Here is a 144,179-nt window from a genome sequence, read left to right on the forward strand (position 1 = left end):
ATCCTGATTCGTACATGTAATGACATGAGAAGTGAGTGCGTCCTGTGCAATTAGTTTGTACAAGATCGAACCACGAAATAAGTCACTATTACTTTATAACGTTGTTTACTGTTTAAGACTAACTATTTCACAACGATGACCTAGGTAACTTAACTGAACCCTGAGCTAACTATGAATTCCTATTTATTCAGGATTATTCTTAGATTGGCATAGGTAAGGGTTGGCTCAACAGCGCCGACTCAATAAGCTTCCTATTTCAGGGGTAAGACTGGGTAGATAGTTGGGGACATAGGGTATAAGATAAAATTCGCTCATACCCACTTTTAGGGATAGTAGAGAGGTTATTCCCTTAAGTGCTGACTCCGGGTCTTGAACAAGGGGCCTGCCCTCTCATTGGCCTAAGAAGAACTTGGTTTGATGATCAGATCACAAACATATTGTTCATTAGAGAATCAGTGGGACTTAAGGAACAAAAGATAATCTCAGGGGTAAAATAGCCATTTGACCCATTACGAACAACCTGTGAAAAGTTAACTTACTAGTCATGGTTGTATCGAGTGGACATAATATATCTACAATGAGGGGAGTGCAACTCTGGGCTTAGTGGAGTGACCCAGTAGTTAACGAATAGGGGTTAATTCGGTGTAAAGAGTTTAGCCAATTAATCTCGGATCATTTGAGCCCATGATCTATAGGTCCACGAGGTCCCCTACTAGCTCACAAATGTGTTGGGGTTGATGCCCTAAAGTCTCGTGTCCTATAGTTTGTAAACTGTTTGTACGAACGCTTGTGTTGTATAATATATGATATTTATTTCACATCTTGATTTTGCTCAGTTGTATGTTTTATTTGCTTTACCACAAACCAATAAATCATAAAATCCCTGGTTATCTGTATGTAACTTAAGCATGTATGTGGTGACATATAAGTAGATTATGTCTTGAGTGATAACCAAAATGGTCTGTAGTATATGGATATAGGAGGGAAACCTTATCCTAGTAACGCTACGGATGCGGCCCGCTTTGTGGAATGGTCATAAGTGTTGTGACTTGTCACAGATAGTCTGATCCTAATTATTCGTGTAGAGGACATGTGAGCGAGGGCGTCTTATGCAAAGAGTTTGTATAAGACCTGACCACGAAGTGTTAACGTCTCGTTATATAACACCGTTCATGACAAAGACTTCACTTCACTAGGATGACCATAGGTAACATGACCCCAATCCTGAGTGAGTTGGAAACTCCTGTCATTGAGGGTGGTCCTTTGATTTGTATGGGTGCGAGTGGCCAAGTCGCCAATTCAAACCTACCATTTTGGAAATTCGTCTGATTTGGGAGCTAGGAACTCAGCTATACAAGATGGAATTCACTCCTTCCCCGAGGTAGGGGTAAGTAGATAGATAGCTCCCTTAAGGGCTGATTCCAAGGCTTGAACGATATGGCGCCACACACCTTCTCTTGGCCCGAGAGGTGTTCACACATAATTGGACTATGTTGTATTGTTCATTAGAGGAATCAGTGGTACTTAAGGAGTGAGATGTAATTACAAGGGCAAAACGGTAAATTGGCCCAGCTGTATTTATGAGCATCTGTGAAGGATCATCGTACTCATAATTGGTTATGTTTGATGGACACAGAAATATATCTGTGTTAAGAAGAGTTCAGCTATTGGTCTTTAGTGGAATGCCTGACAGTTAACGGATGGTAGATCTCGTGGCTAAAGAGTTTAGTCAGCTATTCACGTACCGTTAGAGCTTCGAGCCATAGGTCCATTAGATCCTCTAGGTAGCTTGGATAAAGTCGAGAATCAGTGTTTTGGTCAGTTTGAAATGTTCAAATTGACAAGAGGGAGTTCGATTATATATATGATATAATTGAACTGGTTAATTATAAATGAAATAATTGGCTAAATGTACATTAATTTTTGGAGGAAATAAGATATAAATATGATTTATATCAAGTGAATGAGAAATTACTATAGCAGATATATGATATCAAACTATAAGTTAAGAATATAATATGATTATATTCATTTATTATTAAATTGGTTAATTATGAGATAATTAATCGAAATATTCTCCTCAATTGTGCATTAGTGGGAGCAGCCTTGTTCGGTTATGGTAACCGAAGAATAAAATGAAAATTTGTTTCATTTGGCAAGAACTTCAAAAAATTCGCAATCGGTGTGAAAAAGTATTGGTCGCTTACCTGAGAGTCTATACGATAGAGTCTCATCGTCTAAACAATCGCACACCAGCGTTTAAACGATCACACGCCTTTCTTTAAACGATTGCTTAGCTTTTCTAAACAATGTTCTGGCGTGCTGCATTTTCTAAACGATCGCATACCTTTTACAAGACGATCGCTTAGTAAAACCTACACGATCGTGTAGCTTTGTCTAAATGATAAGCATCCCTGCTATATGATAGCTCCTTCTCTCCCACTTGCTTATCGTCTACACGATCAGTTTTTCCTCCTACCTCTACCAAATTCACCAAAGACCATACTTTGAATTCTCACTATGAGAATACCAAGGGCTCCAACTGGTGGTGTCGTCCCCGCTTCTTACTTGTTCGTGCTTTTTTATGTTGCTGCCGTTTGTGTAGACGATAGTGCTACCGCAGCCGACTAATTTGCTGGGCGATAGAGTTCGTAAAGGTTCTTCCGATGCATTTGAGTTTGATTTTGAAGAGAGTCTTCAACTGGTATGAGAACTCATTCCCTTGTATTTTATTTATCAAAGCATGTCGTTAATTAGTGTTAATTTTCATAACTATCCGTCAGAATGTATGTATTGTATTTCGGTCACAATAAAATTGAAAGATCCGAACGTGCTCATGGATGCTCTTCGTTAAGAGTTCCTTCAAAATGGATTAGCCTTTGAGACATCACCTTTAGAGAAGAGGATATGTTTATGCAAAATGAGAAGAGGCTTGAGGATGAAGCTGAGACATCTACCACATGAATTGAAGTGGAATTAACTACTGAGCAACCAATAGAACCTAACTTACCTAGTGACATAGAAGAAGTTGAGGAAGAAGCAGGGGAACAAGAGGAGACTGATAATCAGCAGCCAAACTTGAGTCAATATGCCTTAGCCAGGGATAGACCAATGAGAACCATTACCCCTCCAGCAAGGTATACTGAAATGAACTATATGAATTTAGTTCTAAATGTTGTTGTGGCTCGTACTGACCAAGAACCAACAACTTTTGAAGAAGCAACAAGTTGTTCTAACGCAACGAATTGGATAGAAGCCATGAATGAGGAAATGCATTCACTAGTATCTTTAGCTCCTCTGCGTAAGGGTTATAAATCAGTAGCTTCCAAATGGGTTTTCAAACTCAAAGAAGGTGCATCATGTGATCAGAAACCTAGGTATAAGGCAAGGTTGGTTGTAAATGGGTTTACACAAAGGGGGAATAAACTACTCAAAGATTTTCTCTCTAGTTGTCAAACAAACTTCTATAAAGCTTCTCTTATCCTTGGTTGCTCAAAATAACTTAGAATTGTATCAATTAGATGTCAAAACTGCTTTCCTTCATGGACATCTAGAAGAAACAATCTATATGATGCAACCTGAGAGATTTCAAGTTAAAGGGAAAGAGAATCTCTATTTCTTACTCAACAAGTCAATCTATGGGCTGAAACAATCACCTCAATGTTGGTATAGAAGGTTCAATGACTATATATCTAGCATTGGATTCAAAAGAAGTTCATATGACATATGTATTTATGTAAATACAAGTTCCTACAAGGATAAGGTTTACTTACTCATATATATGGATGACATGTTACTGGCAGGTAAATCCAAGGAAGGCTTAATTCATGTTAAAAACTTCCTAAAAAGAGAGTTTAACATGAAGAACTTAAGAGAAGCAAGCAAATTCTAGGGATTGAGATCCTAAGGAACACTGAAGAGTCTATCCTAAGCATCAACCAATTTAACTATTGTGAGAAGATCCTAAAAAAGTTTGACCTAAGTGATGTTAAACCTGTAAGCTTGCCTATTGCTCAACACTTCAAGTTATCCTCAGCCAACTCTCCTAAAGACTCTGACCTAGAACATAAAAAACAGATGTCTACTATACCCTATAGTCAGACAATTGGAAGCCTAATGTATTTAATGATTTCTGACATGGTCTCTCATACTCAACTAGTCCTGTTAGTAGGTATATGTCTAACCCATGTAAGAGATACAGGGAGGCCACTAAATGGATCCTAAGATACTTAGTTTGGTCTAAAAACTCAAAGACTAGTCTACCAAAAATCAGCAGAACCAAACTTAGAGGTATATGGATATGTGGATGCTGACTATTCTGGTGATTTAGACAAAAGGAGGTCCCTAACAGGCTATCTATTCCTTTATGGTTCTAATCTAATCAGCTGGAAAGCCACATTACAACCTATAGTGGCTTTATCTACAACAGAAGTTGAGTATATGACATTAACTGAAGCAATTAAAGAGGCATGTGGCTTAAGGGATTATTGAAAGACTTTGGATTAAGTCAAACAGTGGTAAAACACTATTGTGACAACCAAAGTGCTATACATTTATCCTGAAATCCACAATACCATACTAGAACAAAACATATTGATATAAAGTATCATTTCATCAGAGACAAAGTTGAGAAAGGGGAAATAGAAATCTTAAAAGTTCACACATCAGAGAACACAACAGACATGTTGACAAAATCAGTATCAAAACTTAAATTGATCAAATGTCTAGAACAAGTTGGTTTCGAACTTCCAGACACAGGGTAAATAGAATGGTCAGAATCAGGAAGATCGGAAGATTGCAGGCATTAGAGTCAAAGCGGAGAATTTGTAAAAACAGTGACTTAAATACTTTTAAGTTAGTTTAGTTTACATAACAAACTTTATATCTTGTAACGGTCAGATGGTATGTGTTATAAATACCACTGATCAGAACAAAACAATATAGAGTTCATCATACTTTCTATTTTTCTGTAAACTACAATTGTTGTAAGCAATCTTCAAGTGAGGAAGAAAAAGAATCTTCCCGTGGATGTAGGCTTATTGGCCGAACCACATAACTCTATATGTTCCTTCTTCTCTTTATCTTCTTTTTCAATCTTCATTTGTTTCTTTACAAATCAACGAAAACATGATTTTATCACAACGTTTTCAGAGTATCGAGTTGCAACGAGTAAATAATTTCTCTCATCGAGTAGCATCGAGTAAAGATTAATACTCATCTAATTCCATCGAGGAAAAAACAGAAACTCATCGAGGAAAGAAGAAAAAAATCATCGAGTAACGAGTAGATACTCATTGAGGAAATAACAGTGCTTATCAAATAAGAGAGAAAAACAGAGAAAACTTCAATGAAAAAACAGAGCTTTCCTCAGCCTTTTCTTCACCAACTCAGTATTGATCTTAATTGAATTGAAAAATGTTAATACACAAGGGCTAAATTTAAAAAAGTAAGCCCCATTCGACGAGGATTTTAAAAAAAATAAAATTATGCAATGTTTTCTTTTAATTTTCTAATTATAAAATTTTATAGGTGAAAAAATAGTGTGTATAACTTAATTTTAAAAAACCAAATGATTATCAAACAAAACCTAAAATGGGATTTACTCTTAACTTTAAATCACCATTTTATACCCTACTCTATAATAAGAAAAAAAATTATTTAACCTATAAGTTTTTAAAAAAAAAAAAAGAAAAAAAATACATTTCACCTCTAAGTTTCCGATGCCCCTTTATTTTTTAAGTATATGTTAATTACTGTTGAGTTAAACTCATTTTACCAATGAATTTAATAGAACCAAGAGGTCCGTAGTTTAAATCTCCTTTCCCAAATTTGTACTAGAAAAAGGAGTTAAACACACTTTCATAATTGCTCCTAAATTTCAATTGTTTCAATTATTTGACTTGTATTAATTTGTAAATCGACTCATAATTATTACACATAAAGAATATTTTTACTTTTAACAAAAATGTGATGCAATTCCATTTAATTAATCTTCAACTTTAGGGGGGCGGGGAAGTTAATGGCTTTGGCTTGTTATGTATATATAGCTCGCTGATTTGTATAATTAATATAATATATAGCATGAGATTTAAATTGGGTGCCATAGTAGGGAACTACAACAATTCTACAATGAATTCGATATTTGTATATTCTTTTTTGGATAGTATGCCCAAATTTCTTCTCATTTGTAATGTAATATTCTTATAAAAAGTATTCAAGTTCAAATATCAAAAATTCACTTCATGAGTACAAGATCAATGCAGCTGGGCTGCAAAGACACTGAAGATTTGGTAATGCAATAGTTATTTCAGTGCATTCCATTCCATATTTGATTGAACAATTGCAAGTATTCTTTACTAGTTCATATTAACTCTAAACTCCAAAATTGAATGGCAGCCTCTAGAAAGAAAGAAAAGATTAGGGATGTTAATAATAGTTAACCCCTTACCTGTCCTAATAAAGGAAGGGCAATATAATAGTAGTTAATCTCTACTCAAACAATCCTCGAGCTCCAGATCTACGCCCACCCGATTTTTAATATTTGCCGTAGCGTCGAGAGGCGACTTACATTTTTTCTGCAATTCCTTGAATCTGCAAACATCAAAAGAATGCTTCTTGAACAGCTTCCTTTGCCTTGAGAGGAAAAGCCTCTTCAACAAGTCTTGGTAAGTGGGATCTCTTGAAGTGAACAGGAAATAAGCATAGCCTATAACTAATCCAGTTGTTGTGGTGAAAAATGCTATTGGTTCCATTACATCCCATGAAAATTCCCAGAATGTTAGCCTGAAGAAGAGTCCAACTTGAAGAATGGCTAAACCTAGCCCGGTCCACAGTATTCGTCGCACCTGCTTATGTGCCAATACATCGATTTCTTCCTTCTTTTCTTGCAGCTGCTTTAGCTCACTCCTTGTTGGATCGTCTTCAGGCATCAAAGCAATGGGAATGGCTCGTCTCACAAGATCCACCACCTATGACATTAAGAATAAGTTTGTACGAGACGAAAAGCTATTAGCGCTACAAAAAAGAATGACAAACATTGCAGAATTGTGCATTTATTTCATACGGTAAGAACATGTCCAAAATGCTTAGCTAATGTTTACATGTGTAAACAGATAATCTTCTACTTTAATTCTGTTGGTAAGCAAGGATAATGTAGGAAAAGAACCAGGTTCTCGCTTTCGCAGTTGTACGAAAAGAACATACGATGAAAAAACGGTAAACAAGCATCGAGGATTTGGCCTATTGAGCCACAATATTGAAGCTTCCAGCACACACTAAGAATGTGAATATATTGAGTATTGACTACTCAGAGATGCTCACTCAACCACCTGCAGATATATACAATACAATGAAGAGATAGGAAAAAAAGTCCAAGAAGCATTTACAGAATCATAATCTCAATTATCAGCATAATCAAATCACAAATACACCTAATAGACTATTGACTCTACATCTTAATAATAAAATTAGTGTCTTTCCTTTTCCTCTTATTCTCTCCTGTCTTTTTTATTTGGCCACTGGCCCACAAAGTGCAGATTGAGTTCATATTTTCCTTTTGACCAGTTGGTCCTCTAACTTCAACCAAAATATAACTGCACCAACAATGATACCTTCAGTTATCAGTTTGCCGATCATAACAATGGACACAAAAAAAAGCTACAGTCAAGTTCTTGAGCCATGGATACAACCATACTGTCAAGTCCTCGAGAAAATATGATTACGGTGAGATCACAGCAGATATCCTCAGCACTCAAAACTTTGTTGAATGTGGTCAGGGGACCCGATTGTGTTTAGTGACAGGATCACGTTACCAAATCAGATGGATATAATTTGGTAAAGCTAAGTTCTTTCAAGAAGCACGCTTCTGCGAAAACTCAAAATGCCAGAAAAAAGGCTCATAAAGAGAACTGAACCATTAAGCACACTTGCAGTTTTGACATTGGCGTGAAACAAGAAGTGATTTAGAATCTCAGAACAAAGAGAAACAACACTTTGAAGCTGCCAGCCAAGTTTCTCAATATTCAAAACCCACAAAACTGGAAGACAAGACTTGAATGCTCACATTATAAATTTTAAAATAAATTAAACAAGAGAGGCAGCTCCGATCAATTCTTATTCAACTAAATCTGTTATACTTATACCGAGTACAAGAGCGATTAAAGATGCTGGACACGTACGTTTTCACCAACCTTTTGCGAGGAATTTTGAACATCCTTGATGTTAAAGACAGAGCCATAATCTCGAGTCTTTGACATGGAAGCAAAAGACAATATTTCTCAAGTTTTGTGTGGACACAAATTCCAAAGGGAGAGCAAAAAAGTAATGGGATGGGATAAATGAGGTGGACGCCCCATCTTTGAAAATATGGGATGAAACTTTTGACTTTCCTAGATTTGCTGTGTTCCACTTGGGGTTCTTTTTCCAACTTTTTTTGTAAATCCCATTCCTTCTGTAATTAACACAAATTTTCGGGCTTTTTGTAGATATTCTTCTAGAGTATATGAAACTTTTAATTAAACCAATGGGAACTTTGGCTCCTTCAAAAATAAATAAATAAACTACATCTCTGAAATTCATCTCAGAGCCAATAAGCACGTCGCGCTTAGAGGGAAGAGAACAAAGTAATATCTCACATTGTTTCTTGTGAAAGTATGAATTGCAAGTCCTCAAAACTTGTCTTAAAATTCCAAAAACTACCTTTCCCACGGTAGTAATCTTAATCAGTATTGATCTTTTTTTCTCTAAGTTTTGAATGTTTTCGTGGAAGTTGGCCTTCTTTTTTGTGGCCAATTCTAAAAGGTACCATTTGATAACCAATAGCTGGTTCCATCTTGTTGTCGTGTTTGTGTGTTTCTCCTTTTGGTCGACCTTGCTTTTTTATTTTGTCCTTTCATTCATCTTAATAAAAAGCCAGTTTTTTCCATTAAGGAGGGAAAATCTATTCAAAGACTTGTAAACGCTGGATCCTGTCGACCTAGTTAGCCCCCCAAACCTTATTGGCCGAATGACGTTCCATTCTCTAAACCTTTTTAGAGAACAAGAAAACAACACAAAAGTCAAAAACCAGAACATCCAAACTTTCCCCTTAGATTTGTTTGAATAAAAACTGACGAGACAACCCACTTGACCCCAAAATAAATTCATGTTGGGGTGGCCATCGATTGAACCATCCCGACTGATGTCTTTCTTTCTAACAGACGGCCCCTCTTTGATTTGTCTTAGATTCAAAAGAAAAAAAAATAGATTCAAGTTTAAATATTTCCCCTACTCTGTACCCAAAATGTTTTTAAATTGAAAAACCTATTCATTACACAAAACTCTATCCCTTTCAACGGTAACTTCTACCTACCTCCCGTATTTCCGACACTAAATAAACCAGAAATTGAATGATAATGATATATGAAGAAATGCAAAAACACCCACACCATGATGCAATGCAGTACATTGAATAAGGTCCACACCCATTTCACCAACCTTGTCTGGATGAAGATAGACCTTGTCGCGAAAAAGAAGAATAACACCAGCCTCATCAAGAACTCGAGCAAAAGCAGCAGCTTCATCCTGCGACCTAGCAACGCCCATGCTTTTACAAGCTTCGAGAAGCTCCGTATATCCAATCGCCTCCTTCCCATCAGTCCCCAATTTCATCTTCAACGCCTCGACATTCACCAATCTCATCAGCCTTTTAGCTTCCCCAAACGAAATCGTCTCTCCGCCAATTCCATTACCAGATTCTTCATTCACAGATCCAAGCCCAGGGCCACCGCTCTCACTTTTTTCCGCATCACGACGAATTCCTGTAGAATTTCCTGAATCCACAGATGAAGAAAACGAAGCAACTCTAGTGCAAAACCATGTCGACGATCGTACCGCCGGCGATGGATTCAAAGAAACTCCACGACCAAGCCCTAGAGTTCCATAATAAGAAGAATTCCCCGGAACTCCATTCACCAACAATCTCCGACTCAATAAACTAACAGAAGAACACCATTTCCTCCACATCATCCCGTTTTCCAAAGCTGAAAAAACAAAAAACAGAAACAGAAATCTCCGGCAACAAGCACTAAACGTGGAATCCAAAGATTCTTCCATCCATCATTCTGAAATCTTGAATAACACTCTGAAAATTTGATTTGATTGAGAGAGTGAATGAAATAATAAAGGGAAGCAATGTGGAAAAGAGTAGGTAATGTTTATATTGGTTTTGTTTGGCGCTTCAAGGCAGATTTGTAGGTTCCGAGTGAAACGGCAAAAACAAGGCAATGGCGTGGACGGGCTTGGTCGATAACCCTACGCGGCTCTTGCGTGTAATTTGTTTCGGCTTTGTTTTTTGGACCGCGTTAGACGCCATGCTGCTTCCAAAAGTGGAGATTTTATTTTATTTTTATTTCGCACTTCCATCGATATAATTTTTTTTCTTAAATACTTTTACCCCCTTCAATTTTCGCAAAATAACAATTTAATCTTTTAATATGGAGATTTAGTTCCTAACATAAAAAAAAAAATTATCAAAATTAGATGTCAACTTTAATTATTTTATGATATATACTTTATATTTTATAAAAATATTGAGTCTCTAATTATTTTATGAAATCTCATTAAATATTAAAGCTAATTTTTATAATATGGACTACATTGTTACAACTTTTAAAATATAAGGACTAAATTGTTAATAATAAAACTTAAGGATTAAATTGTTACAAAATTGAAAATTCATAGATTAAATTGTTGCAAACCAAAATTTGGACTAAATTATTACTTTTATGAAAATATATGGACTAAAAGTGATTTTTAACTTCTTTTTTTTTTTTTTTTTTGTTTAAGTAAAACTATAAATGTTAGATTTTAGATTAAAATATTAATTAAAAAAAATGTCTTGAATTTTGTATGGTAAAAATATCCCAAACTTTCCAAAGTATAAACTTTTTAAAAATTCAAAGATACCTTTATTTTTAAATTTAAAAAGTATTTATATTTTTAATAAATCTTAAAATTAGTTTTTTTTAGTACAGCAATTATGGAGAACGAGGTTATATTGATTATCATTGAGCTAAGTTCACTATGACAGTTTTTTTAGTTTCTATTAACATTTCATTTATCAATTGAGAAAAAATGTTTAATTTTTTTTTTATATAAATTATTACTATTATTTAACCAATTTTGATCCAAATTACCTTTAAATAGTTAAATTTAAGATTTATTAAAAGTTAAAAGACTCAAAATTATCACTTGATCAAATGCAACTAAAATAAAAATAGAATCCAAAGCACATACTTTAACCAATTATATATTTTTCTCTTAAATCTTTATGATTTTATCGCAATTCACAATTTTGATGCTATATTTTACTCTTTAAATTTTTTTAATTCAATAAATGTGGGATAATAAGATTTTAACCTAAAGTAGAAGTATGTGTCAACTATGATCTATGTCGTGTTGGCTACTTGTAATTTTTAACCTATATAGTTTCTTTTATGATTAAATGAATTAGGTTTTTCGTTTGTCAAGCTCAATTAAAGCCAAACTCAATTAAAGTATTATCTTGTCAAAACAAGTATCACTCAACTGATATACAATATGTGTTACAAGATGTATGTCTAAATTTCTTTTTTAAAAAAAAAAAAACCATGATGTTTCATAATATTTATTTAATTTATTGGGTTTTACTTTTCAAAAAGCAGTCATTCAAATTTGGATATTTGGTCGACGATATATGTCTTAACTAATTCAACGTGTTATATTACGTTAATCTATTATCAAAATTTCTAAAGTGAGTTTAGTTTAATTATATTGGCACGACCTCTGTACTAAATATCGAAGTTTCAATTCCCTACTCTATAATTATTGTACTAAAAAAATCTATAATCAAAATTAAATGTACAACTCAATGAATGCACGAGTGTAAAATATGTAATTTGATTCTAATATTTATATGACCATCGCATATAAAAACAAAATACATATTTAAAACGTATCAATAATAAAAATTAATGCCATTAGTAAATCCAACTACTAAATTAGAATAATTTAAAGTATAAGATCCACACATGACAAACCTACAAGTATAAAATACATAACTGAACTTTATTTTCTTTTTACAAAGCGAATTTTCTTCAGTAAATGTAATTTAATACTTTAATATTTTAAATAACAATTATATATAATAAATAAATAATTTAGGTATTAAAGTAAGCTTAACTCATTAGTATTAACACGTGCTTTATCCAATTGGAGGTTCAATCTCCTTCGTTGTACCAATAACAAATATATATTGTCGTTTAGAAAAATTTTTACAGAGAGAAAAAATGTCAAGCTTTTTACACAAGTAACAAAAAAATACATATAGACACTATAGACTTCTATTAGCCTCTATCAGTCCATATAAAATAAGATTAAAATTTTACTATTTTATGTAAGTAACTTCTTTTATTTTTCTATTTTTAAAAATCTCTCAATAGTTTAGATTTTTTTCCTCCTAAAAAATGGTTTGTTTTTATTTTATTTTATTTCGGAAAGGGTATAGGTTAAATTTACTAAATAAAAATCCTTTATAATCTCGTTGGTTTTTATTATATTAAAAAGGCAATTACATTTTTTTAGTTCAACGGTAGAGATTTGAAACTCTCGGCTCTATACTTAGAAAGTAATGGCGTAAATAGTTATTACAAATTATAAATAAAATCACATTAAATTGACTTTATTATAATTCTGTAACTGTCTTACCGGTTAGCCCAAGGGACGCTTGTTCATGAATCAGCAATAACCGACAAACGTGGCAGGTTTTTGGGGGTAAGAGCCAATAAATTACTGACACGTGTGGTCCGACAATTATATCAGAATCAAATCGCTTTTCATTTTGGATAGCAATACTAGTTAGTATTGGATGGACCTCACGTTGTCTTTTTTTTTCTTCCATCTTTTAATTTTTATATATTTTTTTTAAAACATTAACTTTACTCTTAATTTAATATTTTTTTGTACAATAGGAGGATGTGTTTGGACTTACCTCTCAATTAGGTACTTTATACCTTATTCTAATAATGGAACTATATTTATGTTGATAATTTAATAATTGAATTAATAAATATTGAATATAAAAATTATAGCTATGACCACTTCAATACATTATCCTTCTATGCCAATTAAAAAAACTATTTTCAATGATAATTGCTAATAAATAATATATTTTGAATTAAAACCACACTGAATTAAACTTCTTTTTTTTTTTTGAACGAATCACTCAAATTTTCTATAAAAAAAAAAAATCACATTTCAATATTGTTTGAAATAGTACAAATTTTCAGGATAAATTTTAAACATTTACCTTTCATCTTTATTAAAAAAATAAAGTTTTGATTCCTGATCAAATTCTAAAAAAAAAATTATTGAAAGCTTATATATATGTATTTTTTAAAATTTGACTTATTTTTAATACATTAGTAGAAGGTAGATTACACAACATAAAAGCTTTAGAGTAGAAGTAGTATTTGTAGCTTAATTTTCAATCACTAAAAAATAAATTATTATTAAGTTTGATCGAAATATTTTAATTTTGTAAAAAATAAAAAATAAAAAAACAGTCCATTTAGTACTTCTTTCGGTTTTAATTTACAACCGTAAGGTCGTAGCGCTATTATAACGTCTCGTCACTGGCAAGTGGAGAGAGAGGGAGGGAGGAAGGAAAAAAAAAAAAAAAAAAAAAGGTGTCCGTATTGGGACGCAAAAAGGAAACTTTTAGCTAGGGGCCAAATAATGGGGTAGGTGTTACTAAAGTCAACAAAAAAGTGCGTTCGGAAATTATTGTGCAACAGATTATTGTTCTTTTAATTATTATTATTGATTATCATCTACAAAAAAGAATAGATAATTCAAAAGGGATTTAAAATTATATATAAAAAAATATATATTAATATGACAACAATTCATTTAAAATATCCCTTAAACTTCTAAAATGAGTTAAAAAATATCCTTATTGTTAGTTTTGGATAGAAATTATCAATGTTTTGTGTCAAAAATATCCTAAATTTTCAAAATTTTCAAAAATACCCTTAAACTTTGAAAAAAGTTCAAAAATACCCTTATTGTTGTATATAATATGATACCGTCTTAATTCTCTATTTTTCATCTTTTTTCTTCGGTCCTTTCTTTAATACCCTCTTACTCCCCTTTTTGTTAACATTTATTTATTTAAAAAAAGAGCAAATACAATGGCACACTTCAATTCATGTATTTGGACTATAATAAAAACAAAGAGAAAAAAGAAACACCAAGAGATTTTAGAAATTAAATGTTTTAACAAAGTTGTGTTAGTACTGGAGTATCTATTTATAACCAAATACATTTTTATTTTGACTATTTATCGTTTTAGTATGTTTTAAGGAGAGATTTTGATTTTGGAATTTTGTAAAATTTTTGTGGGATTTTATGATTGAACTTAAATTTTTGGTTGCTAGAAAAATTATTGTAGACTAAGAATTGAAAAATTAAGAGAAAAACAAAGTATCTATATGAAAAGAAGATGAGTATCCATATAATTTGTTTTAAAATTAGATTTTTCAAACTTAAGAAAACTTCAACCAAATTAACCACCATATAAGTAATATGAGCTTTTTTATTCTTTATTTTTTTAAATCTTAAAGTTATTTTTGCAATGAGGTATTAGCAATTTTTTTTCATATACTAACAGTGAAAGTATTTTTTTAACTTTTTTTTAAAAATTAAGAGCATTTTTAAAACTTTTGAAAGTTTGGGATATATTTTAAACAAAATTTGAACCATTTCCATTAAAAAATAATGACAACATTATTTTAAAATTTTGCTATTTGCATTCACAATACTCATAAATTTGGATCACAACATCATTATAGTCACTGCCAACCATTAAATGTCCTAATTTCTCGTTAAATGGTCTTAAGAATTTCTCCAATGATAGTTATACAATTTTATTAAAGATCAATAACAATATTGCAACTTATGATAAAAATAAGGATACTTTTAAAACAAAATACAATTCAAGAGTATTCTTTATAATTTAGCCATTTAATTATAATCCACAAAAATTTCAATTATGAAACGATCAACTCCAAAACTACACTAAAAAAAATTAAGATTTCAATCATTGACAATATTCTTCCTCTTGCATCTAACATAAATCTTGAGTTGATTATATTCCATAACCAATTGCCGACACGAGCATAATTCTAATTGATTACGACATATTTTTAACTAAAAGGTCAGATTCAAATCTAATGCACATGCTACGATTCAAAATATAAACTAGAACCTCTCAAAAGTTATATGAATAACAAGTATGTTTAGTCTATATTAACAAACAATTTGAGGTTTTTGCACCGGTGGCTTTAAGTTTTACAGTGCAAAAGCTTACTTGTACCTCCAAATTAACTCCATTTTCTTTTTCAAAACTTTTTACATGTTGGCTGTTGGCAACCAAATATCATACTTACTACAAGATAAACAAGGAAGCAGGTTAAAATAGACCTGTCATTTGCTATACCTTGCCTTTTTAAGAGTTTTAATCATTCCTCTAGCGATCTTCCAAAACCAAAAAACGTTCATCATTGCCAACATAGGAGGCACCATCAGCAAACTATAGAAGCCCAAAGGATACACGGTCTTCACCTGAAACATATCAAAGAGAAAAATTCAGCAACCATTCTATATGGAAAGGGCATTGCAACTACTTACAAGTATTTTCCATGACGGGCTTCTAAGTTATGGTTGCTTAGGGTGAGTGTTTATGATTACTTTTGAAAGAAAGCACTCTTGTTTTTCCTAATGATTTTTGGAGGAAGAGTTTGGAATGAAGATTGGAAAAGTGCTTTCGAGTTAAACAAAAAAATACTTCTTCTCAAAGTAATTTTAAATGAATCACTCATAAGGCATTTGGGGCAAGGTGTGGAGTTGTGAAGTCTGAAAAGTTATGAACTCCTAGCTGCACATAGTGTTAGGACTTTTGGAGGAAGCTCTAGTTAAGGGTGAGTTTGGAATGAAGGTTGAAAAATGTACTTTCGAGTTTTTTAAAAAAATATTTCTCAAAGTAATTTTAGATGAATCACTCATTAGCACATTTGAGGTAAGGAATGGAGTTGTGAAGTTTTGAAAGTTGTCAACTTCTGGGGCCCACAATATTAGGGAGTTAATAAGGCATAAAATTGACATTTTTCAGCTGCGGAGCTCACAAGCTTCTTAAGCTAGACAAGAAGCGAAATTCACAACTTTACTCTCCTTGAAGTCTTAATCAAGTCTGAAGCACTTTAAAGGTTTCAAACTCACTTTTAACTATCAAATCAAATGCTGTAAATATTATTCCAAAAAATGTTTTGAAGAAGCTAAAAACCTTTTATAGGGTCCACATACCCCAAGTCAGCTCAAATTCACCTATATGGGGGAGGAGTTATCCAGGCTAGCCAATACTATTTCCTACCTACCCAAATCCAATAAAACATAGGAACTTTTTATGAATCCCACTGGAACCATATATTTCATACCTACCCCCACTCAAACCAAAGTAATTTTATTTTTCTTCTAACAAGTAATCCTACTCAACCCACCAACCAATTATCTGACACACAAGAACCAAAGCTACGCAAGATAAATTTTGGGGCATTTCATTCACCGATATTAAAAGCAACCACTTGAAAATAGTTTCTAGATTATTGGCCTAAAAAGTTTTCAAACTAGGAGGCTCTAGCAGAAAGGCAATTGTGGTAGTGTTGTATTTCAGCCATGGATCTTTTATTTTCCTTTTTTCCATTTTTTCTCTCGATAGTATGCTTTTAGACATAGTCTTTCACACAGAGCCGTTCAAATAGTCAGCATCAACTTGCAACAGAGTTTTCCTTTTTGTTTTCAGTAACAAACACCTAACGGAAACTTCATTTAAGATTGAAGTGGCTTGGCGTCAGGTTATACTAACATCTCTATCCATAATTGGAATAATTCAAACATGGAACTAAGCCTGTAAATCGATCATTTCTAGCATCATACTACAAGAAAACTGTACTTGATCATCTCTAGCATGATCGGCGTCATCTTTTTTCATCCTTTAATTATTATATTTGATTATTTTCACAGTTGATAATGAATATTATTATCAACTAGTTAGAGGACACGTGCAATGCAATTGATTCAAAATCTTTAAAACACAAATTTTTAAGTAAACATACTTTTAATTAAACTTAAATAGTATATATCTAACATGGTATTTAAAAGTAATGGTAGAGGTGATGACTAAAACTATATGTATGTTTTATTTAGTTATTTATAATGAATATAAAATGGGTTGGATACACTTGAAAATGTTTGAAACATAATTTTATAGCTTGAGATCTAAATAGTAAACAAATATAATTTTTATAAATATATGAATTTAAAAATAATCAAAGAGATAAAATGGAAAAAGATATTTTCAATCATAATTTTGAATGGTCTTGAGTAAAAATAAATTATCAATAACTTTAATAACGATATACACTTGAGATTTTTTTAAAAAAAAAAATTAAAACCACTTTGTATCTTCTAAAGTATTGTGGAATTTTATACATTGAACAACTGTTAATTTTTTGTTTTGGTTTTTTTCAGTAAAAAATAAAAAATTAAAAAATTAAAAAAAAAAAAAAAAAAAAAAAAAAAAAATTCAATTCTTTTAAAATTTACTTTAGTGACATCTTTTATATTAGCCATAAACATTGAATTCAAATGAAAAAAGCAAAACAGGGAAACATAATTTTAAAATGATAAGAATATACAATGGAAGGAATTGTTAAATTGTATTTACACGTGTTTTTAAAATAAGTTATCAATGTATAATTATTTTCTTAAAATTTTAAAAAAAAAAAAAACAAAAAAAAAAAAACAAAACAAAGTAGAACTAAAAAAAAATTTGAATGTTCATAAATATTATCAAATAAGTTATCAAATGTACAAAAGAAAAAGTATACGTACAAAAAAGTAGGAAAGGATATACAAAATACGAATGGTTGAAAGATATAATGGCAAAAAAGGAATGTAAAATTAAATGGAAAAAAAATGAAAGATGCTTACAAGACCATAGAGGAAGGGGTATGAGTGTGAGGACAAAAGAGTCATTAATGAAAAAGTTAAGGGCAAAGAGGAAAATTATAAATTCTCTATTCTTAGCCCCTTTAATATAGTTATAGATGTAGATATGATTATATATAATATAGATAAGCAAAGTATTCAAGACTCAGTTTGCAACCAGAGATGTTAATTACTCACCTGATCAAAATGTTTAAACATGTGAACGAAAAAATATATAAATAAGAGAATCCTCGCAACCTGAAGAAACAAAACTCGTGTCAGATCGAATAAGAAAATAGAACAGAAAAAGACAAAACTTGTATTGATTACTCCTAATTAGGTACTCAGTACATGAGTGAAGTAACTTCTTATCATAACTAAAAAACCAATTAAATAAAATTATAAGATTCCATTGAACACTTGGGCTAAAGCTCAATTACATGAATGCACATACACATTATTTTCTATTGATTAGGGAATATTATTAACACTAAAAAGAGACAAGAATTCAAATGATGGACATTACCAACCACCCGAGAAACAATGCAATTCCATTAATGACGTAAAGGTTTGAGTTCTTCTGGCCAGCATTGTCCAAGTACCTGATGAAGTAAAGAAAAGCAACAAGCAAACATTCAAAACTAAATACGTTATTTCTCTAACCAGAAAACAGAGTGAGAATTCTATATTTTCTCACTAGAAATAGAGTATAAATTAAACAATTAAGGTCTCGTTTGATAACCATTTGATTTTTTATTTTCGTTGTTAAAAATTATACCTATAGACACTACTTTTACCTTCAAATTTCTTCATTTGTTATCTATTTTTTACCAATGGTTTAAAAAACCAAACCAAATTTTAAAAACTAAAAAAAGTAGCTTTCAAAAACTTGTTGTTTGTTTGTGAAATTTAGCTAAGAATTCAATCAATATATTTTAGAAAAATGCAAATCATTGTAAGAAATGGGAAGGAAATAGGCTTAATTTTCAAAAACCAAATAGTTACCAAACAGGGCTTAAACTTTTGAAAGCTATAAGATTTATAACTGATAGCCTTACCATCTAAGATTTACAAATGGAGTTGTGCTTTCTGTGAAAAGAACCATTAGTATGTAAACCTGTCCTTGGCCACTTAGGAGGGATTGAATGATCGAGAACAGTGATAAAACATGATGCACGACCTAATTGAAAATTAGGAAAGTCAGTTACCAGATTTCACATTTTCACTCAATATTGAAGCATACAAGTCTACTGTCTACAACCTTCAGTTTTCTTTTTTTCACGAATATGTTTATAGCGACACTTCAAAAGTAAAAGAAAATAAGTTTCAACAAACATCTTGTTTTTATTTTGTTTTCACAGATGAAACACATATTTCTACCAAAGCTCCTCTGATACATTGTTAATCCTCTCTCTCTTACCATTTATTTATTCAGCAAAAATTTTGTCCTACTTTCTTCACTAGTAGTGTAGTACGTATAAAATCAATAATTTAACACATTCCCTTTCATAACCATTTCATTCTGTATTAACTTTATCCTACTTTCCATTAATTTCTTCATCAGTAGTACATAATCAATAGTTTATCACAACATTCCATGAATAAGCAAGCTCTCATGTTTCCATTACTTTCTTCGCCAGCAATATATAACTTTCTTTTGGACTATACATATATTTCTGATTAATCCTCTCTTGCTATGTTTATAACTCATTCACTGCACTCAAACCCCCACAATATTTAATTCTTTCTCATCAGTCTCACAAGTCGCCGCATAACGAGATTTTCTACATGCCGTTTGGGTAATTATCTAGATATACAGAACACGCAGGCTGTATGGACCCAACTGTTCTATTGCTCAAATCAATCTCTCCACAATAAATGCACAAAATTAGTCTCTACTTTTCGGCAAGAACATTTTAAATCTCTAAAATTGACAGTGAGAAAAATAGTTGGATTTCTCTTTTAAACTTATTATTATTTTTTTAAAACCTATCGTTGTAGTCCTATTAGCGGGGGACAGAATCAGTGTCTAATGAGTTTCTTGTCAACTATATAAAGAATTAAACAAAAGCAGTTGTTACTTGTTAGTAAATTCCCATTACAAAGAAGATATATTTTTAAAACTCTAGGACACAATTGTACAACCAATAGAATAGATTGTTCAGGTAAGGTTGTCAAAAAAAATAAAATTAAAAGGTGGAACATAAACCACAACGACATACAATATCAAATGAATCTAATATATTAAGATTATGGGGGGAAATGGTGAACCTTTCTTCATACTTACATACTCGAAACCACCTAAAGCCGGGAAATACCAAAGAACCATTGCCAAATCTGATAGAAAATAGCCAATAGAGAACTGCAAAAAGCACCATGAGGAAAAGAGAATGAAATTAATGATTCAAAACTGTCAAAATCAACGGCAACAAAACATCTAACTGCTCCTTTTGCATGGAGAATAGAGTAACAAGTTAAAAAATAATAATAAATAATAAATAATAAATAAAGTCAATTTTCACGTAACTAATCACTTGCAGCCACTAGACTCCTCGAGGAAGAGAAAACAACAATAATGGAAAAAGATCTAACATCTGAAAAAAATAATAATAAATAAAAGAACAACAACAACAACAAAAACAACCAAAGAACAAAAAATAAGATGGAAAGTAAGTAAAAACAGAAGGTAAGGAACAAAACGGCATCTATGTTATTACTGCTACAACACTTGGTTGACTGCTAGAGCATCTAAAAATTCGGTCTCTCCAAGAAAATTAATGTTCACTGAATTGTCCAAATTTCTAATTATCTAAATCAATATAGAATATTATTAAAATGTACCAATGATTCTATTAGACTAAATTAAGGCACATGTAAAGTGCTTGATAACATAGAAGCTCAGGTTATTTATTGTCCCAGCTTTCTACAAATCTATATTGCAACTCTATTATGAATTATGTACACCTAAAATAGTTTGTACTCCAAATACAGACTATTATAAATCATAGACTATAATAACCACCGATTATAAGAGCTAACTCAGCGTCCCAAACGCTTCCTAACATACTCAATTTAATGGTTCTTAGCAAATTGAATGATAATAAGTAGAACCGTTTGTAACAACAAAATTATACTAATATATATATATATATATTGACACGTACATTTATATTAATGGCAAACTGTACACAAAATAATCATCAAATTTTGTAGCCCAACCAACTCATAAAATAGGTTAGGGGAAAATATATTGTAATGTCAACAAACAAAAGAAGCAAAGTCAAGAAAAAATTATAACCAAATATCACATAAGGAGAAGCTTTCACGACCTTTCTGCTGATCAACTTACCCCCAATGTCATATCAGATAAAGAGGACGTTCTTCTTATAAGAAGCTCATTACTGGAACCTGGATCGAAAGTACTAGAAAACAGAACAAGGTAAAGAGAAGAAGATGCTGAAACAAGGGCGTGGAATGTTGAAAACCCCCTACAAAAGAATAACGATTCATCATTTTACATTCACTTAGCAGATGTATTGCTAAGAAATAAGCACATTATTAAATGAAATAAGAGATAACAATCATTTTACCTATTGTTCCATTCGACCTTTCCAAAATTGCTTAACTTGCCATATGCTTTAAAGCTTTGGAGGCTAACGATGCCTGTTAACGTGTAAACCTTCAAGAAAGGAATAGAGAAGTTCCTTAACATTCATTCTTCTTTTACACTCACGTGCCAGACCACAACAACGTGAGTCCTGTAATTGAGGGTCAATCTTACAATGCTTTCATTTCCTAGCTCTAGTTTCTTGCTTGGGATCATTTCTCATTTGTTCGTCTCTATTCTCTACTTTGAAGAAAAAATAGTCCACCCGAGAATATCTCAATGGATAAGGTAACAATTACCATTCTAAAGATATGGTTCCAACCCCTCAACGGTTGAACTCAAAATATAAATATATACACTTTGAAGAAAAATAAATAAATAAATAAAATGTGCTTGACAACCACTCTTGTTTCTGCTTTTCTGGTTCACGATCTTTTAAAAAACAGAAGTGTCGCTTGAAAATTATTTAATATTTATTCCTTTTTTACAAGTTCTATAGTGCATAAGCAATTTATGTGCATACGTAACTAAAAGATTAGTTTCATTAATATTTTGAGAACTTGACACTAGTAAACGAGAAGCAAAAGTTTGTGAACAGGAGTACAACTTCACGCATATCAAAAGACGGTGGAGGCACCATAAATGACAAGAAGAAAAGAATTTTCTTCCTATCGTTAAACTACCAACACATGTGCATATGAGAGCAGCATTCAAGACTCCCCCATTAATCAACATATACAAATATGTTTGCATAGAGAGGAGACAACAACAAATCAAGGGAAATTGGTAATTCAATCAACTACCAGCTTCTAAAAGAATCAGCAGAAATTAGGTCGAGAAAGAGCGTAATAAACCGGGGGCAAAAAATTCAGTTCGACAGTAAAATGTTGCTAGATGTGAAGGTTACTAATTACCATACATCAATGAAGAGACAGGGAAGGAAATCATGGATTGCAGATGGTTATTCGCCTACTCTACTTTAAACAAGCATCAACAACACGAATCGGTACTCAACACTTACAATCTTGCAGAAAACAATGCCAGAAAAGACCGAAGCCAGCCATAGAAGTTCCTTGCTCGGAGCGGAAGCGTCGATGACTGAGATAGTCATGTACACAAGAGACAGACGCAAATGCACAATTGCTGCAAACTGAACAGAAAGATAAACCAAATCAATATCGAATAGTTCACTCACCGGAGTAAAAGCAAAGCAGTACAAAGCCCTAGAATCACGTGTAGAACGAGTTAAAGCCGTCAATGCAGATAACGAAATTGTTTTTTCCGGCAGATGATGAACATAGACATACTTTTCCGAAAAGGACGGTGTAGTCTTAGAAAGCCACTCGCATTAGCGGGCCATGGCCTTCAAAGTACTTTGGCTAGATACACTGGATTGAAATTTAGGTTCAAAAGTAGCAACGGCAGCCGGAAGAAGTAGAAAAACGTCTGATTCATAAACAGGCGCCTGAAGCCGACGGCGGCGCCGGTGAATGACAAAGAAACGGAAGATCGAAGAGAAGCAGCAATATAATCAGAGGAAGCAACAGAGAATTTTGTACGTACAGCGCAACAAGTGGAGGACAGCAAACGAAGAAGAGCTTTGAGATTTGACTTGACCGATCGAGTCTTTCCGTTCAATGTATGGAAATTGGAATTTTGGAATAATCTCTCCGTTTTTCAAAAGGCCGACAAGAAATCGGGAATCCACGTCGGCGCTCCGACAGAGTGGATGCCCATGTGTAAGTTTGGGCCTAATGATGACTAATGGGCCTAAAAGTTCTGGGTATTTTTTGGTTGGCCACCACATGACAGTTTTGAAAGTTGAACACTGGTGCTAATTTTGTATCTAAAATGGGAGGACTTAGGTAGGTGCTTTAGGATCACCTTGATCGTGTCTTCTTTGCTCGTTTAAAGTTCATTCCTGAATACGATAAGGTTAAGACACTTGAAACGATGAAAATTTATTTTGGGATGGAGAACATTTCTCAAATTCTTCATTCAAACTTCTTAGTTGAATCTGATTGGTTAGAAGCAATCAATTTGTTGAATTTTACATTGGTCTCCTTCTTTATTGAGAAGGCAACGTATTAGGGTTGTGTTCTGGGAGCTATTTCTTTCTCTCATGTTCGACGATGTCAAAAAAATTTTGTACATTCTTTTGCACCTACAGCTTTAGAGGAGGCGAGTCTTCCCTTCTTTTTACTCATTATCCCGAGTAGTTTTTCATACTTGTTTCATGTGATATAATCTTATAGTTTGTCTATACCTATTTTCCTCGTATTGTCCTTTTTTTTTTTTTGCAATGGGTAACACTTTTAAGGTTAATAATTAACTATATAACAACATTTTTTAAAAAATTATAAATATAGCAAAATCTATCAATGATATACTGTATCGCTGATAAACTCCTACAAGTGATATAGTCTATCACAAACTACAAAAATTGAATGTCTGGATCTAAATTTTGTTATATCTGCAAATTATTTTGTGTGTGTTATTTGCTAATACTTAGGTCTTATTGCTATATTTGCAACTTCTCCTTACTTTTTATGAGTTTTGGATTATGAGCATTTTCATTCGATTTTTTTTTTCTTTTTTACAATATGTGAAGTATGAGAGTGGAATCCCTGATTTCAAGATCAATAATAAGTACTATATCGATTGAATTATGCTCAATTTGACTTGAAAATAATTATTCTGTAAATAAAAAATATAGTTGTATTTTATTTTTTCAAAATTATATTTTTAGATAATATGAGATGTTAAGAAAGCATAGAGAACTAAAGCGAACTTTTTCTTTCCTATTCAAAAATTCATTACTAATCAAATAGGGACAAATCCATTTCATTGGTAAATGAAAAATCCATTTGAAATGTGTTAGAGTCCGTTTTGGATTGACTTGAGAAAAATAATGTTTTTCAAAAAAATCGTTTTTATTTAAACACTTTTGGTAAAAATAGATTAAAATATATTTGAAAAAATATTTTGAGTAGTTGTCAAACACTCAAATTTATTTCAAAATGACTTATTTTATAAATTAAACACTTAAAAATGTATTTCAGACACACCCTTAGTCACTCATCCCACGATTTTCATACTCAAACCACGTTATTTCAATCTCATTTATTTTTTGGAATTTTTGTTAAAGTACGATTAAAAATAGGGGGATTCAAACCACAGACCTCGAAGTTATTAACGCATTCATATATCAATTGAGTTATGCTCGTTTTGACTCATATTTTTCTTGGTTGGACCAACTCTTTCGTATTGTTTGGTCTAAATTGTTTTATATATATATATATATATACAAGGTAGTGAATTGATGCAAGTAGTTATCAAAACTGCTAGTAAAAGTAAGTCTATTTTAGTGATAATTGAAATATATTTGACTAAACTCATAACTAGATTACATAATTACGTAATAACCTTAGTTTTCTAAGGTTAATGGATAAATTAATATTACATAATTAATAATTAAATTAATCAATTAATAAATTACGAAAGCTTTATGACACAAATTGTAATGTCTCGAGATCCAGTTAAATTTAAATTAATTTTCTTGTTGTGAATTTGCGAGGAAAACCAAGACACAACGGGAACACAAATATTAATAAATATATAAACAAATAGTATAAAATAATGATAAAAAAAATAATAGGAAATAGGAAATTTCTTTAAAAAAATCTCCACTTTCTCCAAAATTGGTGGAGTTTCAACCAATGTATATATCTCTACAAAATCCACAAATGACCACTTATTTAAAGGAAATTTTGGCAAGTAGAAAGTGACACACTTAGACAGTATGCATAGGTAGTTGAATGACACATAGCCAACACATGTGATAATGAGAAAATGACACTTGGCATTGGACACTAAGCATGGCACTAATGGGCATCTCTTATTTTTATATGATATTTATAATATTTCCCCTTAGATGCTCATTATATATATGAAATAGTAATTGCAATTGATAGCATTTTTAGGAATAATATCAAATGTATAACATCATTTTAAAAAAAATTGCAAATATAGACAAGGAAGCGATAGACTTTTATCGTTGTTAGAAGCGATAGACTTTTATCGTTGTTAGACTCTTACCAGTGATATGGTCTATCACTGATGCTCTATCACTAACAGACTTCTACCAATAATATGGTCTATCATTGATAGACTATTTAAATTTCGTCATATTTGTAATTTTTTTACATTATGATATATCTGCTAATACTTTTGGTCTAATGTCTATATTTGCAACTGTCCCTATATGAAATATGTCTCATTAAAACCTTATTAGGAACAAAAAAATCATAGTGGAGGAAAAAAAGTATGTATTTCATATAATTTATACTTTCAAAAGAATATATTTGTTTCCCCTCATGAAAACATCACTTAAGATCTCTGAGCCACCGCATTCTGATGTTGTGCACCAATTTTTTAAAAGTTGCAATTGGTAATGCATTTGTAAATAAGTCTGTCAGGTTATCATTCAAACAAATTTGTTGTACAGTGATGTCGCAATTTTCTTCAAGATCATGAGTGTGGAAAAACTTTGGTGAAATATGTTTTGTTCTATCTCCTTTAATATATCCTCGTTTGTTTTTTGCTATGCAAGTTATGTTGTCTTCGTATAATATTGTTGGAAGGTTTTTATTAGAAGACAAGCCACACGTTTCATGAATGTGTTGAGTTATTGACCTTAGGCTTACACATTCTCGACTAACCTCGTGAATTGTAAGAATTTCAGCATGATTTGAGAATGTGGCCGTTATAGTCTGTTTCACCGATAGCCATGATATAGCAGTTCCTCCACATGTGAACAGATAACCTGTTTGAGATCTAGTTTTGTGTGGATCAGATAAATATCTAGAATCTGCATAACCAACTAGATCAAAATTTGATTTATTTGAATAAAACAAACCCATATCGATTGTTTCTCAAAAATAACAGAGTATATGCTTAATTTCGTTCCATTGTCTTTTTGTGGGAGAATAACTATTTCTAGCTAATAAATTTACTAAAAATGCAATATTTGGTATTGTATTATTAGCAAGATACATGAGTGCACCAATTGCACTAAGATATGGTACTTCAGGACCAATAAGTTTTTTATTATCTTCTTGAGGTCAAAATATATATTTCTTTATATCCAATGAACGGACTTCCATTGGAATATTTAATAGACGTGCTATGTCCATATAAAATATTTTCAAAAAATTTCCTGTATAAGTTGACTAATGAATAAATATTCCATCTGCTAAATGTTCAATTTGCAAACCAAGGCAAAATTTTAGTTTTCCAAGATCTTTCATCTCCAATTTTTAAGATATTCTATCGCATCTGAAAGCTCTTCAGGAGTTCCAATTATATTCAAGTCATCAACATATACAGTTATAATAGCAAATCCTTATCGTGATTTCTTTATAAAGACACATGGACATATTGGATTATTTTGATATCATTCTCTCAATAAATATTCACTCATGCGATTGTACTACATCCGTCCTGATTGTTTCAATCCATATAGTGATATATGTAACTTTATTGAATACCATTCTCGAAAATTTGATGTATATGTTTAAGGTACTTTAAATTCTTATGGGATTCTCATATAAATATCATTATCAAGATATCCATATAAATATGTTGTGACTACATGCATAAGATATATATCAAGACTTTTACACACAGTCGAGTCAATTAAATATCTTAATGTAATTGCATCTACCACCAGAGAATATGTCTCGTCAAAATCAATACCAAGTATTTATGAAAAAACTTGTGAAACTAGTCTTGCTTTATATATTGTGACCTCATTATTTTCATTTCTTTTTCTCGCAAATACCCATTTGTATCCCACAGGTTTAACACCTTCTGGTGTTCAGACTACTAGTCCAAAAACCCGACGTTTTGCAACTGAGTTTAATTCTGCCTCGATTGCTTATTTCAACTGAAGCCGATCTTTTCTATGTTGACATTCTTCAACATATTTTGGTTCAGGATCCTCATTTTCAGATATAATATCAAGAGCAATATTATACGCAAAAATGTTGTCAATTATTACATTAATTCGATTCCATCTTTTTCCTGACATGACATAGTTGATTGAAATCTCATTATTATCTTTAAGTATTTCACCTTTCTCACTAGTCATGTCGATGATTTGTTTTTGTGTATTTACATTTTCAACTAAGTCTTATTGACTATTAATTTTTTTTTTCGAGGATTTTTATCTTTTGAACCCACTGGTCTACCACGTTTCTGGCGTGTTACAGACTCATTAGTGACTTGTGTTGGGATATCAATTTTTTATGAAACATTTGCAGCTAGTATATGTGACTTAGTTACTTTCTTTGCATCTATAAATGCATCTGGTAATTGATTTGTTATATTTTGCAAATGAATTATTTTGTGTACTTCAAGTTTACATTGATCTATACAGGGGTCTAAATGAGACAACAACGATGCATTTCATGTAATTTCTTTTTCCAACTTCTTAATTCCTCTCCCTAATGTTGAAAAATTTGTTTCATTAAAATGATAATCAATAAATTGTGTAGTAAATACATCACCCATCAAGGGCTCAAAATATTTAATAATTGATGGGGAATCATATTCAACATATATTTCTAACCTCGTTTGAGGACCATCTTAGTGCGTTGTGGTGGAGTAATTGGAACATATACTGCATATCCAAAAATTCACAAATGGAAAATATTTGGCTCATGACCATAAGCTAATTGTAATGGCGAGTACTTATAATAAACTACTAGCCTAATGAGTACAAGTGACATTGCATGTAAGATAGCATGTCCCCATACAGATGAAGGAAGCTTAGCTCTCATAAGTGTCTTGCAATTAATTGCAAATGTTTTATAAATGATTATGCTAAACCATTTTGTGTATGAACATGAGCTACAGGATGTTCCACACTTATCCCAATTGACATACAATATTTATAAAAAACTTATGATGTAAATTCGCTAGTACTATCAAGATGAATGGTATTAATAGTATAATTAGAAAATTGTGCTCTTAACTTAATTATTTGAGCAAGTAATCTTGCATTTACAATATTTCGACTTGATAACAAGCACATGTGTGACCACTGTCGGATGCATCTATTAATATCATAAAATGTCTAAATGATCCATTTGGTGAGTTAATAGGTCCACATATATCACCATGGATTCGTTCTAAAAATGCAGGTGATCCAGTCTCCACTTTAATTGGTGATGGCTAATTATCAATTTTCCTTGAGAGCAAGCATTGCATGATAATTCATTAGATTGAAGAATTTTTTGGTTATTCGATGGGTGTCTATTTGAATTCTCAATAATTATTCTTATCATTATAGATCCTAAATGACCCAATAAGTCATGCAAAATTGTAAATATGTATAGATTCATGGACTTCAGGTTCACTGTTGAATGTGTTTCAATTACTCGTATATGAGTATACTACAATCCATAAGATAAAACAACCCTTCCAATATATGTTTTTCATTTGAGACAGTGGATATGATATATAGATATTCCACATTATCCTTACTGTCAGTCTCAATATGATAACCACTGCAACGTATATCTTTAAAACCAAGTAAATTTCTCTTCGATTGATTAGAGAACAATGCATTGTCAATTGTAAATTTTGTTCCTATAGGCAAAATAAAATTTGCTTTTCCAAATCTTTCGATCAAGTTTGCAGAACCTGATATTGTATTGACTTTTGCTTCTAGCATTGTCAATTTGGAAAAATATTTTTTACTTGTAAGTATTGCATATGTAGTTATACTGTTTGCCAAACATATATCTTCTCTACTCATTTTTTTAGTCACCCATTATATAAAAATGATCCAGGTTTCTTCATTAAAAAAAATTAATTACAATAAGACAAACAACATTTGGAATATACAAAGGTTTAACATCTATTAAGAGAAGAAAAAAACATGGAGATGAAAAAGAAAAAAACAAATTAAATCTAGATATTTTCAAAGTCAAAGGAAACACTCATGTTCCATCAATTCAATTTTCTCTTTAGGAGATTAAGTTCGCCACATCTAAATTTTTCATATGGGATGGGTCAAATATGTCATTATCCTGGTATACAAAATTTGCTTCCACATTTTTTTCTTTTTCCTTCAAGAAGGCTTGATGAGATATTAAATGTTTTGACGTACGACAAGTACGTGACCAATGCCCAATCATTCCGCATCGGAAGAATCTATTTTTTACACTCGTGATCTTGAATAAAATGACAATATCACTGCACAACAAACTCATTTGAAAGATAGCCTGACATACTTATTTATAAAGACATTACCTACTGCAATTTTTGAAAAACTGGTGCACAACATTGGAATGTGGCAACTCAGATATCTCAAACTGGTGTTTCCACGAGGGGAGTAAATATACTTTTTAGGAGTATCCTTCATTAAGTTTTTTTTTCTCATTGGTTTTTTTCCTATTAAGATTTTAACGAGACATATTTCATATATATAATGGGCATCTAAGGGGAAGTATTATAAATATTATGATAATAGATGCCCATTAAATGCCCATGCTTAGTGTTCATTGACTATGTGTCATGCCCCAATTTCTCAAACGGTTGTCCATGTGTCTCAACATTACACATAATTAGTGTCCATGTAATTCACCACATACTTGCCAAATTGCCTATAAATGATGATATTTGGTGGGTTTTGAAAGACACACATTTTGGCAAATTCAACGAGAAATGGAGAAAGTGAAGAATTTAGAGAAATTTCTTACTTTATAGTTTGCTAACTTATTTTATTTTGTTTATTTATATATTTTGTTTAATTTATTTATTTATTATTATATTATATTTATTTTAATACTATATATTATTGGTATTGATGTTCTCATTGTGCTCCTCAAATTCACAATATTAAGCATTTAATATCTACCCCTGTAAAAATATTATCTAAATTTAAATCCTACCTTCAATATAAAAGCTGCTAGCCACATTATTGAAAGAAATCGGATTCGAGATTTCCATGAGCAGCGGAACAAGATTAGTCCAAATCACAATCATGAATGAACAATACATTTACAGTCTACTTCAAACAAACGGTTATGCGATTCATACAAAAATTACAGCATGTAAAACTCAAATGCATAAAGGGAAAAACTGTAGGAACAAATGCATAAACGTCTCCACGCTCCGATGCGCACGGCCGCTGGAACAACACCAATCTCGAAAGCTCGATCTATGCGACTGCAACGCTGCAACGAACACAACATGAACACTTCGCGCTCGTTCTCAACGAACTCCTCTGCAACACAAACGACCTCCACAGCACCACGAACGACCTCCAGCAAACCTCGACGGTGTCGAGTTGAGTATGACACTGCCAACAAGGAGACCTTGATATTATTGGTGTGAAAATCTAGAGGGTGGGCTCTGTTCGAACTTGGTATGAGGCAGACGAACAGAGGAAACACTGATCGCGTACACGACTGAGCAAGTGGAAGATGGCGGAGACTTATCGTATAGGTCGATGCCCAATTGTTCTAAGCGATCGTCTAGCAAAAACTATGCGATAGTTTAGCTCATCGTTTAGCTCAGTCTGTCACCTACAGACACTACACGACCGTTTACTTCGGGCAAGCGATCGTCAAACAAAACTATGCGATCGTTTAGTAAATACCACACGATCGTTTAGCTCGCCCAGTCGTCGTTTAGTAAATCTGTATTTACTTGACGACTACGTGAGTTTCTTTTGCGCCGAGAGAAAACTCAAAAGCTTTTGTTAACGTTTTTAAAATTTCTTTTCAAAATAGGAAAACCACTTTCCTTTTAAACTCACGGTTACCATGAACCCAATAACCACTGACTCACTTGGTTATTAAAGAAAGAAAATTAATTATCCAATAATTAATATTGTTATAGATGTAAATGATAACCAACTTATCATACTATATTTATAACTTATAGTTTTAATATTTCATCTCATGAAACATATAAACCATAGTTCTTTTTCTATTCCATGGTATTTAATGTAAATCTCATTTACATCAATCCTCCACTAGACGTATCTCATACATCAAACCGATTACATCATATATAATCAAAATACCTATTGTCAATTTGAATATCTCAAATCAACACAAAGAACTGATCCTCAACTGAATCCATTGAACTACCAAGAGGACCTCACGGACCTGTGGCTCGAAGCTCCAACGGTACGCGAATAACTAACTAAACTCTTTAGTCACAAGATTCATCATCCGTTAACTGCCAGGCACTCCACTAAAGACCGACAGCTGAACTTTCATTAGCACAGATATATCATGTGTCCATCTTAACCAATCAGCAGTGCGACAACCCTTCACAAATTGCTCGTAAGTACAACTGGGCGAATAACCGTTATGCCCTTGTAGTCACCTCTGTCTCCTTAAGTATCACTGATCCCTCTAGTGAACATAAGTCATAGTCCTACTATGACTGAGTCTTCTCTTCCAAAGAGAAGTTGTGGCCACTATGTTCAAGCCCCGAAATCAGCCCTTAAGGGAACAATCTCTTTACTTATCCCTGCTTCGGGAAAGGAGTGAATTTCATCTTGTAGATTGAGTTCCCAGCTCCCAGATCAGACAAGTCCTAAAAAAGGTAGGCATGTTGAGTTGACAATCTGGCCACTTTCACCCATACTAATCAAAGGACCCTCAAAGGCAAGAGTTCCCAAAATACTAAAGATTGAGGTCGTGTCACCTATGGTCGTTTAGGTGAGATGTAAGTCTCTAGTATCAACGGCGTTATATACAGAGTCTAGTCATCTCGTGGTCCAGATCTTATACAAACTCTTTGTATAGGACACCCCCGCTCCACGTCTCCACATGAATGGTTAGGATCTATGTAGTAGTTTATAACACTTGCAAACCTCTACAAAACGGGCCGTATTCGTAGTGTCACAAGGATCAAGTATCCCACCTTAATCCTTATACTACAAACCTATTTAAGTTATCACTTAAAGCATGATCCACTTGTATATCACATATACATGCATAAGTTCACATAAGATAACCAATGAGTTTTGTTTATTGGATTCAAGTAAATGTCAGAATTAAATAACACTTATTTTATTCATTGAATCTTTACAAAACAACGAGACTCTCGAAGAATCAAGACACCAATCCCAACAATTATAACACCTTTTCCCCAAATACTTTCTCATTTCTTCTAAGTTTTTTTTTTTTTCCTTTTTCTTTTGACAATACTCATTTCTTATATGTTAGAGGTTGGAAATTTTGATTGTAAGAAAAATAAATAATAATAATAAATAAAGACATGTTAAAAGGTTAAAACCATGTTTAGTAACTATTTTGTTTTTTTGTAATTAAGTCTATATCGTTCACATTTCTTATCATGATTTGTACCTTTCAAGTATAATGATTGGATTCTTAGTCAAATTTTAAAAAAAAAACAACTTTTTGAAAGCTACTTTTTTAGTAATCAAATTTTGGTTTGGTTTTTTAAAACCATAGGTGGAAAATAGATAACAAATGAAGAAACTGGGAGGTGGAAGTAGTGTCTATAGGTTTAATTTTAAAATAAAAAACAAAATGGTTACCAAATGGGGCCTAGTGTAACAACTCTAAATACTAAAACAACACGTAGTTATATGTTCTATATCATAGTATTTTTTCCTTTTCCAAATATCAATTTATATCCCTGAATTTTTGGTTGTATCGATTTAAATCATAAACTAATAATTGTATTAATTTATACATTAAATTCTAGGGTTATATCAATTTAAACCATCAACTAATAATTGTATAAACTAAAACTCTAAATTTCATAAGCGTATTTGTTTAAACACTCAATTATGTTTTATTTCGACAAACATCATGTGAGACTTGTAATTTATCAATTAAAATTTTCTAAACTTACAAAACCGAATCAATTTAGACTCTCAATTAAGATTTATTGAAAATTGCTCATTCAAATTATAATCGTCAATTTCGTTAAATTGATATTTGTATAATGTTGCACACGTCTAAGGATTTATTGACGATCTTTAAATATAATCCTAATATATTTTAAATCGATTCACTAATAACTATTTGTGAGTTTAATTGGGAAAAGAAATAAATGTTTTGTGTGATATTTGTCAAACTAAAATCGAATGAATGTGTAAACTTATACATTTATGAAGGTTCAGTATTTAAATGGATATAGTTATAAAAATTTAGGGTTGAAATTGATTCCACTGTATCGATAAAACTTTTAAAAGTTATAAATATAAATTCATGTTCACTTTTTTTTTCTTTCATAATGAAAAAAATTGTTGCGTACAATTCTGGAGCAACCGTGTCAATAACACCCGTCGGTGAGAGGATATGATCACAAAAAAAGTAAAACTTTTCGTGATTTTATTTTGTTTGATATAATGATACTGACGTGAACTTTTTTTTTTTTTTTCCTTTTATTATAATTTATAAACAAGTTTATTATATTCAGGAAATTCATTGGAAAATATAGGGCATAGTTAATTTTGGACATAATATTAGTCAATGCTTGTTATTTTAATTAGTCACTGATATCAATTATTTTTTCTAAGATAATTAAGAAAATTTTAATTACAAAGTAAACATAGTTTCATGATAATTGATATAACATTTCTCTTTAAAGATCGAAGGTTCGATCTCCTATTTTTATAATTATTATACTAAAAAATACAATTTTAATTCATATATTTTAGATTTTTTTATAACTATATTTTGGAGTTAATTCAAATTTAGATCATATACTTTCAAATGCTTTTTTTTAAGATACTTTTAAACATCCAATATTAATTTTAGTCATTTTAAATTAAAAAAATTGGATAAATAATAACAACAATTTTCATGAAAAAGAAAAAAAGATAGTACAATATGTGGATGTGTTTTCAAGTTTTATAGTGAAAAAGTTAATAGAATAACAAAAACAAAAAACAATGTTAAACCATCAGTAGAGGCTGAATTCAAGATTTATTGATAGCCCATAAACTAAGATTGCATATTTGAAAATAGAGTAATAAAATTGAACTGACATCAAACTACAAAGATCCAAATAGGTTATCTTAACCTAAATTTTTTATTAAAAAATCTGGACCTAAATTTCACATAATCTTAAAGTTTATATTTAATAAATCTTTAATTTTTTTTTTAATTTTGTATCTAAATGTAATAAATCTTAAAGTTAGTTATTTTTTTTAGTTTTTTTTAAGTAAAAAAAAATCAAAACTACCGGTCAAAAACAATACTAATTTTCACGTAGAAAAGACCATGTGTAAACATTTTTACCATTTATAGACATGCACCTCAAGACTTTTTTTTTTCAGAAACAAAATACAATAAATTAAATATATGACTAAATTTAAATCTAAAATTAAAAGTATATATATATTAAAATTAAAAATTAAAAGTATAACAATGAAAATTTAATAAAACTATCAAAATGAACATAACTCAACTAACATCGACTATACAGTGACCTGTTCGAGTAGAAAATTATGCTTAATATTCACAAACTAATGGATATTATATTCGTTTCCAAAAAGAATAATAAAATATTGGTAAATATTATATCATACCATGTAATGTAACGACTCCCCTAAATCGACCGTTCCGAGTATTGATAGGAGGGTCAGTTACACACCACGTGTACAATATATTGGAATCGAACAAGACCAACAATTTGATTATACGCTTGGATTTAGGTGTTGAGTGATGCACAAGATTTATCCTCTTGATATATATATACTTTTTTGTTCCTTACAAAAGATACTTATTAAAAGATATGATTAATATTGAAATATGGTAGTTTTATTAATGAGAATTTTTTTAAATATATAAAAAAAATGTCAAACTAGTATAAAAATAGCGAAAAAAGTACGTTGATGAACTTTCATCGACGTCTATCAATAATAGACTTCTAGAATATTAAAATTTTGTTATTTTGAGTAAATAATTTCTTTTTTTTAAAAAAAAATCTACATTTGTTAATCAAATATTAAATATCGAAACAACTTGAGATTAATATTATTAAATTTATTATTATTTTTTAAAAAATAGCGGTCTGTCGTATAAGAGGTTGATGAGATATAAAATTGATGTTTTTTAGTAGTATGACCCATAAACTTCTTGGACCAAACACACTCTAAAAATTGAGGAGTCCAAGTTCAACCCCCTAAAAATATGAACTTGTCTTTATTTATATATTTGATCTCTCAAATTTTAATTTTGAGTTTTTCAAAAAAAATTATAATTTGTTTGGTATATGTTTAAATAATTCATGGTAAGTTTGGATGGGTCTTTTTAATAATATAAACAACAATTATGATTATTATTTTTTAATAATGATTATTTTACCTTAACACCTTAATTGATGATTAATGATTTATATTCATTGATGGATTAAAATTGAACATTTAAAAATTTTTGAAAGTTCAAAAGTATTAAAAAAAAAATACGATTTCCATCCAAAACTAACGATAATAGTATTTTTTTTAACTATCTTTTAAAATTTATGGATATTTTTTAAACTTTTAAAAATCTGAGATATTTTTTTATGCAAAGTACAAAATTCAAGTGGCATTGGCATATGATTTATATGGTGCTTCCACTTATTCAATTGACTTTTAAAAGCTTGAGATATACCATGACATATATATATTCAGTCTACACCCAACGATTACAATATAGACCTTCTTTCTTCCACCTACACGAATATTACATCTTAAAAAAATAATAATAAAAATTACATTTTTAGTCTCCAAATTACGAAGAATATGTGTATTTGACTGAATATTGAAAATGTAACTTTTTAATCCCTAAGTTTATAAGAATAGGTGTTTGACATTGAATTTTCAGAATGTACCTTTTAGTCATCAAGTTTTTTTTATAGTAGGTTTAAAAGGTTCTCAAAGTTTTTTTTTTTTGTTTGGTTTTTTAAAAATAATTACATGATATTTAAAATTGCAAAAATAGTTGTAGAGAGGAGTTAAATTCTAAAATTATTTCTTCTAATTTAAAATGACATATAACTTTTCTTCTAATCCAAACATAGAGATGTTTACGGAGTGGTCCCATTCCCCTTTTTACTACCCATTTCATTTTCCATTCCCACAAAAATCCCTATTTAGAATTTGCGGAGATCGAGTCCCCAACGAAGATTGTTTTTCTTGTTTGGGTTTTTTCTTACAAAACAAATTTAATTAACTTAAAGTAACTACTATAAATATTTTTCTACTTAAATAATTAAATTTTCCATTTATATGGAACAAATATATGACTAAAATGTTTAGTTTTCATCATTTCTAAAAATTCAAATTTAATACCATAACCATGTATCCTAATCTCAATTTAATAAAAATATATATCAAATAAAAAGTTATATATGATTAATTATGAAATTAGTTATGTATATATATGTGTGTATCACACTTGACTATGAGTTTTAAAACTCACGACAGTGGTGCACAGTAACTTATATCTTTATAAAATTGGAGGGTTAGGAGTATAATCCCATCGTTGTCCCAGTTTAATCAAATGGAAAAAAAAATTCTCTCTTCTCTATTTAATCGAAGATTTTCTATCCCGTTCGACACGGATCTTGTCGAACTCAGTTCATAAGTTAAATGAACATTTCTATCTAAACACCCTCTAGGAGACATTTAGACTGAGAGAATTTGAATGAAAATAAGGGTGAAAATGGATAAGAAATAGATATCCCATTGTTTGGTACAAATTTTGAAGCTTTAAATATGAGAATAAGTTGTTCTCATGCATTATTTATATTCACGGTCATGAATGATACCCATGTGAAATTTTCTTGATGTCCACTCTCTTTTTTCTTTTAATACATGTTTTTTTTTTCTATATCATTAAAATTAATCAATATATGAATATTAAAATTATAATTTAGAAAATTATATTAATAATCAAATTATAATATTTGAATTTAACTCTCTCTCTATATATACTTATTTATCAACATACCATAAAGAATCCATACATTAATACTATCAATTCATTAATAAATTATATATGTATTTAATTAATTATCATTATGATTAATATCTATGAGGTCATTTTTTAATAATTATAATTAGTTTATCATTAATTAATTACACTACATTAATTTTTAATCACCATATGTTATATTTATTTTTCAAACTAATTTGGATTGTTTTATTAACTAACATGTCATCATGATTATATAAATTCATCAAATTGCTACATCAAATCACGTAATCAAGTAATTTTGAATATAAATTATCCATTTTACAAATCCTCGTAATTAATAATTTAATTAGTATTGTTATTTGGCGGTTAAATAATTAATTTTGTTCAAAACTTTGAAAACCAATTAATCTATTAAATTTTTTATAAAGTTGTTCATGATAAATTTTATAAATTAAAATCAAATATATTTTGTTCCCATTAAATTCTAATAACATTTCCATGCACAAATCATCATTAATTATCAACAATTTTATTCTCAAACTTTTTATTCCTATACATTATTGATTCTTTGACATCTATAAAACTTTAAACCAAACGACCTTTAAGAATTTAAATTGAAGTTCATCCTCTATGGAAGTGTGTTGTTTTGTATCTATACTGTTTTGTTCTACCCTTAATTTTTATTTTGTTATTGGTTTTTCTTAAAAGATGATTATAAAAAAGGAAAAAAGAAAAAAACTTCTCACTTTTTTGTTGTTAATTATATATTGGCACACGAAAACACATAATTTTCTTATTTGTGAGTTTTTCTTAATTAATTTAAAACACTATATAGTTTATTTTGATATAATATAAAGTTTGTTCTAGGTGTTTGATTTTGTTCGTAGTGTCAATTACTACAACAACAAAATCTGTAAAATAATAATAATAATAATAATAATAATAATAATAAAATAAATAGAAGGAAAATAAAAGAAGAGGAAAAAAAAAAGAAAATAAAAGAAAAATGAATAATCAGAAAATTTTCCAACATATTCCTTCAGGTTTCGTTAATTTGGTCAGTAACTAGATGAATTTTATAAACTTGGAATGCCCTTTTAGTACAACAAAATATAGCGGGAATTTAAATTTACGACCTTAAGGGAGGAAAACAGAATATACAATTAAATGTAGTTCATGATCCGAGACATTAATTGCTATCACAAATGTTCATGACCTAAAATTTCATTCAATAAATTGAAATTTTATTTCGTAATCATTTAGATTTTTGTTTTTTGTTTTGAAAATTAATCATATAGACACTACTTTTACTTTCAAATTTATTCACTTGTTATCTACTTCTTATCAATAAAAAATCAAGCTATATTTTGTAAAATAAGTAGCTTTTAAAATTTTACTTTTGTTTTTTGATTTTAGCTAAAAATTTAACCATTGTACTTGAGAAATATGCAAAATATTGTAAGAAATTTGGGAGAAAATATGCTTAATTTAAAAAAAAAAAACAAAAAAAGAAGTCCCGTTTGGTAATCATTTGATTTTTTTTAAAAAAAAATTAGCTTATTCCATCTACATTTCTTACAGTGATTTGCATATTTGTTAAGTAAATGGTTGAATTTTCAGCTAAATTCCAAAAATAAAAGCAACTTTTTAGTTCTCAAATTTTGGGTTGGGTTTTTAAAACAATTGGTGAAAAGTAGATAACAAATAAAAAATTTTAGAGTTGAAAGAAGTGTTCATAAGTTTAATTTTAGAAAAATAAAAAAAATAAAATGGTTACCAAACGGGACCTAAAACATTTAAAAGATATATAAAAAAGAAGAAAAAAGTTAAGTAGATAAGATATTACTTACTATCCCAAAGATATGGTTGAAATATCCACTATGCCCTTGAATTCAAAAGAAGAAAGAGAAGATAAAACCTATATATTATTCTCTTGAAAAAAGAAAATGCTAGGGCTTCTTCTTTTTTTTTTGTAACAATTTTGTTTTTTGTTTTTATTTTTTTAAAATTAATGCTATATCATCCACATTTCTTATCATGATTTGCATCATTTATATGTATAATTGTTCAATTTTTAGCTAAATTTTAAAAACGAAAACAATTTTTTGAAAACTACTTATTTTAGTTCTCAAATTTTGGTTTTATTTTTTAAATTATGGATGAAAAATAAATAATAAATGAAGAAATTTAGAGGTGAAAATAGTGTTGATAAATTTGGATGAAACTCAGGTATCTAAGTCATAATATATATTTTTTTTTTCCAGAAAAAAGAAAGATGCCTTTTTCCAAGTTTGCTCAACTATAATTGTAGTTAATAAATAAAAAATAAAATAAAAATACAACAAACTAGAGAAAATATATTTCAGAAATAAAAAAATCCACGCAATTGACCTGGTATTATTATTGTTTTTTACTCAATTTTGAAAGAATTTAAATTGTAAATACTGCGTCTACTTAGAAATTTATTTGTTTTTTTCTCCTTTTTTTAGGAATATTTTTAAAAGTTAAACCAAGTCTAGTCTATAAATTTTGAAATCTATATCTATAATTTCTGTATTTTAAAAAAAAATCTAAAAAGATTACAAAATTTCAATTTTGTATGTAATATGTATTTGAAAATTTCAAATATTTTAAATATCAATTAATCCGATAAACGTAATTTTAAATTTTATATTTTAGAAAATCCTAAACTTCAATTCTATGTTTAATAGATCGTAAATTTAAAAAAACTCATTTAAAATTAAAATTTTAATTTTGAAATTTTAGAAAACAATGAAAATTTGTAAGTTAACTGTTTTAGAAGTTAACTTAGAAACAGTACTTTCTCAAGTTCATCAAAACTTTGAAATAATTATTGTGGGTATTATATTTATTTAAAATAATTTTTGAAACGTTTTTTTTAAAATATCATTTTGACCCTTTATTCAAAAGTGGTTTAATTTTAGTTTTCGTATTTTTAAAGGTCTAAATCTTAAAATTTTTCTATTTAGACTATTATCAATCAACTTTTTTCATTCCAAACTTTAAGAAAAACCTTTACCCTAGTAAGCTTCCTTTCTATCCAAGAGAGTCTCTTACTTAGCCCACCGAGCGAAGCTCTTTCTTTTTGCCGTGCCGTGGAATGCTGACCACTACATAAATAAGCCACTTGTGGTTGAGAGAAAAAGCGAGCAGTGGTATTACCAGCCATTCTGGAGGAGCAGTTGATTCAGCCCCCCTTTTCTAATGTGCATATTGTGATTGAGCTTGCTTGCATCTGATCTAAGCCTATCGCGCCTGCCCCTACCCCTTATTTTGACTCTTTATCTCTAAAAACATATTAATAGATTATATATTTGATTGTCTATAAATTATTATTATAATTAAAACTAATTTTGATAAAAATAAAACTATACAAAAAAATTAAAATTGAGCCGTTAAAATAGGATAAGTATTTAAAATTATATAATTACAAAAAATATTTTTAAAATATAAAAGAATGTAAGTCTAATGTCTATTAGTGATAGAGAATAATGTGCACTATAAAATGCATGTATTGACATTTTGATATATTTAAAAACAACCGACAAATTTGAATAGTTTTCTTAATAACATACCAAAATAGTTTTTTTATTTTAAAAAAATATTTTTTAAGTACGGACGGAAATTGTATTTATTATATTATATATATCGCACCCACATGAAAAAACGAGTTTTTATATTAAAGATGGATGACAAAACCATTAACGACCGTAGGATAAGTCGATAAGAAAGTGTGTGTGAGTGTCCAAAAAATAAAACAATAATAATAATAAAGGAAAAAAAGAAAAAGAAAAAAAAAAAGAAAAGGAAATAATTGAGAGAGAAAATCGGGTCTCACAGTTCCATTCCATGAGCTTCTGTTTGCTTCATCGTCCTTTAGGTCTCATTCTCTGAAGCTATCTCTTTCTCCTTCAACTCACGGATTTTCTTCCAGATCTTCCTCAGGTATATCTCTTCTTCCATTTCATTCTCATTTTCTTATCTATTCCTCTGATTCTTATCGTTTTCCTGCAATCAACGCTCAACTCTGTGAGTTATTTGGATTTCTTTTCGCTTCATCTTCTTTTACTAGCTGTAACGCTTGATTTTTCTCTCGTTTTTCGTTTTAATGCGTTCGTTAACCTCTGCTCTGCTGATTGATTGATTGTTTTTCCTTACTGATGTGCTGATTGATTCATTTTATTTCCGTTTCCTTTGTATTCAACAAGTTTAGTGTACTGATCTCGGTTAGATCGAGTTTGATTCCTGTTTTATGTTGTGGACATTTAATTCTTCATCGATTGCATTATGTAGTTTAATGGAACTGTGTTGGCTTTGGCCAACGCCGATTGATTCAATAATTGTTCTTCTGCGGTGTATAAGTGATTGATTTTCTTCATTCTCGTATTTCCGTACACGTTCTTCTACATTAGATCTTCATATTTATGGAGTAAATTGATACGGATAAGGTGAGTAATTTAATACAGATGAGGTGAGCTAATTTGTTTCTTAATTGAAGACTGGCAGCTAGCTCAGCGGAAAGAGGAAAAATTATCCATGTCTTGTCATGTTATGGAAGAAATGGCGTTCATATATTATTGTGCTTCAATTGTCAAGTTTCTTGCAAGCTGTTGTTTCCTGTTTTCTTGCTATGTAAATTTCTAGATGTAGATTAATTGGTTAAACTACAAGTTTAGTCTAATTTTGAGGTTTGAATCTATTTGGTCCCTGAACTTTTAAGAGTATCTAAAGTTATGAACAATATCTCTTCATAATTTGTAGTTTAATGCTCATGTTTATTGTTAATGTGTGTTTGGTCGGGTCATCCACTCCAAGCTCACCTACAAAACAAAATCCAGTGTGGTGTAATGTCTAACACGCTCTGAAGCTTAAGTTGGTATTAACTGAAATGATTAGCCTAGCCTGGCAGAATTATGTACCTTTGGTGGTGGGGTGTTTTCCTACTTATACTATCTTCCCTGACACTCCCTTGGGACCTGCACTCGAGGGTTTTGTGGTGTTAGTTGGGGCGCTCATCCCCAAACTTTCAACTTTGTGTCTGATAAGTTCTTGAAAAATTCAATTTTTTTTTTTTTTAAATTAATCGATTTATTAAACATAAATTTAAATTTTGTCTAATGGAGTGCTAAACTTTCAATTTCGTGTCTCTATTAGATTCTTGAATTAAAAAAGGAAGTCGAATATTTAAGGCTATATTTGTAATTTTGAAAGTTTTGAAACCTACCAGACACAAACTAGAGACACCAGTTTGGATTGACTAAGAGTAAAAAGTGCTTTTTGGAAAATTCATTTTTATTTAAACTCTTTTTATAAAAAAAGTTCAAAATACACTTTGAAAATGTTCCAATAGCTATTTTTAGTAGTTGCCAAACACTTTCTTTGTTTCCAAAATGACTTATTTTCAAAATTGAACACTTGAAAAATTAAACCAAACACACCCTAAATTTATAATTTAACATAATAATTTATGGAAGTTCTAAATCATTATTTTCTTGTGTATGGGTATAGTTGCATGGACTGCTGTTTTCTGATATGGTACGCACGTCAAAGTTTAAAAAGACCTTATTGTACACATTTTTTAAGCCTCTGGTGCAACAGGTAAAGATGCAAGGTGCCGTGCGATCATTTCTATCACATGGAAACGTTGTGAAAACTGCTGTTCTGCAACAAATTCGTGTAGCAAACCCCCATATGAGGCCTGCAATGCTTTCACGCTTTTCGACATCAGCTAGTTCCATAAACATTGAAGAGCATGGCTTTGAAAGCACTACCGTTGATGACATCTTGAAAGCTAAAGGCAAAAGTGCTGATGGATCTTGGCTTTGGTGCACCACAGAAGACAGTGTTTATGATGCTGTTCAGTCGGTATGCTTCCTCTTGAGAGTTGTTTCCTTTGAACAGTTTTATATCTTTTCTTTATTTTAGCGAGAACTTCATACCTTGTTAAGAAAATTGTTTATTTCTGCTATTTCACACTTGCATACTCACCCCCTTATTAAATAATGGGGAAAAAAAAAGATGACTCAGCACAACGTTGGAGCCTTGGTGGTTGTTAAACCCGCGGAGCAAAATTCAATAGCTGGTATTATAACAGAGAGAGGTACGTGATATGATATGCTTTCTGAATGCAGGTAGTTCTTTGAATATATGGGTTCATCTACAAAATTTATGGTTCTATCCTATCTTCGAATGAAGAGATTCATTTATATTGTCATTTAGGACAAATAACAAATATATGTACTCTCAGATTTTTTGTTTTGCTTTCTTCTTTTTCTCTCTTCAAATTTGGTCAAAAGAGAGAAAGGTTACAAGGGCTATAGAAAGATGTACATTTGCACCAAAGATATCCAAAGAAAAAACTTTTCAAAATCTTTAAGTTCCAATACTCTGCAATTGGCTGATTGTGCCAAATATTGAACTTTAAACTCAGAAATTCAAAGTTTTTATCAGTTTCTTGCTAGTATCCTCAAAGCTGTTATTGGTTTTTCAGAGATTTCAAACTCAGCTGGATTTTTTTTTAATGTTTTATGTGGTGGGGAGTAAATTTGCATTATTTACTTAGTTTTGGCATACTCGAAATTGTTTTTACTTGATGATTGGGACGTTTAGGACCACAAAGATTATTTCTACATCATGGTTTTTACTTCTACATCATGGCTCTTCCTCTTTATATGTCATTTCTCCTTTACTTTTCCTTGTAAATTGACCATAAATATTGTTTCTAAGCTTTAAGTCCAAAAAAGCATTTTCTTGTCCTTTGAAATGGAATATCTCATTTCTGAGCCTTTCTTTTAACACGTTTATAGATTATCTGAGAAAGATTATAGTGCAAGGCAGGTCTTCGAAGAATACCAAGGTTGGGGATATCATGACTGAGGAGGTATGAACTTGTCACCTTTATATGTCACACACCCTTAATTATTCACCTAGTTGCGTGTGCAATGATGGAAATTAGATGCTCATGTGGTTTTCCAAAAAAAATTGTTTCCATTTTTTTAATCAACTACCTTAATTTGCATGTGTATATGTACGTTTCTTTCTCTCTCTCTCTCTCTCTAAGAAAATTATTATTATTATTATTACTCACATGGGGTTGCTTTAATTTGCTTACGATCACCATTATTCGTTTAATATCCTCTCCATCCACATCATAAGCACATAAAACATTGGGACTCCGAATTGCAATGACAAATTGCTTTGATTTTGTTTGCAGAACAAACTTATCACTGTGACACCTGACACTAAGGTTTTGCAAGCTATGGAACTTATGACTGGTATTACAATGCATCTTATGTTAATTATAAAAAGCACCCTTCAAATTTTGCCACTTGTTTTAGAGATACCATTATACTTATTAAAGTTGCAATGTTACCGTTAACATCTCAGAAACAACTTTAAAGTAAGGCGAAAATTGAGACATGAAATGCTATGGCAATGACCTAAAACAGAAATTTGGATTCCTACACCGTTTTAAGTCATTGTCACATCACTCCATGTCTAGACTTCTGTCACTTGAAGGAAAGTTTTGGAATGTTTATGAAACATTTATGATTGATATTAATATATTACAATGCATTTTAAGAGTTATATTGAAACATCTGTGAAAGGTATTTTTTATAGTTCCATTTTTCCTAATATAACCTGGAGATCTCATGCTTGTGAACAGACAACCGAATTAGGCACATACCCGTCATTAACGAGAAGGGCATGCAAGGCATGGTGTCAATCGGGGATGTGGTTCGGGCTGTGGTGAGTGAGCACCGTGAGGAACTAGACCGCCTGAATGCTTTTATTCAGGGAGGTTATTGAGTTGCTGCTATGGACTTTGGTTGCTTGGTGTGAGATGTTTCCAAAAACCAGAATGCTTCAGTTCTTGTACATATGATCATGACCCGGTATGCGCACTCTTATTAATATGGTTGTGCTTCGTGTTGTTTCTAGTACAATAACGGACCAATGTTGTAATAACAGACGGTAACTTTGCTTTGCAAAATTTCACACTGAATTTGCGTTATCATTGGAGAGTACAAAAATCTCCTTCAAGTTGGCGATTTACCAAAAAAAATGAAGCAGAGAATTTCTGTTTGAAATGAGTTTGAGGAATCTCTTTGGATTTAGCTTCAGGATTCTCTACCCTGATACGTGCATTTGATCTAATAAATAAAAGTATTTTTTCGTCATTAATTTATGTAAAGTATTAAAATTTTCATTTATTTAATAGTTACATGATCATTTAGAGATCTAATGAATGTGTAGGTTATGAATTTGAAAAAAAAAATCTTGAACAGAATCTAAGACTTACTGGATACAATTAAAAATTCAAGATTCTTTTCAACACAAAATGATGGTTTTAAAGACTCCTTGGTCTCTTTAAATTTTATAAAGCTATCACAACACAATAACATAAATTTAGAGATTCAGTAACCACTTCTAAAAAAGTTTTGCTTCCCCTCCTGAAAGGGACCAAGTTTATGACTTAATGAAAAGTTCTAACTAAATCAATACCAAACTCTCAGTCCTCAAGTCAACCGCATAAATATCCACTGTTCTAAACGTTTTTACCCTAATCAAATATTATATATCATATTTGGCATTCAATTCTTTGGATATAATACTTATAATACCAACCTCAAAGTCCGAGATCTGATTCGTCCACTTCACATATTAAAAAAAGAGGTTTATTATTTTAAACGGTAAAATTGTTAAAAATGTCACTATATTAATAGATATCTAAAGTTAAATGTTATTGCATTGATATATTAAAAATATTACACATTAAATATTTTCAAATATAGTAAAATGTTAATGTCTAGAGGCACTGATAGACATCTATCAATGTTAGACCGATATTGATAGATATCTATCCGTCTACAAATGTCTTATCATTATCTATCAATAATAGATAGTAACATTTTGTTATATTGGTAAATAAATTTGATTAATTTTTTTATATGTGAAAATAATCTCAAAAAGATAATTAAAAAAATAAGACCAGTAACAGTTGAGACCAAAATAATAAAAATAAAAATAAATAATGCTCTTTAGTCCGTAAAAGAATATAGTTCAGTTTCTTACCGGCAAAGAATCTTTAAAAAACATTATTGAGAACCGAAATACCAAATCTGTTGTTTTCAAATTTAATAAAATAACAAAAATATTTATTAATATAATAAAATGTCACTGTTTATTAGTAATAGATATTAATAAACTACCATCTATCAAAATCTGAAAAATGTCGTATACTGATAGACACTACTATATGTCTATTATTGATAAATGTGATATTTTTACAATATTTAAAAATATTTTCAACATTTTTTCATTTAAAACAATTTTCCTAAAACTATTAAAAATATAGGTTTTTATAAGATTTGATTTTAAAATAAAACAATAATGAAGATAATATCAATTTTATGTCCAGTAAATTCATGATAAATTCAAATTTATAGATTCATTACACTAATAAAACTCAAAAGTTCAATGACTAAATGGCTAAATTTGTAATTTTAAAGTTCAATTAGATAACTACTTTGTTTTTAATTTTTATTTATGATTTTTTTAATAAAAAATGAAGCTATAAGCACTACTTATTTTGTTTTGTTGTCTACATTTTAAGAATGTTCTAAAATTTAAATAAAAAATTTGAAAATAGTATTTTCTTTTAAAGAATTAAGCAAAGAATTCACACATTTACACAGAAAAATATAAAAACCATGATCAAGAAATTGAAAAAAAAACACAATTTTAAAAAATCAAATAGTTACCAATCAAAACCTAAATGTTCAAAGAGAAAATAGACCTAATTTTCAAATTTTAGAGACTAAAATTTGTAATTTAACCCTCCAAAATTATCTAAGATAATCCACCATTATGCAAATTCAATAAGAAAAGACAACGAAATGGTTGGAAACCTCACCTACATTACTGTTGGTAACTTTCTGATAATCTTTACCCGTCAATTTCAGGCGATATCCCATCGTTAAGATCCTTCATAGAATATATTCTCCTCTGCAAACGACTAATGAAAAAAGAAAATGGAGGATTAGAAATACTAAATTATAGGCAGAAGTATTGTATTTTACTGCTTTGATAATTCGTACAAATCATCCCGAATAATGGGTTCAATGTTCCAATTGCGTTGATTGGCATCGGACATCTTGGATATATGCAAAATACTGTTGTGGTGATTACGTAAAGTTCGTCGATGGCCAATGCTGATATATGTTATTCCGGCACCTGCAATTTGCTTGTATAAACGTGCCTGAAGAAGCAGAAACAAGACAAAAGTCGCATTATAAACAATTCACCGACCCTGAATTGAAGAAACAAAAAGTTCACACGATGAAAATAAAAACGGATAGTCACGAAACTTTTAAGTTTGTGTCAAAAAGCCACCAGACTTCAACAAGTATTTAATCGGTTTCCGAACTTTCAAGTTTATATGTAATAAGTCCCGGTCTCCCAAAAGTTAAAAAATATCTAAGTTCTTAAACTTTCTATGGTCTGCATAATAAGTATTTGATTAAGAATCATGTGTATTAGTACCTTAAACTTTCAATTTCATGCATGGTAGGTACAAGTTTAAGAATCTATTAGACACTTTTTTTAAGATCTATTGACGATCTATTAGACAATTTTACTTAGAGACTAAATAGACCCAAGTTGGAAAGTTCATAGACTAAACTTGTAATTTAACTAAATAAAAACAAGCAATAAGCAAGACATGAGTGGTTAGATGTAATGCACGATAACAGTTACTTACCCAAGAAAACTCTACTGCTAGCTTTGATGATTGCTCAATATGACAAGGTTCTTGTTAAATGTGTCGAATTGGAGGCTTAGTGGTCTAAAGCTAGCAGATTATAATCAAAAGGAAATTTTCATTTCACGTGTTCGTTCTAGACTATATGCTAGGACATCGAAGGATCCAGATAATTGTATTCGTATGAATTTCTACAATTATTAATGTGGAAGTAAATAGTTAATAATGGATATAATGAGAAAGGTGAATATAAGCTAGCTTGACACCCATAGTTTGGTTATGATCATGGACCTTAAAATTGTAATACAGTTCAAATGAGACGGCATAAAATTTAGAATGAAGGTTATATATGTCATTTACTTCTCTTATCATTTTTCCTTTTTATCAAACAGTTGTTAGATGCACGCACAAGCTTCATCTAAAAAGCAGGGGCACATGTTCCAAATGAGTACTTTTACCAGAACACATAACAAAGAGAGAAAAAAAAAATGTCAAGCTATAACACATAACATCATGATCAAACTCTAGCTGAATTTTCACAGGAGTACCTCATTTGCTTCGTCTAACGCACTTGTAGACTCATCCAGCAGGACTAACTTTGGTCTTGAAAGTAATAGACGTGCAAAAGCAATACGTTGTTGCTCACCGAGAGAAAGAACACTGGACCATTCACAAGTTGTATCCAGACTACTGAAACGAGTCAATAGGTAGCCAAGACCCACTTTATCCAGAACCTGGATTAGGTCATCCGTTGTTGGCTTATCAGGATTTTCACCAACATTGTTGATATTCGACGCACCTGTCAAAAAGGAAGGGAACACTGCAAGCCAAAAACAGTCATTCTGACTTGGTAGACCTCATGACAAATTGATTTACTCTGAATTATATAATCTATTGTACAAAATAGATATGTGTATTTATATGACGTGCACGAAGAAAATAAATACTATTTCAATTACAAATAAACATAGTAGTCAGTCCTAGCAACCTTATGTTTTAGTTAGTAATACGGGCAGGTACTGAGCAGATACTGCTAGTGCTAGTTGTGTTATGGAATTGAACAAAGAGAATGACGTTTCCTTCTATAGAACTTTAACAAAACATTTCAACTTTCCAGAAATGTCATCACATAAATGACTGTTAGACATGGCTAGACATTACAGACAAATAATGCCACTAAGTTGATAAAAGTTTCTAATTATTTAAATAAGAAAAGAACAAGAGACATGCTTTCCCACATTGTTAGTTTTCAGAACCATATCCACAAGAATGCAATCCAGAAAAGTAATCTTTTTTTGTAAGAGGAACATAATTATACTTGTCGTAAATGACTGTGAGACTGATGATATTCACAATAACAATCAAGCGGTTGACTTACCATTTGGTTCAGCATGACCTGCTGATGTGACAGAACCTTCAGCCCATGTAGGATAAAGCAGCTGCTGACGTAGTGTACCCAGAACCATGTATGGTCTTTGAGGAAGGAAAAATATCCCTTGATAATTCTTGTTGAGTGGTCTACTATTTTCTTTGGATACATCTTCTCCTATATGTGCTTCGGTTTGCACTCCATTTTGAGAAACTAACTTCTCGGGATAGTCTCTTATATAAAATGTGATTTCTCCCTTTCCAACATTCCAAAGACCTGCCAAAACTCTTAACAAAGAGGTTTTCCCACATCCACTAGGTCCCATTACCTGTGAAAGTAGTTCCATGCTCATGAATTTCCAGTTGACCATGGGTTTAAGCTCATACAACGTAATGTCAAAATATAAAGGCAATAGATTCACAAACCAGCAAATGCTCCTTTTCTTTAACTATTAACGCCAAGTCTCTCACCAAAGTAGCTCCATTTGGTGCCTTTAAAGTCATATTTTCTATCTCCAATAATTTTGGACGTTTGTCTAGGGCCATGGACCCATTTGATTCCAGTAGAGGTGAACATTCCACATGGGAGTACATGAGATGTATCTCTTCTGAGGTGTTAGAGAGAACATTAGGGGCACTGCCATCCAAGAGGTCATCAAATTCACCTGCATATGTTTGAGGATCAAAACTTAACATATTTTCTAATCTACAAATTAAGATTAGACATGATTTTGGATGGAAAAGCAAATCATACAGTGGCATAAATGACTGGTGTGTAGAACAACGTAAGATAAAGAACTGAAAAAGTTCGGCAAGGTTTTAAAGGACTAGACTTTGGACGTTCTGATAATTACTTATAACTCCGTATTATGGAACAATTTTGTTTTTTTGAGTTCAAGTTCAGCAATATGCATGGTGGGAGAAACAAACCTTAGATCTCTTGGTCGAGAGTACATATTTTATGCTAGTTAAGATATACTCGTGTTGACCGGTATTATGCAACTATTTAATATAACGGAACATAATGACTCAGTACTAGTCATATGTATATTTTTTAGAGTAAATATCCTTGAACTTTGGGTGTTGTATCAATTTAAACCCTAAACTAATAATTGTATCAATTTTAACCTGAACTTTGGGAATTGTATCAATTTAAACCCTAAACTAATAATTGTATCAATTTAAATATTGAACTTTTATAAGTGTATCAATTTAAACCTTGAACTTTCATAATTGTATCAACTTAAACCCTCTATTATGTTTTATTTGGATACACTTATGAATGTTTAGGGTTTAAATTGGTATATTTATGAAAGTTCAGGGTTTAAATTGATACACTTAAGAAAGTTCATGGTTTAAATTGATATAATTATTAGTTTGGGGTTCAAATTGATATAAATCCCACCGTTTGGAGTTTAAATTGATACAACCCCCAAAGTTTAAGGTTTAAATCGATACAATTCTTAGTTTAAGGTTTAAATTAATATAACCCCCAAAGTTTAAGGATATAAATTGATATTTACCCTATATTTTAATAAGAAACCAAACTTTCAGTGAGAGAAATGAAAGAATATACAAGGGAGTAGATAAAAACAGCCCAATGGAAGGTGGCCAACAGAATACAAAAATAGCCTCATATCCAAAAGAATGAAGCCTAGCTAAAAAAAGAGAGAAAACTCTCTTAGTCACAAACCCAACACCAAGGCACTAACATTTTAACCTAATCTAACTCCCATAACTCCTCAAGTCTCTCACTCTCACAATACAAGGAGGAAAAAAAACAGAAAAAGAAAAGGAGAGAGGGAGAGAGAACCCCTGGATATGGTCTAGGTCCTCAGACACACCTATGCAATAAGAACACCACCGAGACCCCAAAATTTGGGAGGAATGTCTTACACATGGTTTAAACTTTAAAGTATTGTCTTTCCCAAGTAAGACTTCCAAGGCAAAAATTTTAACCCTTTTGGAGATCTAGCCTTCCTGAACAAGAGGTACCAAGAGGAAGCGAGGTATCAATACCCAACCCTCGGACCCAAAGGCCTTACAGCAATTTCCCAACTAATCAGATGCAACCCTCCTTCATCGACCCCCTTCGACAAAAAATCTCTCATGACCCTCCCAAGGTTCATACTTATTGGAACAAAAATCCATAAAAGGGAGAGAATAAAAAGGAGAGGAAGTAAGGTGGGATCCCAAATAAATTAGTTTGAATAAGAGTAGGTCTTCCTCCTTTTAAAAAGAAAGCCTTTTTCCAGCAGGCAAGATGCTTCAGGACCTTTTAGATAATAGGAGACCAGAAAGAGACACCCCGTAGGTCATGACCAAGAGGAGGCCCTACATAGAAAGAAGGCAATACATTCCCCCTCACAACCCACAAAAACTGCCTTGGTATTCAACTTGGTGGGATCACAATTAATGCCAATGACGGAGCTCTTGACGTGGCTTTAGAGAAGGAGAGCAACATGAGTTGGATACACCATCAAACAATTCAAACCAATTCAATGTTGAACAAACGTTCAGATACAAGTATTCAATACAATAGGTTAAGAATGGACACTAAATCTTGCATGTCAAATAAGTAAGAGAGAATTTAAAAAGTTGTATACTATACGAGTGTAGTAGTACCAAAGTGGTGAAAAAAGGGTGAAAGTAATTTTGGCAGGACTCAAACAAACACGGATAGATAGTCACAAATAAATACTCTGTTATACTCCTAAAATTTACATGAATCACACATGAACGAAGTTCTCCCAGATATCACATAGATCTATATCTAAGCCTGTATGCTACTATTTTGTCCATAAGAGGACCGATCAGCAAACTTCCCCTTTCAGAATCTTGTCTTAAAGGAATATAATCATGCAAGAAATAGAGGAGGTTGAACACGATACCTAGGCGATCAATAATTGCTGAAAAAGCACTGATGGCCTGAAACTGATATACAACGAGGGAAAAATCCCCAAGGATGTGATTGAAAGCAGATACTGATTGATTAATAACACCGAACTCAATTTTTCCTGAAAAGTACATCGGGGCAACAACAGCAGCTGGAAGAATCTGAATGAGGTAGCGATAGCCATTGGTAAAGAACTCAAGGTTTCTGGATGCTACTAGTAATTTCTGTGAAGCAGCATATTCAAAGAATATGGTAAGAACCCACAGAGGTGAAGAAACACAAATACGACGAAAACCAAAATATACAACCTTGGAATACTAACTACTGTATAATGGACGTTCAGCTTTGACACAGATTATCTCATATCAAAACTAAAGGCCCAAGGCTTGAAATGTCTAAACTTATGTGACTGGAGCGAAGAGAAAAGATACTTGAGATATACTTATGACTTGGAAGAGGATGTTGAGATCCAACGTAATAACTATGCATGTAACCCTAAATTTTAATAGAGATAACACCATAGATATGCATATACTTTTCATTCTGACAAAATGATAATAAGGTACTAGGAATATAACAATAGTCATTGAAATAAATAATCACTCAACGTGAAGCTTGGAATATAGACAGACCCAGCATATTAAGATACTTACAGTTAAATTCTCAACAGCACTTCTAAAACGTTGCAGAATAAGCTGCATCTCATTCTCTTCACCACCATAGAAAGCAATTGATTCAGCATTTTCACGAATGCGGACAAGTCCATAGCGAAAATCTGCTTCTTTCTTTTCTTGCAAGAAGTTTAGATTAACCAAACCCTGCATAAATGCACATTAAAATTTATAACAGACTAGCTCCCCAAAGTTTCAATCAAAAGAAATAATGGTTATAGATTAGCCAGGGAATATCACCTTTCCGAGGAAAACACTAATCGCCGTTCCTCCAATCGAATATAAAAGAAGAACAACAAACAACGGTGGATAGATACCATATAAGATGTTACTAAATGAAATTAAATCCACTGTAGAATTGAAAAGTGCCAAAGAAAATGAAAGAGCTGTCCCTGTGAAAGAACTGAGATCATCAACAATCCGCTGGTCTGGATTATCAATAATGGATTGTGATTGAATTTTATAGAAAGACTGGTCCTTTAGATAACGTTCCATGTAATGCTTTGTCATCCATGACCTCCATCTGAGGGAAAGCATGTCCTTTGCATAATCTCTCAATACAAAAACCTGTAGAGCAGTGAATTTGGGCCAGGTAATACAGATAAAATGTTTAAAGTTAAATTAACTGTAAGAAGAGTTATGTAAAGAAATTATTGGATAGACAACAAATACTGATAAAATTCATTTGATTAGTTCATAAAATTGAAAGCAGCATTTTCAAGTGCTTTTCTTTTCTTTTTACAAATGTATCTGATTGAAAAATGAAGCCAACTTTTTTCTTCAGGTATGAAGACAATGTTAAATGAGTGGACGAAATGCTCTACTCTCCTTTCAGTGATAAGGGGTTTTAGAGAGTTTGTTTTTGGTTAAAATGCATTTGGCTATAGAATGATGCATTTTGGTTAAATGTATCTGATTGAAAAATGATGCTTGTACTTGTTTGCTTAAATTAGAAGTTTAGTTTCAAGACTCAAATGTTTCTAATAAGTCCTTGTACTTCCAATTATGTGTCTTCTAACTCTCCAAAACTTCCACTTTAGGTTAACGAATTTTGAGTCTAATAATTTAGGGACACAAAACTGAAAGTTCCAAAACTAAATTTGTGATTTAATCTACTTCTTTATGTAACAATTTAGTGCATATACTTCCAGGAAAATGCAAGGATTGAGCCTTTGATGTCAACGTTCTTACTGTAAAGATCAGATGAATATGCAAATAATTAAATTACTTTCAATGTCGACTTCATTCACTTGTTCATATTTCCTTTGTTTTTAAATGTTGAAAAACAGAGTGGACTAGTAGAACAGTACCTAAGCGAAAGTGAGGGGAGTAGACCAGTGTGCTCACCGGAATACCTCCAGCAAAGGCACCTAGGTAGTAGAGGAGTTGCTTAGTAAACTGTTCTTGGTCCTTGTCTGTTCGCGATACCCGTTAAGGAGATGAAAATGCGAATATGAAAGTAACTAGGTTAATTAATGGGACAAGCATTTGCATATATCGATTGGAAGAAAGAAAAGGAACCGAAAAATTACTAGCAAGAGCGTTGTAGAAGTCACGGCCAAGGAAACTGAAGCCAACGCTGATGCCGGTGGTGCCCAAGGACAGAGCGAAGACAGCAGCCAGCTGCCATCGAGCTTGCACTTTATCATCCGAGAACCAATAAGGTGCGGCAACTTTCCAAAACCTCTTCAGAAGCACTTTCAGATCAGGTCCAGGCCTCTGAGCTTCCTCATTCTTCATCATCCAGAATCAAATTCACAATCATTTTCCACAAGCAATTATTAGAAAGAACTTAAACAACACAAGAACAAAACTGACCTTATCTGGCCCTGAACCTGGAGTTGGAATATCCGGCGGCTGAGTCGAGGCGGACAAGTCGGAGGCACTTGCAGAAGACCTAACATTAATAAAACGATTCCTAGATTTCCTTCTAGCTAGACTTCCGCCGCTAGAACCGACCATGACCGCATCCGTCGGAAGTAACATTCTAGAAACACGAACATGGAACCGGCCGTGACCGCAGCCATCGCCGTAATCATGAAGCTGAAGTTTCCGCCGGTGATACTTATGCGCGTGATTATCGGTAACTGTAGAGGAAACCGTGAAAACAGAGGAAGCTTGTGAGTGTAGTATCATCTTTTCTCTAAGTGGAAATCGAAAATCTTTACGGCTATTCCATGAATTGGTTGATTTAAGGGAAATTGAGAAGAAAAGCAGAGAAAATTGCGAAGAGAATGTCGTCGTCGTCCATTGCAGCACGTCAAGTGAAATGGATGATGGTTCACCTTTGCAGTTTGAGATCATAATAACGCCACGGCTACCATATTTTGCAGATAAAATACATTTTCCCTCCCTTATTCCATAAATTCCTGGCCATTATTTTGTTGTTAATTGTTTCTAGGAAAAAATTAATTTTGACCGCACCTAAAAAAAAATGATAATAATACATAGAAAAAACTGAAGGTGTTAATTGTTGAGTGAACACGTGTAAAATATGGAGAGAACAGTAACACATCTGGATGTGACGTATAGCTATGGATAAGACATAAGGAAAATGTTAAAATTCTTACATTTGTGAGATCATCAATCATAAAATTACAAAAATTTCCACATATTTATTAGAAAGAAAAAACATTTTATTCATTGATATTTTATTTGACATCTAATCTTAAAATTGATAGAAATTCTATATTTGTTATTTACGAGATAACTTTTTTTATTTTAGATTTAAATATGTTTTTCATTATTGTACTTTTCTTTAAGATATATACCATATAGTTTTGATTCAAATTTTAAAAATTCTGAAACCATGCTGTAAATTTAATTATTTTAGTATAAAAAATATAGCTAAAATGAGTATAGGTCAACTGATGTCAAATATGTATGATAATCTCGAAGTCAGAAGTTCAACTCTCATCTTACACATTATCAAAAAAAAAAAAAAAAAAAAGTGACATAGTTTTGATTCAAATTTCAAAAAATCTGGAACTATATTGTAAATTTAATTCTTTTAGTACTACAAATGTAACCAAAATGAGTACAACTCAACTGATGTCAAGTATATACGATAATCTCGAAGTCAAACGTATAGATTTGAACCATTCTTAAGACTCTAAGGGGGCGTTTGACATCCCATAATTTAATATATATATATATTAGATGTGTTTTGAGTTGTTTTGTGAACATTCTCAAACCTTCCTCCTTATCACAAAATTCTCCCAATCCAAAATAAATAATAGTGGTGTTGTGGCTAATTCTTGAGAGCCTAGAAGTCACAAGCGCGACAAGTATATAGAGCAGAAGTATCATGTGCATCGAGAAGAGAAGACGTGATTGTCACGCAAATAGCTTCAGAGCACAACGTTACTAATCTTTTTACAGGGAGATTTGTACTGGGCGCACGTTATGTCCTAGTTTGCAAATATTATTGAACAAACTCATTGTGTATTTAATAAAATATATGATATTATATTCAAACTCGTTGTCTATTTAATAAAATATGTGATATTTTAGTTGTATTAACCACAAACCAATAAACTAACATCCAAGGTTATCTTTGTAACTTACACATGTATGTAGAGACATGCGGGTGGATCATGTTTAAGTGATAACCTAAATGGTTTATAGTAGAAGGATAAGGTTGGGTACCTTATCCTAGTGACACTACGAGTATAACCCGCTTTGTAGGTGTTATAATTGTTGTAAAGTGCTACAAATGATTTGATCCTAATCATTCATATATAAACATGTGAACGAGGATATTCTATACAAAGGAGTTTGTATAAGACCAGACCACAATATTAGGATTGGTGTCCTTATTCTCCAGAGTCTCATAGTTTGTAATATATGCTCATTATTATGAATAAAATAAGAGTTATTTTGTCTGGCATTAACTCATATCCAATAAACAAAACTCCATGGTTATTATATGTAAACTTAAGCATGTATATGAGATATACAAGTGAATCATGCCTTAAGTGATAACCTAAATAGGTCTGTAGTATAAAGATTAAGATAGGATACCTGATCTTCGTGACACTACGCATACGACCCGCTTTATAGAGGTTTACAAATGTTGTGAACTACTACAGATGGTAGATTCTGACCATTCATGGGGAGACATGCGAGCAGGGGTGTCCTATACAAAGAGTTTGTATAAGACCGGACCACGAGATGCTTCGTCTCTGTATATAACTTCATTGATACTGGACACTTACATCTCACCTAAACGACCATAGGTGACATGACCTCAATCCCGAGTGTTTTGGGAACTATTGCCTTTGAAGGCGGTTCTTTGATTAGTATGGGTGAAAATGGCTAGATTGCCAACTCAAAATGCTATCTTTTTGGGGACTTGTCTGATTTGGGAGCTGCGAACTCAGTTACACAAGATGGAATTCACTCCTTCCCCGAAGCAGAGGTAAGTAGATAAATTGCTCCCTTAAGGGCTGATTCTGGGGCATGAACATAGTGGCCACTACTTCTCTTTGGAAGAGATGACTCGGTCACAGTAGGACTATGACTTATGTTCATTAGAGGGATCAGTGGTACTTAAGGAGTTAGATGTAACTACAGGGGCATAACGGTTATTGGCCGAGCTATAATTACGAGCGATTTATGAAGGGTTATCGCACTATTGATTGGTTGATATGAACACATAATATATCTGTAGTAAGGAGAGTTCAACCGTCAGTTTTTAGTGGAGTGTCTGGCAGTTAACTGATGGTAGATCTCGTGACTAAAGAGTTTAGTCAGTTATTCACGTACCATTGGAGCTTCGAGCTACAGGTCCATAAGGTTCTCTTGGTAGCTCAATGGATTCAAGTTGAGGATCAGTTCTTGGTGTTGATTTGAAATATTCAAATTGACAAGAGGTAATTCGATTATATATGATATGATCGGTATGATGTATGAGATACATCTGGTGGAGGATTAATATAAATGGGATTTACATTAAGTGCCATGGAATAGAAAAAGAGCTAAGGTCTATATATTTCATGAGATGAAATATTAAAAATATAGGTTATAAATATAGTATGGTAAGTTGGTTATCATTTATATTTATAATAATATTAGTTATTGGATAATTATCTCTTTTTCTCTAATAACCAAATGAGTGGGAGGTTATTGGTGGTTTTATGGTAACTGTGAGATAAAAGGAAAAATGTTTTCCTAAATTTAGTAAGATTTGCAAAAGTTGATGAATTGAGATTTTCATTCTAAAAAATTACTCACGGAAAGTTTGTCAAGTAAATAAAATTAACTAAACGACAGCTTGGAGAGAGTAGATGATTGTGAAGTGTTTCTATACGATAGACACTCGGCTGGCCGATTAGCTAAACGATCGCATAGCTTTTGTTAAATGATTGGGCATCGTCTATACAATAGACCTTGTCATCTCCCATTTGCTTAATCGTTTACACGATTGTTCTTCCTCGGTCTATGCCTCTAACCAAGTCCACACGGAGCCCACACTTCTGGATGCTCACACGATAATACTAAGGTAGCCATTGTGGTGGTGTCATACTTAACTTGACATTAATCGAGGTTATTTGGAGGCCGTTCATGGTGTTCGTGTGGAGTTTGCTGTGTTCGTGATCTTGGAGATCGTGGTGTTCGAGTTCTTTGTTGATCGTGCTGTGTTGTGGTCGTGGTGGACGACCGTTCGTGTGTTGCTGTCTTGCTATCTTGCTGTGAACGAGCGTTCGTGATCAAGGGTGTTAAAGATTAGTCTTCTAAGGTATGTGTAATTCTTCCCTTGATCTTTAGAAAAACATGTTGTAATTTCACTTTATGCATGACCGTATGTTTCTGTTTCTTGATTGTAATTGTTAAAGTTCATATACGATTGAAATTTGGAACGATCCTTCCGCTGCTCATGAAAATCCTCATGTCCGATTTTCTTCAATTGGTATCAGAGTCAGGTCACGATCCTGGGACCTGTGAACACCCCTACCTGGGAACCTACCTGGAAAGGTGAATCAGATAGATTTTCTGCAAGCATGTGACAGTTGGTCAAAGACTTCGTTAAAGAGTTTTATGGATGATGATCAAAAGTTGTTTCGACTATCCAAGGTAAAAGTTACTCTTAGGCAAACCTAAAAAGTCACTTAGTTAAAATTCTTAGGCGTGTTTTTTTCTAAGTAAACTAAATCTTAGATTATAAAATACTCAGTGGGAGGAAGAGATGTATCTGATATGTCAATGATTCCACTCATGCTTCTCTTTGAATGTTCACACCGTGAGATTCATGCTTGGCCTCGTGGTGCCCTGGGAGCATCCCCCTTCGAATGGTGTTTGCATGAGTCAATATTAAGGTGGACGGAGAGAGTGTTTATAGTAAGTGGGTGAAGGTTGTGTGTCAACACGTCCTACGGTCTCAATCATTGGTTCACACTGTGAGATCATTCTGTACTCCCTTGTGGTGCCTTGGGAGTGTCCCCCTTCAGATGGGTTTTGTGCAGTTGGTTAAGATCAAGGTGAACTCCAGAAATGGATAGGGTCGCTTTAGGTTTTCCCCCAATCGGATTTTTTCCCTTCGGATTGGCTGCTTGGGGTGGAACTCTAGGACCTAAAATGGCGGGTCACACTTACGAGAGATTGTTAAATAAGTTAATGATCTATTGACCAAATCAATGATGGCTAGTCGTTATAGGAGTAAGAGTTGTTATGATATTAATGACTTGTTAAGAATTTCTCAATTCAGAGGAGGGATAATTAACCTCCCTTCGGAGGCTTTTGTCCTAAACCTTTGAAGCGTCATTGCGAAACTAGATGTCACACGAGGTTCATGTTAGTGTTGCTAAACCTTATTGGATGTTGTATGTTTTTTCAATGGGTATTTGCTTAAAACCTAACATAGGACAATGTGTTTTTGTTTTCAACAACTTGTTAGTATTTCTATTGAATGCTTTTAAGTTGACCGATTACATACAGTGGAAAGAGTCTTGTAAAACGTTTTTCATGGTAAACGACCTTGAACTTGTCATGGTTGTGGAATGTCCTCAAGTCCTGACTCTTGATGCACCGCGAAGTATTCGTAATATATATGAGGTGTGGATGAAGGCTAATTCATTGACCCGACTTTATATATTGGCTAACATACCCGATATTTTGGCCAAAAGGGTTGAGAACATGGTCATTGCACGAGAGATCATGGACTCATTGCAAGATTTGTTTGAACGTCAGTTCTTACATTTCGAGCATAAAGGGATGGATGACAAAACCAGTAGTGTCAGTTCCCAAGTTAAACTCGTTGCTGACTCTGTTGAGGTTCATAGAAGAGAAGTGTTCTCTAATGGAACTTGCAGCTTATTTAGGTTCTGATACTGATCCCATTACTCACCAAAATAGGAGGATATCTAAAGATAGTAAATCTGATTTGGTCTTGGAGACGTGTTTGGTAGAGAATGATGATTCTGCCTAGATCCTTGATTTAGTTGCTACTAATCACGTCAGTTCCTCTTACCAAGGATTCAATTCCTGGAAAACGTTGCCACATGGAGAGATGACTCTTAAAGTCGATACTGGTGAAGTTGTTTCGGCTGTTACTGTAGGTAGGCTGAAATTATTTTTGGACAAAAAACGTTATCTGTTACTGAATAATATTTTCGTAGTTCCTCATATTAAGAGGAACTTAATCTCAGTTTCTTGTCTCATTAAACAAGGGTATACCGTCTCATTTTTTGAGAATAAAGTGTTTATTTTCAAGAATGGAATGAAGATTGATTTTGGTTCAATGGAAAGTAGGGGTGTTAAAAAAACCCAATAACCCGACCAGCCTGGACTACCCAACCCAAAACGTAAGGGTTGGGTTAGGTTGGGTTAAAAATTTTAAAAAATATTAAATTCGGGTTGAGTCTCAGGTTACCCCATTTCATGGTCGGGTAGACCCGACCCAACCCGAATATATATAAAATTAAATATAACATAAAACCGGCAGATCGTATAGCATTACTCAGCGATCGTGTAGCATTTAGTAAGCGATCGTATAGCATTGGGTAGGCAATCGTATAGCATTGGATAGGCGACCGTATAACATTTTGTTACTCAGCGATCGTCTAGCAGAGCTCAACGATCGTGTAGCCGAGCTCAGCGATCGTGTAGCATTTGGTAGGCGATCGTGTAGCATTTGGTAATTGGTAAGCGATCATATAGCATTTAGTAGACGATCGTCTAGCAGAGCTTAATGATCGTGTAGCATTCGGTAAGCGATCGTATAACATTTAGTAGACGATCATATAATATTGGTAGGTGATCGTGTAGCATTTGCCAATTGGTAAGCGATCGTATAGCATTTAGTAGATGATCGTGTAGCATTTGGTAAGAGATCGTATAGCATTGGTAGGCGATCGTGTAGCATTTGCCAATTGGTAAGCGATTGTATAACATTTAGTAGACGATCATATAACATTGGTAGGCGATCATGTAGCATTTGCCAATTGGTAAGCGATCGTGTAATAGAACTGGTGACCCAACCCGGCCCTACCCGAAAATTTTGGGTTGGGTTGACCTTAAAAAAAATTGAACTAATAGGGTTCATTATTAGCCAACCCGAATTTTCGGGTTGGTCCACAAAATTCTCCCAACCCGGCCCAACCCGGACTATGTACACCCCTAATGGAAAGTAACTTATATGTACTAAGGCTGTTAGTCATAAAAGTCTTGTTTAATACTGAAATGTTCAATACGATAACAACAGCTAAAAGACCAAAGGTTTCTCCTAAGGAAAACATCCATCTTTGGCATCTAAAGTTAGGTCACATCAACCTCAATAGGATTGAGCAGTTGGTGAAAAGTGGACTTTTAAAGAGTTTAGAAGAAAACACCTTGTCGGTGTGTGAATGATGCCTCGAAGGCAAGATGACCAAACGACCTTTTACTGGAAAATGTTACAGAGCCAAGGAAGCCTTGGAGCTTGTACATTCAGACCTTTGTGGTCCGATGAGTGTTAGGGCTCGAGGTGGGCATGAATATTTCATCTCTTTCATAGATGATTATTCAAGGTACAGGTATTGATGCATTGTGAATGTGATGAAATAATGGTGTATATTGCGATGATGGTTTATTCGTTGCACATGCAAGTTTTCCTAGTAAAACCTAAGTATAAATCTTACTAGTTTTCCTGGTAAGTCCAGGGTCGAACACAGGAACTACTGAGATACTATGCGTTGATAAATTTTGATTCCTTTCCGGTGATAAAAACAAATAAGTGGTTATTGTTTTAAATATAGATCCTATGCGGCAGAATTGAGTAAAAAGTTGATGACAGCGAAAGTTACAATGAGTATGCGGGGAACGGGTTGAGAAGGGATTTAGCTAACACTTCCTAAGATTGCATTCAAATAATGCGATCATGCTACACACACACAATAACATGTCATCTCTCAATGCAAATGCCATAGTTCCTAACTCTAGGACGCATGTGATGTATACAATAATGTCGACAGGACTTATGTCTAAGCCTCTATTCTTGTCTATGCGATGATGAATGATACACACATACACAAGGTGACCGCATACTATCATATCCTATTTCTAGGGTGCATGCGATGCATAATAGCAAACATAACTTATCTCTAAGTTTCTATCTCTTGCTTTTACGGTTCTAATCTGACTCTCTCAAGCCTAGATTCTAACCTGAATCTCTCAAGTCTAGGTTATTTCTTTAGACTACTCTCTCAAGTATCTCTAAAGGGTGAAGGACGCATACATAAGACAAGATGATCGCATAAAGTGAAGATCTTAGGTCATGCTAGCTAAGTACTTCTCAAACCATTCGGAAATTTAGCTACTCATGCAAAATGTGAAGAGATTGAATAGATGTTGAGATGCAAATTCCATTTTATAAATAAAGTCAGAGTACAAAACAACAATGGAAAGTAGGGATAAGAAGCCCAGTAGCAATGTCTTGCTTCCCGAGGCTTTTACACTGTCTTTTACTCTACTCTATCCAGAAGAATATACTTGCTTTCGCAAGTGTCGGCCCTCTCTTCGTTTGCAGTACCTCCCAGCAGTCTTTCGAGCTATCCAAGAGTGATCTCTCGGTGTCTTCTTCTCTTTGCTCGCCTCCGCCTCTAAGTATATGAACAATTACAGACTAACGAATAACTACCTGTATATTCTATCTTCTATGTATATGGCGAACTGTGTAGAATTCGAACTCCTTTAACGATGGTAGCCTTTGGTATTTATAGAGTTCAAGGTGAAGAAGCTTTTCTCTCAAATGATTGCAATAATGGGTGGTCATTAATTCTTCTGTCTAATGCACCGGTTAATGGTCACCGAAAAGTTGAATGTACTTGCTACAGTGTGTCGTCAACGGCTTGTCAACTAAATTTGGATTCGACGGTCATCAGCTTTCCGTCCCATCATGATTTATTATGCTTTCACCTTGATGCACCGTCTTTATGCGGCCACCTTCTTGAGCAAATCTTCGTGAGCGCATATGATCGCATGGCTTTGCAGTCGCAATCTTTTAGTGCGTACGGTCGCCGAATTCCTTGGATCGCCATTTGCTTTGCGCCAACGTATTTTCCTGTACAAAATAAGTAAATTAATTTTTTTAATGCGATGGTCGCATGCGATTGCAATATTCTCAACTTAATGCTTTTGGACACGATTTTGCATATTTTTACCGTCACATTCCCATATTGTTTATATCTTTGCATTGTAATAACGTGCATTTCTGCCTGTTATCACACCCCCAAATTTAAAACAATGCTTGTCTTTAAGCATAAACTAAGATTTTCCTTAGAGAGTCAACCACCTTTTCCTTACCTAGATTTCTCGAGGTGCCTTATTAAAATCTTATGAACCAAAATCTCCTTAATTTCTATCATGGTCTCTTCTTAAAATATTTCTAAATTTTAGGAACCGCAAGTTTAACCTTAAAAAAGACTTTACTTGTTTCCAGAACATCGCATGATTTATTTCAAAACTTTTTTTTTTTCAATCGGGGTGTTTCCAAATTATTTTTATCCTTGCACAGTTTAGATATTCTTTTTGTTGACCTTGCGCTGATCCAAGTGCCTAGCCTTCGTTTTGGATTTGCCCCACGGTTGTCATGCGAGCATCCAACTTCGAGCAATGCACTCTTTCTCAGTCTAAACTCATGCCCATTTGGTAGCAGAGTTGCGATCACTTTATTTATGCGTTTATCACGATTCCTACCTTCGTTTTGGCTTGCCTCCACGGGTATCATGCGGACATCCAACTATGAGTAGGATCCGATCTCAACGTTATTATATTATTATTTTGAAATTTCTAAAGGTAGCAAGGTTGAAAATAAATACCGGCACCTCCAAATTTAAACGCGGCAATATCCTCATTGCTGATAGACTGAAAAAATTCATGGGACGCTCTTAGGAAGTTTCATAAAAGTCAGTTTGAAAGAAAGCTGGTGGACCACTAACTTCTAGAAATATTTCATGAATTGACTGTTCTAAAATTAAGTTGATTCTAGTACATGCGATGATAACTAGAGGCATGCGCTTCATCATTGAAATCATATTTGGTACGAAAAAAATGCGGTGACTAATTAGAGTAATCTATATTTAATGATTGCGCCAATTAAAGAGGATGTGATGATAAAATTATCAAAGTTAAAAATGAGATGCGATAATGCAAAATTTGGAATAAACAATGTAAAAAAAAGATACAATCCCCAAATTTGGTCTGTTGCCCGCATCATCTATGATCGCATTCTTCTTTGCGGTGAGCTGATTTCTTCAACTGCGATGGGCTGAACGAACTGGTCGCGTTTTTTGGTTATCGCGTAGCTCCACCACAATCGTTTACCACGATCGTTGCTAAAAAATCGAGAGGGTAAAAAATATAAAAGGCAGAGTTGAAAAGTTTTTTTTAATGGTGGTGTAAAAAGGATATAAAAAGGTAGAATGAGTTCATGAAATGACGATATTAAAAGGATACTTCAAAAAGATTGCGTCCCTGATGAGTTTGAATCGCATAATTGTGCAGGGACTGGCCACTTCTTCTTTAGTCAGGAATTCCTCAGGTCCACGGAGGTTTTCTCGCGATGCAAGTCTCCTCCATGATATATCTTGACTCTTTGCCCGTTGACTTTTAATGCGTTGGTCCCGTCCTTATTGGATAACTCAACTGCTTCATGCGGGAATACCTCTTTGATTATAAATGGACCAGACCATCGCGACTTTAATTTTCTAGGAAAAAGTTGTAGCCGAGAATTGTATAACAAAACCTTCTATCCAACTTGTAGATTTTTCTCACATAGTTGTTTGTCATGCCAACTTGTGCGCTCTTTGTAGATCTTGGCATTTTCATATGCTTGATTTCTCCATTCGTCTAGCTTGATCAACTGAAGTTTCCTTGCCTCTTCTGCAGTCTTCAAATCAAAATTGAGCTTTTTCACTGCCCATATTGCTTTATGCTCTAATTCAAGCGGTAAGTGGCATGCCTTTCCAAACACCAGTGCATACGGGGACATGCTTATAGTTTTTTATAGGCGGTCATGTATGCCCACAAGGCATCGTCCAGCTTCATGGCCCAATCTTTACGTGAAGGCTTCACCACCTTTTGTAGGATCAGCTTGATTTCCTTGTTGGACACCTCAGCTTGGCCGTTTGTCTGTGGATGGTATGCGGTGGCAATCTTATGGTGGATGTTATACTTGAGCAGCAATTTGTTGAAGGCGCTATTAACAAAGTGGGAGCCTTCATCACTTATTATGGCACGTGGGGTGCCAAAACGAGTGAAAATATTTTTCCACAAGAATTTGGAGACTACCACCGCATCGCTTGCGACGCACGATACCGCTTCAACCCATTTGGAAACATAATTGACGGCCAACAGAATGTATTTGTGACCATTTGATGGTGGAAATGGTCCCATGAAGTCTATGTCCTATACGTCGAATAGCTCCAATTCTAAGATAATGTTCATTGGCATCGCATTCTTCCATGAAATGTTTCTCGTGCGTTGGCACCTGTCACATTTCATTGAATAGTTTCTTGTGTCCTTAAATAAAGTTGGCAAAAAATATCCACTTTGTAACACCTTTGCTGTTGTGCATTGACCTCCAAAATGTCCATCATACTGCGAGTCATGGCATTGAGATAAGATGCGCTGGTGAGCAGTCTCTGGTACACATAGACACAAGATCTAGTATGCCCCCTTTTTTGTAAAGATTTGGCTCATCCCAATAATAGGATTTACTTTCGTGTCTAAGCCGACTCTTTTGGTGGGCTGTGTAGTTCTCAGGAAATTGTTTACAAACTAGATAATTGACCACATCTGCATACCATGGGAACTCTTCAATTTTGAGCAGTCGTTCACCTTCAATTGGTTGTAGTTGACTTCTGGATTTTCTAATCTTGATAAATGGTCCGCAACCTGGTTCTCCATTCCCTTGCGATCAATGATTTCCATGTTGAATTCTTGAAGGAGGAGAACCAATCAAATCAACCTCGGCTTTGAATCTTTCTTTGTCATTAAATATTTGATTGCCGAGTGGTCGATGTGCACGATCACTTTGGATCCCAGCAAGTAAGCTCTAAATTTTTCCAGCACAAGGATCACCACAAGAAGTTCTTTTTTAGTGGTAGTGTAATTCGTTTGGGCAGTGTTCAAGGTTCTGCTCGCATATGCGATGGGGTGTAACATTGTTTTCTTCTTTTGCGCTAGCACCTCCCCCATCACATAACCGCTAGCATCGCACATTAGCTCAAAGGGCTGTGTTCAGTTCGGTGCGATCAATACGGGTGCGGTTATTAATGCGTTCTTCAGTATCTTGAATGCGTTGAGGCACTGTGTATCAAAGTCAAACGTTCTATCGGCCTCCAGTAACATATTCAATGGTCGAGCAATCTTCGAAAAGTCATTCACAAAACATCGATAAAATCTTGCATGACCCAAGAAACTCCTGACAGCATTCACATTTGTTGGAGGTGGGAGCTTTTCAATGGCCTCAATCTACGCCTTATCCATCTCCAGCCCATCCTTGGAAACTTTGTGCTCGAGCACAATACCTTCATTCACCATGAAGTGGCACTTCTCCCAGTTCAGCACAAGATTTGTCTCTTCACATCTCCTTAGTATCTTCTCTAAATTGTTCAGACAGATTTCATATATTTTCCCGTACACCGAGAAGTCATCCTGAAAAATTTCCACTGAATCTTCAAGATACTTAGAGAAGATGGCCATCATGCACCTCTGAAATGTGCTCGACGCATTCCATAATCCGAACGGCATGCGGCGAAAAGAAAACATTCCGTGGGGGCAGGTGAATGTGGTTTTCTCTTGGTCTTCAGGGGAAATCATGATTTGGTTGTAGCCCGCATACCCATCCAAAAAGCAGAAGTAATCATTTCCTGCTAGACGGTCTAGCATCTGGTCAATAAAAGGCAAGGGGAAATGATCCTTCTTCGTCGCCGCATTGAGTTTACAGTAGTCCATATAGATTCGCCAACCAGTGACGATCCTCATTGGTATTAATTCATTGTTTGTATTAGGAACTACCGTCATTCCTCCTTTCTTGGGCACACAATGCACGGAGCTGACCCACATGCTATCGACGATTGGATAAATAATGCCCGCGTCCAACCATTTGATTATCTCCTTTTTCACAACTTCCTTCATCGCAGGGTTTAGTCTGCATTGAGGTTCGATCGACCCTTTTTGGTTTTCTTCGAGACGTATCCTGTGCATGCAATATGCGGGGCTGATTCCTCTTATGTCTGCTAGTGTCCATCCTATTGCTTTTATGTACTTTTTCAGGATGCTCAGCAACACATGCTCTTATTCTTCTTGAAGCGCAGAGGAAATTATTACTGGTAGAGTTTCATTTTGCCCCAAGAAAACATACTTTAGGTGGCTTGGCAAGGTTTTCAATTCCACGGTAGGTGGTTGTTTTAAGGAAGGTTATTGTGCTTTTCTTTCTTCATTCACAGTCAGTTTTTCTTCTTTGGTTGTTGTTTCCACGATTGTATTGCAGGTTACTACGGATGCGGTCGCATCCTTTCTTTCATCTTCATCTTCGGACTCTTATTCTTCATTATAACGAGGTTCATTGTCGGAATTTGTTAGGTCTTCTTTTTCCGGATACTTCATGGCTTTAATAATGTCAAACGTGATCTTCTTTCCATTCACACTCAGCGTGATCTCTCCCTTCTACACATCAATCTGAGCGCGACCAGTGGATAAAAATGGTCGTCCCAAAATGATGGGTACATCCTTGTCTACTTCATAATCGAGGATGATGAAGTCTGCCAGTAAGATAAATTTGTCAATTGAGAACAGAACATCCTTTACCTTCCCTTCTAGATGAACTAGAGATCTGTCTGCCAACTGGAGAGTCACCATCGTGGGTGCCAGCTGCCCCACATTCAACTGTTTAAAACTTGAAAGGGGCATTACGTTGATACTGGCCCGAGATTGCAAAGCGCTTGACCAATATATATCTCGCCAATTGAGTAGGGTATTGTGAAACTTTCGGGGTCGCGCATTTTTTGTGGAATAATGGTGTTTTACTTCTGCGTTAACGCCACCGTTGTGAACTTCTCTGTGCTCATTTTCTTCGTCACCACGTTCTTAAAAAACTTAGGTACCTTGGCATTTATTCAATCACTTCAGTGAAAGGGATGTTGATGTGCAGCTGTTTTAACATGTCCATGAAGCGATGATACTGCACTTCATCATTTTTCTTCTTCTTAAGTCTCTGAAGGAATGGTGGCAGCTGTATTTTCACGGTTCCCTATTCAATAGGCTTAGAAGTGGATGCAATTTCTGGTTCCATCGTCACATTTTCTTCTGGTTCATCTTGTGTTAACAGGGTCCGGGGTTCCATCGCAACTGGATTAGTCCAACTTGGCTCCTTCTTCTCTTCCGCTACTATTTTTCCGCTTCACAAAGTCACAAATTGACATTGCTCCTTTCCCGTATTCCCCGGGTTGCGTGGGAGCTCAGTTGAACTCAACAACACCCTTTGTGGTCTACTTTTGAGCTCACCTGCAATATGTCCTATTTGAATTTCGAAATTACGGATTGAAGTCGCCTGATTCTGGAGTACTGTTTCATTCTTCTCAATATACTGCTTTAGTAAGCTCTCCAGAGATGAAGATTGTGGCGCCTGTGAACTGCTAGCTTGATTCTATGATTGACCGTTTGTTCGCGGGAAAAATCCTGGCGGCCTTTCTTTTTGCACCATGGGTTGATAATTTTGTTGTTGATTTTTCCACGCAAAATTGGGGTGGTTTCTCCACACAGGGTTATAAGTATTGGAGAAAGGATTGTTCTTTATGAAGCATATAGATTGCGGGTTCCTCAGACATTCTTCCATCGGATGGGCATCTCCGCAAGCGGCACAACTTGTGCTTGTCTGCTCGATTGCATTGACCTGCCCTCGTCGCATTCCCAGGCTATTGATTGCGATGCCCTGTATCAGATTCATCATCACATTCATTTGATTTTGTAGGGATGTGATGGCCTTATTGCTTGCGTCACCTTCTTTAATTCTAAGTCGTTGATCGCTTTCCCTTCAGTCTTCTTGATTCTTCGAAATGCGATCAAGGATATTTTTAGCCTCGTCATATGTTTTGTCAAGCAGACCTCCAGCTGCTGCCGCATTAGCAGCCGTCTGCGATGCAGGGTTCAAACCGTGATAAAAGATTTCCATTTGGAGACAGTCGGGTAAGACATTGTGCGGATAATCTCGCACCAATCTTTTAAACCTGACCTAGGCATCACTAAGCGATTCGTCAATATCTTGTTCAAAATTTGTAATCAACTTTCTCCTTTTTGCGTTCTTTATCGGGGGGAAGTACTTCTTCATGAACTTCTCTACTACTTGTTCCCAAGATGTTATCTCACCTGGTTCGAGAGAATAGGTCAATTTCCTTACTTGGTCACACAGCGAAAATGGAAACAACGTTAGTTGAACCTCCTCAGCTGAGATGTTTGGGAACACAAAAGTATTGCGGATTTCAATAAAACTCTAGAGATGGGCATGCGGATCCTCGCCACGCCTTCTGCCAAACTGTCCGACAGCCTGAATCATCTACAGCATAACCGGCTTCATCTCGAACCTCGATCTGTTCAGGACTGGCCTCATGATTCCTGGGGAGAAATCATAGAGGTTGGGCGACGCATAGTCCCGGATGGGCCTATTGCGGTCGTTCGCTAGGAGAATGGGGTTTGCCATGATATTGTTTACATTTGCTGCTTTGTCTTCCGGTTGTTCCACCATGTTGGGATTTCTCTCTTTTTGTTGTCGGCGGTTGTTTCTTCTTCTTCTAAACGTTCTTTCAATCTCTAGGTTGTAGTTGGGCTCAGGAACTTGTCCTTCACTCATACGACGCCTGCTTCTTCCCTTACCAAAGGAGAGGCAGTGCACAGAGGTTGAAAGCTGTCAAGAAAATAAAAAAGTTACTGTTAGCGCAATATGTATTGCCGTAGTCCCTGGAAACGGCGCCAAAAACTTGATGCGTTGTGAATGTGATGAAATAATGGTGTATATTGCGATGATGGTTTATACCTTGCACATGCAAGTTTTCCTAGTAAAACCCAAGTATAAATCTTACTAGGTTTCCTAGTAAGTCCAGGGTCGAACACAGGGACTACTGAGATACTATGCGTTGATAAATTTTGATTCCTTTACGGTGATAAAAACAAATAAGTGGTTGTTGTTTTAAGTATAGATCCTATGCGACGGAATTGAGTAAAAAGTTAAGGACAACAAAAGTTACAATGAGTATGCGGGGAACAGGTTGAGAAGGGATTTAGCTAACACTTTCTAAGATTGCGTTCAAGTTATGCGATCATGCTACACACACACAACAACATATCATCTCTCAATGCAAATGCCATAGTTCCCAACTCTAGGACACATGTGATGTATACGATAATGTCGATAGGACTTATGTCTAAGCCTCTATTCTTGTCTATGCGATGATGAATGATACACACATACACAAGGTGACCGCATACTATCATATCCTATTTCTAGGGTGCATGCGATGCATAATAGCAAATAGAACTTATCTCTAAGTTTCTATCTCTTGTTTATGCGGTTCTAATCTGACTCTCTCAAGCCTAGATTCTAACCTGAATCTTTCAAGTCTAGGTTCTTTCTTTAGACTACTCTCTCAAGTATCTCTAAAGGGTGAAGGACGCATACATAAGGCAAGATGATCGTATAAAGTGAAGATCTTAGGTCATGCTAGCTAAGTGCTTCTCAACCCATTTGGAAATTTAGCTACTCTTGCAAAATGTGAAGAGATTGAATAGATGTTGAGATGCAAATTCCATTTTATAAATAAAGTCAGAGTACAAAACAATAATGGAAAGTAGGGATAAGAAGCCTGGTAGCAATGTCTTGCTTCTTGAGGCTTTTACACTGTCTTTCACTCTACTCTGTCCAGAAGAATATCCTTGCTTTCGTAAGTTTCGGCCCTCTCTTCATTTGCAGTGCCTCCCAGCAATCTTTAGAGCTATCCAGGAGTGATCTCTCGGCATCTTCTTCTTTTCGCTCACCTCTACCTTTAAGTATATGAACAACTACAAACTAACGGATAACTACTTGTATATTCTATCTTCTATATATATGGCGAACTGTGTAGAATTCGAACTTCTTTAACGATGGTGGCCATTGGTATTTATAGAGTTCAAGGTGAAGAAGATTTTCTCTCAAATGATTGCAATGATGGGCGGTCATTAATTCTTCTGTCTGATGCGCCGATTAATGGTCACCGAAAAGTTGAATGTACTTGCTATAGTGTGTCGTTAACGGTTTGTCAACTAAATTCGGATTCGACCGTTATCAGCTTTTTGTCTCATCATGATTTATTATGCTTTTAACTTGATGCACCGTCTTTATGCGGCCACCTTCTTGAGCAAATCTTCACGAGCGCATACGATCGTATGGCTTTGTGGTTGCAATCTTTTAGTACACGCGGTTGCCGAATTCTTTGGATTGCAATTTGTTTTGCGCCAACGCATTTTCCTGTACAAAATAAGTAAATTAGCTATTTTAATGCGATCACAATATTCTCAACTTAATGCTTTTGGATACGATTTTGCATATTTTTACCATCGCATTCCCACATTGTTTTATATCTTTGCGTTGTAATAAGGTGCATTTCTTCCCATTATCAGGTATCTCTACCTAATGTAACGTAAGTCTGAAACCCTTGACAAGTTCAAGGAGTATAAGGTTGAAGTTGAAAACTTGTTAGGTAAGAAGATAAAAACACTACGATCTAATTGTGGTGAAGAGTATATGGACCTCCAATTCCAGAACTATATGATAGGACATGGGATTGCGTCCCAACTCTTGGCCCCAGGTACACCTCAGCAGAATGGTGTATCGAAAAGGAGAAACAAAACTTTGTTTGACATGGTTCGGTCTATGATGAGTTATGCTCATCTTCCAGACTCGTTTTGGGGTTTTACAGTGGAGACTGCATGCTATATCCTGAACAACGTTCTCTCGAAAAGTGTTTCTAAAACACCTTTTGAGTTTTGGAGAGGACATAAAGGTAGTTTATGCCACTTCAGGATTAGGGGATGTCCGACACATGTGCTTGTGACTAACTCGAAGAAGTTAGAATTACGTTTGAAAGTTTTCCTCTTTGTAGGCTACCCTAGGGAAACGAAGGGTGGATACTTCTATGATCCGAGTGAGAACAAAGTGTTTGTTTCTATGAACGTTATCTTCTTGGAAGAAGACCATATAAGAGATCATAAGTCATGAAGTAAGCTTGCTTTACGTGAGATTTCTAGTGAGACTAAGTCTACTGAGGGTTCAACAAAAGTTGTTCAACAGACTGATAGATCAACAAGAGTTGTTGAGGTCGATACATCTAGTCAACCAGCTCAAGAGTTGAGAATGCCTCGACGTAGTGGGAGGGTTATGAACCCACCGAATCGCTACATGGGTTTGACTGAAGCCCAGAACTTCATTTCTAATGATGGAGTCGAGGATCTGTTGTCTTTTAAGAAAGCAATAGAGGATGTTGACAAGGATGAGTAGATTAAAGCCATGAACTAAGAGATGGAGTCTATGTACTTCAATAACGTCTGGGAGCTTGTGGATCTGCCTGATGGGGTAAGACCTATAGGATGTAAGTGGACCTATAAGCGAAAGAGAGTTGTAGATGAAAAGGTGCAAACCTTTAAGGCTCGACTCGTGGCAAAGGGTTATACCCAGGTCGAGGGAGTTGACTATGAAGAAACTTTCTCACCTGTTGTCATGCTCAAGTCTATCAGGATACTCCTGTCCATAGCCACATTTTATGATTATGAGATATGGCAAATGGACGTCAAGACTGTCTTTCTTAATGATAATCTTGAGGAGACCATCTACATGACTCAATTAGAGGGGTTCGTAGTTCCAGATCAAGAGCAAAGAGTTTGCAAGCTTAATAGGTCCATTTATAGGTTGAAACAAGCGTCTCGATCGTGGAACATTAGATTTGACACTGTGGTCAAGTCTTTTGGCTTTGATTAGAATGTTGATGAACCTTGTGTTTACAAGAAGATCATCAACAACTCAGTAGCTTTCCTAGTACTGTATGTGAATCATGTCCTACTCATTGGGAATGATGTAGGGCATCTAACTAACATTAAGAAATGGCTAGCTACCCAGTTTCAAATGAAAGATTTGGGTGAGGCACAGTATGTTCTAGGGATCCAGATTATTCGGGATTGTAAGAACAAGTGGTTAGTCTTGTCTCAGGCATCGTACAATCAAATGTTGATCAGGTATAGGATGCAGTATTCCAAGAGGGATTTGTTACCCTTCAGGCATGGAATCATTTAGTCTTAGAATCAATGTCCTAAGGCACCTCAAAAGATTGAGGAGATGAGACGAATTTCCTATGCTTCAGCTATAGAAAGCAATATGTATGCAATGTTGTGTACCAGACCCGACATTTGTTATGCAGTAGGGATTGTCAGTCGTGATCAGTCCAATCCAGGATTTGATCACTGTATGGCGGTCAAGACGATCCTCAAGTATCTTTGGAGAATGAGGGATTACATGCTCGTGTATGGAGATAAGGATTTGATCCTTATAGGATACACAAACTCTGACTTTCAGACCGATTGAGATTCTCGTAAATGGGGCTATAGTGTGGTGAAGCATCAAACAAGGATGCATCGCGGACTTCACTATGGAAGCCGAATACGTAGCCGCTTGTGAAGCAGCTAAAAAGGCTGTTTGGCTGAGGAAATTCCTTACGGATTTGGAAGTTGTTCCAAATATGGATTTGCCGATCACTCTCTATTGTGATAATTGCGGGGCTGTGGTAAATTCGAAGGAGCCTTAGAGTCATCGTCGAGGCAAGCATATAGAGCGGAAATACCACTTGATCAGGGAGATTTTGCATCGCAGTGATGTGATTTTCACGAAAATCGCGTCGGAGCACAATGTTGTTGATCCTTTTACAAAGGCTCTCATGGCTAAAGTGTTCGAGGGTCACCTGGAGAGTTTAAGTCTGCGGGACATGCGACATCTTGTCTAGGGCAAGTGGGAGATGATACTGGAGTATGCCCTAGTTTATTGTATATTGTACATGTCTTTATCTTGTATTGTACATTAGTCTCCTGATGCATTAGGACAAGTGGGAGATTGTTGGGATTGGTGTCCTAATTCTCCAGAGTCTCATAGTTTGTAATATATACACATTGTTACGAATAAAATAAGAGTTATTTTTTTTGGCATTTACTTATATCCAATAAACAAATCTCCATGGTTATCGTATGTAAACTTAAGTATGTATATGAGATATACAAGTGGATCATGCCTTAAGTGATAACCTAAATAGGTCTGTAGTATAAGGTGTGATACCTGATCTTGGTAACACTACGGATATGATCCGCTTTGTAGAGTTTTGTAAGTGTTGTGAACTACTATAGATGTTAGATCCTGATCGTTCATGTGGAGACATGCGAGTGGGGGTGTCCTATATAAAGAGTTTGTATAAGATCGAACCACGAGATGATTCATCTTTGTATATAACGGCGTTGATACTAAAGACTTACATCTCGCCTAAACGACCATAGGTGACATGACCTCAATCTTTAGTGTTTTGGGAACTCCTGTCTTTGAGGGCAGTCCTTTGATTAGTATGGGTGAGAGTGACCAGATTGCCAACTCAACATGCCTACCTTTTTAGGGACTTGTCTGATTTGGGAGCCGAGAACTCAGTTACACAAGATGGAATTCACTCATTCCTAGAAGCAAGGTAAGTAGATAGATTTCTCCCTTAAGAGTTGATTCCGGGGCTTGAACATAGTGGCCACAGCTTCTCTTTGGAAGAGAGGACTCAGTCATAGTAGGACTATGACTTATGTTCATTAGAGGGATCAGTGGTACTTAAGGAGTTAGATGTAACTACAGGGAATGGTTATTGGTCGAGTTGTACTTACGAGCGATCTGTGAAGGGTTATTGCACTACTGATTGGTTGATATGGACACATAATATATATGTAGTAAGGAGAGTTCAACTCTCGATCTTTAGTGGAGTGCCTGGCAGTTAACAGATGGTAGATCCCGTGACTAGAGTTTAGTCAGTTATTCACGTACCGTTGGAGCTTCGAGCTACAGGTCCATAAGGCCTCCTTGGTAGCTTAGTGGATTCAAGTTGAGGATCAGTTCCTGGTGTTGATTTGAAATGTTCAAATTGACAAGAGGTAATTCGATTATATATGATATGATCGGTATGATGTATGAGATACATCTAGTGGAGGATTAATTTAAATGAGATTTACATTAAGTACCATGGAATAGAAAAAAAGCTATGGTTTATATGTTTCATGAGATGAAATATTAAAACTATAGGTTATAAATATAGTATGGTAAGTTGATTATCATTTATATTTGTAATAATATTAATTATTGGATAATTATCTCTTTTTCTCTAATAACCAATTGAGTGAGAGGTTATTGGTGGTTTTATGGTAACCATGAGATAAAAGGAAATATGTTTTCCTAAATTTAGTAAGATTTGCAAAAGTTGATGATTTGAGATTTCCATTCTTGAAAATTACTCACGGAAATTTTGTTAAGTAAATAAGATTTACTAAACGACAACTCGGAGAGATTAGACGATCGAGAGTGTTTCTATACGATAAACACTCACCTGGCCGATTAGCTAAACGATCGCATGGCTTTTGCTAAACAATCACATAAATTTTGTTAAACGATTGGGCATTGTCTATACGATAGACTTGTCATCTCCCAATTGCTTAATCGTTTACACAATTGTTCTTCTTTCAGTCTCTGCCTCTAACCAAGTCCACACAGAGCTCACACTTATGGATTCTCACACTGAGAATACCAAGGTAGCCATTGTGGTGGTGCTCATGGAAATCCTCATGTCCGATTTCCTTCACACGAAATGTTTAGTCTCATTATATAATGTCGTTTATAATAGAGACTTACATTTTACCAGAATGACCATAGATAACATGACCTGAATCCTAAGTAAGTTGTGAATTCCTGCCTATGAGGGCGATCCTTTGATTTGTATGGGTGAGAGTGGTCAGATCGTTGACTCAACAAGCCTACCATTTTGAGGATTCGTCTGATTGGGGAGTTGGGAACACAACTATACAAGAAGGAATTCACTTCTTCCCCTAGGTTTGGGTAAGTAGATAAATTACTCCCTTAAGGGCTGATTTCGGGTCTTGAACAATGTGGCCTCACACCCTCTCCTGGCCCGAAAGGGATTTAGTCGTAGTTGGACTATGATCTATTATTCATTAGAGGGATTAGTGGTACTTAAGGAGTTGGATGTAACTATAGGGGCAAAACAATAATTTAAGTCTAACTGTACTTATGAGCAATTTGTGAAGGGTCATCATACTGTTGATTGGTTATATCCAATGGACAGAGAAATATATCTGTAGTGCGAAGACTGCAACTATTGGTCTTTAGTGGAGTGCTCGACAGTTAACGAATGGTGAATAATTTAATTAAAGAATTTAATTAATTATTTATGTACCGTTGGAGCTTCAAGCTACAGATCCATGAAGTCCCCTTGGTAGTTCAATAGGATTAATTGAGAATCATTTTTTGGATTAATTTGAATTGTTCAAATTAGTAGAGGGATTTAATTATATATGATATAATTATGTTGTTTTAATTATATATGATATAATTATTATAATATATTTGATACATTATAGCTTTAGTGAGAGGAAATAAATATTTGAATAAGATTCAAATATACATTCTATGAATTAGATTCATAGTTGTTAAATTTAATATAAATGTGATTTATATTAAATGTCATATAAGAGAGAAAAGAAACTATAGGTTATATTGTATGTCATACAATATTAAAAGTATAGGTAATATGTTATATTTGATATAACATATAATTTAATATATATATTATATATATATATATATATATATATATATATATATATATATATATATTTGACTCTCCTGTTTTCTCTCCACCCACGTAAGTGGATGGTTGATATATTTGGCATATTGAAAAAGAGTTTTTCTTCTTCTGAATGGGGATTGATTTTTTACCGTGAAAAAAAAAAAACAACAACAAAAGAGTTTTGTGTGTGTTTTGAGTTGTTTTGTGAACATTCTCAAACCTTCCTCCTTACCACAAAATTTCCTCAATCCAAAATAGTTAGAGCCCACCAATCCTGGGTTCTCAACCTTAGAATACCGAGGAAGTCTTTGTGGTCATGTTCGTTCTTGTTCGAGGTTATTCTTGAAGAAAGTCTTCAAGGAGTTCGTGTGCTTTTCGAGGGAATCTTGAAGAAAAGTCTTCAAAGGTAAGGTTTCTAAAACCTTTTGTTAGCATGTTGTAATCTACATATAAATGTATATCTTGTTTCTTTGTTTTACCGTAAAATTTATATTAAATGAAAAATGGGATTTGGGAAGATCTTGCTTCCGCTTACGGTTCCCTTCAGAATGGGTACCTTCACTTGGACATTGGCAGACTCGTACCGTGGCAAACGAAAAAGTACGAGATAAGATTTGAACGTCGGAAGAAGGTAGTTGACGCCATATTTGCTATTCATGAGTTGATTGATGATGATAGATGCGACCTTATTGATATCATTGGCCCGAACGTACAAAAGACAGACTGTTTTCTCGCTATAACAGAACAAACACGAAAACGGTATTGCATCCATCTACTTGCTCAGGCCCTTTAGAGTGACCACCTAACATTTCACCTCAACACTATATAGTTTGTGAACTTGTTTTCTGAACACGACACATGTTTGGTCGTCTTATAATATTTTGCGATGTAAAAAAGAATGTAACTTTACAGTACTAGTACCTCGTAAACATCATTATGATATGAAAGGTAAATATTCTATACACACTTTCATTCTAATATAAATGATGCATATTATATAAACATAAACTCTTAAGTTATTGAGTGCTTCAACTTTTATGTGTAGAACATAATAATTCTTTTTATAATAATGTTAAGTTAGTAAGATTACTTTTTTTTTATTGAGTGCTTCAAGTAATTGAGGGTTAAAAAGTGATTGTCAGATAGAAGGAAAAATGTTCATTTTATTGGAATATGACATGTATTTTGGTGGATAAATATAATTGTTTTGCAATTGAGTGTTAACACATGTTACATTTTTCCAAAAGAAAAAAAATATTTTGTCCAACTTTTAAGATTGTTCAGTGTTCATGTTTGAGTGCTAAGTACTTGTGTTTAGTTATAATTTATTTGGAATATGTTTGGTATTTAGAATTTTGAGAACAGATATGTTATGTAATTTAGTTTTCAAAAATTGAATTCAAAATTTTGTGTTTAGTATATGAATACTTTGTAGAGAATTTATTATGTTTTGAGAATGAAAAAGAATTAGAAGTTTTTTTTTTGTTATTGTCTTAGAAAAGTTAGAAAAGTATGTATATACTTGAAAATTAAAATCAACAATAGCAAAAAAAAAAAAAGAAAAGAAAAAAAGAAAAAAAAGAAAAAGACAAAATCAATTTCATTTTTAAAAAAATTGTGCACCAGCTACCTCAATTCAACTCAACTTTGGACCCCAAATACAAATTTTTTGACTCAACTTAACATCCCAAACACAGATATTAATTACCCAAAAACACAGACAATTTAACTCTCTAGATAGTTTAACGCCCAAAACTACATGCTAATTATGGTTGGCCTATGTTAATATTATAAATTTAGTTTTCATTGAGTCATAAATTAATGGAAACAACGTAATCAAATTTATCGTTTTTCTTTAAGAAAACAAATTTGGTTAAAAAGAATTTTTTTTTTTGACATTTGTTTAGAAAATACACTTTTTCAAAAGTTGTAATATTACTCTTGTTTATTTATAAACATTTAAAAAATTATCTTTAGAAAAAAAAAAGAATACCGTAGATGTTACGTGAAAATGTCTATATCAAAGAAAAATGATGTTTTTTAAAACAAAAGTTCACATGTATTCTCAACCCAATATAAACATTGGTAAATGAGCAATTTACCCTACCCAAAGTGCAAGCGAAGAAACTCTGAAATATAAAATATTCCTCCTCCATTTTTTACCCAGTCTATCTACTATTTATGTTTTCACTGAGCTTTCTTTTATAATTCTTTATATATATAAATATATAATTAAGACAATTAAGAGAGCAATTGCTTCAATTGAGAATTTTACTTTTCTACTTACAACAAGAAACTGGAAACTCCCAACACAAAATAGGAAGCCAAGAATTTTCAAATACATAGTTAACAAGAGTTCCTGTATTCACCTATCTGGATCTTACATCGTAATTTCCTCAAATTATAGTACACTTGTACTTGTTGATGGCGTGTTTGGAAGTGAATCTAAAATAGTAATTTTTTTTTTTTTTTTTAATTTTCAAAATCAATCATAAAATGCTTCTAATCATTCAAAGTCAAATTTAAGATTATGAAAATTACATTTAACATTAAACATTGAATTCAACAAAAATGATTATAAACATTTCAAAATCACTCCCAAACATGCCTCCAATCTAATGTTATGCCTTAACATAAAATTATCATTTAATTATCTTATTCGAGTTTAGCATTGACAAAGAAGATGTGACTGTACAGCGGTTCATTTGTGAGATAATTGTGTATATAAATCATTCTTTTGTTCTGATATCACAATAATGAAATGGTAATCAGACTAACCGTGAAGCCCAACAAAGCACCAGCTGCAACTTCAATCTCAGTATGGCCTATTGACTCTTTAAATGGCTTCCAACGACTAGCCTCCATTCTTGATGCTTCTTCCAAATCATTTGCTATGCCTGAGGATGCGACATCCTGCTTTACTGGACTCGGTGCCATTAGGGCCTTGGTCGATTCCTCGGATAATATGGGACTGCCAATCTCAAGATTTCTATTGAGTGAAGATGATACTCTCTTTTCGAGTTGGGAATCGACTCGAAGATCTTGTTCTTTATAGGGAAATGATGAGTTCACTGGTGTCTCTGTTTGTAACAGCTTGTTGATGGCTTTAGCATGTTTTCCAACTTCTCTCCTGACTCCCTGCAGAATAGAAAATTTTGTTGTTAATTGCCAAGTAACTATATAAATTTTGATACTTCTGTCTTTATCATAGACAAAATAAGATCCATGTACATCGCCTTTTATAAACTAACAAACAGTTGGCCGTTTGTGGTTCGGATCTTCCACCCTTCATTGTATAAAAAAAACAAACAAACAAGCAGTCTCATCACCAACAAAAAGTAAAGAATATTATGCTTAAATCCCTCCCCCCCCACCCCAAAAAAAAAAAATTCCATTTGATAATCATTCGAGTTAAACACTATTTTCACTCATAAGTTTATATGTTTTGTCATTTACTTTCTACTCGTATTATAAAAAAATCAAGATAACTTAAAAAAGTAAGTTTCAAAAGCTTGTTCTTGTTTTTAAAATATGACTAGAAATTCAAGTGTTTCTTAACAAGTATGTAAACTATAATAGGAAAATTGAGGGGAAAAATAAGCATAAATCTTTAAAACAGAAAACTTAAAACAAAATTGTTATCAAACGGACCTAACCAATACAGCTGAAATAACAAATTGATGAATTACAATCTAAATGACAGCTCAGTGAACTGCCTAAACATTGATTACTCTTATTGATACCAGAAAAAGGCAGGGCACTCACATAAGAAATTTCTGAACGGTTATAGATCCTGCTCCAAATACTGCAGGAGATTCTAAAGAATGTATATAGGGAGGCTTGAGAGGACCGTTGCAAAAAAATGAGTGAGCCATAAAGGAAGAGTTTCCAATCGGCAAAGTTCGCTAAAATTCTTCAATCACAGGATCTTTCAGCAGAAGGCTGAACCCTTGGGTTTCCATAAAGAGGAAGCCCAGGATCAAAGGCAAGCTTCCCACACCAGTCACCACGATTTAGACTGCCTCTTAGAGAAACAATATATCCCAACGACATTAAATTTAAATCAGTTAATCTTCATGCTCAAGGCCTTCTCGAAAAGTTTAATGATATTAATTACATTCCTCAGTTTGGAGCGATCATAGAAGGAAAATACAAAAGTATCATTAGCAAACTGTAAACGACTGATAAGAGGTACAACTACGGATTTCCACTACACCACCCTCCGACCCACTAAGGACCAAAAGGTAAATTACTAAGATAACCTGCGACAAATACTTCTTTTAAAAAAAACAGAAACAAACACTTTTCATTGATGAAATAAAGAGACTAATTATTACAAGACAACGGGGGGAGGGGTTCTTGCCAAGGAAAAGAAAAAATTTGGTGTTCAAATCATAGCCAAAAACAACTTTCTCCACCTTTCCCCAAAGCCCTTGACTTGAAGGACATCAATAGCAACCAAGGGAATCCTAGTTAGGTTTATCATAGATTTTCCCAAAATTCAATTTCAAAATCATCTCCCTTTTTGTTTTTTCTTTAGGAATCATCGACCACTTTTTTTCCAAGATCAATGAAACGAAATCTTTGATCTGCCACAGCCAACAAAAGTAGATTCGACAGAGGGGCAGAACTGTTTAAGCCTCTTTGTTAGAACTTTGTAGTGATTGTTTTTTTTAAGAAACCAAACTTTCATTTAGAAAGATGAAGGAATGTACAAGAGAAAAAAAAAAAAAAAAAAAAACTGACAAAGAAAGGCGTCCAAATACTAATACAGAAACCGATTCTAATCTAAGAGAATCAAACCAAGCTTAGATATAAACATACACATCATTTCCAGTGACAAAATATCAAACCACCAGCAACAAAACAATTTTGTTTCTTTTGAAAACTGCAACATCCCATGCTCGGATACCGCAGGAAAGAATCTTGTGAGCGTCAATGATCACAGCAAAAGCCAAGGAAGGGTAACAGATATCATAGGAATTGTTATCTCAATGAAAGTTTGTTTCTCGTCTTTATACATCTTTTCATATTTCTCAATGAAAGGTAGGTTTCTTATCAAACAAAAAACAAATCCTTAAGACTTCAAATGTTATTTGTCCAATTTTTCCCTGGCCAACTATTGCCATGATACCTATTGTTCAGTTCTATATTAAAAGAAGTTTAACCTATTCTACAATATCTCGCCAACAAGAGCTTAGCTCAACTGACACCTATATGTGCTGAGGACCAAGAGGTCCGTGGTTCAAATCTCCCACCCCCAATTTGTACTAAAAAAATCTATTCTACAATGTCTCGATTGAATTTAAGATGTTACTTCTTATATAGGGTCCTGAACCATTTAACTACATACGATTACTAACCCAAGGACTTATATCCATTATTCATCCAACCGAATGGGTTGTTGGATGTCATCAAGATAAATTAGAAGATGCATGTCATGCAGAACATCGAGAAGGTCAACTTTTCAATATGGAATCCTCAACAAATGAAACATCGAGTCTAGCCGGTAAAATTGGAAAAAAAAGAAAAAAAAAGCTAATTTATAACAAATACCCCTGATTTTCCTTTCTGTTTCAAAAATACCCCTATACTTCCAAAAGTTGCAATATTATCCCTCAGAATTTCGAATAAATCGGGACTTAGAGCTGTATGAGGATGATCTAATAAATCGGGACTTAGAGCTGTGTGAGGATGATCTAAAACGATGATGGTTCAAATTTTCGTTTTATGTCACTTACTACACCATTTCACATCTCAATTTCCGTCCAAATTCTAACGAATTTCTGCTTCAAGGGTATTTTTGAAACATTTACAAAAGTTCAAGGATAATATTGCAACTTTTGAAAGTACGGGTATTTTTTATAATTTAACCAGAAAAAATCACCACTAATCCACAAAAAGATGCCAGAAAAGAGAAGGGAAGGTGATGATTATTAACCAGTAGAACGTGCGTCAAATAAGAAAATAGTAGTAGAAGAAGAAGAGCCTTCATACTTGCCTGAGCATCGTACATAATAAGGGACGCGTAAACTACAGTTATGCCAAAAATGGAATCGGCAAGACCCCTGCGATTATAATCTTAAGTAATGTCATGGAAAGTTCTTTAAAACAAAAGCCAAACGACAAAGAACGCATATTAAGCAGTTGATTACCTCTCAGCGCCGAGGATTGTAGCAGCAGCAACCACCGCCTAAAACATTTTCATAACAACAGCAGTCACGGTTGTGATTATGTTCAGAACAAGAAATCAGAACATAGAAAACAAAGAATGTCTACTAACAGAGGAATGGGTCGAAGGGAAGCCTCCAGCTTCAAAGGCAGTTCTGATGTTAAACTCTCTGCCATAGAAAACAACAGACGTGAAAGGCTTCGCGAGTTGCCCAATCGCAGCGGACACACCGGCGGAAACTAAAACCTTGAGAGAAACAAATTGAGCAAAGTTCAAGGAAATATTCCTCCATTGAGAACAAGGGAAAGGCCATATCGATACTGAGTGAGATGAATGAAGGCAACGAATTACCTTGTTGTGGGTGAGTTGAACGATTTCGTCAAGCAATATAGCTCTCGGAGCGGTGAAAATTGAAGGAGAAGGGCTTAATTTTCTGAGACGAATATGAAAGTAGTGTTGGTGATGGGAAGGATGAGTAATTAGCCGTGTCTGAGATGGAAAAGGAACGGCGGTGGCGGAGCTGCACCATGACAATGACATTCTTCTTCTCTTCCCACTGCAATGACAAGAAGAAGCCTGAAGGCAAGAAGGTTTGAAGTCAACTTGCCATAGCAGCGGCCAATATTAATCTGTTTTTCGAATCCAGCGGGGTTTTGTTCACCACCAGTCTCTCCATCTCTCGTCTTATCATCTCCTTCCGTCAAAAGCAAAGAAATGACATTTTGGAAATGTTTTACCAAATTATTTTTTCGAAAAATATCAATTTATGTTATTAAACTTTTGGCTTGTAAAAAAAGGGAAAAAAAAAGTTTGTAACGGTTGTTAAAATATAATATAATAAATAAATAAATATTAAAATAATATATAAATAAAATAAAATAAAATAGCAAAATATAAAATAAGAAATTTCTCTAAATTCTCCGTTTTTTCCAATTTTCATAGATTGAACACCAATATGTGTCTTTCAAAATCTAATATTTATAGCTACTTAGAAGTAGAGATGTCCAATTTTTCCACGGGAACGGGACGGGGATTCCTCGATTAGGTGAGGAATGGAGAAAAAAAATCCCCATGAGTTCAACGGGGACCAGGACGGGAATGCATTCATCATCCCCGCCCCACCCTTGCCCCGTTCCTCGTTTCCCGTCCTCGTCCCGATTAGTTTCTACATATTTATTTAGTATAGTTATCTAGTGTTATGTTATTATTATTTTTATATAAATATTATATTTAAATTTCAAATTTGATTATTTATTGAGAAAGATAATGAATATGTTTAAATTGAATATTTAAATTCAGATTATATATGTGAATAATTTGATTTATATTTATTTCTTTCTACTAAAAACTAATTAGTTTTTTTAGGCCAAAATTTGAGTAATTTATCTTTAAATTCAAATTATCATGTGAAACTAACCATAATAAACAATTTAGTGATAAAGTTAATTATTTGATTAAAATTTGTTCACATTAGTATTTAAATTAATTGACTTTTTACAAAAAAAAAAAAAAAAAAAAGTAACGGGGACAAATTTCTTGCGAGGAACCCGATCCCCGTGAATTCCCCTCGAGGAATCCCTGCCTTGATCCCCGTGGGGGAATTTCACGGGATGGAGAATGAAATGGGGAGCGGGGATGGGGATGAGGAATAACATCCTCAGCCCCGCCTCACCCCATGGACATCTCTACTTAGGAGGTGGATTACATTGACACTAATAATGTGTAATACATATGGACAACATATTGAAGTAATGGATAAGTAACACATGGCCAATGGACACTAATAATGAGCTTCTACATTACACCTAATTTAACATATTTATAATGCTCCCACTTAGATGCCTATTATAGATGAAATATGTCTCGTTAAAACCTTACTAGGAAAAAAACTCACTGAAAAAAAATCATAGTGAAGGAAAAAGAGTACATATGTAACGACCCGACTCCCTAGGACTCGAGCTAGGCCGTTACTATACACATGCATGCATAGAATTTAAAATGATACATTTTCATAGCGAAATAAATGCTAAATAAATAAAGTCAAATAAAAAACTTTCATTAAAACTAAATAAAATTCAAATAACAGGGTACCCATAAATCATAATTAGAAATTTAATGAGTCTAGAAAACTGTAAAAGTTTGGAAACAAATAAAAATCAGTAAGTTTCAAACATGAAGACTGAAAGTGGAAAAACTGAAAGAAATCTAAACATCATGAGCGGAAGCATAAAAATGGTCCTAGTGGCTCGATCACGGATTCCGCTTGTCATTCGTCGGCGCGTCCCTACTCCTATCTGAAACATAAACATGAGAAGGGTGAGTATAAAATACTCAGTAAGTAATCCCACTACCGAGATCAGACTAAGCATTTATGTCCAATAAATGCAATATGAATTGAAACTCTCTACTAGTGGAACCTGAAGATTTAAAGTCAAATAACAGGAAAAAATTTCCTATGGGGAACTCGATCCCCGTGAATTCTCCACGGGGAATCCCCGTCCTGATCCCCGTGGGGAATGAAATGGGGAGTGGGGATGGGGATGGGCAATAGCATCCTCGGTCCCGCCCCGCCCAGTGGACATCTCTACTTAGGAAGTGGATTACATTGACACTAATAGTGTATAATACACATGGACAATACATTGGGGTAATGGATAAGTAACACATGGCCAATGGACACTAATAATGAGCTTATACATTACACCTAATTTAACATACTTATAATGCTCCCCCTTAGATGCCCATTATAGATGAAATATGTCTCATTAAAACCTTACTAGCAAAAAACCCACTGAAAAAAAAAATCATAGTGAAGGAAAAATAGTACATATATAACGATCCGACTCTCTAGGACTCGAACTAGGCCGTTACTATGCACATGCATGCATAGAATTTAAAATGAAACTTTTTCATAGCGAAATAAATGCTAAATAAATAAAGTCAAATAAAAGACTTTCATTAAAACTAAATAAAAGTCAAATAACAGGGTACCTATAAATCATAATTAGAAATTTAATGAGTCTAAAAAACTGTAAAAGTTTGGAAACGAATACTAATCAGTAAGTTTCAAACATGAAGACTGAAAGTGGAAAAACATGAAAGAAATCTAAACATCATGAGCGAAAGCATAAAACCAGTCCCAGTGGCTCGATCACGGATTTCGTTTGTCATTCGCCGACGCATCCCTACTCTTACCTAAAACATAAACATGAGAAAGGGTGAGTATAAAATACTCAGTAAGTAACCCCACTACCGGGGTCAGGCTAAGAATTTATGTCCAATAAATGTAACATGAACTAAACTCTCTACTAATGGGACCTGAAGATTTCCCTTACATGGCTCACTTTTTTTTTCTTTCCCCCAGAGTGCACCTTTTACGTACACCCCAGGTCCTCTCTATGATTGTAGGGACGTGTACCTCTTTCGTACACATGGATATGCATACACCTCTTTCCTATACACATAACCCACTGAATGTGTACCTCTTACGTAAACATGGTTATGTATATACCTCTTTCGTATACACATAACCCACTGAATGTGTACCTCTTATGTAAACATGGTTATGTATATACCTCTTTCGTATACACATAACCCACTGAGTGTGTACTTCTTTTGTACACATGGTCATGTATACACCTCTTTCGTATACACATAACCCACTGAGTGTGTACCTCTTTCGTACACCTCAAATTCTCTTTATGAATGTAGGGATGCATACCTCTTTCATATACATGGTTATGTATACACCTCTTTTGTATATACATAACCCACTGAGCGTGCACCTCTTACGTACACCCCAGTACCCTCAAATTATGTGTCACTTTCATATACACCAACCCTAGTATCTCTTTCATGTACTAGCGCCCTCGGGCATGCATCACTTTCATGCGGTCACATAGTCAGGAAAGGAAAGGAGATTGCATCTAACTTCATATTACATATAACATTCACTTAATCCTAAGTCCTCTAAAATCTCCCCATCAATCTCATGTTAATTAACCTCAACATACATATTTAATCTAGTTTTAAATGGATCAACTGTAGCACATCACTCTCATTCACTAAACGATGTAAACAATCACACATTGGAAATTTCATAATACATCATATAGCATACATACTTTCATAATAAATCACATAAATATGTATATCAACAAATGCTCCAACTTTTGCCTAGCTTTAAGACATTCCAATATTAGTCTCGCTTAACCCATAATTTAGGGTCATACTCAATCGTCCTTTTAATATGTCTCATAAAATTCTAAATCATGCTTATACATTAACATGCTTCAGACATATTATCACATGCTCATATATCTTTTCTAATAGTCCATTCAATCTCAGAACAATCAAAATTATCCTTGTAGACAATCTTAAAATCCTCAAAATAAATCTTAAATTTATCGCTCGGCACAAAGGCGATTCCAGTAGTAAGATTATTTACCTCAAACTACACCTAAGTGGCAAGCAATTTAATCTTTCTCCTAGCTTAGATGAATCTTGAACCAAGCCCAAAGTGTAGTTTGTTCCAAAACTGTCTTCAATCTCTCAAACAAATGCCTCAATCTAAGCAATTTAATAATAATGGATAGAACCTCAAACAAATTCTAGCAACTACATTTTAATTCAATCCTTCCAAGGCTTAATATACTTACCAAAATGTTGCTTGGTCCAAAATTAGTTTCAAACTCAAATCCGTTTGCGAACCCAATTTAATCCTGCACAATGCCCGACAACACATTTCGACCTTAAAATTCCTCCAATGCTTGAATCTATGGCCCAAACATAATAGGTGTTAACAATTTTAGCCAAAACCAATTAACCAAAATCTTCAAGGAAAATTCTAAAAGACTCATATCTTACCCAAAACTTCACCGCAAGCCAAAATTTGACAAACAGCGGTGAAGGAAGGCAGTGATTGATAACTTGTAGAAATACAAGTTATTTATACTGTTTTATTTAGATATTGCGGCTAAAAGAAAGGAAAGTTGCATCGATAGTATAGAAATTAGCTAAGAAATGCGAAAATTATAAAATATCGTCAATACACCCACTAACATCATTACGATGGTAGAATAGAATGTTTTAGTTTCAATTTGCAGAAAATCAGTCACCGCATGCGTTCATGGCTCAAAGAAAAAATGAACAACGCATCTACGTTGCATTGCACCCATCAATCAAGAACGAAGAAATGATCAACGCAATGACGACGCATGCGACAATCGATCAAGAGCTCTAGCGATCAACGCAATTTCAACCACATGCGATAATAAAAAATAATACCGCATGCGGCGATTGATTGAAGATGTAAAGAACAACGCATTTGTGGAGGATTCTGACAAGTGTACAGCTTTCAGTTGTGCATTTATGATGGGTTGATTGCGTAACAGAAGAAATTTCTCATTCCGCCATTTCAGGAACTACCATAACCACACAGTGGAGACCACACATTCAAAGAGCCAAGCCTCACCTATAAATAACTTATGCAAATTCACTGAAAGACATACATGAATACATAGAGACGTGCATATACTGATTCTGAGAGAGAGGCTGGTCTGAAGCGACTTACAGAGTAGATCGGGTGAACCACGAGACAAGGCCGAGAGGTGAGTCTCCGAGTAGAAAATCCTTCCAATCCCCATAGTTGAAGCTCTATGCGAAGGTCAATTCTACCAGGAAAGTAAGCCTGAGAGGGAAACTTTCCTCTCCACTACTTTCACACGCCAACAAGCACAACCTCCGTTCCGGATCTGTGTTAAGATGTTGACACTCTTTCTATATTTGTTTTAATTTCTATTTCATCATCTGTATTCATCTTCTTTACTCCTTCATTCACAACATATATCAGACGCTTGATTTTAGTATTAAATGTTATGATAATTTCTATTGTCATTCTCTATCTCTTTCTGTACATCCATAATTCATTTTCTCTATGATATGTTCTTAATCCCATGGGTAAATAGTAAGAATTAAGCGAGTAAGTTAATTTGTGTTAAGGAAATAATTAAGTTTAGCTAAATCATGCTCGACAACATCTTCGCTTGTGAGAGCAGAAGTGAAGATGTTATTCCGCCTATCGAGAGAAGGTTGGAAGAATGCGTTAACTAAAGCAAGAAGTATTTCCAGAGATGGAAACAACCTTGCGTTCATCACGTTCATCCCTATTTCACCATAGAGATATGGGAACGCGGGCGATCACCGAGAGGTGTACGCCAAGGGAAAGCGGAACCTTAGTTGCATCTTTAACGTAATTGACAAACTTGCGATGTTTTTACTATTTACTCTTTCTCTTTCTGCTTCATTCATAAAAACTTGCCATCGTATACATCGAATCTTTGTACAACTTCACAGTCAGTTCTCGACCTTAGTATCGTGTATCATGTATCTTGTATTGTGTATCATATTAGTTTAGGATTTCTTTTATTAACGCATTTTTACTTTCACCGAAATTTATATTTCTGTATAAACCCAAATTCTTTATCATTGTTAAAAACCGGTCGCATGTATCACAATAGTAGCACATTAACGAAAATAATCCCTGTGTTTGACCTCGGATTATTCTGAGAAACTTGTGTTGGAATTATACTTGATTTCAGCGCAAGGAAACTTATGACACGCACTACTACATTGCATACTACGAACATATCATAACAACGCATACACTTAGACATAGTATCGCACAGAAATTCTCTTTATCGCAAAGCACTTGAGCCCAATTAGAGCAGCGTTAGACTTAGATAAAGAGATTAACTTTTATGTCATCAAGTTTATGGCGCCGTTACCGGGGACATGAGCTTGTAGCACATTATCTATCATCACAGTGCATGCATAACAAGGAAGTAATTTTTATCGTTACAAGTTTATGGTGCCGTTGCCGAGGATTGGTAACGGTTAGTGTTGAATACTTTTGTGGTATTTTGTAGAACAGATCTCTTTGTACTGTCTGTTTAACGCGAAGAATAGGCAGATGGTTTATGAGTATTGGAATTGATCCAGAAACTTTAAGCGGTAAATTGGCCAGTGGGAATCAAGGGGTAAATTTAGGCGAAGAAGAAACATGACAAATAATAATGAGAGGCCCAATGGGAATCAAGGGGTAAATTGGCCAGTGCAAGACCCTGTATTTCTTGCTGCTGACTGCAACATCCTTATGAGGAACTATGCAGCGCCGAATTTTTATAACTTCTCGCCCGGAATTTTAAGACCCACGGTTGAGGAGAATGTAAGGTTTGAGATAAGGCCGATCATGCTTCAGATGATCCAAAATGCAGGACAATTCGAAGGTCTACAAGGAGAAGACCCACATGCTCATTTGACTAGCTTTGTAGAAATGTGCAACGCATTCTCCATACCTAGTGTGACTCTCGAAGGTATTAGATTGTATCTTTTCCCATATACATTGCGGGATGAGGCAAGAAGGTGGGCTCAGTCACTAAAGCCAAATGAAATCAACGCATGGGATCAGTTTGTCGAAAAGTTAATGAATAGATTCTTCCCTTCAGCCGTCAACGCAAGGAGACGGAGGGATGTGTTGAATTTCGAACAGAAGGGTTATGAAACTTTGAGCATCGCCTGGGTGCGATTCAGGCAATTAGTGAAGAACTGTCCGCACATTGGGATTCCCGATTGCGTTCTGATGGAGACTTTTTATAATGGCTTAGATCGGTCAACGTAAGCAGTTGCTGACGCCTCCGCGACAGGAGGATTGATGGATAAGACATATACGGAAGCAAGATCATCTTAGATCGCATCTCGCGAAATACAGATGAGTGGTTAGATAACGGGTATGAGGAAAGAGGTTCGGAGCAAAGAAGAGCAGAAGGTGCCATTGTACCAGCTGATACAATGAACACCCTGGTAGACCAGATGACCACAATGACCTCGCTCCTTCAGACTATGGCTATTCAGCAAGGACATCTCTCTCAAAGTTCAGCGCAAGCCAATGCATTGACACACGTGGGCGCAATAAATTGCATTCAATGTAGATAGGGACACTCAGTGGAAGTCTGCCTGTTGAATCAACAATCCGTATACTCTATCTACAATGAACCATTTAGTAACACTTACAATCCTAGTTGGCGAATCACCCAACTTTCAGTTGGGACGGGAATCATAACCAGAGGGGCCAAGGTAATCATCAGAGCAGTCATCATGGAAATCGAGGCAATCCTCTGGTTTTCATTAATCAGAATCTCGGCCAGGGTAACTTTCAGAGTGTACAACCCTACGACCAACCGTCCTTTTCTGACACCTCTTATAGTACCTCATCTTTGGAAACATTATTGAAACATTATATTGAGAAGAACGAGGCAATTAAGCAATTGCAAGCTTCCTCCCTTAGAAATTTGGAGATACAGATTGAACAGCTTACGATTGAACTTAAGAATAAAGCGCCTGGTACGCTGCCTAGCAGCTCGGAAGCATCGAGGCCACGTGGTAAAGAGCAATGTCAAGCCGTGACATTGAGAAGTGGCAAGACAACAGTTCTCGTGCCACCAGTACTGGATTCAGTAACTAGACGAGTAGACTTAACCATCAACGATGACCATTCAACTCAAATAACAGAATCACCAGTTCAGAAGAAAGTACATTTACGAAGGATGAATCTCAGCAAGACTCCAATGCAAAGTCACCGGAACCTCCAGCTCCTAAAACACAGCAAGCACAGGACCTCAATGAACAGCCAATGAACAAGAAGTACGGCAGAATCCTCCACCTTTCCCGTCCAGGCTGAGAAAGAAAGATGACAGCAAACAATTTCAGAGGTTCTTGGATGTTCTCCGACAATTACATATCAACATTCCTTAATAGAAGCTTTGGAACAAATTCCGAGCTATGTGAAATTCCTCAAGGACATACTTGCCAACAAGAGGAAGATCGGGGAGAATGAAACGGTCGCATTAACATATGAGTGCAGTGCGCTGTTTCAAAACAACATCCCCACTAAAATGAAAGATCCCGGGAGTTTCACATTACCCTGCTCAATAGGGGAAAAGAAGTCGGAAATGCGCTGTGTGATTTGGGAGCGAGTATAAACCTAATGCCCTTGTCAATCTTCAAAAAGCCAAATATCGACAATGCAAGACCCACCACGATTACATTGCAGTTGGCCGATAGATCAATAGCACATCCTGAGGGCAAAATAGAGGATGTACTTGTGCAAGTAGACAAGTTCATCTTCCCCGTTGACTTTATCATATTAGACTATGAAGTTGATATTGAGGTGCCTATCATTTTGGGTCGCCCATTTCTTGCAACAGGGCAAGTACTGATCGATGTACAGGAAGGAGAACTTACCATCAGGGTCGACGATCAGCAAGTTAAGTTCAACGTTCTCAATGCGTTGTAGCATATTATCTATCATCACAGTGCATGCATAACAAGGAAGTAATTTTTATCGTTACAGTGATCGACGGAGGACAGTGGTTGGGCGAAAAGACAGCAGTTGATCGGTGGCAGACAAAACGACACGCGGCTGAACAGAGAGAACGACGCGTGGTTGAAGACGACTTCGGTTTAGGCAACGTGCACGACTCCAACGGATAGGGATCGAAGAGGGTAGCGGCGTGCAGAAGCAGACAACGCGACTAGTTTCGCGCTTTTCCGACGGCTTGATCGCTGGCATGCTGAGCTTCGTTGGCGTCGATGGTAGCGTCCGACTGGTCTGAAGGGTCTTCATGCATGAGGAAGAAAAAAATGGGGGTGAGAGGGTTTCAATGCATGCTTTCCAAAGATCTTTAATATATATATCTATTCTCTTTTTTCTTTTCTTTAACCCTTTAGCCAACTCCAATTCTATATATATATATAGATATATTTATTTTCCTTTCCTCCATAACCCACCAATATATATATATATAAAATATATTCTTCCTTTTCTTTTCTTAAACTTCAAAACCCATATATATTCTTTCCTTGATAAACATATCACATGAAATTCAAATCTTTCACCTCTTCTCCAATTAATTAAATAAACGTCAAAATAAATTCACCAACTTTAAATCACTTCTTTCCAAAAATTCTAAATCCCAAAAATTAAATTCAAACTTTCCAAATTAACTTAAATCCAAATTTATAATTTTTTTTAGATACTTGATCTAAATAAATTCTAAATAAACCAATTATCTTCTCCTAATTCTTTAATTAAAATTTGAATCCAAACTCCAAAATTAAAGAGAGTAAAATTTTAAAACCACAATTTCCTTTTTTCCCTCTTAAATTTCAATTCCTTAAAAAAACTCCAAAGTCCACAAAAATCAAAATTTCTTATCCAAATAATTCAATTATCCCTTCCAATTAATTTAAATCTCTACACAAAAGAATCCACATTAACCAATAAAACTTCTTCAATTATAACAGTTTGATCTCTAATTCCAAAGATTAGAGACAAACTAGAACTCAGTAATTTGCCATAATTAACTTAAAATTTCCTAAAACTTAGGATGTTACAACATATTTCATATAATCTAATACTCTTAAAATGTATATTGACTCCCCCTCATGGAAATATCACTTGATATCTCTGAGTCGTCGTATTCCAATATTTTACACCAGTTTTTCAAAGGTTGCAGTTGGTAATGCCTTTGTAAATAAGTCTGTCATGATATCTTTCAAACAAATTTGTTGTACAGTGATGTCGTCATTTTCTTCAAGATCATGAAGGTAGAAAAGCTTCGGTGAAATATATTTTATTCTATCTTCTTTAATATATACTCCTTTGATTTGAGATATGCATGATGTATTGTCTTTGTATAATACCATTGGAAGATTTTTACTATAAGACAGGCCACATGTTCCACGAATGTGCTGAGTCATTGATCTTAGCTATATACATTCTCGACTAGCCTCATGAATTGCAAGAACTTTAGTATGATTTGAGGAAGTGGCTATTATGGTTTGTTTCATCAATCGCCATGATATTGCAGTTCTTCCATATGTGAACAGATAGCCTGTTTGAGATCTAGCTTTATGTGGACCAGATAAATATCCAAACTTTGCATAACCAACTAGATAAAAATTTGATTTATTTGAATAAAACAAACTTATGTTGATCATTCCTCGGAGATAACGGAGTATATGCTTAATTCCGTTCCAATGCCTTTTTGTTGGAGAATAACTATATATTGCTAATAAATTTACCGAAAATGCAATATCTGGTCTTGTATTATTAGCAAAATACATAATGCACCAATTGCACTAAGATATGGTACCTGAGGACTAAGAAGTTCTTCATTATCATCTCGAGGTCGAAATATATCTTTCTTCACATCTAGTGAACGAACTTTCATTGGAATGTTTAATGGATGTGCTTTGCTCATATAAAATTTTTTCAAAACTTTTCTTGTATAAGTTGACAGATGAACAAATATCATGTTCGCTAAATGCTCAATTTGCAAGCCAAGCCAAGCCAAGCCAAAATTTTGTTTTCCCAAGATCTTTCATCACAAATTCTTTCCTACGATATTTTATTGCCTTCGAAAGCTCTTCAGAAGACCCAATTATATTTCGATTATCAACATATACAGTTATAATAGCAAATTCTGACTATGATTTCTTTATAAAAACAAATGAACATACTGAATTATTTTGATATTCTTCTTTCAACAAATATCCACTCATGCGATTGTACCACATTCGTCCTGATTGTTTCAATCCATATAATGATCTTTGTAACTTTACTGAATACAATTCCCAATAATTTGATTTATATGTTTTAGGTGCCTTAAATCCTTATGGGATTCTCATACAAATATCATTATCAAGAGATCCATATAAATATATTGTTACTACATTTATAAGATACATATCAAGACTTTCATATACAGTTAGACTAATTAAATATCTTAGTGTAATTGCGTCCACCACCGGAGAATACATCTTCTCATAATCAATACCAGGTTTTTGTGAAAAACTTTGTGCAACTAGTCTTGCTTTATATCTTATGACCTCATTATTTTCATTTCTTTTGCTCATAAATACCCATTTGTATCCGATAGATTTGACACCTTCTGGTGTTCAGACTACTTGTCCAGAAATCTGATGTTTTGAAAGTGAGTTTAATTCTGCCCCGATTGCTTCTTCCCGCTGAAGCCAATATTTTCTATGTCAACATTCTTCAACAAATTTTGGTTCAGAATCCTCATTTTTAGATATAATATCAATAACAACATTATAAGCAAAAATATTGTCAATAAATACATGAGTTCGATTCCATATTTTTCCTGTCATGACATAGTTTATTGAAATCTTATTATTATCTTTATGTATTCCATCTTTCTCATTAGTCATGTCATGAATTTCTTCATGGATATTTAAATCCTCAACCAAGTCTTCTTGACTATTAATTATTTTTCTTTTTTGAGGATTTTTATCTTTAGAACTCATTGGTCTACCACGCTTCTGGCGTATTCCAGACTCATCGGTGACAACTTGCTGTATTGGGATATCAATTTTTGATGGAACATTTTCAGCTGGTATATGTGACTTAATTGCTTTCTTTGCATCTATAAATGCATCTGGTAACTGATTTTCTATATTTGCAAATGAATTATCTTCTAAACTTCAAGTTCACATTGATCTGTATGGAGATCTAAAGGAGAAAATAACGATGCATTCCATGTAATTTCTTTTTCCAACTTCTTAATTCCCCTCCCCCTTCTAATGTTGAAAAATTTGCCTCATTAAAATGACAATCATCAAATCGTGTAGTAAATACATCACTTATCGGGAGTTCAAGATATTTGATAATTGTTGGGGAATCATATCCAATATATATTCCTAACCTCCTTTGAGGACACATCTTAGTACGTTGTGGTGGAGCAATTGGAACATATATCTCACATAAAAAAAATTCTCATATGGGAATATCTAGCTCATGTTCATAAGCTAATTGTAATGGCGAGTACTTATGATAAGCTACTGGCCTAATGCATACAAGTGACGTTGCATGAAAAATAGCAAGTCCTCATACAAATATAGGAAGCTTAACTCTCATAAGTAATGGTCTAACAATTAACTGTAAACATTTTATGAATGATTATGTTAAACCATTTTGTGTATGAACATGAGTTACTGGATGTTCAACACTTATTCCAGTTGACATACAATAATTATCAAAAGTTTGGGATGTAAATTCACCAACATTATCAAAACGAATGACCGTAATTGTATAATTAGGAAATTATGCTCTTAACTTAATTATTTAAGCACGTAATCTTGCAAATGCAAGATTTCGACTTGATAATAAACACACGTGTAACCATCTACTGGATGCATCTACTAATACCATAAAATACTAAATGGTCCACTTGGTGGGTTAATAGGTCTGCATATATCACCATGAATTCGTTCTAAAAATTCAGGTGATTCAGTTCCCACTTTGACTGGTGATGGTTTATTGATTAATTTGCCTTGAGAGCAAGCATCACATGAAAATTCATTAGATTGAAAAATCTTATGGTTCTATAATGGATGTCCATTTGAATTCTCAATAATCCTTCCCATCATTATAGGCCCTGAACGACCTAATCTGTCATGCCAAATAGAAAATATATCTGGATTCATGAACTTTAGGTTCATTGTTGCATATGTTTCAATTACTCATATATGAGTATAATATAATCTAAAAGATAAAGCAGGCAACTCTTCCAATATATGTTTTTCATGTGATGTATGGTGCTTATATGGCAAAATGTTTGACATATAGTTTAAAAACCTACCTTAGGTTGTGCAATTATTCATGCATCATGTATTGTAAATGTTATAATCTAGCATGAAGAAATTACATGAAAGCATGTGCATGCATCATGAAATATAAGAGTTATATTTTGCATGCAGTGAACATATTCATGCATCATCCTTTTATTATAAGTGTTATAGTCTAAGGGTGAATGGAAGCATGTTATGCTTGTTTCGTTGCTGTTTTGTATAAGTGTTATATAAAAGAAGTAGCAATGAATGAACAATGCAATGAGCATGACACTTAGGTTGTTTATAATCGTTATGAATGACTTGCATGTATTAGCTTAGTATTGTGGTTTTGGTTGTTTCCATTTATAAGTGTTATAAAGGAAATTAGAACTAAAATCAATAAGAAAGAGTTGCATGCGAACTTAGGGTGAACTCAAGTTTTTTAAAAGGGTTTTAAACTTGGATTGAGATAGACCTAAGTTTAAATAGTTCTAAAGAGTTTAGTAACCTAGTTTAATCTTTTAAAATCGGTTTAATAGGATTAAATTGAAAAAAATCATTTTCATTTTTTCAGCATCTAACACATTCTAATTGTGTAAAGAGAAAAAACTATACGATAACTTTGAGAGAGAAAACGATCAAGGAACGAGTAATCTATATTTGCTGCTAAACGATCGAGTACCCAGTATAAACAATAGACTTCTCCCTTCTCCCACTTACTCGATCATTCAATTCATTCTTCCCTCTACTAAATCCATACAGAGCCCACACCTCCCGGATTTTCACACCAAGAATACCAAGGTAACCTAGTGGTGGTGTCGAGTTTCTTATTTGAGGGTCGAGGATCTAGTTTTACTCGATTGGGTTCGAGTATCTACCAGTTCGAGTTTGTTGGGTTTATTTGTTGCATTCATGCTCTTGATCGAGTTTTCTTGAATGTTATGCTGATTGTTCGAGGGAATACTTGAAGAAAGTTCTTCAAACGTATGTTTACTCGATCCCTTTCTATTTATTCCTCGAATCATGCTGTAATTTACTCGTTGATGCATAACTCTTGCTGTTTGATTATAAATGTTCTTGTTATTTCATAATGGGATTTGGAACGATCTGCTTCCGCTTAATGGTTCTCTTGTAAAGAGTTCCTTCAATCACAATAGAGAGTGATCCGTAAGTGCATATTTGGAACCACTTCCAAATCAGTCAAGAACTTTCTAAGCCATACTGCCTTCTTGGTTACCTCGCACGTAGCTACATACTCCATTTCCATGGTGGAATCAACAATACAACTTTTCTTGATACTTCTCCATACTATAGCTCCTTCATTCAGAGTGAATATTATTCCAAAGTTGATTTCCTCAAATCCACATCGATCTGAAAATTAGAATAAACTTATCCTATAAGGATCGGATCCTTTGCACCATACACGAGTAAATAGTCTCTCGTTCTCTGAAGATACTTGAGGATGTTCTTAACAACAGTCCAATGATCATATTTAGGATTGGACTGATATCTGCTTACTATTCCAACGCATAGCATATGTCAGGGTATGTACACAACATGGCATACATCAAACTTCTAACTGACGATGCATGCTCACACTGCCGACTCAGATATGTCATTAGAAGATGTGATTAGAAAACTTGCTATTAACAATATTGTTTTTTAGCAGAAGATTCATGACCTTTAGGAGAGCTTTAGTCTTCAGACTGAGGTTGGAGCTGATCTTCAGAGTCTTAGAGACTTAGTCACTCAATCTTCTGATTCAGTTGAGAGAGGATGTAAAGCCCTATTACACACATCTTATGACATCACTGAGGCGTGCAACGATGAGGTAATCTATGTCGACATATAAAGGATGCGTTGGAGGATAGCATGACATGTTTATAACCAGTTTGTGAGGACTATGGAGAACCTGAGCCTAAACCCGTCGATTTCTAGGTGATAGAGTTAGAGGCTGAAAAACCTTACCATGTTCTGTCGTTTGGTATATCGTATATTTTTTAGTTTTATTCTTCTTGTTCTCAAGAGTCAGTTGAGTCAGAGGCTGAAAAACCTTACCATGTTCTGTCGTTTGGTATATCGTATATTTTTTAGTTTTATTCTTCTTGTTCTCAAGAGTTAGTTGAGTCAGAGTCTTTATTTTTAGTTGAGTCAGTCCTTGAGTCTTTTATTTCTTTTTCTTTTTCTTTTTTTTTTTTTTACCTTTTTTTTTACTAATATGAAAAATATAAAATTCGACCTATCTGGTTCTCTTCAAAAGACGAAGAGCCTTATAGCTTTACTGGGCTATATCGACTCATCTAAGAAGGGACTAGAGAAATACGAGAAGTTCTTTGTGCCTTGACAGGGGATAGGTCGCGTCGAGCAATCGACGTTAAAAAATTTCCCTTCCTGGAGGGAGCCAAGTGAAAAAAAAAAATTACTGCTTTCTTTATTTGTTTTCTAGTTTAGGTTTCTTTTTTGTTTTTGTTTTGTAGGGATGACCAAGGAGAGAAGAGCATCTTTCTAAGAGGCGAGCCCGACCACCACCATCCCGTGCGCGACATCATTATCAGGGGATGTTTTCTGATCCCTAGTTTTTATTCTTTATTGAGCTATACTTGAAATACATTGGGGACAATATATATTTTTAAGTTAGGGGTGGGGTACCCGTTGGGTAGTTTTTATTTTAGCTTGGGGTCCTTAAGCGTTGTGCTTGGACTATGCTATGTGCTTTGATGCCTTGCTTGCTGGTTTGCTCTACTGTTATCATGATAGTTTATGACACACTCTTCTTGTAATAAAAATTGCATGAAAGAATGTTAGAAAAGCATGATCATGATTTTTAGCCCAAATTTTTTTTTAAAAAAATTATTCTCTCATGCATCTTTAAGTTATTGTTTTGCGAAATTAAAGTCTTGCATGCTTAGAATTGGGTTATCTGGTTTGTACTTCTATTGTCACCCCGAAAAGTCCACCTTTGACTTAGGAATAACTATTCTTATTTTAGAGAAAAATTGGACAAAGTGGATAAAATAGGGCCTACTGTGAAAAAAAAAAAAAAAAAAAAAGAGAAAAAATAAAGAAAAGGAAATTAGTTGCAGTTCTGAAAAAAAACTTAAAAAAAAGGCATGACCGGTGTGCCTGCAAAAAAATAGTGTGTGTGTGTGCATGGATAGAGGTGAAAAGAGCTACCTCTGCTATGTCTAGTTAAGGCCCGCGAGAAAAGAGTGATAGGTTCTTGACGGTGGGGTGTGAAAGCTAGCTCTCTAGGTAAAAGAAATTCCCTTTATGTTTTATGTATGTGAGTTTAGACACCTTTGTCTTATTGTTGCCCTCTTTAATGTAAGTTGATTTTTCCGTGGTCGACAATCGAGCCAGAGTAAGGGAAAACGAGATGAGAACCTTTTAAAACTTTTTCGGACTATGCAACTTAACTAGCAAGACTCTAGGCTCACTCATGCATGACTAGATCAAGAATCCCTTTTAAACTTATGCTTCATTGATTGATCATAATTGAATTTCATTCTTGATTACAAATTTCATTCTAACTGACTGTTGAGACTAGAGTAACAACTTTGTGAATTAAGCTAGCATGTTTTTAATTATTTTCTACTTGATTGAGTGTTCTACCTTGCTCTAGACGAGCAAAAATTAAGTTGGGGTTGTTTGGTAGCTCTAAAAAAGAGCTAATACTCCTAGCTTAATTCAAGCTCGTGGATTTTATGTGTTTATTTCTCTATTTTGAAGGTACCGAGCAACCAAGAGATAGAATTAATCATTTAGTGAAGAATGGGGTTAATTTGAAGCAATTTGGAGTTAAATTGAACATACGATCTTCAAAGGAGTTGAAAAGACCAAAATGCCATCGAGTTCCATCGAGTATGATCAACCGTCGAGCACCATCGAGTAAAATGCTGTCGAGTAATCAAGAAAATGCTACCGAGTGAATAAGGATCGAGTATCGAGTCATCGAGCATCGAGTAGCGAGTATCTGGCAGTGGATGCAACGTTGTAACGCTATTCCAAGCGTCGTGATGCTTCGAGTTGCATCACCGCCAGCGTCCCAATGCATCCTGACACTTCACTCCAATGCTTGAAGGCAGAAGCATCAGCATTGCAATGCTTCTTTAGAGCGTTGCAACATTGTGACGAATGATAGACATGGAGCTGAGCGCGTGCACAAGCATTGGACCAAACGTTGGATTTCAACGCTGACGCTTCTCTCTCGCTGCATCAATGTTGCAATGCTATTCCAAGCATTGCAATGTTGTGTTGATTATTATAAATCTCTCTCCTTAACCCTAGGTCTGAATTTTGGGGGAGTATGTCGAATTTCGGAGGCCAAATCGATGGAGACCGAAGCTAATCTTCACTTTTCTTCTATTCCCTTCAATTTTTAGTATCTTTAGGTTAGTTTTTATTTTATTTTTGGATTATGAACATGTATTGGAAATTATCCCGTCGGTTTGTTTATGAATTGTTGAGGTAATCTTTTGTTTAGTTCTTGGATCGAACGTTCTTCGTGTTTTGATGAGTTTTCTGTTCAATCTTTGTGCTTTAATTCAGAATTATGTTTTTCTTGAATCTTGTTTAATTTATACTTGCTTTTATGTGTTGGATTGACGCCCCTATCATGAACGCATGTCTTTGCTAGTTAAATTCAAGCTCGCACGTATCCTTGTAATCGTCCATGCTTTGAATTTACCCTTGTAGCATATATTAGATAAGTATGCTTAGGTTTTTAGGTTGTTCATGAATCGTTGCATCATACATTTAATCTAGATTTAAAGAATAAGTTGATTATTTGAACACAGTTTTCCTCACACTTAATCAAGATAGTTGAATCCTGAATCTTAATGCATGTGCTTTAGTTCTTTATGGCTGCTGAGGACCCAATTGTATCTAGGAGCACGTAGGTTATTAGGGCACGACATTGGGGAAGAGTGTGGCACCACATTGTTCAAGCTCCAAAATTAGCCCTTAAGTGAGCAGTTTATCTACTTACCCCGACGTTAGGGAATGAGTGAACTCCTTCTTGTGTAGTTATGTTCCCAGCTCCCCAATCAGACGAATCTCCAAAATGGTAAGCTTATTGAGTCAGCGATCTGACCACTCTCACCCATACAAATCAAAGTACTATCTTCATAAGCAGGAGTTCCCAACTCCCTCAGGATTCAGGTCATGTTACCTATGCACATCCTGGTGAAATATAAATCTCTATTATGAACGGTGTTATATAATGAGACTAAACACTTCGTGGTCTAGTCTTATACAAACTTCTTTTTATAGAACATCCTCGTTCACATGTCTCCACATGAATGATCAGGATCAAATCATTTGTAGCACTTTACAACAATTGTAACATCTACAAAGCGGGTCATACTCGTAATGTCACTAGGATAAGGTATCCTACCTTATCCATCTACTACAGACCATTTAGGTTATCACTTAAACATGATCCACCGTATGTCTCTACATACATGTTTAATCTACAAGATAACCTTGGATGTTATTTTATTGGTTTGTGGTTAATACAACTCAAATTGAAACAAAACATCATATATTTTATTAAATAAATAAGATGTTTGTACATTACAAATACAAACTACAGGACTCTACAATATTTAGGGCACTAACTCCAACAATCTCCCACTTGACCTAAATCTAGTCGGGTATATATAAGTCAAACTAATATACAAAGTACATAAAACGATAAACTAGGAAATAATACTTCCAGTACAAATCTCTCACTTGCCCTAGTTTAAACGTGGTCTATCCCATAGACCCATACTCTGTAGGTGACCCTCAAATACCTTAGCCGTTAGGGCCTTTGTAAATGGATCAACAATGTTATACTCTGAAGCTATTTGCATGACAATCACGTCCCCTCGATGCATAATCTCTCGGATGAGATGATACTTCCGCTCTATCTGCGTGACGATCACGTCCCCACTATTATCACAATAAAGTGTGATGGGCTTTGATATGTCTAGAACGACTTCCAGATCAGTCAATAATTTTTTTGAGTTAAATAGCTTCCTTAGCAACTTCACAACCCGCTACATACTCAGCCTCCATGGTGGAGTCAATAATGCACCCTTGCTTGGTGCTCCTCCAAACTATTGCCCCTTTGTTAAGGGTGAACCCTGGTCCTGATGTAGATTTCCTAGAATCCTTATCAGTTTGGAAATCAGAGTCTGTATATCCTATAAGGATCAGATTCTTATAACCATACACAAGCATATAGTCTCCCATTCTCTTTAGATACTCGAGGATATTCTAACGGCGGTCCAGTGATCATATCTTGGATTAGACTGATATCTACTGACTATCCCCACTGTATAGCAGATGTCAGGTCTAGTACATAACATCACATACATCAGGCTGCCAACAACCGATGCATAGGGGATTCATATCATTTCCTTAACCTCTTGAGGTGTCTTAGGACACTGTTCCTTAGACAATATAATTCCATGCCTGAAAGGTAGTAAGCCTCTCTTGAAGTTATGCATCGAATACTTGACAAGCATTTTGTTAATATATGATGCTTAAGACAGAGCTAACATTTTGTTCTTTCGATCTTTAAGGATCTGAATTCCCAGAACAAGTTGAGCCTTTCCCGAATCTTTCATTTGGAATTGGGTCACTAGCCAATTCTTAACTTCAGTCAGTAGACCTACATCATTCCCAATGAGTAGGATGTCATCTACATACAATACTAGGAAAGGTACTTAACTATTGATGATTTTCTTGTATACACAAGGCTCATCAACATTTTGATAAAAGACATAAGATTTGATCGCATTGTCAAGTCTTATGTTCCAAGATCAAGAAGCTTGCTTCAGTCCATAAATGGACCGATTAAGCCTTCAAACCTTTTGCTCTTGACCTTAGGTTATGAATCACTCGGGTTGTTCTATGTAAATGGTTTCCTCAAGATTGCCATTCAGAAAGGCAGTCTTGACGTCCATTTGCCAAATCTCATAGTCATAATATGAGGCAATGGACAGGAGAATCCTAATAGATTTTAGCATGGCAACAGGTGAGAAAGTCTCCTCATAATCTACTCCCTTAACTTGGGTATAACCCTTTACCGCTAGTCTAGCCTTGAAGGTTTGCACCTTCCCATTAGAACCTCACTTTCTCTTATAGATCCATTTGAATTGAAGTACATCGACTCCATTTCGAGATCCATAGTTTTGATCTACTCATCTTTGTCAACATCTTCCATTTCCTTCTTGTAAGACAATGGATCCTCAACATCTTCGTCAGCTACTATAGTTAGCATTTTTGTTAAACTCATATAACGGACAGGCGATTTCGCAACCCTCGCACTATGTCGAGGCTCCCTCAACACTTGAGGTGGATTTGACCTACTAGATGATCCAACTTCAACAACTCTTGTTGAGGTTCTAGGTTCAACAACTCTTGTTGAAGGTTTAGTAAATTCCTTGGAAAATTCATTCAACACAATCTTACTAAGAGGCTTGTGCTCCCTTATATGGTCTTCTTCTAGAAAAGTAGCGTTATTCAACACAAACACTTTATGTTCCTTAGGTTCAAAGAAGTAACCACCTCTCGTTCCTTTGGGGTAGCCTACAAATAGACATAGTTTTGAACGTGGTTCTAATTTCTTGGGATTTGCCTCAAGCACATGTGCTGGACAACCCTAGATTTTGAAATGATGTAAACTAGCTTTACGACCATTCCATAACTCAAAGGTGTTCTAGTAACACTCTTGGAAGGAACACAATTCAAAATATATGATACAGCTGTACTGCAAAACCCCAAAAAGAGTCAGGTAAGGAAGCATAACTCATCATGGACCGAACCACGTCCAACGGGGTTCGATTTCTCCTTTATGATGAACCATTTTGCTGAGGTGTAAAAAGTGCTGAGAGTTGGGATACAATTCCATGCTCTATGAAATAGTTTTGAAATGTAAGATCCAAAAACTCTCCACCTCGATTAGATCGAAATGTCTTAATTGTTCTATTTAATGCATTTTCAACTTTGGCCTGAAATTCTTTGAACTTTTCAAATGATTCAAACTTATGTTGCATTAAATAAACGTACTCATATCTTGAATTATCATCAGTAAAGGTAATGAAATATTCAAACTCTTCTCTTGCTTTTACATTCATCGGACCACAAAGGTAGGAATGTACTAGCTCTAAGGGTTCTTTGGCCCTGTGACCTTTTCCAGTAAAAGATATTTTAGTCATTTTGTCATCAATGCATGACTCACACACCGGTAAAGAATTTTCTTCTAAGTCGCTTGAAGTCCATTCTTCACCAACCTCTCAATCCTATTGAGATTCATGTGTCTTAATCTCAAGTAACAAAGTTGGGCATTTTCTTTAGGAGAAATTCTAAGTCTTTTATTTTGAGTCACCACAGTTTTAAATATTTTAGTGTTATATATGGCTTTAATTGCTAAGGTCTTAGCACATAAAGATTGTTTTCCAACTTTGCAGAACAAATATTAACACCATTCTTTGAATTAAACACTTTATTCACAGAGAAGTTAATACAATATCAATGTTTTAACAAACACTTTACAGAAATTAAGTTCCTTTTCAAACCAGGAACTACATATACATTTTCTAGTAAAATATATTTATTCTGTAAAGTCAGCTGGAGACCTCCCACTGCCACAACTGAGATGACGTGTCCAGTTCCAACCCGCATTGACATCTCCCTAGCTTCTAGATGCCGCCAGAAACTAATTCCCTGAAATGAAGAACAAATGTGGTTAGTGCCGCCCAAATCAATTATCTAGGCAGAATCATCATTCTCCACTAAATAGGTTTGCAAAACAAGCAAATCATATTTACCTTGCTTGGCCTTCTTCTTTTCTGTCAAGTATTTGGGTCAATTCCTCTTCAATTGTCCCTCCTGGTTGCAATAAAAATAAATTCCCTTTGCAACCTTGGCTTTCTTACCCTTTTGGGCAGTAGTTGATGGGTTAGCTTTTCCCTTTCCACCTTTCTTCTTCTTCCACTTTTTGATGCCAGAAGAAGAAGGCACAAACTTTTTCCCAAACATCGAACCTTTGTGGAACTTCTCATTTGCTTCATCCTTCTATTCCTTGGTTTTCATCAATGACTGGAAGATCTGTAGCTCGTTGAGTAAGGTCGTCAGATCGTAGTCAATCCTGTTCATAATAGCATTGCTATGGAATTGTAGCAAACTTTCAGGTAAAGATTCCAGAATGAAGCTAACCTGACTGGCTTCGTCGATGACGGACCCATTCATCTCTGCCACGTTGAAGTGGATCATCATGTTGAGAATATGTTCTCGAACATATGCCTCTTCTTGCATACGGGCATTGAAGAAGTGTTTAAGAGCGTCGTGCCTGAGCTATACAGACAGTGAAGGAACTCATATGAGGAGAACCTTGAGCGAAAGCGGATCGACCAAATTCCATTAATTATTGAATATAAAGTTTACAGTAAACATACAATTAGATATACATTTAAAATTAAATTACAACATGTTTTACTAGGAAAAGTTTCAAGAAATATCACCTTTGTAGAACCTTTAATTTTCTTCACGATCCTCCCTCGAACGGAATCACGAACCTTTTGAAGTCCTTCTAAAAAAACAATCTTGAACCAAAACCCGGACACTACCACAATGAAATCTTGGTATTCTCAAAGTGAGAACCCATGAGTGGTGGGCTCTGACTATTTTGGTTTAGAGGGGAAGATTAAGGGTGGAGGAGGAAGAAGATTGAGAAAGCTTTCACACAAGGCAAACTCACAGAACACTTCTGTAATTTCTTTCTCTCAATCATTCAACAAAAACATTCGTAGAAGAAGAAGAAAAAACTAATTTTCTTTTATTTTCCTTGCCATAAAACATAACCACCACCCACTAATGTGAATGGAGAGAAAAGATGGGGAAGGGAGTTGTAACTCCCTTCTTTATTATTCAAAACAATAATAATATAATATAAATAAATATGATAACTAACTGATCATATTATAATTATATTAAATTATATGTTATATCAAATATAACATATAACCTATAGTTTTAATATTGTATCACATACAATACAAACTATAGTTTCTTTTTCTCTATTATATGCATTTAATATAAATCATATTTATATTAAATTTAACAACTATGAATCACGTTCATAGAAAATATATTTGAATCTCATTCAAATATTTATTTCCTCCCATTAAGCTATAATGTATCAAATACATTATGACAATTATATCATATATAATTGAAACAATTTAATTATATCATATATAATTAAATCTCTCTATTAATTTGAACAATTCAAATTAATCTAAAAACTGATTCTCAACTAAATTCTTTTGAGCTACCAAGAGGACCTCTTGGACCTGTAGCTTGAAGCTCTAACAGTATATGAATAATTAATTAAACTCTTTAATTACATTATTCACCATCCGTTAGCTACTCCACTAAAGACCGATAGCTGCATTCTTTGCACTACAGATATATTTCTGCGTCCATTGGATATAATCAATCAACAGTACAATGACTCTTCATAAATTTCTCGTAAGTACAGCTAGGCCAAATTACCATTTTGCACCCGTAGTTACATCTAACTTTTTAAGTACCACTGATCCCTCTAATGAACAATAGATCATAGTCCCACTATGACTAAACCCCTCTCCGGCTAAGAGAGGGTGTGGCATCACATTGTTCAAGATCCAGAATCAGCCCTTAAGGGAGCAATTTATCTACTTACCCTTGCTTCGAGGAAGGAGTGAATTTCATCTTGTGTAACTATGTTCCCAGCTCCCTAATCAGAAGAATCCCCGAAATGGTAGGCTTGTGGAGTCGGCGATCTGGTCAGTCTCACCTATACAAATCAAAGGACCGCTCTCATAGGCAAAAGTTTACAACTCACTCAGGATTCGGGTCATGTTATCTATGGTCATCCTGGTGAAATGTAAGTCTCTATTATGAACAGTGTTATATAATGAGACTAAACATTTTGTGGTCCGATCTTATACAAACTTCTTTGTATAGAATATCTCCTCTCGCATGTCTAATACATGAATTATCGAGATCAAATCATTTGTAGCACTTTACAACAATTGTAACACCTACAAAGCGGACCATACTCGTAGTGTCACAGGATAAGGTACCCAGCCTTATCCATCTACTATAGATCATTTAGGTTATCACTTAAATATGATCCACCCATATGTCTCCACATACATGTTTAAGTTACAATGATAACCTTTGATGTTTGTTTATTGGTTTGCGGTTAATGTAACTAAAATATCACATATTTTAAAGATAATGAATAAAATATCACATATTTTATTAAATACAAAATGAGTTTGTTCATACAATGTTTTCAAACTATAGGACCCTACGAGATTTAGAGCATCAACCCTAATAGACAGTTGTCCGAACATTCCCCTCAGGGACTCCATAATCTCACGGGTCGTGAGTTTAGGCTCATGCTTCTTGGCCAAGACTTTGAAAAGACTTGCCAAGATATACGCTCGGGCCTTCTCATTTGCCTGTGTCCATCGCTCGTATGCTTCTCAAACATTTCCAGCAATATTTAAAGTTGGAATGAAAGAACAATCCTTAATGAGGACAAAACAGAGATCATTAATGATTAGGATTCTGTTGATCGTATTTTTTTTAAGATGTGTAATTTTCGCCCGTTAATTTTTCAACGGTGAGTAAATTAGGCATTGCGGAAGTCATTGTTGATAAGTTTGCTAAAACCATACAAATTATTTATATTAGTCTATTTGGATCAAACCCCTTAGAAAAATCAATCAATTTTAGCAAAATAATCTAATGTACCCTAAGTGACATCTATTTTGCAATGATGTTTCAGTGAGGAAGGACAAAAGTCATCATAGGGTGATCAGGTGCCCCTTCACTATAATGAGACAATCTCAACCAGCAGACAGAACAACTCCTTGTTACTGTAACTATCAGTTATCATTGTTCGGTCCAGAAATTGTTAAACTCGCTTAACATTTCTTGTAAGTGTAACCCCTCATTTTACTAAAGTTTCACTCCAATGAGCCAATCGTAAGGAAAAAACGATTGGGGCATGAAACTAATATAATCCTATCCATTTATGGAGTTTGAATAAAGCGTCATGCAACATTGCCATCCATAGGGGGACATTCAAGGTGCCACGAGGTCGTGCATGGAAACTTTACTTCATATGAGAGAGATCGAGGGATGTGTTGTCAGACGTCCCGCTCCCACTTACTATAAACACTCCCTCCATTCACTTTGATATAGATCTACACAAACACCATCTATAGGGGGACACTCAAGGTGCCTTGAGGCCGAGTCTAGATCTCATGGTGTGAACTTTTAGGGAGAAACGTGAAGAGGAAAAATGAAGTATCATATACCCCGTTTTCCTCTCACTGAGTGCTTTACCTAAGATTAATTAACTTAGGAAAATCCAGCTACTGATTTTAACTAAGTGAATGTTTAATTTTTCCAAAAACAACACTTGCTTTTGATAGTTAAACAATTTGATTAAGGTTTATTAAACACTTTAAAAAACTTTAATAAAAAAAAACTTTAGTCAAACATTGCATGTTTGTAACAAATCTATCTAATTCAACTTTCCAGGTAAGTTCCCAGTTAGGGGGTGTTACGTTTCTGTCAACTTAAATACCCCAACTTAGAAAGAACTAGCCTTAGACAAAAGGTTCCTTATAGATACATTTGTTATAATGTTAATCTTTTAATTAAGAATCAGTTTAATCCTATTAAACTAATTAAAAGATTAAACTTAAATTTGAAATCTCATTAGAAAGTGATCTTAGGTTTATATGATTCATATTTTAAAACTATTTTAAAAAATTAACTTTAACCTAGGGTTTGCATGCAATTCTGAATTATTGATTTTAATTTCTAATTTCAGTTAGTTATAACAATTATAAACAAATGAAACAAATTAAAATCATACATTGTATGTAATTGACCTACTTAGTAAACTATAATATTTATAAATTACCTAAGGTAGTGTCATGCTTCATGTAAATTCATTTCATTACCGACTTATATAATAATTATATAATAAGGTAATGAAACTATTAAACATACATTCATACTATACATTATAACTATTATAATATAAATGATGCATGTATATGTTATTAATGCATGCATGCATATATTATAACATTTATACTATATGATGCATGAGCATGCTATAAAATTTAAATCATGCAAATATATATATATATATATATATATATATTATAACACTTATAATATAAAGGATGCAATAAATTAAATGCATAACCTATGGTGGGATTTAATTCTATAAGGCATACATTATGGCATATAATAATAAACTATAAATCATACATACATGCATAATTTAAAAGTAATTAATGGACCGGGATTAGACACCTATTAGAAAAAAATCTAACTATTATAAGATAATAGCCATTTGATTCAAAACAGGTGAACCGAGCCTTGAACCGCTCAAACTGGACTGCGAACAGCTCGAACCAACCATGAACCGATTCAGAAGAACCCAACGAACTCGAACCAGAGAACCCACAAACCAAACCAGACCAGCAGACCACGAACCATGTGCGAACCGAGGCTGGACTGCACGTTCTTTCTGTCTCGAAGCATCACGACACCATGCCCTAGCGTCGCGACGCTACGAAAATTTTCTTCATCTTCCACATCGCAGCACCGCGACACTACTGTACAGTCGCCCACTGCATAGTTTCGAACTCCTTTGATATGCTTCTGATTTTTGCCTCGTTTTCTCCAGAAAACGATTGGGAACATCAAAATGACCCAATGACATAAATTAAGACTCGAAAGCAATTTAATGCCCCAAAACATGGGCCCTTACAAAACAATTTTGTAAAAGAAAAGAAATTAATTCTAAATGTTCAATCCCGAAACATCCATTATTGCAAACAAGCATTCATAGTATTTGTCTCATGAAACAATACATAGTGCAAAAAACCCCACCATAAACTATAAAATTATTATGAAATTTTGGAAAAAAAACTGGGCCAAAAATTCCGCTCTGGTACCAATTGAAGGAACCCTATTAAAGGTTCTTGAGCGGAAGTAGGGATCAGATCCAAATCCCAAAATTCACATTATATAAAATTTTACAATAGAAGAACAAAATCATGAATTTAATTCAGAAAAATACAACATACTAAAAGACGAAAACAGAAATAAAAAGGTGTTTGAAACCCTTACCTTTGAAGACCGTTCTTCAGTGGAAAAACCCTCGAACTCTAATTGGGCACCACCGTGAAGGAGACCTCGATATTCTTTGGGTGAGAATCTAGGAGGATGTGGGGCTTTGACTATTTTGGATAAGGGAGATAGAGAGATTGAGAGAAAAGAAGAGACAATAGTTGGGAGAGATCAATTGACTTATAGAACCATTCTGTAAAAAAAACAAAGAGAAAAAAGATGAAGCAACTGTTCAACCCCCTCCCACTATCACATTGTAGAGAGAAAAGGGGGACGAGGTTACCACTCCCTCCCCAAAACTATTTTAAATAAAATAAATTAAAATTAATAAATCAAACCGAGGGGACCTCATGGATCTGTAGCTTGAAACTCCAACAGTACGTGAATAATTAATTAATTAATTAAAGTCCTTTAATTAAATTATTCACCATCCGTTAACCGACGGACACTCCATTAAAGACCATCAACAGCACTATTCGCACTACATATATAGTTCTGTGTCCATTGGATATAACCAATCAACAGTACAACGATCCTTCAAAAATTGCCTGTAAGTACAGCTGAGCCAAAATTACCGTTTTACCCTTATAATTACATCTAACTCCTTAAGTACCACTGATTTCTCCAATGAACAATAAATCATAGTCCAACTATGACCAAACCCCTCTCGAGCCAGGAGAGCGTGCGGCGCCACATTGTTCAAGCCCCGAAATCAGCCTTTAAGGGAGCAATTTATCTACTTACCCTAACATTGGGGAAGAAGTGAATTCCTTCTTATGTAGTTGTGTTCCCAACTCCCCAATCAGACGAATCTCCAAAATGGTAGTCTTATTGGGTCAACGATATGACCACTTGCACCCATAAAAATCAAAGGACCGCCTTCATAGGCAGAAGTTCACAATTCAGTCAGGATTCAAGTCAAGTTACCTATGGTCATTCTGGCGAAATGTAAGTCTCTATTATGAATGGTGTTTAGTGGTCCGTTCTTATATAAACTCTTTCGTATAGAATATCCCCGCTCATATGTCTCCACATGAATGATTAGGATCAGATCATTTGTAGCACTTTACAATAATTGTAACATCTACAAAACGGGTCATACTCGTAGGGTCACCAGGATAAGGTATCTAACCTTATCCATCTACTATAGATCATTTATGTTATCACTTAAACATGATCCAGTCGTATGTCTCTATATTTATGTTTAAGCTACAAGATAACCTTGGATGTTAGTATATTGGTTTGTGGTTAATATAACTTAAATTGAAACAAAATGTCATATTTTATTAAATAAATAAGATATTTGTACATTACAAATACAAACTATAGGACCCTACGATATTTAGGGCACCAACGCTAACAACCACACTCTCTCTTGACTCGAGAGGGATTTGGTCATAGTTGGACTATGACTTATTGTTCATTAGAGGGATCGGTGGTACTTAAAGAGTTAGATGTAAGTATAGGTGCAAAACGGTAATTTTGGTCCAATTGTACTTACGAACAATTTGTGAAGGTTCATCGCACTGTTGACTGGTTATATCCAATAAACACAAAAATATATTTGTAGTTCGAAGAGTACAGTTGTCGGTATTTAGTGAAGTGACCGACAGTTAATAGATGTTGAATAATTTAATTAAAGACGTTTAAATAATTGTTCAAGTACCATCGGAGCTTCAATCTACAAGGCCATAAGGTCCCCTCTGTAGCTTAACAGGAATTATTGAGAATTATTTTTGGATTAATTTGAATTGTTCAAATTAATTAAAATAATTAATTATATGTGATTATAATTAATTTAAATTAATTATATGTTAAATAATCAATATAATGTATTCAATACATTATAACATAAAGTTTATTTTGAGATGAATTAAATATTTGAATATGATTCAAATGCTAATTATATGGATGAGATTCATATAATTAAATTTAGTATAAATGTGATTTATACAAAACACCATGAATGATTAAGAGAAATAAAAATTATAGGTTATATTGTATTTGATACAATATAAAAATTATAGGTTATGTGTTATGTTTGATATAACATATAGTTATATATATATATATATATATAATAAGTTAGTTACTATATGTATATATCTATTTATATATATTAAATTTAATTTAATTTTTGAATTAAATTAATTGAGGGAGTTATAATAACTCTCTCCCTAATTTTTCTCTCTATCCATCGTGTGGCGTTGAGTGGTTACGGGATCTTCTTCCTTTGGCTTCTTATGTAGAGGTAAGATCCAAAAAATCGACTCTCTGATTTTTTTCCCAAAAACACACCGAAGAAAAATTGTTTTCTTCTTCCTCTTAAATTGTTTTCCTTCTTCCCAAAAAAATACAGAGCCCACACCTCCTGTAATTCTCATCACCTATAAAGAATACAGAGGTTGACCTCTTGGTAGTGGCCACTTGATTTTGTTGGAATATTTTGGAAGATCGAGTTTCGAGGAGAGTTCGTGACTGGTTCGAGGGATTACGTGAAAAAATGGTTCTTCAACAGTAAGTTAATCCCTAACCCTAATTTTCTTAAAAGCATGCTTTAATTTTATTAAAAATGCATGATTTTTGTTCTGTAAATTTTGATTTTGTGAAATATTTAAAATCAGACACGATCCCGCTTTCACTGTGGACCTCAGGGTCCCTTCAGTAGCCTCATGCAACTTAAAACCCACGAGTGGGCCCATTACATGTTATGAAAGGGAAAAGTTAGAGTATTGGGTTTTGGGACGACCAATTGAGTGGGTGAATATATATCAGTTGATAAATAATTGAGTCATGCTTGATCTTGGTACCCTACAACCTAAAGCGCCATGAACTACCATGATATCACTAGAGTTACATGTAACTATAGGCAACATCAGAGGAAGAGCATTACGACGACCATAAGGGGGTAAGTAATCTCGAAATGAGAGTTTTGACCTTACTTTTATGTGTTTAGCTAAACTATACACTTCATCTACTAACTTAAGCATCGAAGCATGGTAGACACAGCCTTACATCGGTGCGTGGAACTTTCACATAGGTCGCTTTAGAAAGCGAGCCCATACCAAGAGAAGTTGGTCTTGTAAAATTATACGAATCTAAAAGTTCATGGACTTGTAATTTAACACGTATCTATACTAATGCAAGATTTTTTAGGGGTTGCAAGTTAAGAAGATTTGAATTTTAAATTTCATTGTCCATAAGTATGTTTACAAATTTTGAAAATTAAAAAATATAAAATTGTTAGACCAAACTTTAGTATGAATTTGAAACATATATAAGGGTTGACCATCGTAAATCTAATGGAAAGGAAGGTAGATAACAAGAATTAAAAATGAGTATATGAATTTACCGAGGCCATTCTATTAAAACATTGAAAACACTTCTAAAATTTTCATGAATTTACATGATTATTGTTTATCGTAGCATTTAAGTTTTTATGATCTACATTTTTTTTCCCTTATCATGTCTTCAATCTTTTGAGAACAACTCTACCTTCTTGGATCCAATAGATTGAGTGTGTTCTATGGTAAAGTCTTTCAATGGTAGTGACAACCTTTTTATGTGGGGAAAATCAAACCAAGATCTTCCTTCTTCTTTTATGTTTGGCCAAGTGGGCGTCTTCTCATCGGAGTTCCTTCGAGGTGAATTTTGATGCATCTGTTGGAAGTGGTGATGTGGGTATTGCAACTGATTTTAGAAATGATCCAACCTTTCATTGGTTCTATTGAGATTGTTGAAGCTATGACCCTTTATGAAACTATCTATAAGAGTCGTGAAGTTGGTATTCGCCTCTTTTGAGTTGAGATTGATTCTCATGTTCTCCCTTTTTGGTTGAGATTGATTCCCATGTTCTTTGGAATCTTCTAAATCGATCTTCACGTTATGGTAATGAAATTAAGTATTTTCGTAGACTCTTTGTGTGATCCACATGGTTAAGCTGGAAAGTGCCTAACGCTCATAAGTTGCCTTCACTTACAAATAAATACCTAATGTTCATAAGTTGAAGCTAAAAAGTTGCAAAAACATTAAAAAAAAAAAAAAAAAAACTTACACTATAACTAAACAATTACCACGATAACCAATGTGGTTTGCCAAACGTCCAATCACACCTACATAATATGATTACCAGGCATTCATAGAAAATAAAAAAAATAATTAAAATCAAAACCCTCAACAACTCAAATAAAAAACCAAAAGAAAACAAGATTTGAAAATCTTCTTCTTTTCCTTCGGTTTTCCTCCCAAAAAGAAATTAGAGACTTGAAAATCTTCTTCACGCAACCACAACACCTCTTCCTTCGATTTTCCTTTTCATTAGGCAATCACAATACACACTTCACAAAGAAGAAGAAACGATTAAAGAAAAGAAAACCATAGATGGGAGTTGTATGACTGCCGATTAGAGACTCATGAATGGAAAAAAGTGAGAAAAAGGAAAAAAATACACACACATTAACATGCTGGTGGTATGATATGCGGTTGCGATAATGATAGAACAACAAAAGTAGAAGAGAGAAATAAGTTGTAGCCCGTGGGGTTACATTTATCTATTTCTTTTTTTTCCTTTCTTTTATTTTTTTTTTACTTTTTATTAATTTGAATTATATTAAAATTGGATTCTAAAACAAAATTTAGACATTTCAAATTATGTTGAAATTTATTGGGTTTTTAAAAGATGAAATATATATTAAGGTTGACTCTTATACTTTTCCTTCTTAAATTTGAAATTTACAAATTTCAAATCTTTTATTAACTTAAATGCAAAATTTTCAACTCTCGTGTCAAATAAATTTAAATTAATTATCTTCTCAATTATATCATTTTTGACACTAGAATACAGAATTAAAAGGAAACAAAATCCAATAAATTGGTATAATTAATTTAAATTCACAAGATCTCAAAATATTATCATTTACATACCAATTGTTAGAGTTAGAAAACATGCAGCGGAATTAAAACGGATCATTAAGCATTCTAATTCATTAATTTTGACTTTAAATTAAGTATGCTCATAAACTAATAATAAGGTTTCATGACATACCTCTGAAGAAACACTCGATACTCGAACCCAACTACAAATCTTCTCCAAATAAACTTATGAACCACCTCAAGGCCTTCTCTACTATCCTCTTGGTGCCTTAGATTGAGTTGTGGGACTCAAAATAAGCTTGGATTAAGGGAAAATTGAGAAGAAGATCACTTGTTTAAGACAGTGTGAAGAACACTTCTTCAGAACAATTTTTCAGCCAAATGCAACCCTTTTCATGCTCAAATTTGTCTCAAATCTGAAGTATATAATGCATGAAGAACAATTGTTGCATGAATTACAACTCAAGCTTGAAGATCATGTTGAATTGTTAATGGAATTGTGAGTAAGAAGGTGACTCACCTTCGCTGAAAGTGGGAAAATCCCTAATTGGAATTTTTCCAATTTTCTTCTTTTTCTTTTTAATTTGAAATTCTTTTTAAAATTAAATCTTAATTTCATTTTTTAATTCATTAGTTAAAACTGAAATTATATTGATTTTATAAAAATTAATTCAAAATTAATTTTTATAATAAAATTAATAATTAATTAATTAAACAATTTAATTACTTCTAAATTAATTTAATATCAAATATTAAATTAATTAATCACCAATTCTACTACCATGAATCTGTATTCATGAACTTAATATTTAAATCATATTTAAATATTAATTGATTCTCCAATTTTGTTTAATTCCAAAATTAAACGTGTAATTATATCACATATAATTACAATTCCCTTAATTCTAATTCGAACGTTTCAAATTAACTTATCACACTACTCTAAGACTAATCCATTTGTGAGCTAGTAGGGGGACCTCGTGAACCTATAGATCATAGGCTCCAATGATCCGAGATTATTTGACTAAACTCTTTATACTGAATTAACCCTCATTCGTTAACTACTAGGTCACTCCACTAAAGCCCAGAGTTGCACTCCCTTCATTGTAGATATATTATGTCCACTCAATATAACCATGATTAGTAAGTAACCCTTCACAAATTGTTCGTAATAACGGTTGGGTAAATGGTTGTTTGCCCCTGAGATTACCTCTTGTTCTTTAAGTCCCACTGATCCTCTAATAAATAATTAGTTTGTGATCCGATCAACAAACCGAGTCCCTCTCAGGACAATGAGAGGGTGGGGCCCTATGTTCAAGATTCGGAGTCAACACTTAAGGGAACAATCTCTATATTATCCTTAAAAGCAGGTAGGAGTGAATTCCATCTTGCACCTTATGTCCCTAGCTATCTACCCGGTCTTACTCCTGAAATGGAGGTTTATTGAGTCGGCGTTGTTGAGTCAACCCTCACCTATGCAAACCTAAAGATAATCCCGAAAAAACAGGAGTTCATAGTTAGCTCAGGATTAAGGTCAAGTTACCTATGTCATCGCTTTGAAATAGTCAGTCTTAAACAGTAAACAACGTTATAAAGTAAGAGTGACTTAATTCGTGGTCTGATCTTGTACAAACTCATTGCACAGGACGCCCCCACTCCTCATGTTATGACATGTACGAATCAGGATCAATTCGTTTGTAATATTTTTACAACTCCTCGTAACAACTACAAAGTGGATCGCATCCAATAGTGTTACCAAAATAAGGCACCCAACCTTATTCATATACTATAGACCATTTTGACTATTTACTCGAACCCGATTCACTTTTATGTCTTCACATAAAGTTCAAATACTCATGTAACAATCATGGATCTTTTAGGTCCATTCTCAACCTTGACTCTCCATTTCAGTAACATCGTTGAGGCCACCCTCTAAGGTCTGAAAACAGAGGGTTACACTTACAAAATTACTAAAGTGTTAGTGATTTCTAACCAAAAGCGGTAACTAAACGACTATAGGAATAAGAGTTATTCTTGAGATAGTGTTTGGTCAAAATTGTTTTTTTTTAGTGAAGAAATATTTGACTACCCCTCGTAGCACTTATTCTGACTCACTATAGCATTGTTGCTAATAAATAATGGTTATGGGTATATTATTATTTTTTGCTAAAACTTCATTTTGGATTTAGTTGCATTTTTCTAATTAGAATTTGTTTAAAACTTCCAGCATGTCGAATTCTTCTAAAATACTTGCTTCCGAACTAGTTAACGCTAAAATCAATTTAACATACAAATTACTAGCAAACGATGATTCAAAACTGTTGGATTTTATGTCCTAAAACTCGTAGTTTGTAAATTAATAAACATATTCTGTTTTGTTTTTCGATAAAGTTGTTATTGAAATTGTAATCTTGAATCCAATAAACTAAGGTCCTGAGGATATTTAATGTAGTTTGAACTTTATGTAGTGATATAAAGATGGATCAAGTTCAAATATGTAGCTAAAATGGTCTATCGTATAGGGATAAGGTTGGGCGCCTTATTCTAGAGACACTATGGATGCGGCCCACTTTGTAGTTAGTACAAACGATGTGATCCTGAATTGTTCATATAGAGATATGTGAGTGGGGGCATCCTATGCAATGAGTTTGCACAAGACTGAACCATGAAGTAGTCACTTTTTACGTTCTAAATACCGTTTTATGTATAAAACTGACTATTTCGTTAATTGATGACCTAGGTAACATAATCTTAATCCTGAGCTAACTATGAACTCCTGTTCACTCGGAATTATCCTTAGATCTACATAGGTGAGGCGCTGGCCCAATAAGCCTCCCATTTCAGGGGTAAGATCAGGTGGATAATTGGATACATAGGGTGTAAGATGGAATTCACTCCTACCCGTTATAGAGATAGTAGATAGGTTGTTCCCTTTAGTATTGAATCCAGGTCTTGAACAAGGGGCCCCACCCTCTCCTTGGCCCGAGAGGGGTTCGGTTTATAGGTTGGACCTTAAACCAATTGTTCATTAGAGGATCAGTGGAACTTAAGGAACAAGATGTAGTCTTGGGGGTAAAACGGTTTTTATGACCCAGCCAAGATTACGAACAACCTGTGAAGGATTAGCTTACTAATCATGGTTATATCAAATGGACACAAATATATCTATAGTGAGGGAATTACAACTACGGGACTATAGTGGAATGACCTGTGAGTTAACGAATGTTGATTAGATCTGTCTAAAGAGTTTAGCCAGCTAATCTCGGATCGTTGGAGCCCATGATCTATAGGTCCATTAGGTTCCCCTACTAACTCATATGAAATAAACTTAGAACAATATGATAGAATAATTCGAATTGTTCGAATTAGGTGAAGAGAGAGAAACCGACAAGTATATGTGATATAGTGGTCGGGTTTTTCAGTTTAGAGATACAACTTTAATATTTGAATGTGATTTAAATATCAAGAATATGAATACGTTCATATTCGGAAGCTCGGAAATAATGGAAATGGTCAAATATGTAAAAAGTCAAAGAGCTGACTTTTGACTTTGAAAAGTCAAACTTTGACCGACCTTATATTCAAATGTGATTTGAATTTCGAGAAAATGAATGCGGGTTCATGCTCGGGAGGTCAAAATTAGTCAACACGAAAAAAATTATAAAAAGTCAAAATGTTGACTTTTCGGTCAAAGTTTGACTTTGACCAAATGACTATTTTGCCATTTGACTAAAGTTAGTGGGAAAATCCAAACTTTTGTTGGATAATTCTGCTAAGAAAATAGTGGGCTAGGTGTTGGCTTATAGTAGAGACATTAAGCTCACTTAGATAGTGGATTCTAGGTGTTGGGTTTTTATGAATTGATTTCATGCAATTTTTGCATGGTCTTTTTCTATAAATATGGGCTTTGAATTTGGATTAAAAACTTTTTACCCATTTTGACAATTTTAGTTTTAAAATTTGGGCTGGAAAAACCACAATTTTGGAGAAAAATTTTCAACCTAAACCCAACCCAAAATTTCATTTTTTTCCATCTTTTTCTCTCTCTTGGGTTCTTCATCCACCGGGTCCCACAATCCGATTCTTGTCCAAAGGATAGTAGGTCAACTCTAGTGGTGGTCCGGAAGAGTTCGGGTTGAGATTCAGCAAGGAAAAGCGATTTTCGGGAGCTTCAAAGGTATTTTTTAATTTACTATTTTTTCCTTCAATTGCATGCTTTTTTTCCTTTAAATTAAAAGCAATTAGAGTGTAATTAGATCCTTATTCCACTGTGTATGTCTCGTGTTCCATCAAAAACAAGTTTTAACAAAGGATTGTCCTCTATCTCCCAACTCATCTAAAGTTTTGAACTATATAGATGAGAATGCTAAAACTGAACGACAAAATAAATATGATTTACTTGTCATCGAAACATGCTTAGTAGAAAACGATAAAACCTGGATAATATATTTAGACGCCGCTAATTATAGTTATACTTTCTCACAAGAAACAAGTTCCTGGACACAGTTTACAGAAGGCGAAGTAATCTTTAAGGTAGGGATCGGGGAGGTTGTTTCAACTAAAGCAATGGAAGATATGAAGTTATTTATAGGAGATAAATACATTTTACTGAAAATTGTTTATTACATTCCTTTTATGAAAAGGAATCTAATATCTATCTCTTGTTTGTTGGAAGAAACTTATAAATTTTCTTTCAATAATGATGAAGTGTTCATTACTTCGAAGAATGTCAAAATTTGTTCCGCAAAATTAGAAAATAACTTATACTTGTTAAAATCGACTGAGCTAAAAGCCGTTTTGAACATAGAGATGTTTAAAAAAGCTAAGACTCAAAATAAGAAAAGGAAAGTTTCTCCAAATGCCTATCTTTGGCACTTGAGACTTAGTCACATTAATCTCAACAGGATTGAGAGATTGGTTAAGAACGGTCATCTAAATCAGTTAGAAGACAGTTCATTACTGCCATGTGAATCTTGTTTTGGTTGTAAAATTACAAAAAGATCTTTTTCTGAAAAAGGTCTTAGAACTAAAGAACCCTTACAGCTGGTACATTAAGACCTTTGCAGTCCTATGAATGTTAGAGCTAGAGAAGATTATGAATATTTCATTAGCTTCGTTGATGACTATTCAAGGTATGGGCGTATTTACCTGATGCATCAAAATTCCAAAACATTTGAAAATTTCAAAGAAGATAAGGCAGCGGTTGAAAACCAATTAGGTAATAAGCTTAAAAAACTTCTATCAGATCGAGGTGGTGAGTATATGGACCTGAAATTCCATAACTATTTGATAGAACATGGAATCCAGTCTCAACTCACAGCTTCTGGCATACCTCAACAAAATGGTGTGGCAGAAAGGAGAAACAGAACCTTGTTGGACATGGTTCATTCCATGATGAGTTGTGCCCAGTTACCAAATTCTTTTTGGGGACACACAGTTGAAACTGCAGTGTATATTTTGAACATGGATCCCTCGAAAAGTGTTTCTGAAATACCTTACGAGCTCTGGAGAGGACGTAAAGAAAGTTTACATCACTTTAGAATCTGGGATTGCCCAGCACATGTGTTGGTGCAAAATTCTAAAAAATTGGAATGTTGTTCAAAAGTATGCCTATTTGTAAGCTACCCTAAAGAAACGAAAGGTAGTTACTTTTACGATCCTCGAGAAGATAAAGTATTTGTATCGAGTATTTATTTCGACAAATGAAACTTTCCTAGAGGAGAACCACATGAAGAAACATCAACCTCGTAGTAGGCTAGTAATAGAAGAAATGTCTAGAGAAACGACAAATGCATCAACAAGGGTTGTTGATAGAACAGGTCCATCAACAAGAGTTATTGATGAGACTGGTATTTCATATCCTTCTCAAGAGCTGAGAGTTCCTCAACGTAATGGTAGGGTTGTGCAACAGCCTGACCGGTATATGGCTTTAACTGAAACTCAAGTCATCATACCAGATGATGGCTTATAGGATCCATTGACTTTTAAACAAGCAATGGATGATGTGGATAAAGACTAATGGATTAAAGCCATGGACCTTGAAATGAAGTCTATATACTTTAATTCTATTTGGGATCTTGTAGATCAACTTGAAGGAGTAAATCTCATCGATTGCAAATGAATCTACAAAAGAAAACAAGACGAAGCTGGTAAGGTACAAACCTACAAAGCAAGGCTTGTGGCAAAAGGGTTTATCCAAAGAAAGGAGGTGGACTATGAAGAAATCTTCTCTCCGGTTGCCATGATAAAATCTATTAGAATACTCTTGTCCATAGCCACATTTTATGATTATGAAATCTGGCAAATGAATGTCAAGACAACCTTCCTAAATAGCTATCTTGAGGAGAGTATTTACATGTCTCAACCAGAAGGGTTCATAGAAAAAGGTCAAGAGTAAAAGTTTGCAAGCCTAATCGATCCATTTATGGGTTGAAACAAGCATCTAGATCCTAGAATATGAGATTTGACACTGCGATCAAATCTTATAGCTTTGAACAAAATGTTGACGAACCTTGTGTTTACAAAAAAATCTTTAACAAAACTGTCACTTTTCTAGTATTGTATGTTGATGATATTCTACTCATAGGAAATGAAGTAAAATTTCTGGCTGACATCAAGAGATGGCTTGCTACGCAATTCCAGATGAAAGATTTGGGTGAAGCATAATATGTTCTTGGGATCCAAATAGTTTGGAACCGAAAGAACAGAACTTTCGCATTATCTCAGGCATCTTATATAGACAATATGTTGTCGAGATATCAAATGCAAAATTCCAAGAAAGGAATGTTGCCTTTCAGACATGGAATTCATCTATCTAAGGAAAAAAGTCCTAAGACGCCTCAAGATGTTGAGATTATAAAACGAATTCTATATGCATCAGCAGTAGGGAGTTTAATGTATGCATGTTGTGTACTCGCCTCGACATATGCTATGCAGTTGGAATAGTCAACATATTTCAGTCCAATCCTACATATGATCATTGGACTACCGTTAAAAGCATTCTTAAGTATCTTCGGAGAACGAGGAATTATATGCTTGTGTATGGTGCTAAGGATCTAATCCTTACTGGATACACTGATTCTGACTTTCAGATCGATATAGATTCAAGGAAATCAATTTCGGAGTCAGTATTCATTTTGAATGGAGGAGCAGTTGTGTGGAGAAGTATCAAGCAAAGTTGTATTGTTGACTCTACAATGGAAGCTGAGTATGTAGCTGCAAGTGAAGCGGCAAAAGAAGCAGTATGGCTCAAAAAGTTCCTAACTGATTTGGAAGTGGTTCCAAATATGCATCTATCAGTCACCCTTTATTGTGATAACAATGGAGCAGTTGCAAACTTAAAGGAACCTCGAAGCCATAAATGTGGAAAGCACATCGAGCGGAAATACTATCTCATCAGAGAGATTGTACATAGAGGAGACGTAATCGTCACACAGATAGCCTCACAAGACAACTTAGCTAATTCATTTACAAAGACCCTCTCGGCTAAAGTGTTCGAGATTCACCTAGTAAGACTAGGTCTATGAGATACTTATCACTAGGGCAAGTGGGAGAATTTATGGGTATTTGATGCCCTAGTTTATTGTATTTATACATATGTTTTTGTTCTCTCATTGTACTCAACAGTGTATATATATTTATTCACTGGAGTTTTAGTCCAAGTGGGAGTATTGTTGGGTTGTGTGTCCTAAAACTCGCAGTTTGTAAAGTTAAACATAATCTATTATCAATAAAGATGTTATTCAACATTTCTTCCATAAAGTTGTTACTGAATCTATAAATTGCACGTATATAGTCTAAATCCAATAAACTAAGATCCATGGTTATTATATGAATACTTTAACTTTATGTGGAGACATAAAAGTGGATCATGTTCGAGTAACTAGTCAAAATGATCTATAGTATACGAATAAGGTTGGGTGCCTTATTCTGGTAACACTATTGGATGCGGCCCACTCTGTAGTTGTTACAATTTGTTGTAAAAATATTACAAACGAATTGATCCTGATTCGTTCATGTATTGACTTGAGTAGTGGGGGCATCCTATGCAATGAGTTTGCATAAGATCGAACTAAGAAATAAGTTACTTTTACTTTCTAACGTTGTTTTCTATTTAAGACTGACCATTTCGCTTAGATGACCTAGGTAACTCGACCTTAATCCTAAGCTAACTATGAACTCTTGTTTATTCGAGAATATCCTTAGATTTGCATTGGTGAGGATTGGCTCAACAACACCGGCTTAATAAGCCTTCCATTTCAGGGGTAAGATCAGGTAGATAGCTGGGGACATCGGGTTCAATAAAGAATTCACGCCTACCCAGTTTAAGGATAAAAGAAAGGTTATTCTCTTAAGTACTGAATCCAAGTCTTGAACAAGAGGTCCCACCCTCTCATTGGCCCGAGAGAGATCTGATTTAGTGATTGGATCACAAACCAATTGTTCATTAGAGGATCAATGGAACTTAAGGAGCAAGACGTAATATCGGGGGTAAAATAATATATTAACCCAACCATTATTACGAACAATCTGTGAAGGGTCGACTCACTGATTATGGTTAAATTCAGTAGACAAAAATATATCTACAGTGAGGAGAGTGCAACTATTAAGCTATTGTGGTGTGACTTGATAGTTAACGAATACTAATTAATTTGGTCTAAAGAGTTTTAGCCAATTAATCTTAAATCGTTTGAGCTCATGATCTGTAGGTCCATAAGGTCCCTCTACTAATTCGTAAAACATAAACACCTTGAATTAGTAAATTGAATGAATTTGGAATGATATCAATTTGAATTGTTTAAATTGAATTTCAATTTGAAAATGTTGAAATTGAAATTAGGGTTTGAATTTGAATAAGTTCTAATTCAAATTAGGGTTTATATAATTGTATTTGATATAATTAAACGTTTAATTTGGTGAAACTAAATGAAATTGGAGAGTTTATAAAATTTAAATATTGATTTAAATATTAGTTACATGAATAGGATTCATCTCTAAAATTAGGTGTATGATTAATTTAATATTTGATATTAAATTATTTAATTAATTAAATTAATTTTTAATTTCAATTCAATTGAAGTAATTGAATTTTGGTAATTTAAATTTAATTAATTATGAATTAATTAAATAAAGTTATAGTTAATCTTAGAATTAATTAAAATTTGAATTTAAAATAGTAAAATTGGAATTTGAAATTTTAAGTGGGAATTTCCCACTTCTTAGGGAAGTAGGAGGTGGTACTCCATTAATCCCACACATTTCCCATTTGTTTCATGTAATTTGAGGAGGCTAGATGCTGAATCAAAGGCATTGCATGTGATGTTGGTTGTTGAATAAAACCTCTTCAATTGTTGAGAAACGAAGTGGCTCTGGTTGCTGAAAAGTGGGTTTTTCAGCTTCTTCATCTTCCTCACATAACTAGTCTTATTCCCTTCATAAATTCACTCTAATTGGAGCTCCATAACTCAAATTCAAGGCTGGAAATAGTAGAGAAGATCTCTTGGTGGTTCACTACTAAATTGGAGCGGGAATCACGCGAAGAGCAGCTTGAAGTGGGGAGAATTCATCAAAAGTATGTTGTTAAAAACCCATTTTCTTAAAATTCTATTTAAGCATGCTTTTAGAACTCAAATTAAATATAATTAGAGTGCTTGTTGATTATGTTTTCTTCCATTGCATGCTAGTATATCCTATCACCGTCGCCACCTTCGGATTTCCGCTGTTGTAGTCATCGACATCGACATTGACGTCTTGTCGCCGGTCATTTCCTCTCACACCAACGCTTCGTCTTTTTCCTTATACTTCAAGTGTCGCTTCGTGTTTCAATATGGGATGCCCGTGGTGTCACTTCCGCCCTTCGTTCTAACGATTCCACCTTTCACTTCACTGGTGTTGCTTTTACTATTTGTTTCATTGTGGAATGCTAGGGTTGGCTCAGTTGTTTGCTATTCTCTTCACCCTTTGGGTCAGATTTGAATCTTTGTTTTTCTTTACTTCATGCTTTTTTTTTCCCGGATGACACTATTGAATCCAATGGTAGACAATGAACTACTGAATCCAACTTCAACCCTCGCATTTTCCCCATTTCAACCGGTTGTCAACAATTACATGAATCCCTATTACCTTAATCATACAAACAACACCAGCCTTGTTTTGGTTACAGATCCACTCATCGAAAACAACTATGTTTCATGGAGTCCATCAATGATTATTGCACTAACGGCGAAGAACAAGATTGACTTTGTTGAAGGAATTATTACCAAACTAGATTGCGATTCCTCTCAATATCATTCTTTGATCATCGTTATTCATGTTGTTATTGCATGGATTTTCAATATAATTTCTAAGAAAATCTTTTCAAATATTCTATATTATGATAATGCCAAAGACATCTGGGAGGAACTTCAAGAATGTTACCAGAGAAAAAATCGACCACGAAGTTTTCAATTATGTTGAGATCTCTCTAATTTAACATAAGATCAATAGTATGTGACAGCTTATTTCACTTGGTTAAAGATGCTATGGCATGAATTGGCCTCTTATCGTCCCTCTATACCTACGATAAGTGCACTTGTGAAGGTGTAAAAAATCTAACTGATTTTTATCAAACTGAATATGTGATGCGTTTCCTCATGGGATTGAATGACTCCTTTGCTCAAGTTTGTATTCAACTTCTATTGATGGAGCTTGAACAGTCGATTAACAAAGCATTTGCACTTGTTACTCAAGAAGTTGGGAAACGTTTTGTTCCTACCTCCTCCCCTATATCTCAAATTCATGCGGCCATTGCTATTCAGAAACACTTCATCTTTCTTAAACACTCAATCTTCGAAGCCACAATACTCCACTAACAGAATAAATGTCAAGACTGTCCAATATGCACATATTGTAACATTCCAAGGCATATCACAAACAAGTGTTATAAACTTCATGGATATTTGTCTGGTCATCGTGAACGAAGTTAATCAGTGTTCTACTCCTTCATCATCTTCCAAACCAGCAGAATCTTCCGTTTCAACAATTGCCAAAACTTGTTCCTAATAGAGTAATCATGCAAAACACGGAAGAAATCGAAATCGAAATCGATAAGCACTATAATTACACTTAATTTGAGTTCTAAAGCATGCAATAAAACTGTTATACAAAGTAGGGTTTCATAAGCATATTACCTTTTATGTAACTCTTCAAAATCTTGCTCCTCTTCACGAATTTGGACTTCAAAAACACAATAGACCACTAAGAGGATCTTCTCTACTATCCTCTAACTCAGATTGTGTGGTAGAAATACTGAATTGAGGACTATAAGATTGAGAAGGAAGAGAGTTTGGAGAGTATTCAAAATTTCAAGAAAAACCAACTTGCATCAACCTTTCTTCCAATAAAAAATCTGAAGTATTTAACTATGTAAATCATGCAAATGGTTAAGCTTAAGCTTATTGACACCTCAATCAGCTCAATTTGAGTGGGCTAGGTGTTTAATTAGGAAGAAATTCACTCAAACTTTGTAAAAATTGGAAAACTCCACTAAAGTGGAATTTCCAATTTTAATTTGATTTCAATTTTCAAAATTCAATTTTTTTTAAAATCAAAATTAAATTTAATTAAAAAATTCAAAAAACATATTTTGAATTTTACAAAATTGAATTTTTTTTTATTTAAATAAGTAATTAAACAAATTTTAATTAATTAATTGAAATAATAATTTAATATCAAATATTAAATTAATTAAACACCTAATTCAATACATGAATCCTATTCATATAATTTAATATTTAATTCAATATTTAAATATTCTAATCTCTCCAATTACGTTTAATTTCAATAAATTAAACGTTTAAGTATATCAAATACAATTAATCAAACCTTAAATTGAATTTGCACACTTCAAATTCAAAACCCTAATTTCGAATTTGAACATTTCAAATTCGCTCAATTCACTCATCCAAGATATAATTCTACGAGCTAGCAGAGGGATCTTATGGACCTACAGATCATGAGCTCCAATGATTTAAGATTAATTGACTAAACTCTTTAGACTGAATTAATCAATATTTGTTAACTACCGAGACATACCACTATAGCTTGATAGTGCACCTTCCTCACTGTAGATATATTTATGTCCACTTCAACCATAATCAGTAAGTCGATCCTTTATAGGTCGTTCGTATTTACAGCTAAGTCAAAATTATCGTTTTACCCCTGTAAATACATCTTGCTCTTTAAGCTCCCACTGATCCTCTATTAAACAATTGGTTTATAGTCCAACTAATAAACCATGACCCTTTCGATCATGAGAGGGTGGGACTCCGTTGTTCAAGACCAGGAATCAGTACTTAAAAGAACAACCTATCTGCTAACTCTAAGTCGGGTAGGAGTGAATTCCATCTTACAGGACTATGTCCCCAACTATCTATTCGGTCTTATCCCCAAAATGGGAGGTTTATTGAGCAGTATTGTTGAGTCAACCCTTACCTATACAAATCTAAGGATAATCCTGAATAAACAGGAATTCATAATTAGCTCAGGATTAAGGTCGAGTTACCTAGGTCATCGATTTGAAACAGTCAATCTTAAATAATAAACAGCGTTATAAAGTAAGAGTGACTTATTTCTTGGTCCAATCTTATGCAAACTCATTGCATAAGAGCCCCGCTCCTCAAGTCACTACATGAACGAAATCAAGATCACCTCTTTTGTAGCACTCTACAACAAATTGTAACAACTACAGAGTGGGCCATATCCAAATAGTGTTACCAGAATAAAGCACCCAACCTTATTCATATACTATAGACTGTTTTGGCTATTTACTCAACTTGATCCATCTATATGTCACTACATAAAGTTCAAGTACTCATATAATAGCCATGGATATTTAGTTATTGGATTTAATCTTTACAAGTACAATTTTCATATTCAACAACAGTTTTATTGAATAAACGTCAATAACATCTTTATTGATAATAGAAAATGTTACATTACAAACTGCAAGTTTTAGGACATACAACCCAACAGTTCCTCTGTTTTAGATGATCCTATGGCTTCACTTAGCACTGAGCGTGTCAAAACCTCTTGGCCATGTTGCAGATTCATTTGACTGAAGTTGCATCCTCGGAAACTAGTCGAGGCATTTCTCATGTAGCAAGTATATGCTCATCAGTTTCTCTTTTTGAATCTATGACTGACCATTGGATTTTAGACTCGGGTGCCTCGAGCCATATTTGTCGACCTCGCAAATACTTCCATGTTTTAAGGGTTGTTTTAGGGATGTTTGTTTCATTTCCTAATTCTTCTCGAGTTAATGTTGACTTTGTGGGTGACATACGTCTTAGTGAATACATTACATTGACTAATGTCTTGTACATTCCCACTTTTGCCTTTAATCTTATATCAATCACTGCTTAACTCATCAGCTGCCTCTAAAAGGAGAGGTGTTTATTGAATGAGAAGATCGATAATGAGAAAGCGAGGCTTAATCCATGTGTGCAATATTCTATTTTGATAATTTTGTGGATATAAGTTTTAAAAAAAAATCTGAAAATTTAGAAAAGAAGTATATTCTCATTTCATCTCAATTTTTTGATTTATTTGCAAAAAGCTTCGTTTGGCGCCAGATTTCAAATTCTAATATTTTAATTAATGGAATTTGTTTCAAATTTTTATTTGTGTTTGGAACCAAATTGATTTCGAATCCCTAAAATTAAATTTTCTTGTTTGATTACGAGAAACGAAAAGAAAGGGTAATATTAAACTCTTTTGCCCTTATTATTTTGAAGAGAGTTATATTAGTAATTATAAGATATTTAATTAAAAATATCGATTAGCATACATTTCCTGTTTATGCTTCTCACTCTCTAAGAAACATATTTATTTGATAATTGTTTCTATTTTTTTTCCTAATTTTTTAAATATATTTCTTAAAATTGGGCCAAGACATCTTTGGCTTTCTTTGTAGTGGCGCGCACAGGTATTACCTTCAGGTTACAGGTTCTTGTTTCAAATCCCATGGAGACAACATTAGGCTTTTTTTGTTTTACTTATTTTGACTAGTTTAATTTTGCCATATTAGTTTATTTTTTAATTTTAGATTTTCCAATATTTAGATTTATATACTATGTTTTTTTCAATAGGCATATTTAAATATTTTTAAATTTTGAATTTCAAAATTTACAAATATTTTAATTCTAATTTTTTTTTTTATTTTATTTCTAGTAGATTTGAAAGGGGTTAGAATTTTACAATTTATAATTTTTTACTTCAATGAGAAATAATATTGCAAATTAAAATTGAGCAAAATAATAGAAACAATTATATTTAAATGTGTGCTATAAAATAACTTAATTTTGTAAATTAGATACTTATAATATGAGGAATTTTAAAAAATAGAAAAACAAGGGAAAATATTTACATGAATAACAAAATATAATTATTTTCTCCTTCTCCATCTTCCGGCTTCTCCTTCTTCTTATACTTTTTTTTTTTTATTTATTCTTCAATTTTAAATCTTCTTCTTCTTCTTTTTTTATTCTTCAATTTTAAATCTTTTCTTCTTCTTCTTCTCTATTTATAGTTGTGTTGCTAGTTCAAAAATGTTAATTAGTTTTTCTTCTTTTTCTCTATTTATAGTTTTGTTGCTAGTTCAAGAATTTTAATTATAATGACAACGATAGACAATGGTAAGCCAAATTATAGACAAAGTGATAGTAGTTTTTGGTAGTTTAGTTGCTAATTCCAAAATAGTAATTAGAATGATAATCATAGACAATGGAAGGTCAGGTGATAAACCAAGTGATAGAACACTATCATTATATATCACAGATAGATACTGATAGTTGTCTAACAATGATAGACAACGATAGTTCTCTATCATCCTCTATCAGTGATAAACTACTATTAATGGTCTATCAATAGATAATGATTTTGTTCATAATTTTGTTGCCATCAACTATACACTAAACATTGTTATTAAATATGAAAATTTTGTTGCTTTTAGATAGCTGTGATAGACATTGTTATCACTATCTAGCACAATAGACATTGGCGGTAGTCATCATTATCTATCAGTGATAGACTACTATCAATTGTCTAGCAATAGATAATCATTTTGTCGTTGCTAGTTGTTGGCAGTCTTCTTGCTTTTAGATAGTTTATGATACATACACTTAACGTTGTTATTTAAAATTTTGTTGTTTTTAGATAGTTATGATAAACATTGTTATCAATGTCTATCACAGATAGACGCTGATAGAAGTCTATCGACGTTTATCAATCATAGAAACTGATACAAGTCTATAACTGATAGACACTGATAGAAGTCTGTCAGTGTCTATCAGTGATAGAAACTATGTTGGGTTTTATGCCCTAAAACTCGTAGATAGTAAGTGTTATTAATTGATCATCATCAATAAAGAGTTATAGATGTTAATTTAATAAATGTTATTGTGTTGTTTTCTATGTTGTCTTAATAACCCTAAATCCAATAAACTAACATCCAAAACTACCTTATGAGTCTTAAACTGTATGTGGAGGCATACAAGGATCAAGTTTAAAATACAGCCTAAAGGGTTTATAGTATAGGGATAAAACTGAATATCTTATCCTTGTGACAATATGGATACGACCCACTTTGTATTTGATACAAATACAATGATCCAACGCGTCCGTGTAGGTGACACGCAAGTGCAGGTAGCCTATGTAATTAGTTTACATAAGATTGGACAGCAAAATAGTAACCACTAGATGTAACATCGTTAATTAATTAGGTTCCTATTTCAATAGGATGACCTAGGCAACTTAGTCTTAATCTTGAGTATATTATAAACTCTCGTTCACGAGGGATTTTCTTTTGATTTGTATGGGTGAGGGTGACTAGTTCGTCGACTCGATATGCCTACCATTTTGGGGACTATATCGAATGGGAAGCTAGGAACATAATAATGCAAGATGGAACTCACTCTTTCCCGTCTTCAGGGTAAGTAGATGAGTATTTTCTTAAGTGGTGTTCGGTGAAGGACTGTGAGATTCGATGCAGAAGCGTAGATCGTGTTCCAATTTTAAATTTTTACAGTGAATTAGAATTCAAAAGAACATTATGCATAGTCACATATTTTACAGCATGCATCTAAAAAAGAATAAGAAGGGTTAGATCAACACTTACCCTTGAAGAACCGAATGCTCACGAACCTCCTCTTTTCGGTCACGAACAAATCTTAGAACACAAACACCCAAAAAACCCACAACAATCACCAAATCACTATTTAGTTGGACACCACCACAAGAGAAGCCTTATGTGTTCTCCTTAGGGGTTGAGAATTACAAGAGATGTGAGCTCTGTTGATTTTAGGAGAATAAGAGGATTTGAGAGGAAAGGAATTTTTCTGTATTTGTGAGAGAGATTACTGAGAGATCAAGATCAAAGAGTAATCAGTAACACTACTCTACATGAGAAGCAAGAGGAAGAAAAAGATCTCCTGTAACCTCCTATTCCCACATACGTGATCAAAGAGAAACCAGGGGAGAGAATTATAACTCCCTCCTTTTATTAAATCCAAATTAAATTAAAACTATTTGCATTTAATTAAAAATATATAATTATATAATAATCACTTTATTATATAATATAGATATTATACTATATGTTATATCTAATATAATATATAACCTATAGTTTTTATATTGTATCAAATACAATATAACCTATAGTTTGAATTTTCTCAATCATTTATGACATTTAGTATAAATAAAATTCATATTAAAATTAATTATATGAATCTCATCCATATAATTAGCATTTGAATCATATTCAAATATTTAATTCCTCTAAAAATAAACTTTATATTATAATGTATCAAATATATTATATTAATTATATCACATATAATTAATTTAAATTGATTATATTATATATAATGAATTCTTTCAATTAATTTCACTAATTCAAACTAATCCAAAACTAATTCTCAATAATCCCTGTTAAGCTACAGATGAGACCTTATAAACCTGTAGATTGAAGCTCAAATGATACTTGAATAATTAATTAAACTCATTTAATTAAATTATCCAACATCCATTAATTGTCCGTCACTCCACTAAAAACCAACAGTTGCACTCTTCGCACTACATATATATTTTTGTGTCTATTGGATATAATGAGTCAATAGTGCGATGACCTTTCACAAATTACTCGTAAGTATGGCTGGGCCAAAAATACCGTTTTTTCCCTGTAGTTACATCTAACTCCTTAAGTATCACTGATCCCTCTAATGGACAATAAGTCATAGTCCAACTATGACCAAACTCCTATCGGGTCAAGAGAAGGTGTGGAACCACATTATTCAAGTCCCAAAATCAGCTTTTAAGGGAGTAATTTATCTACTTATCCCGACATTAGGAAAGAAGTGAATTTCGTCTTGTGTAATTATTTTTCCAGCTCCCTAATCGGACGAATCCCCAAAATGGTAGGCATATTGAGTCGGCAATCTGACCATTCTCATCCATGCAAACCAAAGGACCGCATTCATAGGCAGGAGTTCACAACTTACTTAGAATTCAGGTCATGTCACCTATGGTTATCCTGGTGAAATGTAAGTCTTTACTATTAACGGCATTATATAATGAGACTATTCATTTCGTGGTCTGATCTTATACAAAGGCATAGAATGGCCCCGCTCACATGTCTCTACATGAATAATCAGGATCGGATCATTTGTAGAACCTTACAACAATTGTAATATCTACAAAGCGAGCCGTATTCATAGTGTCAACAAGATAAGGTATCCAATGTCATCTATCTACTACAAACCATTTATATTATCATTTAAACATGATCTACTTGTATGCCACTACATAGTTACATAAAATAACCTAGGATATTTGTTTATTGGATTGATTGTATGCTCATAAAATAACAATTATTTTAATAGTAACAATTTGTTTATACAGAGTTTACAAACTATGAGAATACAAGAGATATTTAGGACACCAATCCCAACATCTGGGACTTGAACAAAGAGCCCTACCATCTCATTAACCCGAGATGGATTTCTATTTATTGGTTGGGCCATAAGCAGGTTATTCATTAGAGGGGCATTGGTACTTAAGAAGTCATAGGTAACCCAAGGGTAAAACAGTAATTTGACCCAGTTGGAGTTACGAACACTCGTGAATCACTAGCTTACTAGTATTGGTCTATATCCATGGGCACATAAATATATTTGTAGTGAGAAGAGTGCAGTTATGGGTCTTTAGTGAAGTGTACCCACAATTAACGAATATTGATTAACTTGGTTAATGAGTTTACTCAATTAATCTCATATCGTTGGAGCTTCTAATCTACAGGTCCACTAGGTCCCCTTATTAGCTCACTAAAAAATATTAAAGGGGATGATTTGAATGGTTCAAATCAATTTGAGGAAATTGTATATTAATATGATTAATATGTAATTACTATGGATATGATCTATAATTCAAATTAAATTGGAAAGAAACATTTGAATAAGATTCAAATAATTAATTCAAGTGAATTAGATTCCCAAATAATTAATTAATAGAGAGGTATTGCACATATACATATAATGATAATTAAATATACATACATTAAATTGGATTTAATGTATAAATAGTTGTTTAATTAATATGCTAATTAATTAAATAAGTGTTATTTAATTAACTGGTTATTTAATTAACTGTGCTAATTAATTAAATAAGTATCATTTAATTAATTGTGTACAAGGAAAAATTGGAAAAATACTAGAAGAAGGGATTGACCATTCTCTATATAAAGTCTTCCTTAAGACCCTTTTAAAGACACATAGAACACAATAGAATTGCATTGTGCAATTTTTTCCCTAAGCCACAAAAGAAATCCTCTTTACTCTCTGAAAAATATTTTTCTCCTCACCCTCTTCCAATAGTTGGATCTCACCTATCTTTCTATTAGAATCTTTGAAAATAAAAAGGTTACTCTCGTGGTCTTGTTCAAGATTGTTCAAGGGAATATTCTATTCAAGATCTTTGGAGGATTCATTCGTTGGAACATTGAGAGAATTATTCTAGGAGCCTGGGAATCTAAAAGGTAAGAATGATTCTACCCTTTTCCTATAACATGCTATTTACATGTTTATTCTACGTGTATTCTATTTTAGTTTACTGTTTTTGTTTACGTAAAAAACAATTTGTGAGATGCAAAACATTTACAACGCTTCTGCTTCGCGATTTGATCCCTTCATGATAGAGACCAATAGAAGTCTATCAGTATTTACCAGTGATAAAACTTGATAGAAATCTATCATTGATAGAAACTAATACAAATCTATCAATAATAGAGGTTGATAGAAGTCAATTAGTGTTTTCCTTTTTGTTATTTCTATAAATAATTTGACATTTTTTTTCTATTTGTGAAAATTTCTCTTACAAAATATATATATATATAATCTAATTTACAATTTTTTTTCGATCCTTTAACTTCAGAATTAATAGTCCAAGCACTATATTACTTGACCTATGTTCACTTTGGCAATGAAATTATATTTAAACTGTAAAATAAGGGAAAAAACAAGGGAACAAAATATAAGAAGCAATAAATAGTTATCAAATAAGTTTTTTTTTTATTTTTTTTAAGTAACAAGAAAATCAAATATATTTTTGTTTCTAGTTCTTAAAAAGTAGTAGACAAAAAATAGGAAATATGAAACAAGAAACAGGAAATAGAAAATGAAAATATTATCAAATGGACCATTGTTTAATAAAAACAAATCAACTTAATAAATCCAAAACTTGTAAATGTAATCACAATTGTTTTTTTTTAATTACTAGATTTTACAAGATGAAAATGAATGGAAAGTTTTTATTTTGTTTAGAATTCAATCAATTTAATTAAATTTAAATAAGAAAAAAAATTAAAATTTATGGTTGGGATATTTGATACTAAAAGGAGGAGAGAAAAAAACAATACCCTTCATCTTATTTCTCCATAATTATATTACATATTTATATTAAAAAGGAGATTTTTAAAAATAGAAAAATTTGGGAAACCATTTATACAAATAATAAAATTTAATCTTCTTCGATAGAGGCCGGTAGAAGTCTATTACTGATAGAAACGAATAGAAGTTGTCTATCATTGATACCATGTGATAAATGCTGATAGAAGTCTATCGATGTCTATCAATTTTGTTTTTTAAATAGTTTGACCTTCATTTCTATCGGTAAAAAATTCTCTATTAAAAAATTAATTAAAAAATAAATGAAAAAAATGAAAACACCCTAAAGAGCCTAACATTTTCATTTCTTCTCCCACCCTTTTCTTATTTTCTCCATTTCTTTCTTCTTCCTTCTCATCTTCACCGTTGCCATTGTTGGCATTCACCGCTCCTCATTTTCTTTCTTCTTCATACGTCTCGAGGTCAGTTCTTCTTCTTCTCATGTTCTTCTCTATTTCGGTATTGGGAAATTTTGGAATCAAGAGAATTTTTAGGACAACCACTTGAAATTGCTCATTCAGGGGCATATATTTGCTTATAATTTCGTAGGCTATCTTCCACAATTCATGGGATTGGGCCTCCACAGACTTGTCATCTGTTATTTGAAACTTCAAGTAACGACTGACGACATATTTTTTCGAACCGACCTTCTCGATATTGTATTTTTTCTGTAAGGCGTCCCATACTTATTTTGTTGTCTTCATTATAATATAATAATCATACAAATCATCAGACAAACCATTTAAAATAAAATTTTTGCAAAAAAAAAAAAAAAAATTCTTCCTAAGTTGCATCTCTTATTTGTTGTTCGCTTGGATCTTTCATTTAGAAAGTTGGCTTCTCCGTAGTGTAGACGTCAGCATCCTTCTTGATGACGAAGAACAATATATTATGCTTCCTACGTTTGAAGTTCGCTCTTTCGAATCATAATGGATGGTTGAGGTCAGAGAATATAATATCGTTATGAGAAAGGGCCACCACGATAGTGGCAAATGGACATACGTCTTAAAATTGTTGTAACGTCAATCTTCGGTGGACAGAAGATAAGTACGATCGAACAGCGTCAGACGTCGAAATTGAACCTGGAAAATAGAAAAACTGTTACAGGCTGAGTAGCGGAGCTCGCTCTCTGTAAGACGTTTCGCTAATTTGCCTCTTGTGCAATTAGTTTAACAATGGCCACATCGTCCCCATAATAAAACAACCCAGAAAACACTGTCTCGAACGGAACTGTGCTGGAATCGGTCGGAAAACTCACACCCTTCAAGGTTAATATGCTCGAAAAATTGAACATGTAAAGAAATAAGAAAACGAAGAGAAAGTGAGGCTGTGAATTGTTTTTTTGGTGTATAAAACTGATGAAAGTGGATGCATTTTGTAGACCTTGAAGGCCAACAGTTACACAAAACCAGAGGGGAGAAGAATGCACGTAATCGTGGAACGTGTGTGAGGACCACACGTAAGAAGCGCGCGAGAAGACTGAATAATTATTCCTTTCTTATTTATTCAATAATAAATAAATAAAGTTATTATTATTTTTAAATACAAATAACTCCACACACACCTTGCCCGACCGACCAATCAACGGCGCTCAATATGTCTATCATATCCACATTTGCCTATTTCCTCACCCCTCTAAAATATGAGTATCCCTTGAGCCCAAACCCATAACTCAAATTGGGGGTTTATAAAGGAGGTTCCCCTTGTTAAACTTAGTAATATAGGATTCTCAAAAGACTTTTTTTTTTTCTTTTTCATTTAAAATTAAATTTTCACTAATTGAATATGTGGGTTTTTGTTAGAGAGAGCAAGAAAGAGATATAGGAGATCGAGTGAGATTTTGACCGAGATTTATGAATCTTGAACGAGATTTTTGTCGGGATTCATGATTTTATGGCTGATATGATCCATAGTATTTTTTTTTATGACTTTCTTTCCTTTCCTTTCCTTTTTTTGTTTGTAATATTTTTCTAGTTTTTTGTTTATTAAACCAAATAGTTTTGGTTGATTTTCTTTTTAATTCCATTTTGATAGAAGTAGATATAAAAAATGTCTGTAAAATAATTTAATATTTTATTGCGAAGTTTGATGAAAATATTGTGGAAGTGGACCAAGGGTCTGTTTGGTAGAGGATTTAAAAACATAAATTTGAAAACAAAGGATTAAATAAAAACCATATTTTCAGATATGTGTTTGCTAGTGGAATTAAAAAACTGAATTCTAATTTAAATAATTCAAAACTAGTTGTAGTTACCTGCTAAATATTAGTTGATAATAAACTATTATTAATTTATTTATGAATATTTTTATGTTAAAAAAATTGTAAAATAATTATTATGTAATAATATATAATTTATAGGATAAATTGAATTTTTTGTTCCTATAGTTTGGAAGAATTTAAAATTTAGGTCTTATGATTAATTTGAATTTACCCCTTGTAATTTGATAAAAGCTTTGTAAATAGTCCATGTCCTAGAGATTATTTAAAAGGATTTAACCAATCATAGAGACTATAGTGAAGTTTTATCAAACCGTAGGAACTAAAATCTAAAATTTAAAACTATATAGATTAACTTTTAATTTTATCCTAACCATAGGGATTGAATTTGGAATTTAACCTAATTTATTAATATATTACATAATAAATATTTTAACTTTTTTTTAAAAAAAAAAATCGAATTGAGTTTATAACATGATATATACTATATTTCTAAATGTTTTTAACATTATTTAATATAATTATGTATTTTAAATTTTAAAATTCAACTTCTGGATATAATGAAAATATAAAATGTTGTTTTCAGAATATACATTGTTTGGATCACAGAATCCAAAAACAGTTTTCAAATACAGAATTTGGATTGTCTGTCAAATACCTATTCAATGAATTCAGTCAATTTAAAAACATAAAACAGAATTTAGATTGCAAATGAAACAAACCCTAAACTAATCAACTCACTTTTCATAAATCAAATCTAAAAGAACACATATTTATCAATCTCTCTAAAAGGAAAGGTGTTTGTCGAGTGAGAGGAACGGGAATGAGAAATTGAGGCCTAATCCATGTGTACAATATTCTATTTTGATAATTTTGTGGACATAAGTTGTAAGAAAAAAATCTGAAAATTTAGAAAATAATTCTATTCTCATTTCATCTCAATTTTTTCCTAGTTATTTGCACAAAGCTTCATATGGCACTAGATTTCAAATTCCAATATTTTAAATAATAGAATTGATTTCAAACTCTTATTTATATTTGGAACCAATTTGGTTACAAGAAATGAAAGAAAGTGTGATATTATATTCTTTTACTTCTATTATTTTGAAGAGAATTATATTAGTAATTATAAGATATTTAATTAAAAATATCGATTATCATATCAAGACCCATTTGATAATGTTGACGTTTTTCTTTTTTTAAAAAACATACTATAATTGTTTCTTTTTTGTTTCTAATTTTTTTAGATACATTTCTTAAAATTGGACTAAATATGAGAAACTATAAGAAGTAGTTTTTTCTGGAAAAATTAAAAGGATATTGTCATTTTAGAAACTATTTAGGAAAACACTGTTGTTTTCAAACTATTTGTAAAAATATTGTTTTTTAAAAAAATAAGTTGAGGGTTCAAAATTCGACCTAACCTTCCCATTTTCATTTGTTTAATTATCATTCTTGAGACATTCTTCTATCAAAAGATCGTATTTCTAAATTTTCAAAATGTCTCCCTGGAATTCCTTCCAAAGCTTGTTGAATAATTTTTACGGATTCTGTCATCTCAACAAGTCTGAATAAATAACGAGTTAATGATCTCCTTCTTTTTGCCACTGAACTTCCCAATCAAATTCGTCATAACACTCATAATTATTTGATGTGTTAAAAATAATTTTGTATTGGGAGAGAGTAAGAAAGAGGAAGAGTAAGAGAGTGAGTGAGATTTTGAGGAGAGCGAGATTTTGAGCGAAAGCGAGAGCGAGATAGCGAGATTTTGATAGAGAGCGAGAATATTCGTACAAATTTCCCCTTTTTTTTAATTATTACACATTCCACCTTCTTCTTTCTTTCTTCATTTCTTTTTTTTTTTTTAATTTTCTATTTTATAAAAATAATTTCTAAAAATAATTTATTATTTTATTTAAACTCTACAAAGAATAAATTAAAAAAAATAATATCTCATAAAAATTAAGAAATGTAAATTAAATATCTCATTTATATAAAAATAATTACAAAAATCAATGTGGCCCACAAGGCGGACGTCGTCGATTTCGAGCTGGTTGTCATCGTCGACTTCGAACTTGAGGTTGCTTGGGTTCTTTTTGATGTTGCTCTGGTACCTTTGCAGGCGCTTCATAATATAAATATTCATTATGCTCTCCACGACCCCGACCATGTCCATGCACGTATGAAGACGAAGGACCAGCCTCTGAGTCATAATGTCCTTAACCAAATGCTGACATCATCATCATCGGACTAACATAATCAGTTTGACTCTGCATCTGCATCATAGGGGGCAACTCTTCCACATTATGTGCAACCTCATCAAACTCATCCTCTTCCCGAACAGTTCTTCTACGTCTAGGAGCTGGTGGAGGAACAATAGGTATATCGTACATATAATGAATTTCCTCCATATAGCTTTGGTTGTCATTACATATAGCAAGAACCTGGTTCGGATCATTCGCAACCTCACGGAGACTACGGTTGTTTGATCTCTATGAATTATAAAACAATTAGACAATATTTAAAATAAATTTAAATTAAAAATAATTAGATAATATTCATTCATTTACCAGATGACCCACAGTTGCTCCCAGACGAGTGACGTAGCGCCTTGTAATATTATTATACCAATGAATATATTTTGGAGTGATATATGTGTCAAACTGTTCAAGAAAAACCCCCCACTGCAATAAACCTTGCACGATAGTGCCATCGCACTACTAAATGTCCAACTTTTTCGACCAATCTTTAGTCCTTAGGTCAATATCATGCAATATGGGTTTAGTATTACAAGGCAATGGGACATTCTGCTGAAAACCGAATTGTCTCATCACCCTGTCAGGAAGATGCCACTCACCAATGTGAAAACATATGAGAGAACTCATCGTTCGCCATATGTTTTGATCATTCATACAAAAAATAGGCAAAACATGCATAATAATTTTGTACGGCTCCCAAATAACCCGAAACACAAAATATTATATTAGAGAATATTAAAGAAAAATACAATAAAAATGTGTATAAAATAATCAATTAGGTTTAGTGTAATGTACCTGTTCAGGTTGAAGTAGATCAAACATGTATCTATACTGGCTGACTACATATGTGGCTGTCCTAGTCACACAAAATTTGTCTCTCCATCTAAATTTTTAAATTGATAATTTAGAATTTAAATTAACTATATCAGTGATGTAAAAATTAAATTGAATTAAAACAACATACCGCGAACCGTAGGCTCGTCTAACTAACTGAGCATCATTAACATGTTATAGCTGTGGAGCCATTGTTGGAAATCGCTCCCAAGCCCATAGTTGCAAAAGTATGAGAGGCCCAGCTATTTCTCGAACCTCAGGTCTTGTTGCTTTGCATAGTTGTCTATACAACCATGCCAAGCATGCTCCACCCCACGAATACCACCTGCATCATGGAGGTTAGCTAACAGTGGCAGGAACATCAAGTGAACAAAATGACTTGATTTATCTGAAAACAGACTTCCACCCATCATTTGTAGTATATATGCTCACACATATCTTACAACGGTTTCCTCGCCTGCATCATCTGTGAGCTCACAAAATTGTTTTCCTAACCATATTAAACTTAACCTCGATCCTTTAATCTTGTCAGTAGATGGGGTCGCACCGAGGTACAATTGACAAACTTCTAACCAGTTATCGTACATCACTCCGGTGACCGGCTCACCATCAACAGGTAACCCCAATAACACTTCTATGTCTTGTAGAGTGATAGTGCACTCTCCAACAAATATATGGAATGTATGTGTCTCGGCCTCCATCTCTCGACCAAGGCTGTGATCAGATGCCAGTCCAACTGAATAAATCCTAATCTGGTAACCCCATAAAATCCAGATGTGCACAGTAGCGGTAGTATTCGAGGGTGGAGCGGGATAGTGCGCTGGAGAACTGCCTCTCGACGCCTGCAAGATATTTCTCTAGTAGTACAATCTCGCCATACAACAGATGATCGATGAATGAACTGGTCGTACAAAACATCGGGATCAATAGGTCTTGGGTTTAAAGCCATGATCTGAAAAAAAAAAAAATATTTATTTCTCAATTAAAAAATATTTGTTTCTCAATTAGAAGAATAATGTATAACTTAATTAGAAGAATAATGTACAACTTAATTAGAAGAATAATGTACAACTTAATTAGAAGAATAATGTACAACCTAATTAGAAGAATAATGTACAACCTAATTAAAAGAATAATGTACAACTTAATTAGAAGAATAATGTACAACTTAATAATGTACAAGTTAATTAAAAGAATAATGTACAAGTTAATTAAAAGAATAATGTACAACTTAATTAAAAGAATAATGTACAAGTTAATTAAAAGAATAATCATTAATGAAAAAATAATAACAATAACAGAATTTTGAATTGTAGAGAGAGCGAGATTTTGAGCGAGATTATAAGAAAGAGCGAGATTGTGAGAGAGAGCGAGATCGTAGGAGAGAGCGAGATTGTGAGTGAAAGCGAGATAGTCTTCACTTTATTTACTTTCCATAGAAATTATAATAAAATCCACAACAATTAATGAAAAATAACAACAATAACAGAATTTGTCCTAATTGGTTACAAAATCCACAACAATAACAAATATATTAAAATTGACTATAATTGAATAGTAGAGAAAAGTGTGAAGGTAAAGAATAATGTAAAACTTTATTGATTACAATAAAAAAATTGAGTATACAATAAATTATTATAAAAAATTGAATATACAATAAATTATAATAAAAAAAATGAATATACAATAAAATGAATATATAAGAAAAAAATTATTTATTTTTCAATCCCTAACTGTCTGGAGCCCATCTTAGTAATGAAGGACACTTCCTTCGATTATGTCCTAACTGGTTACAAAATCTACATCGTTGTCGAGTGGCTGGTTTTGTCCAATCCATCTCGTTGTGATAACGTGAATTTTTTGGTCTACCAGATTTTCTCAACAACGATGGATCAGGATGTAAGACGGGCATATTAGGGTACGTGATCCGGTAATCTTCATGCAATACAGGTTTAAATTGAGGAGAGTAACATTCAACATACGTTGACAATTTGTAGTGGTCCTCAACAAAATCTTCGTAGTTCATGTTAAAATATGAGCAAACGGCCATAAAATGCGAGCATGGAATGCCAAATGCTTGCCACTTGTTACATGAACAGTACCGCTCGGACCTGTTTAGCCTCAATATTTGAATGTTTCCTCCTTTGACATCGAGACTATGACGTTCGGTCTTCACATGAAACACACCTTCATACCGATCGTATGATTGTACTTCATGTTTACTAGAT

General features: G+C 33.7%; 5 protein-coding genes and 1 pseudogene across 8 annotated transcripts; 1 reads left to right on the forward strand and 5 right to left on the reverse strand.

Moving 5' to 3' along the window:
- Positions 1-6,174: 6,174 nt before the first annotated feature.
- Positions 6,175-10,391, reverse strand: LOC120089308 (calcium uniporter protein 2, mitochondrial-like). Its single transcript, XM_039046743.2, has 2 exons — positions 9,475-10,391; positions 6,175-6,968 (listed from the first exon to the last, which is right to left on the reverse strand). Exons 1-2 carry the CDS (start codon positions 10,090-10,092, stop codon positions 6,483-6,485), a joined length of 1,104 nt encoding a protein of 367 aa, XP_038902671.1. The 5' UTR covers positions 10,093-10,391; the 3' UTR covers positions 6,175-6,482.
- A 4,902-nt stretch (positions 10,392-15,293) lies between these two features.
- LOC120089429 (TRAM, LAG1 and CLN8 (TLC) lipid-sensing domain containing protein) lies at positions 15,294-23,437 on the reverse strand. Of its 2 annotated transcripts, none has more exons than XM_039046890.2 (9): positions 23,231-23,437; positions 22,689-22,817; positions 21,651-21,739; positions 21,410-21,548; positions 20,348-20,422; positions 19,119-19,240; positions 18,587-18,662; positions 18,259-18,318; positions 15,294-15,639 (listed from the first exon to the last, which is right to left on the reverse strand). In XM_039046890.2, the coding sequence occupies exons 2-9, from the start codon at positions 22,776-22,778 to the stop codon at positions 15,502-15,504; spliced, it is 789 nt and encodes a 262-aa protein (XP_038902818.1). In that variant the 5' UTR covers positions 22,779-22,817; positions 23,231-23,437; the 3' UTR covers positions 15,294-15,501. The 2 variants fall into 2 exon arrangements, with proteins under 2 accessions (XP_038902818.1, XP_038902817.1); XM_039046889.2 differs by having other exon boundaries at positions 22,975-23,389.
- Positions 23,438-41,316: 17,879 nt separating this feature from the next.
- Positions 41,317-45,746, forward strand: CBSX3 (Cystathionine beta-synthase (CBS) family protein). 3 transcript variants are annotated; one of them, XM_039044428.2, is made up of 6 exons: positions 41,317-41,601; positions 43,255-43,521; positions 43,675-43,756; positions 44,463-44,536; positions 44,870-44,930; positions 45,323-45,746. In XM_039044428.2, the coding sequence occupies exons 2-6, from the start codon at positions 43,261-43,263 to the stop codon at positions 45,463-45,465; spliced, it is 621 nt and encodes a 206-aa protein (XP_038900356.1). In that variant the 5' UTR covers positions 41,317-41,601; positions 43,255-43,260; the 3' UTR covers positions 45,466-45,746. The 3 variants fall into 3 exon arrangements, with proteins under 3 accessions (XP_038900356.1, XP_038900357.1, XP_090161668.1); XM_039044429.2 differs by having other exon boundaries at positions 41,333-41,601; positions 43,240-43,521; XM_090305542.1 differs by lacking the exon at positions 41,317-41,601 and adding an exon at positions 41,618-41,685.
- A 1,945-nt stretch (positions 45,747-47,691) lies between these two features.
- Positions 47,692-55,730, reverse strand: ABCD2 (ABC transporter family protein). The gene is made up of 10 exons (XM_039044427.2): positions 55,172-55,730; positions 54,886-55,087; positions 54,701-54,768; positions 53,594-53,920; positions 53,336-53,500; positions 52,678-52,906; positions 50,213-50,451; positions 49,797-50,115; positions 48,967-49,238; positions 47,692-47,917 (listed from the first exon to the last, which is right to left on the reverse strand). The coding sequence occupies exons 1-10, from the start codon at positions 55,655-55,657 to the stop codon at positions 47,735-47,737; spliced, it is 2,490 nt and encodes an 829-aa protein (XP_038900355.1). The 5' UTR covers positions 55,658-55,730; the 3' UTR covers positions 47,692-47,734.
- Positions 55,731-80,332: 24,602 nt separating this feature from the next.
- LOC120088431 (Acid phosphatase/vanadium-dependent haloperoxidase-related protein) lies at positions 80,333-84,644 on the reverse strand. The gene is made up of 5 exons (XM_039045721.2): positions 84,251-84,644; positions 84,011-84,145; positions 83,883-83,920; positions 83,729-83,795; positions 80,333-80,865 (listed from the first exon to the last, which is right to left on the reverse strand). The coding sequence occupies exons 1-5, from the start codon at positions 84,437-84,439 to the stop codon at positions 80,476-80,478; spliced, it is 819 nt and encodes a 272-aa protein (XP_038901649.1). The 5' UTR covers positions 84,440-84,644; the 3' UTR covers positions 80,333-80,475.
- Positions 84,645-140,871: 56,227 nt separating this feature from the next.
- LOC150033150 (serine/threonine-protein phosphatase 7 long form homolog) lies at positions 140,872-142,361 on the reverse strand (annotated as a pseudogene).
- Positions 142,362-144,179: the final 1,818 nt, after the last annotated feature.

Source organism: Benincasa hispida, chromosome 10, assembly GCF_027475165.1.
Source record: "Benincasa hispida cultivar pf3 chromosome 10, pf3_genome.v1.1, whole genome shotgun sequence".
NCBI lineage: Eukaryota > Viridiplantae > Streptophyta > Magnoliopsida > Cucurbitales > Cucurbitaceae > Benincasa > Benincasa hispida.

What these genes read in the sequence shown, in the direction of transcription:
- LOC120089308 (XM_039046743.2), bottom strand. Translation starts at nt 10,092, where the DNA reads ATGGAAGAATCTTTGGATTCCACGTTTAGTGCTTGTTGCCGGAGATTT. An exon ending in TCTATCTTCATCCAGACAAG is followed by an intron (nt 6,969 to 9,474) that starts GTTGGTGAAATG and finishes TTAATGTCATAG; the next exon opens with GTGGTGGATCTTGTGAGACG.
- LOC120089429 (XM_039046890.2), bottom strand. Translation starts at nt 22,778, where the DNA reads ATGACTATCTCAGTCATCGACGCTTCCGCTCCGAGCAAGGAACTTCTA. An exon ending in TATCTGATATGACATTGGGG is followed by an intron (nt 20,423 to 21,409) that starts GTAAGTTGATCA and finishes TGCTTTTTGCAG; the next exon opens with TTCTCTATTGGCTATTTTCT. An exon ending in CATTGTTTCTCGGGTGGTTG is followed by an intron (nt 18,319 to 18,586) that starts GTAATGTCCATC and finishes TTGTTTCTTCAG; the next exon opens with GTTGCGAGGATTCTCTTATT.
- CBSX3 (XM_039044428.2), top strand. Translation starts at nt 43,261, where the DNA reads ATGCAAGGTGCCGTGCGATCATTTCTATCACATGGAAACGTTGTGAAA. An exon ending in TGGTATTATAACAGAGAGAG is followed by an intron (nt 43,757 to 44,462) that starts GTACGTGATATG and finishes ACACGTTTATAG; the next exon opens with ATTATCTGAGAAAGATTATA. An exon ending in GGGATATCATGACTGAGGAG is followed by an intron (nt 44,537 to 44,869) that starts GTATGAACTTGT and finishes TTTTGTTTGCAG; the next exon opens with AACAAACTTATCACTGTGAC.
- ABCD2 (XM_039044427.2), bottom strand. Translation starts at nt 55,657, where the DNA reads ATGATCTCAAACTGCAAAGGTGAACCATCATCCATTTCACTTGACGTG. An exon ending in CCTTTGCTGGAGGTATTCCG is followed by an intron (nt 53,921 to 54,700) that starts GTGAGCACACTG and finishes ACTGCTCTACAG; the next exon opens with GTTTTTGTATTGAGAGATTA. An exon ending in AGCAATTATTGATCGCCTAG is followed by an intron (nt 50,452 to 52,677) that starts GTATCGTGTTCA and finishes AAACATATGCAG; the next exon opens with GTGAATTTGATGACCTCTTG.
- LOC120088431 (XM_039045721.2), bottom strand. Translation starts at nt 84,439, where the DNA reads ATGTCATTGTCATGGTGCAGCTCCGCCACCGCCGTTCCTTTTCCATCT. An exon ending in TCCCTTCGACCCATTCCTCT is followed by an intron (nt 83,921 to 84,010) that starts GTTAGTAGACAT and finishes AAAATGTTTTAG; the next exon opens with GCGGTGGTTGCTGCTGCTAC. An exon ending in ACAATCCTCGGCGCTGAGAG is followed by an intron (nt 83,796 to 83,882) that starts GTAATCAACTGC and finishes TTATAATCGCAG; the next exon opens with GGGTCTTGCCGATTCCATTT.